The sequence below is a fragment of the Triturus cristatus genome, chromosome 11 (assembly GCF_964204655.1).
Source record: "Triturus cristatus chromosome 11, aTriCri1.1, whole genome shotgun sequence".
NCBI classification, from domain to species: domain Eukaryota; kingdom Metazoa; phylum Chordata; class Amphibia; order Caudata; family Salamandridae; genus Triturus; species Triturus cristatus.
The window spans coordinates 628,721,686-628,865,864 of NC_140594.1; the positions used below are offsets into that span (position 1 = coordinate 628,721,686).

At 46.1% G+C, this 144,179-nt stretch overlaps 1 protein-coding gene across 1 annotated transcript; it reads left to right on the plus strand.

Moving 5' to 3' along the window:
* Positions 1 to 581: 581 nt before the first annotated feature.
* VDAC3 (voltage dependent anion channel 3) lies at positions 582 to 51,797 on the plus strand. Its single transcript, XM_085634082.1, has 9 exons — positions 582 to 721; positions 7,373 to 7,444; positions 19,750 to 19,799; positions 30,657 to 30,809; positions 31,692 to 31,744; positions 44,367 to 44,594; positions 47,052 to 47,202; positions 47,692 to 47,749; positions 51,296 to 51,797. The coding sequence occupies exons 2-9, from the start codon at positions 7,378 to 7,380 to the stop codon at positions 51,385 to 51,387; spliced, it is 852 nt and encodes a 283-aa protein (XP_085490208.1). The 5' UTR covers positions 582 to 721; positions 7,373 to 7,377; the 3' UTR covers positions 51,388 to 51,797.
* The last annotated feature ends 92,382 nt before the right edge of the window (positions 51,798 to 144,179 follow it).

Here is a 144,179-nt window from a genome sequence, read left to right on the forward strand (position 1 = left end):
AAGCTGACACCCTGGCAAAAAGACTTGCTTGGCTGTCTGTCCCTCCAGCACAGAAGACTCGCCGCCTTACACTGCAGTTGAAGCATTCAGCTCTCGGAATTAACCGTACCGTACGGTTATCTTTTCACCGAAAGTAGGGAGAACTGTTTTCCTGGTCTTAAAAAACGTATGGTGCCCCTTCGATCCCGCCCGCTAGTCCAAAACCTCCCTTGATCGTCGTGCTCTCGCAACTCAAAAGATGGTGTCTGTCCCAACACCTAGGACGCCCCTCATCTTGACATGGAGAGGCTGAAAAGCTACCAGACACGGCCCTGTGACCTCAACAGGAGGCCATGGCTCTGCCTTTCCCCATTACGCCTCGTCTGACAGCTACTCTCGTTATTCTCTGGGTGAAGAGTCTGAATTGACCGTCCACCATACCCTACAACATCTACAAACACCGGCCCTCATGCAAATGGACGATTACTTCCGGGTCAGCACAAGGGTGTCTTCCGTGGAGCATCTGGGCGGTTTCTTCCGGGGCGGCTGGGCAGTCAGATTTCATGACCAATCGTCTTATTGATGTGTCAGTTGCAGGCGCTCAGACCCGGCTAGTACCGCCTTATTTCCCGTCAATCAGAATAATCGAGCGTTCCTATTGCTTCTCCCTTCCTTCGCTTATTGAAGTCGGTTGGAGGTCCTTCAGAGACAGAAGTCGGTCGGAGTCGAAGGCAAAGCAGAGGTAATTGGATTTTTTTTAGATCCTCTAGGAATTATTAGGAGAGACAATCAATCATCCGTGAAGCTCACCGCAGGATTTGCGAATCATTTCCATTTCATATTGCTTGTTGTCGCCCCTTGGTCGACATTCTGGCTGTCCGTCTCTGCATGTGTCGTGACCTTTTTACGCGCAGTGCATTTGTAGCCATATGAATCTCTAACTGCCCCAGAAGGGCACCTTGACGTTGTCTAGTGTCGTCTATTTATACCCCTTCGCCCACCAAGGCCGCAGCCCTAGACCCTTTTCCGTGCCTTGTTTGTAATTGGCGGAGATTTTGGTATATGTTAATTCCTTGAAGAAAAATCAGATCTGTTTCATCACCGCAGCCAGTGGGTTATTTGTGAATACAATTTTAGTGACTTCATGTGGTCATAGTGAATACATAAACACTTTGAAAAACACTGATTTCACCGTCCGCACTGGTGATATATTGTAACGTTAAATGCCCCGACTCAGCATGCACAACCAGTATTTACTAGTTCTGACTAATGACATCCAACAGCATGGGCGCAACTAGACCCGAAGGTCGGAGGGGCGCTAACACTCCCAGCCAGGAATGGCCCTAGCACTGGTGGCACACGGTGCAGCAGTCTTTTTTGGTGCCCCCTCCCCCATATCCTCCTTGTCTATGAATTCCCTCACTACCACTCATCAACAATGCACCTCATAACACCTTTCTGGCAAACGTTTCATTTTTCTATAGCACTACTCGCACTCAGTTCTGTGATCTGCATGGTACACGTTCTTTGTAGCAGGCACATTAACCCTCTGCACTGTGTGGGTGACAGGAGTGCCCATGTGAGTGCGTGGTGAGCAATGCGACAGTATGAGAGTAGGGTAAGTGGAGTGACTGCAGGGTGAGTGAGGTGACCATATGAATTTGGGTGCAGATGCATGCATGGTTAGTGATGGGCTTGTTTAAGTGAGATTGCAGATTGAGCAGTGAGGGGGACAGGTGAGTGAAGTGTCACATGAGTGCATGGTGATTAGTGTGCTTGTGTTACTGCAAGGTGAGGTATAGGTGAACAGCGCAAGTGCAGAGTGATCACTGGGAGTGCAGGGTGAGCGGGTGAATGGTGTGAGTGCATGGTGATCAGTGTGAGTGCATTGTGGTTCCTGTGAGTGCAGGGTGAGCGTGAAAGTGAAGGGCGAGAATGCAGAGTGAGTTGTCTGAACGCAGGGTGCATTTCTAGACACTTGAAGTAACTCAACATGTTATTGACAGCACCATAGGGTTTCAGATACAAGTTAAACTATTGCTATTATGGCACTAATCGGGGATCGGGGGGGGGGGGGGGAATAATGTGTTGATCCTGCAACAAACTTACAGTCTTAGAATTAGGGTTGCCGGCTCATTATTTTTATGTCCCAGACGGTACAAAAATAAGCAGGCACCTAAAGCCGTATTTTCAGCACTTATCTGTGCATACTTCGAACAGGAAAAAAAAAATATATCACTTTTAATTGTGTTGTACGGCTGTCTGAATGATCCATGACTGATAATTAAAGGGAACAAAGACGGAAAAGTCACATTACAAATAAATACACACATTTTTATTTATAACTATTTTTAGTGTCAAGACTAGATCTTTGCAGGCTCTTTAAACAACACATGGCTGGCACTTTTCTCATGGTAACCCTACTTTATATTCCTTTTTAGGTCGAGCCTAGCTCAGCGCGCATACGATACTCTAGGAGAGGGCCTCTTGGAATCACTCTGGACTTTTAACACGCTCGTGTGTGTGGCTTTTTTTCCGGCATTATTTCAATTGGGCTTTGCGTGCGTCTTTCCAAAAAGACAGTACACAATTGGGCAAAGGCGGGTGCATGTCGCACCTTTCCCGGTAAATTTATCCGCCTACGACCTACAGCTCGAGGGAGCGAGCAACGGCGCTATCTGTTCAGGATCAAGGTTTCCAATTAGCGCGGTCGTGGTTGCCGCGCTTGCTTTTGTTTCTATTAAAACCCCTGCCATTGTTTCTCTTCTCTTTCGATATCTTCCCCTTGTGTTTTTATTTCATTATATGATTTCATTTCCTCCATCTACATTTTCTTTGCTTTCTCTGAGTGTATGCATTAATTTATTCGCTCTTTATTCATGTGTTATTATTCTTTGCATCAAGCGCTCTTTTCTGCCTGTCTGTACTCGTGCTGCAGTAGCCCTCTGCAGTACAACAAATGCAATAAGTGTCAGGTAATTTAAACCCGGAGTTGAGTTCGGCTTCCCCTTGAATCGTATCCCCTAACTCACCCTGAGAAAAGAACCGCTGCTTCGGCCTGACGCTGCTGCTCGTTTGGAGTTTCGTCTCCGAAAACAGCGGAACTTCAGGTTTTCGAGGTGGCTACAAGAATGTCGCAACACCGGGACTGTCTCACGAGTATGTTTTGCTCCAGCGCTGCATGTGGTAGCGCATTAAACCCAGTCCTACTGGCTATGCCAATGCTTGTTTGTATGTCTTCTTTCGTATTATTCATGGGATGCGTTTAGGCAGGGAACAACAGCAACTTCACCTTGCTTGTTAGAGTATCGTGTGACTGTCACTGAACTGTGTAGAACGCCGGCCACTTCCTGGTTTCAGAAGCTGTGCGGTGCGGCTGGAAGATGGCTGGGTTTCTGTGCCTCTGCATGATTTTGGTGTCGGCTGTTTCTTCATTTACAGGTAACCCGTTCATCCATTTTCTGTTCAGTAACGTTGAGCAATGTATAAATATTTCGTAAAGCCGTGTTGCACAAGTTGGCTGGTTGTATAAACGTTTTCCTCGGGTCACTGCTGGTGTTTCAAATCGTTTTCTCATTTCAGTTCACGCGCAGCTGCCAAAGTTTGAGATTGCTAATGTGTGGCATTTTCATGGTTTAGGTGTATTTATGAGTGAAGTTCAACAACCAATGTGTGACCACTTGAAGTGACACTTTCTCGCGAGTACAATCAAGCAATAAAGTCCATGGAAACAGATAAATACCAGAAGCTACACCCAGGGCTTTAAGTGGGATGAAAAAACTGGGGGGGGGGGGGTCTCTCAAAGGGGCATGGCTTAAAAACACGTACGCTAAAAATCTGTGCTTAGCATAGTGTGCCACCCGACTTGTATTTTGCTGTTTCTGTTGTTGCATCCAGATGTGACGGCACAGCAGCCAGGGTAATATGCTTAATGCTAAACACATATGGAGGGTAATATGCTGCATGTCTAAACACTTATAACGCCCCAAAGGCGAGACCTATTGCTATTGGCTATGCCAATGCTTGTTATGAAATGCATTCTCACACTACAGCAGTAAATGTAAAATACAAATGTAAGGAATAGGCAGAGTTGGGGCCCAGGGGGTGCTGGAACCAGAAAAAAAACCTAAGCCTCAGTAACTAGTTTACAAAGGTATGTAAATATGCAAATGGTCTTTGAAGACCTTTGAAAAACTCAGTAGTGCTGCAGATAAGACTCCTGACACTGCCCAGCGAGCCCAAAGCAGCTCAAGCTGAGACACACGAGTGGAGAGGGGAGTTGAGGGGAGGTCTGACTGAAGCCCTTTTAACCCTATGGGCATTGCACTCCTGTCCAACAGCAAGAGTTAAAGTATGCGCGCAATATACCCATGGTCTGTGTTGAAGGTTTTAATGAGCCAGTATAACATTGGTTCCTCGCGTAGGCCTTTATGCTGCCATAAGTGTGGCTCACATCATCTCCAAGGGGTGACCAGAGAGGGGAAAGAGTGGCACATAGAATAGGAATTAGGGAGCAAGAGTTAGAATGAGAAAATAGCTTTTTGAATGGAATGATCTTCCACAGAGTGAACACATGCACCTTTTGGATGTTAGCGGGTTGGCTGTGAAGAAGTGAGCGGGTATTGTTGGCAGGAGAGGAAATGGGATTGAATGGAGAAGGGTTGGTCGGAAATTTAGAGTGAGGTGCTCCTAACAGAACTATGCTCCTTGGTATGATCTAGATATTGGATGAGAGGCCCGTTAAAGAAGCCCTGCTATCTCTCACTTCCAGTCTGTATTTAAAACTTCCACGTTATCTCTCCCTAAACAATACGTTTATCCACCCACAGTATTAATCCATTGCTGATTCGCTTCTTTGGAGTGGTGTTGAGCACAGTAGAGAAAGGGAAACTCGGAGAAGGAAAGAGAAGACTGGGAACGTCTGACGACATGTATCTGACTTGCATCTTGTAGAACGTTTCAAAATCCTGTGGGCAGCAGGAAAGAGAAGAAGGGGGATAGGAGAGAGGTAGATACTCCAAAGTCCAGACCACATATTGCCCATCCTGGCCAATACCTGAGCGCATATTGCCCCCTCATCCACTACTTCATAGAAGTCTTTTGGCCCATGCTCTGCAAAAGCACAACTTCATGGAGGCCATCCGCAACCAAAGCCCAGATTTCCCACAGATCATCTTCCACCAAAGCCCGGATCTCAAACAGGTAATCGTCAGCCAATGCCTAGACTTCATGTTTCTTAGCCAACACCAAGACCACATGCAGCATACTGTGAGCTAAGGCCTAGAATTCATGAGGCCTGTCCAAGCCTAACACTTAGAACTTGTGCGTCTCATTCTCAGCCAAAGCCTACCTCTCATGCACCCTAATCGTTGCCAGTACCTAGACCAAATGCCTCCCATCCTTGGCCATATCTCACACCTTTTATGGTCAAAGCCACACATCATGACGCCTATCTTCACGTTATTCACTGACCTCACATGACCCATCTTCGGGTAGAGCCAGACCACTTATGACGTATTGTCAGTGAAAACCCAGTCTCCTCATGCACTCTCAAACCACAGTAGTGAAGTACTGATCTCACACTGCCTATCCGCCACAAAGTCACGTTGATAAAAGCCAAACTTCATGCAGACTGCTCATCCTACATCAAAACACTTATGCAAAGCCAAGGCTACATACTCTCTGGCAACCCAGTCACGTAAGCTTAAACTAAGACTTGAAGAGGCCCATCAGCAGTCAGAGACCCAAACCATTTGCATTTCATCCTTATTAAACCGCATAAGTAACAACCTAACCTCATATCACTCATCCTTTATTGAGCCACATCAGCACTTCTAATCGTCTTCCACCTAAACACATCCTTGTAGCTCATTGCTCGTCTGCCTCACCATATGAGTCAAAGATCAGACCTTATATGAATGCTTTATATTTCTTCAAATCGCTGTATCATTATCCCAGACTATGTATAAACATCACGTCACCACAGATTCCCTTATCTGTATGCTTCCGTATCTATATGCAATTCCGGATAAGTCATTACGGAACGAAATTCTGTTGCTAAGGGTGGGAATCGATCCATGTTGGAGAATATCGGAGTTAAAAACCAAAGTAGACAGTGTCATGGCCTATGCCCCTGTAAGTGGGGGTTGGAAATATTCAGTGAGCCTCCTATTGATGGATTGTGTACTCTTCCTTGAGGAAAAGAAAAATATTCTCTGACCTGTATTCAGAAAAGTACAGGATACAGTCAAGAGAAATGGCCTTAAAATTGCGGTGTGATCTTAGATACCAGGATGTAGCCATAGCCACCGGTCAATATCTGTGAAAAATTATAACATCCCAGGTTAGGCTTTCTTCCTCTTAGTGTTTTAAGATGAAGGTCAGCTTGCCTTTAACCCCTGCGGCGCGGCTTACCGCGCCGTGCTGAAGGTTCGTTGCGCGGGTGGGGTCCGTGACGGAGCGGTTCCGTCATCCGCACAGCGCGACCGATGCGCATGACGGAACCGCTCCGTCACGCGCATCTAAAGGGTTAAGCTGGCAGAATGGTGTTTTGACCTGGCAAGCAATGTGTCACAAGCAGCGGATTGTTTTTTATTATCTTTCTTTCTAAATGTATATGTGCGGGACTGTTTTAAAGACCTAACGGAGTCTTGTTCGTATCAAGAGGATGATCTGGCAAGGCCTAGCGTGCGAAGGGAATTTCGACATGTTAACAAGATTAAGAGAACCCATGTGATTGTGATAAGCTGCTATGCACGCTGCACTCCACAGTGTTGTACCTGGGCAAAATGAGCTGCAAGTTAATGGTTAATTTGACATCTTTTGTCTTTTTAAAGTGTTCTTAATATATGTGGGACTTTGGGTTGTCGATTATCTGCTGTCTTTTAGCGTCAGTAATTTTAAGTGTTTATACGGCTGTTAGCTGACGTCATGTGTTGGTTAAACTGATCTAAATGTGTGCTGTGCACTATTAATTTTATGACATTCTGATTTGTTTACTTATGAAGTGGGTAATGTGCAATGTTTGTTAGAATATATTTCTTAGAAATAAAGTATTTTTAATTTGATTTGAATGCTTTATATTTCTTCAATCGCTGTAGCCTGGCCACAGACTATGCATTAACTGATCTCGTCCCAAGCGCTAGACTTTAAGTGGGTGGGACCTTATGATGGCTTCATACTGAATTCCATAGGCTTTTCAGGCAAACCAAAGTGTTACAAATGAGGGAAGTGTCAAGTGATGCAAAGAGTGCGATAATTCTTATGAAGAGGAACGTATAGCTCTTTTGAACTGTTATAGCTAAGCATTTAGTCCAATGCTCTGACTGATCATTGGTTCTTTGTTGGGTCTGCGAATTTCTCAGTCTAACAATAGCTTTTGTTTTATTTACAGAAACAATGGCAGTTCCACCATCATACTCGGACCTTGGGAAATCTGCCAGAGATGTTTTCGTCAAGGGCTATGGTAAGTTTGTGCATTCAAAGAAGTGGCTGATGTAAGTGGTATCAATCAGGGTGCCGTCACCCAGAGGTGTGGCTGTGAATGGGAACGAACCACAGGAATAGCATATTGTAATTCTCTTGGGCTCCACACACAGCTCAACAGTGGGCTTCTGTCACCTTGCGCTAAATCAATGAGAACTAGTCTGTCAAGACTTGATGAGAAACTCAAAGCCATGTGTTGTTAACAAAAAAAAAAAGTAAGGTCTTCTTTCATTTTTATGAAGCCCTCACCCACCAACCTAGTTGGTGGCATGCTTCATCATAGGGCCCACTTGGTGACAGTGTGTCCCTAGTGTGCTACAACACCTGTATTACAGCGGAGCTGGTATATTTGTGTGCAGTGAAGGTGACGTGAAAGTGAAATTTAAAAACTGTCCAGTGGTCCCATTACCCAAAGGGATTAGCTTTAATATTTGGGCCTCTGGCAGCAGTAAAAACAAGGCAACGGATGTAGGTGGAGTGGTATTTAGGAGACTCCTGCATCCAGTGGGTAGTCTACATGTTTAAGCCAGGCCTTTACTATAAACTGGCTTTCCTCAGGACCTAGAAAGGTGAAAAGTGCGAGCTATACTCTCTATTGTGTATGGATCGGAATATGTGTGGCAAGCGCTAAGGTGCCCTATGTGTGAGAAGGCAGTTCCTTCTCAAAGCATTCGCTAGCGATTAGCGTCGTACATCTACGGAGATCCGACGCAGCAACATAGGTGTTCAAGCAGGTCCAGAGCATACAAGTATGCCAGTACCTCTGCCGGAATCTCATGGGGCATTCACAGCTAATCGCTAGTGAATGCTTTGAGAAGGAACTGCCTTCTCACACATAGGGCACCTTAGCACGTGCCACACATATTCTGATCCATACACAATAGAGAGTATAGATCGCACTTTTCACCTTTCTAGGTCTTGAGGAAAGCCAGTTTATAGTAAAGGCCTGGCTGGAACATGTAGACCACCCACTGGATGCAGGAGTCTCCTAAATACCACTCCACCTACATCCATTGCCTTGTTTTTACTGCTGCCAGAAGCCCAAATATTAAAGCTAATCCCTTTGGGTAATGGGACCATTGGACAGTTTTTAAATTTCACTTTCACATCACCTTTAATGCACACTAGTAAATATACCAGCTCTGCTGTAATACAGGCGTTGTAGCACACCAGGAACACACTTGGTGTCACCAGGTGGTCCCGATGATGAAGCATGCCACCAACTAGGTTGGTGGGTGAGGGCTTCATAAAAAAGAAAGAAGACCTTACTTTCTTTTTTTGTTAACAACACACAGCTTTGAGTTTCTCATCACGTCTTGACAGACTAGTTCTCATTGATTTAGCATATGACCTAGGGGATAAGGACTAACTCTCTAATCCTCACTCTCCCTTTGATATTATTACATCTTCTGTCACCTTGCACATTATCCAAAATAAAAGTCCCCTCATCTATTGAGAACATCTTACTTTGCTGTTCTCATTTAATGGCACTTTGAGATCTGAAGTACTCCTCTCTCAGTAAGAGTGTGTCCTCCTCATCAGTCCTCAAAAATGCAACATAGAGAGATATAATATCCTGCTTTGCACATGACCTATTATTTTGTCCTGTCATTAATTAACCTAGGGATACAAGGTCAGGTCTGTTGACTATACAACCTATGCCCCTGTCTCTTCATGTTAAAACTTGGAGACACAAGGCTTTCCTGGTCTATTGAGCACACCTCTTCTTCTCACTGCCATTCAGCCATCACATGATCTAGAAGCATAAGCCCCTCCTGGTATGGTGCTAAAATATCCTATTTCGACGTTTCAACATAATGTTACCTATTACATTACAAAAAGATCACACCGTATATATAAAACACTGGGTTTTGAATTATACACACATTGAAATCAAAACAACATACTCAATGAATATATACTTTACAGTTATATGCAATTGTTGAACTCTTCCATTAGCAGCAGACCAGCATGAACATACATGTACTAGACATGGGTAGTCACTTACTCCGTTATCCCCGCAGCTTCGTAAGCAACATAAACCCATGTGCGCACTTCACCAAGGTGTTCACGATCCAAGCAATCCCTCCCACATCAAACGCAATAGAAACATATATGCAGGCTGTCCAAAGGTATTCCACTTTACCACTAACACATTAGTATAAAACACTACATTCCCAATATTGCATACACTGGACAGTTGTAATGATCAAGAAATCATAGGTTGTGACTACGCCTCATGACCCGTCCACTCAAACCCCACCAGCCAATGATAAACTTGCACCCGCTGGCCACACTTTGAATAGATTGTCAGGACCACCTAAAGCGGAAGGAAACCAATACATGTTCCCGTCCATCCAGAATATATCCTTAGGCACCCAGTGGCACCTTCACACGTACAGGATCACTACCCCCCGCCCCTCCCCCCCCCGAAGCCAAAAGACTGTGACGCCTGTAGATGGTTTGCTTACAATTTGGAGAGTTGTTCCTCTTGGGTCGAGGTATGAGCTGCAGTTGCTCCAGGTAGTCAGCCGTGGTTGCACACAAGGCCCAATGAGACCCCTCAGGTCCTGTCACGGTATTCTCAACAACAGAGTACCTGTGGCGTGGGTCTGGGGAGAGGGCGCCGGCAACCTCAGACTAAGGCCGCTATGTCAGGCACTGTGATCCTCCCGATCTGGAGGTCGGAGACAGTCTAGGCTGCCCTCGGGTCCCGCGGACTCTACAAACTTCCCCCGACCCCCTCAGACACCAGACGTTACAGATTGCAAGCTAGTACAGGTTTCCAATTGTAAGCTCGGTACCCTTGGACTCCGCAAACTTACCCCACATTCGTCAAACTCCTCATGCTACAGCACCCCCAGATGGGCCGCTAAGCAATACAAACACACCCCTGAGCACAGTGTGATTACTACATACATCAGGATGGTCCTGGTCCCAACGGACGCTCACACCTGTTTCCGCCACACCCTGCGCGGTCCTTATGATCTTGTGGAAATGGAGAGATCCTTTCTGTTCCTGGGCTCTCGTGGATTGGGGGCCAGCCAACCGACTCTTGCCGAGTGCTTAGAGACCCGGGCCACGACACTTGGCAATTAGCTGTAGGCCACCAACATCCATGCAAAATCCACCAAGTGATAGTCCCCTTCCTAGAGCACGACAAGCCCCAGGCCACCACAAATCTGTGGATAATTCAGTTGCAGTGCCTTCTGCCCCAAAAGCTCCCCTTGTCGAAGTTCCAGTGTCGAACCCGTGCAGTATAGTTCGAATCCCCAAAGTGCCTGTAACTCCTGATGGCATAGTCCATATCCTTAGGCTGGCCAAGACCCTGCTCCTTGGAATGCAGGTGCCTATTCCACCACCTCTTATGCGTCCCAGGAAGGGCCCTCAGAGTCGGAGTTTTGCAGTTTCCCTCGAGCCCCTAGTTTATGGCTTTCTTATTAGGAATGCACACATTTAGCTGTCCCACCCCCTCCGCCGCCCTACCAGATGTGGATTGGAGACAGGCTGATAGGTACACAGAGCCACGAGCACAGAAATGCCCACTTTCCCAAAATAGTATTTCCACAGTGATAATGTTGAATCCCCTCTCACCACAGGAGGGGATTTGCTATTAATATCTCATCGATCTCAAACACTATACTGCCACTCTTCGCACGTATGAAATATAGCTCAATAGCCTTTCCACCGATTCCTCATGTCAATCCAATGCTGGAAGTAGGCCCTACCATTCTGGACACACCATCTGGTGCCATTCACTACCAGTGCATGTAGCACACATGCCCTAACTCTTCCTGACATTGCACTCTGCACCCAGGGAGTACTATGATGTAGCGAGAGACATGCAGAACCTTGGCAAGTAGCTTTTGAAAAGCCAAGCAGAGTAACAGTAACCTGCACATACAGGCCCTGCCATGGCAAACCTGTGGCACATTTGAAGGTCTCCCTCAATGGGTGGCACAACCAGTGCTGCAGGCTCACGGAGGAGCATTTGAGTTACATGCCCTAAGTATATGACTTGCAGCTAACTCAAATCCACCAATCATGTATACACTAATCGCCAGTATGTATATGATGAGCACAGCGCTGTTGCACTGGATGGCAGTGTCAAAAGCGCTCAAAGTCCTAATGCTAGCACATAGATCAGCAGACAACCTTGAGGGACAAAAGCAAAAAGCTGAGGGAAAGCACCCTAGAAAGGGCCATTTAACTACTGACAGAAGGCCTACCAATGCAGACTGCAGGAGCAGTGCAAACTGCTCGAACTCAACTTTGTCCTCACCATGTGCGGCAAAGTCAATGCACTATCTTCGATATATGCCAGTCACCCCTAAGGGAGTCCTCCTAAAGCCCAGGAGGCAGGATGCATTATAATGAAGATGTGCACATGTAAGTGCATGCTTATAAGTCCCTGTAGTGCCCTTCGCCTTTAAAGGACACTATAAGTTATAGACTGTCCATAGGTTAACACGGGCTGGTACCTAGGCAAACCCGAGGTTGACAGCCACATTAGGGTACCGCCTAACTATGTAATGTTTGGTATCAAACAGCGTGCCTTCTCACCACTGACACAAATCTTATACCAGGAGCGATGTGGCTTGCACCCAGGTGGCTACCTTAGAGGTTGCCCACCTGGTGGTCCCAACTTTCCTAAGCTCTGGCTGACAGCCCGCGATTGCTGCCACCAAGACAGGATTCTGATCTCCTGCTAGGCAATGTGAACACTCCCAGGAGTCGGGAACAAAGGCCTGGGCAGGAAGGAGGTCACACCTCTTCCCTCCCAGGCTGTCTAGTGAAGTGGCACATGAAGGCGGTAAGCTTCAAAGGGTGCACCGCCTCTAATATGTGTCCAGGCTCTGTTCCGGAGGAATAAAGAGTCCTTCCCCTGCACTAGGCAAATTGTACCCTGGCCGATGGAAAAATGTGGTAATCAGGGAGGGTACACTCCCAGAAGGCTAGCCACATGTCTAGGTTGAGGTGCCTGGTTTGTACACCTAAGGAAGACTTCTGCCATTTTTAAAAGTGGTAGAAACCGTGCGTTCTGGGTAGAAAAGGTGACCTACACCTCCAGATGTGGGCACCTCGGGCAGATTAGCTGCATGGACTAGTAGCCCATTGGCTACTTACTCCCACACCCCTAACTCCAGGATTTAAGGGACACCCCTTGCACCAGAACCTCCGTTCTAATCCAACTTGCATCAAAGAGGACAAAGAGACCCACGTCTTCCTCACCAGGACTCGCACAAAGCAAAAGAGGGATACTCTGCACCTTTGGCAACAATCTTCAAACTGCCTGAATGAGACTCGTCCTAGGCTAAAGGTGATGTACCCCTGTGAGAGCCAGAAGCAAGCTCAGACTCCGGTGGACTAGTGGGACTAGTCCTTTGCAAACTGCAGGTAAATCATCGCTCCGAATACAAGGAGTTGCAAGGGATCCAAGGCCGTCCAAGGGATTGACCAGAAACAGATGGTCCAGGGCATTGTGGGAACTGTAGTCCTGCCTTCCACAAAGTTTAAGGCCTCCACTGTGTTCCTCTAGATGTCTAAGAAGCTCCCTGCTGAGCTTAACGCTGTCAAGGCTTGTTGGTTGCCAGCCCAGCAATTGACCCCTTCACTCGACTCGACTCTGCATCTAGAGGACACTCTGTAAAACCTTCATCTGACGTCGGCAGCGGCGCAGTTGTCAACATTTTGCACCCTGTTCTTCTGCAGCACAGTGTAAGCATTAAAAGTAGCTTCCCCGTGGCTCCCATTCAGCACCAGGGACAGCCAGGACAACACTGCACCAGGGTTTCACGAGCCAAGTAAAATTAAACTGACTGTCGATGTTTGGTCCTGGAACCCGCGTCACCTTTTATCCTGCAGGGGTTCCATGTAACTCGACCTGCAAGTGACTAGTGCTTTTTTCCCCATTGCCCGCAGTGATAAAGTTTCACTGAATTATTTTGCACTGATTTTATTTTGCTTGAAAAATCTATAACTCTGGTTATATGTAAGCCATTCCTTTAATTTTGGTGTCTAAATTAAGATAACAATCTGCTTTATTTTTGTAAATTGGTGTCAGATTTTTCTCGAGTCATGTCAATTACTTATCTTCCATGTTGGCACTTTGAAATGCAAAACCCATGTTTCTCAAGTAAAGCCTGACTGCTCTTTGCCACACTACTAGGACTGAGCTAAGGATTTATTAGTGTGATTCCAAGGACCATCTTTGGAGTTTGTGATAACATTGCACGGTGAAGCCTAGCCAGCATCATCACATAATACTCCACCTTCCTACAAGCACATATACTCTCATGTCCTTGTACAATGTAACGCAGATAAACAAAGCATTCTTGGGCCATTGAGTTTGTGCACTAAATCCTTTTGTCCTTACAAAATGTGACAACCAGACAGAAGATCCTCTCTGCCCAATGTTTGTCTCCCCTTCCCTGTAACATAGGAAACATCCTGTGATTATTTGTGGTCCAGAATGGAGTTTGGCTGGTAGGTGCACTATGACTCTGCAGTACTCTTCTTTTTTCTCTTCCCTTTTGAACATTGCTAACCTTCTGTTCTTCATAAGTTATGTAAATACATTAGTTTTAAAATAACTTCCACTGTTAAGTCATGTTGCCATCACTTGATGCAAAGAGGTAAAATCCCACACTACAATCTGCTATTCTACTGTTGAAGCGTCCTAGTGATATGGGAGAAAAAAATCTTGGTCTACAGTTTTCTTTTTCCTTATTTCTAATTCCCTAGTTAGTTCTGTATTCTTATTCTTGTGTGTCAACTTTGTCCTCACTAAGTACAGTCAAGAGATTCTATAGGGAATTGAATGCATGTTCTTTAAAAGGGTCCCATGCACTGCTATTTAGAGATGTAAGGCCTTCCAAGTCCATTGAGTGCACATACTAAACTCCCTTACTCTTGTGATGCAGTTCAGAGACACAGGCCCCTCCTTTTTCATTGAGTGTGCTGTCCGGATATGAATTTACCTTGAAAAAATGGAAAGAATAGAGGCGTTTGGCAAAACAGGAACAAGTTGGTTTAATTAAATGCAGCGGCTGTGAGAGTATCAAAAGAGTAGCTTCTGATGACAGTCTCAATGAACAGAGGTCGGCATTTTATACAGTTTCTTGAAGTACAGTAAATCGATTTATAAACTCTTGTAGAGCATGTGGGATGGCCCTACTCATAAATTGTAAGTACAGCCATCCGATACGGAGGATATAGTGGCTCTTGACTTCGGGCCAGGGATTTGGGCAAAAACACCAATCTTCCAGAGCCAACAGGGCTGGTTACACCCTTACACGCTCTCCTTGTTAATCATCACTTCTCCTTGTCCCAAACCATAAAAGAAGCCAGCTCTCCTACATGGTAGCCCAAACCCACTTTCAGGAATATTTCCATAATAGATTATATTTTTGTTAGAGAAGGACTGGTTCCCACTCTCCATGCCATTGAAATCGACCGGTACGAAAGCGATCATAGATCCCTACGCTCAACATTGCACCTAATTTCTACAAATTCACAATCCACACTCTCGCTGGGGGAACCCACAGCAGATGAGTGCCACAAAGTTCTCCATAGAATCAAATGGTTGATTAAATTAGGATACAAGTTCTCGGCCTGGATAGAAGAAACGAAGACCTCCAATAGCCAAATCAGTCCTAATACAGCATCAGAATACCGAGAAGCCCTTGTTGCGGACCTCCAGAAGGTGTTGGGCAACCGAAATCCCCTTGTCTATTACAATCTACTAAGCTCCCTCATCATTCCAAGAACATAATCACCAGCAAGCGGGTCCTCAACAGGGCTCTTTAAGCCAGGAGAAGAGGTTTTAAATTAGGAATTGATCGGACCCTCGCCCTGCTTAGGGCAAACTACAAAAAGAAAGTATGGCACTACAAAAGGGAGCTTAAGGAAGGAGCGTGGCTTAAAATTCTCACTTTATTAAAAGATAAAAGCCATTACTGACTATTGAGATACATAAATCGCCTTGGCAACACAGGGCCCAACAAATAGAATGGAGTGGCAGAAAGAGATTGGCTTAGTCACGTGAATCTGCTATATACAACTGGTCAATTAAATGGAGTATCTCCCTCAATTCCGCCCCACCCCAGACCCTATGGTCCAACAGGGTACATTAATCACAGTAAGTACAGTACTTACCACAATTAAGAAAATGAGGAATGACGGGGCACCAGGGCCTAATGGGATCCTGGTGGCTGTGTTTAAAACAGTGCATGAATATTGGCAAACAATATTAACGCCACTCTTCAATTAAGCGTTTGTAACAACAATAATACCGGTGTCTGGAGGGGTACAATTCTTTTTCCCATTCATAAAAAGGAAGACCGTTCCAACCCCGCAAATTACAGGCTCATCGCTCTACTAAATCTATAAGCAAAGGCCTGCGCACGTATCCTTTTAAAAGGGCTGGAAACATGAGCTGGAGATAGGAATTCTCCCGTTGCACCAATCAGGCTTTCGACTGGACAGCTCAACAACGGACAACATCTTGGCCCTGGTGTATCTTTCCACACAAGCCGTTAGGAGGAAGTAACCCCCCTTTCTTTGCTGCTTCGTTGGCTACAGCACTGCCTTTGACAAAGTGGATCGGGGTAGGCTATGGAGGAAGGTAACCTCCTGGGGGATTCCATCACAGCTTCTCATGGAGATCACATCATTATACCAAGGTATTTGGGTCTGGGTAAAAACAAGCCCTACTACGGTTACAACTAGAGTGCCTACCAACAACATTCTCAAACAGGGCTGTGTGCTACCCTCCCTGCTTTTCAATCTTTATACAGCAGACTTGGGAGCAGCCCTGGAAAAAGACAGTTTAGTTACTCGAAGGCTGTGTGTTCCAATCTTGCAGTATGGTGATGACACTGCCATCATGGACCACACCAGGGTAGGTTTGCAGAGAGCCCTCAATGCACTACACTGCTACAATCTAGCAAACCACCTCCATGTGAACCAGAATAAAAGCAAAGTTATTGTATTTGGCAAATACCTGCATGAAAAACAATCTTATTGGCAGCTGGGGGACCTACTACCAACGACAGCCCCAGCTTTTAATTACCTCATAGTGTGGCTATCGGAAAGGGCCATCTCAGCCATCCACCTAAAGCACCTCAAAACAAAGGGCTCCACAGTCATTCACCTGCTAAAGCGTCTCAGCAATCCACTACAAAGTCCAATAGCAGAGCCCATGTTGACTGTATTAAGAGTGATATTGCTCCTGGCTCTTGACTAAGGCCATATGACCTTCCCCGGCGCCCTTAACACGTTTTAACAAACTCCCAGATTAAGGCCTATAAAACAACTCTACTTGCTCCTCGGCAGGGCAGAAGATCAAGGCAGAGGTTGGAATTGGGCCTTGGGAGGCCTAATCACGCTTGACAGAGGGACCCAATAAAGTATTATCTCAGGGTCCTGTGGGGCCCTGAGTCTTCACTCAAACACCATCTGAGAGCAGTTTTTTGACGAAGTAGGATCCTTGTGGCAACCTCAACTAGCAACTGCAATAAGATCCTCGAAGATCAGGACAGAAAGCCTGCATATGCATGACATCCCATTCTCAGCCTGGAAAAAAGTTGTGAATAGGCAAGTGCTTTTAACCTCTTTTTAACAGGGCATTGGGAGTCTTCGGCACAACCAGTTGACAGAGGCTCTGGATAAATCTTATAAAACAGGGAAGGAAACTTGCACTCTCTGCCCAGGCCTGCAAGAAAATTCTCTATATGAGGCTAATTGCCCTGCCAATCGCAGACTTCAATCCCGCCTGGGCTAACCAAGAGGAAGTAATCCCCTGCAGGCTATGCAAATATCGTAAAGAATCTTGGCTTCATCTATTTTGTTGCTGCTCTAAACTGGCTGAGGAACGACGTCGCTTACTCCTTCCCTTGTTTTGGTTGAAAGGCATCAACTTCTGCAGGGAGGCATCGGATCTGTGCTTCACTGAAAACTTCCCCCAGACCCTAGCCAGATTGGGGAAGTTCATCCGCCTCATTTGCCACTCACTAGCTGACGCAGCAATAACAGCAACAGTCCATACCACATAGATCTTACACTCCTTAATTAGCCTACAGGAGCTGTGTCAATCCGGAGCTGACACTTTCATTGGTCACGAAAAGAGTATCCCATGGTTACGCAGCCCTGGACATGACAGTCACCGGCTTGGAACTACCACCTACCCAAGGAAATTTGCATACTTTGAGTGCAGGAAAATCTTACCAGCTAACCTCCAAACATCTCGTGGAGACCAGTCGTATGCAGCTAGTCCCCTACCAGTAGGAGGATCAATAATCTAGTATTGGGCACATTGGACTTAGCATGCTTTGGAGACCAGTCGTGTGCAGCCTGTGCTCAAACAGCAGGAGTACTAATAAGCTTGTAGCTGGCACAGTGCACTTTACACTTTCACCCCTGCAACCTCAGACATTGCTATTTTAAAAGCAGTGGCTTTTCGTGGCACTCTGATGTGTGCAGTTGGGGCTAAAACAGCAGATGGATCACAAAGTTTGCATCCGGCACACCGCATTTTATACTCTTATTCTTGCAACTCTGTACATTGTTGTTTCAAAGTTTACAGTGTTTAATTTTATTTGCTCAGAATCTTTGCCAAGTTTTAATACCAGTCAAATTTAAAAAAATGCTTATAATATTTCCCTGGCTGTAATACTTAATGATTTTATTTTAAGTTTATGAAACGGTCATGACATGTAATGATTTTAATTAATCGAGCATGAAGACCTTTTAAACTAGTGTGGGCCTGTGTGTATGTGTCCAGATGTCTTCCATGAGGAGCATGTGATTTTTATGTGTGGTGTGCATGCTGAGTCCTGATAGGCTGAGTGTTCTTAACTACATGTGGCATCTAACTTTGCGGTATTGTTTTGGGAACATGAGCTTGTGGCCAATTTCCTCTGCTCTCTTTGTGGTGTAGCTGCCCATCTTTGGAAGCGATCAGGGTTTCCCCTGGTTGCGCGTTTGTCTACAGGCTGAATGTAACCCCACCTGTGACCTATCAATTGGTAGGCCTGGATTTCGTTCGGAGGGCCTGTCTGACCATGTATCGCTGACTCTGGGTTGATGGGGAGATCATCTCGGGTGAATTCGGCACCAATGATATGAGGTCTTTGCATAAAACATGGCGGTCATTGATATCATATTTACCGACATTCTCATTATTGTGCGTACAGTTGTCATAGCATACATCGACATTGCTTTTACTATTTTTGACATTGTTATGAATGCATAGTTTATGACGTACATCGGCGTTGCATTTACTCGTATTGCTGATGTGGGCTTGCACATTTCATGGTGTACATTGACATCATATTCACCGATATTAACACGTGTGAATACTACACTTCCCTTTTAACACAGAGAAAACCTTTCTGGTACTCCGATGAGTGTATATTTGTAGCGCCCCACCCTGGTGTGCGCTCAGTCTGTCTTTGTAAGACAAACTCAGTAGATATGGTGGCCATCCCTAGAGTGCAGCCAAGCTGCTCACATGCATGCTATATGTGCATACAGACCTGCTCTCGTCTGTGTCCAACTGGTCCCATGCTTGAAAGAGATGCTGGACAACGCTGGTATGCACCCAAGCTATCTGCCATGCTGTAGTCACCCAGAGATCAGCTATAGTATGTACCGAGCCTCTCCCAGACGGCGTACTCTTTACAGATCGTAGTGTATATGTAGGGTGTCTCTCCCAAGCATATGGATTACAGATTGAATAAATGAATGCATTTATTGTATGATTAGTTAAAATTCATTACTTCCAAAAAGCTAAAAACAATATAATAGAATCTTGCTTTTAAACAGCTAGAGGTCTACCTTAATTTGAATTCTGGCTGCCAGTGAGCATAATTCACATTGATACAGTAACTAACTCTGCTAGTGTGTGCTCATGAATGGCTCTTGTCAAGGTATTGTCTTTGATTTGAATTGTGGGACTTGAACTCTTGTTTATTCCTTTATAAACCAGGACTAGAAGTCACAGAATACAAAGAAAAAACATCTGGGCTGGAGCAGTTCAACACTCATGGAGCTGGGGAAACTTGGCACCTGTGCAGCTATTCACCCTAGTGTGTGCTCAGGCGTGCTCCATACCGATAGTGTCATATCCTATCATATACCCAGCTTGTCCTTCACAGGCTTGCTTCTTTACGTACACTTAGTTATCTGCCCCATTGAGTGGCAGACTTACCCCTTCTAATTACCCATAACCATGCTCTTTGCAGATACACATCAAATGATTGCATATTTTTGCTTGGTTTGTAGGTTTTGGGCACGTGAAGCTGGAGCTTAAGACAAAGTCTTCTAGTGGAGTGGTAAGTATTAGATGGAAGGAGTCTACTTGTGATGCAGATTTGATGTGTTGCGCACTGACTGCGAGATGTTTTGCAGTGATGCCACTGTTCTCTTTGCAATGAAGGCACAGATATTCTAAATGTCCTGCACCCGTACTACATGAGGGGGCATATAGTCTGCCCAAACATTGTCTGCTGTAGTGTGTCCAACTGTCTCTCCTTCTCAATGTGGTGGGGAACCCTACTGTGAGCAGTCCAGGCTGAGAACATGTTCTGAAATGATGTTGTAGCTTTAAGATGTTTGTGACCTAAATCTCTTGCCTGAGCTGTTACACTCCATGCGATATCTGGAAACAATCGCAATGGACCGCACTCTGCTAGCCCCTCCTCCGGGTCGCCCCTGGGGAATCTGGTACATGGAGTTCTTGAGTGGTTCACCCCAGTGGGTGCAAGTAAGTACTTGTTAGACTGATGATCTCTAGACCCGATACATGTCCCGGGTTTTAGAATATCACCCGAGAAATGGCTCGGGTTTCAGGATAACTTCCCTCATCAGTAGAGAAAATAGTTAGGGGTGGAAGAGAGGGCCGCCAAACAACCGTCAAAGGCCTCAATGCCCGCACAGGCACGCAGGTGCGTCGTCCAGGAGCTCGTCAGCTCAAAGCTCGAGGGAGCCAATTTTTAGAAACAATCGCAATGGACCGCACTCTGCTAGCCCCTCCTCCGGGTCGCCCCTGGGGAATCTGGTACATGGAGTTCTTGAGTGGTTCACCCCAGTGGGTGCAAGTAAGTACTTGTTAGACTGATGATCTCTAGACCCGATACATGTCCCGGGTTTTAGAATATCACCCGAGAAATGGCTCGGGTTTCAGGATAACTTCCCTCATCAGTAGAGAAAATAGTTAGGGGTGGAAGAGAGGGCCGCCAAACAACCGTCAAAGGCCTCAATGCCCGCACAGGCACGCAGGTGCGTCGTCCAGGAGCTCGTCAGCTCAAAGCTCGAGGGAGCCAATTTTTAGAAACAATCGCAATGGACCGCACTCTGCTAGCCCCTCCTCCGGGTCGCCCCTGGGGAATCTGGTACATGGAGTTCTTGAGTGGTTCACCCCAGTGGGTGCAAGTAAGTACTTGTTAGACTGATGATCTCTAGACCCGATACATGTCCCGGGTTTTAGAATATCACCCGAGAAATGGCTCGGGTTTCAGGATAACTTCCCTCATCAGTAGAGAAAATAGTTAGGGGTGGAAGAGAGGGCCGCCAAACAACCGTCAAAGGCCTCAATGCCCGCACAGGCACGCAGGTGCGTCGTCCAGGAGCTCGTCAGCTCAAAGCTCGAGGGAGCCAATTTTTAGAAACAATCGCAATGGACCGCACTCTGCTAGCCCCTCCTCCGGGTCGCCCCTGGGGAATCTGGTACATGGAGTTCTTGAGTGGTTCACCCCAGTGGGTGCAAGTAAGTACTTGTTAGACTGATGATCTCTAGACCCGATACATGTCCCGGGTTTTAGAATATCACCCGAGAAATGGCTCGGGTTTCAGGATAACTTCCCTCATCAGTAGAGAAAATAGTTAGGGGTGGAAGAGAGGGCCGCCAAACAACCGTCAAAGGCCTCAATGCCCGCACAGGCACGCAGGTGCGTCGTCCAGGAGCTCGTCAGCTCAAAGCTCGAGGGAGCCAATTTTTAGAAACAATCGCAATGGACCGCACTCTGCTAGCCCCTCCTCCGGGTCGCCCCTGGGGAATCTGGTACATGGAGTTCTTGAGTGGTTCACCCCAGTGGGTGCAAGTAAGTACTTGTTAGACTGATGATCTCTAGACCCGATACATGTCCCGGGTTTTAGAATATCACCCGAGAAATGGCTCGGGTTTCAGGATAACTTCCCTCATCAGTAGAGAAAATAGTTAGGGGTGGAAGAGAGGGCCGCCAAACAACCGTCAAAGGCCTCAATGCCCGCACAGGCACGCAGGTGCGTCGTCCAGGAGCTCGTCAGCTCAAAGCTCGAGGGAGCCAATTTTTAGAAACAATCGCAATGGACCGCACTCTGCTAGCCCCTCCTCCGGGTCGCCCCTGGGGAATCTGGTACATGGAGTTCTTGAGTGGTTCACCCCAGTGGGTGCAAGTAAGTACTTGTTAGACTGATGATCTCTAGACCCGATACATGTCCCGGGTTTTAGAATATCACCCGAGAAATGGCTCGGGTTTCAGGATAACTTCCCTCATCAGTAGAGAAAATAGTTAGGGGTGGAAGAGAGGGCCGCCAAACAACCGTCAAAGGCCTCAATGCCCGCACAGGCACGCAGGTGCGTCGTCCAGGAGCTCGTCAGCTCAAAGCTCGAGGGAGCCAATTTTTAGAAACAATCGCAATGGACCGCACTCTGCTAGCCCCTCCTCCGGGTCGCCCCTGGGGAATCTGGTACATGGAGTTCTTGAGTGGTTCACCCCAGTGGGTGCAAGTAAGTACTTGTTAGACTGATGATCTCTAGACCCGATACATGTCCCGGGTTTTAGAATATCACCCGAGAAATGGCTCGGGTTTCAGGATAACTTCCCTCATCAGTAGAGAAAATAGTTAGGGGTGGAAGAGAGGGCCGCCAAACAACCGTCAAAGGCCTCAATGCCCGCACAGGCACGCAGGTGCGTCGTCCAGGAGCTCGTCAGCTCAAAGCTCGAGGGAGCCAATTTTTAGAAACAATCGCAATGGACCGCACTCTGCTAGCCCCTCCTCCGGGTCGCCCCTGGGGAATCTGGTACATGGAGTTCTTGAGTGGTTCACCCCAGTGGGTGCAAGTAAGTACTTGTTAGACTGATGATCTCTAGACCCGATACATGTCCCGGGTTTTAGAATATCACCCGAGAAATGGCTCGGGTTTCAGGATAACTTCCCTCATCAGTAGAGAAAATAGTTAGGGGTGGAAGAGAGGGCCGCCAAACAACCGTCAAAGGCCTCGATGCCCGCACAGGCACGCAGGTGCGTCGTCCAGGAGCTCGTCAGCTCAAAGCTCGAGGGAGCCAATTTTTAGAAACAATCGCAATGGACCGCACTCTGCTAGCCCCTCCTCCGGGTCGCCCCTGGGGAATCTGGTACATGGAGTTCTTGAGTGGTTCACCCCAGTGGGTGCAAGTAAGTACTTGTTAGACTGATGATCTCTAGACCCGATACATGTCCCGGGTTTTAGAATATCACCCGAGAAATGGCTCGGGTTTCAGGATAACTTCCCTCATCAGTAGAGAAAATAGTTAGGGGTGGAAGAGAGGGCCGCCAAACAACCGTCAAAGGCCTCAATGCCCGCACAGGCACGCAGGTGCGTCGTCCAGGAGCTCGTCAGCTCAAAGCTCGAGGGAGCCAATTTTTAGAAACAATCGCAATGGACCGCACTCTGCTAGCCCCTCCTCCGGGTCGCCCCTGGGGAATCTGGTACATGGAGTTCTTGAGTGGTTCACCCCAGTGGGTGCAAGTAAGTACTTGTTAGACTGATGATCTCTAGACCCGATACATGTCCCGGGTTTTAGAATATCACCCGAGAAATGGCTCGGGTTTCAGGATAACTTCCCTCATCAGTAGAGAAAATAGTTAGGGGTGGAAGAGAGGGCCGCCAAACAACCGTCAAAGGCCTCAATGCCCGCACAGGCACGCAGGTGCGTCGTCCAGGAGCTCGTCAGCTCAAAGCTCGAGGGAGCCAATTTTTAGAAACAATCGCAATGGACCGCACTCTGCTAGCCCCTCCTCCGGGTCGCCCCTGGGGAATCTGGTACATGGAGTTCTTGAGTGGTTCACCCCAGTGGGTGCAAGTAAGTACTTGTTAGACTGATGATCTCTAGACCCGATACATGTCCCGGGTTTTAGAATATCACCCGAGAAATGGCTCGGGTTTCAGGATAACTTCCCTCATCAGTAGAGAAAATAGTTAGGGGTGGAAGAGAGGGCCGCCAAACAACCGTCAAAGGCCTCAATGCCCGCACAGGCACGCAGGTGCGTCGTCCAGGAGCTCGTCAGCTCAAAGCTCGAGGGAGCCAATTTTTAGAAACAATCGCAATGGACCGCACTCTGCTAGCCCCTCCTCCGGGTCGCCCCTGGGGAATCTGGTACATGGAGTTCTTGAGTGGTTCACCCCAGTGGGTGCAAGTAAGTACTTGTTAGACTGATGATCTCTAGACCCGATACATGTCCCGGGTTTTAGAATATCACCCGAGAAATGGCTCGGGTTTCAGGATAACTTCCCTCATCAGTAGAGAAAATAGTTAGGGGTGGAAGAGAGGGCCGCCAAACAACCGTCAAAGGCCTCAATGCCCGCACAGGCACGCAGGTGCGTCGTCCAGGAGCTCGTCAGCTCAAAGCTCGAGGGAGCCAATTTTTAGAAACAATCGCAATGGACCGCACTCTGCTAGCCCCTCCTCCGGGTCGCCCCTGGGGAATCTGGTACATGGAGTTCTTGAGTGGTTCACCCCAGTGGGTGCAAGTAAGTACTTGTTAGACTGATGATCTCTAGACCCGATACATGTCCCGGGTTTTAGAATATCACCCGAGAAATGGCTCGGGTTTCAGGATAACTTCCCTCATCAGTAGAGAAAATAGTTAGGGGTGGAAGAGAGGGCCGCCAAACAACCGTCAAAGGCCTCAATGCCCGCACAGGCACGCAGGTGCGTCGTCCAGGAGCTCGTCCGCTCAAAGCTCGAGGGAGCCAATTTTTAGAAACAATCGCAATGGACCGCACTCTGCTAGCCCCTCCTCCGGGTCGCCCCTGGGGAATCTGGTACATGGAGTTCTTGAGTGGTTCACCCCAGTGGGTGCAAGTAAGTACTTGTTAGACTGATGATCTCTAGACCCGATACATGTCCCGGGTTTTAGAATATCACCCGAGAAATGGCTCGGGTTTCAGGATAACTTCCCTCATCAGTAGAGAAAATAGTTAGGGGTGGAAGAGAGGGCCGCCAAACAACCGTCAAAGGCCTCAATGCCCGCACAGGCACGCAGGTGCGTCGTCCAGGAGCTCGTCCGCTCAAAGCTCGAGGGAGCCAATTTTTAGAAACAATCGCAATGGACCGCACTCTGCTAGCCCCTCCTCCGGGTCGCCCCTGGGGAATCTGGTACATGGAGTTCTTGAGTGGTTCACCCCAGTGGGTGCAAGTAAGTACTTGTTAGACTGATGATCTCTAGACCCGATACATGTCCCGGGTTTTAGAATATCACCCGAGAAATGGCTCGGGTTTCAGGATAACTTCCCTCATCAGTAGAGAAAATAGTTAGGGGTGGAAGAGAGGGCCGCCAAACAACCGTCAAAGGCCTCAATGCCCGCACAGGCACGCAGGTGCGTCGTCCAGGAGCTCGTCAGCTCAAAGCTCGAGGGAGCCAATTTTTAGAAACAATCGCAATGGACCGCACTCTGCTAGCCCCTCCTCCGGGTCGCCCCTGGGGAATCTGGTACATGGAGTTCTTGAGTGGTTCACCCCAGTGGGTGCAAGTAAGTACTTGTTAGACTGATGATCTCTAGACCCGATACATGTCCCGGGTTTTAGAATATCACCCGAGAAATGGCTCGGGTTTCAGGATAACTTCCCTCATCAGTAGAGAAAATAGTTAGGGGTGGAAGAGAGGGCCGCCAAACAACCGTCAAAGGCCTCAATGCCCGCACAGGCACGCAGGTGCGTCGTCCAGGAGCTCGTCAGCTCAAAGCTCGAGGGAGCCAATTTTTAGAAACAATCGCAATGGACCGCACTCTGCTAGCCCCTCCTCCGGGTCGCCCCTGGGGAATCTGGTACATGGAGTTCTTGAGTGGTTCACCCCAGTGGGTGCAAGTAAGTACTTGTTAGACTGATGATCTCTAGACCCGATACATGTCCCGGGTTTTAGAATATCACCCGAGAAATGGCTCGGGTTTCAGGATAACTTCCCTCATCAGTAGAGAAAATAGTTAGGGGTGGAAGAGAGGGCCGCCAAACAACCGTCAAAGGCCTCAATGCCCGCACAGGCACGCAGGTGCGTCGTCCAGGAGCTCGTCAGCTCAAAGCTCGAGGGAGCCAATTTTTAGAAACAATCGCAATGGACCGCACTCTGCTAGCCCCTCCTCCGGGTCGCCCCTGGGGAATCTGGTACATGGAGTTCTTGAGTGGTTCACCCCAGTGGGTGCAAGTAAGTACTTGTTAGACTGATGATCTCTAGACCCGATACATGTCCCGGGTTTTAGAATATCACCCGAGAAATGGCTCGGGTTTCAGGATAACTTCCCTCATCAGTAGAGAAAATAGTTAGGGGTGGAAGAGAGGGCCGCCAAACAACCGTCAAAGGCCTCAATGCCCGCACAGGCACGCAGGTGCGTCGTCCAGGAGCTCGTCAGCTCAAACCTCCATGCGATATCTGCTTTACTCATGTCATAAATTCCTGTTTTCCCACCTGTTGGTCGGGTCTTGAAATATTCTGGATTTCTTCCCGCTTCCGAGAAAGATTTCCCATTCATTTCTTGTGTGACTTTGGTCCTACAGGTCCTCCCTGCATCTCAGACCACATTATCTTTCTTTTTTTCTTTTTGGGAGTACTCTTCTCTAACTGAATAGTTGTGTTCTTCAATTTAATCCTCCGTCTGCTGGATTCCCCTCCATACTCCATTTTAGTACATAAATCCTTTCATGACATTTTTTACTACGGGCCCATTTCATTCTTACGTTGCCTGTTAGGAAGCTTCCATTTGGTAAATTCAAGTTCTTTCTGTACTGGAATTCACCCAAGATCTCTCTGCTCATATCCATCGGTAGCTGATGCACAGAAGACGTCCGTTACCTTAACTGATCTTGGACTTCTTTTTCTGCAGCTAGAATGCATACATCCTTAAGAGGGAAGTCTGGAAACCACAAATAAACACTGTTTAACTGAGAACTATTTTCTCAGCCTTTTAGCCCACTTTGGAACATGAATATAGCATTTTTCCGATTTGAGCAAACAACAATGCAGTATTTTACTTGAAGAAACTGGGTAATACACAAAATGTTGCCCTATGCCTGCAGTTAAATTAGATTGTGGTGTCAGAATTTCAGTACACCTATTTCACCTTCAAGTGAAATGTTCCCCAGGAGTCAAAATGACACTTGAGTCACATATTGGGTTTTTGACTCACAGACTTTCACCACCAAAGCCAAGCTAAACTGTCCTCGTGTCTGTTTTGCAAATCAAAAGTCAGTTCAAAGGGGAACATTTCTGTTCAGGGCAGCCTCCGCAGAGTATCCCCATTTCCACCTATCCGCAAGACAGTAGTCCAGGTCAGAAGACTTCACTTTGTCAAACTGATATTGTTCACTTCAGTGAGGCCTTATCAGATCTGGCTATCAGATCTCCATCTTTACAAGAACTAATTTCCAGATATCCTAAACGACCCACATGTGCTATCCCAACAAGGTCTAAATTTGCACCCTGCTCTTTATGAGAAAGCACGAAGTCTGTCAGATAACTGTATTATCTTTTTACCACTTGTAACTGTTCCTATCTAACCCTGCCAACAAAGCATCCAGGTCAGCTACTGTCTGATGAATAGTGGACTGCGTTTCTAAATTTTACTAAATTTGCGGAGTTCACTTATTGTAGGAACTTCTGTCTAATTCTACCTGAGCAAAGGCTACATCAGTAGCCTTGAGACAAGTCTTGGAAATATTCAGGACAGCCTTCTGGGCTACACCATATGTAGAGGCTCCTCTTTGGAACTTTCATCTCGATGTGACGCTGCAGTTGGCCTGGGGAAATATGCGTAATTCCTTGACCTAGTTCTGCATATTCTCTGTCTGCCTTATATAGTTTAAATCTATAGAATTGTAAGGTAGGGGAGCTTAATGTGAAAAAACATTTAAAATTACTTTGATGGTGATTCAAGTAATTTCAGATATTCCTCTCACTGGTGCACACACTCACCCAACCATCCCTCCAGGATACACCTTGTTGCCCTAGGGCTTTGTAAGAAGCCCATGCCAACTTATTTAATGGTTAAAAAAGTTGGTTGTATAGTGGAGTCCGAGCTTGGCATGCTGAGGAGGGTGTAATGGTGGAAATCCTCGAAGATCTCAAAGCTACAGTGTCTTTTCAGAGCAGTGTTACCGCATAGCATTCTATAAAGAGGGTTCGCAAACAAGCTAAAAGGAGGGCAGAGGGTGGGGCAATGGCGAAGATAAAATGAATCCCCATAAATTTAATTTATGGTCATTGCCTAATGAACCTATCATGGCTGCCAATATGCCTAATCTGTATCTTTGAAACAGTTATGGCTGCCTGTACTGTCTGATCTTTGAGTCTCAGGCCAAGTGCATGTTGGTGTTGCCTTTACTGTGCATTGGAGGCTCTGCGGCTGCTTGAGCTGAGTGATGATGATTCAGTCTGTACTTGCTTTTTCTTGAGCTCTCTTGTGTGATGGAGGCGCAGTGGTTGCCTATACTTTTCCTTTTCTGGTTGACAGGTAGTGTCATCGTGTGCTATGTTTGCTCTGTGTGATGAAGTCACCATGCCTTCTTGTGCTGTTAATTCTGCTAAGACCTTATTGTAGCAACCCATGTTTCGCCAGTCTTCTGAGGGCACGTGGCATCCTGTGCTGCACTTGCCCTTTAGAGGAGAGTCTGGATCATTTGTTTCATTTGCCATTTTGTCTTCCATAACTCCAGATTGCATTCAGAGTCACAAAATAAACAGTAAGGTATTTATTCAATTGGTCTCTTCCAAACATTACATTTTTCTTTCCCTTTTATGCTGACTTTGGATTCTTCACTAAGATGGTAAGAAAATAACTCAAAAATGCTTTTTGATGCACCTGTTTTGCCCATTTTTACTTCTATTCACTTAACCTAATTTTCACTTTTTCTTATTTCTTTAACTGCAATTTGTATACTTTTATATACTTATTTAATTTTTAAAGAGATTGGTACATTCATTGGTGGTCTGCCATGAATACAAGTCCACATATTTTACAATAGCACAGTTGGTTCACCTGCTAAGGATCATCGAAATGGACTTTCTCTTGTAGATCTTCTTTAATCGGTGGCTTTAAAGATGTAGGTTTGAAAGAAGTTATGTCCTACATTTACAGTAAGACGGACTGCATTTTTGTACAAATCATACTATTACTTGAACCACTGTGCAAATGAACAGCATAGTGGTCCAATAACTGAGCAATTACAAATCTCATGTATTAATTGTAGGAAGATATGTATTTCACATCCTGGTGCAATTTGGGAAATGCTTGCTCCAGCAGCTGAAAAACGTCTTAAACTTATCCTGTTAAACATTTTTATCAATGCCCTTTTCGCGCAAGTGGATTTCATGCGACAGCCATACCAATAGTGCTACATCTAATTTGTGTTCTTCCCGCCCGCCCCCCCCCTCCTAAAAGGCAGAATGAAGCGTTTCATTCCTCTGGTACTTCCCCCAATTAAAGCTAATCATGAAACTAAAACCTTTACTTTGTTGCCCATTAGCCATGCGGCAGCTTGCATTGAGCTTAAAGCGTTGCAGAGTACATGCAAGTTCTTTTGGTGACTAACTTGTCAACAGCCTGTGTCAGGGGTCACCGAGAAATAATCTTCTGTTGTAGAAGGTACAGGTACATATGGATACTTGAAAGTTTGTGACCGGATGGAAGGGCGTGCATTTGGTATTGGGGAAAAAGCACTGAATCAGGAACGTCGCTTGGTACACATCACCAGGCCAATCCCCGCTTCCATAGTACCCAGTCCGTTTTCTCCTGCTCACACGGGGCACACCGAATTATGAGTATCGAAAGGAGGAATGCAGCAAGGCGGATCGGTTTGCAGTAGGACTTTTTAAGTCTGACAAGATGCGGAAGGTGGCACAAGGCCTGTTTTCCCTCAGAACTCTACTAGACAAGATTAGAGCACCCTGGAGTTCATCAAACTTCCAAAGTCATTTGACCAGAAATTGGCAGTTTTCGTCAGTCTTGTTCTGGATTCTTGCTACCACTTGGTTAGTAGCAGTGTTACCTAGGATCGCACGCTGCTCTTGTTTCTGAATGGGGCACCGTAAAGAGGTGATAAAACATAATTTTGAAAGTTAACCCATAGTTTTAACATTATCAGAACTTGCTTTGACATTCCTTTCTTGTGCGCATACAGAGCCTAAAAAGAATGATAAACATAAAAAAAACAGTCCATTTCTGGTATCCAACTCTTTGGCCGATCAACTAACAATTCCAACTCTACCTTTTCCAGTGCCTAATCTTCGACACGGCCTTAAACAGTTCAGTTTAAAAGGAGGAATGTAATTTTTCTGTTTGTTTTTTTTTTCTCTGTTCCGCCTAGCATTCCTGTGAGAAGTGTTAGAACTATCTTCACTTTGTTTTGATTGGATGTACTGGACACCTCTCATTTGAACTAGAGTCATTGCTTTTTCAGTCTGACCCCCTCGTTCTCCAAACTTTGGTCATGTCCTTCCAGTTTTCTTGACCAACGTACAGGTTCCCAGGCCAGTGATTGTGAGTATGTTGCAAAACACATTAAGTCCAGATGCTTTTTGCCATTTGTAACACATATATCCCCATCTTTGTCTGAGTGCCCATACTACATCCTCAGTGTGATCTGGAGAAGTGGCGATTCAGTTAGTTTATTTGCACCACAATGCAGAACTTCCCAAAAACACTACACAAGCTCTTACTTCCTCTATAATGTTGCATCCAGGTGAATATATGGCGAGTTGCATCATGCTAGCTTTTATCCAGTAGCAAGGAACCCATTTTCAGATCACTTAGGTGAGAAGCATGTCATTGTTGCCGTTTTTTTGTTCCATGAACCAGTATATGTTTGTGAAGAGAGTGTTGATTTTTGCTTTAAGGATCGGGGTCTATTAGTAGTTTCCCCATTTCAGTTGTTTTTTTGTTGTTTTTTTTTTTTTGCCAGGAATTCACGAGTTGTGGTACTTCTAACATTGAAACCGGCAAAGCCACAGGCCAGCTAGATACCAAGTACAAATTTGAGAAAATGGGGACGACTTTCACTCAGAAATGGAACACAGACAACACCCTGGCCACTGAGATAGCAATGGAAGATCAGGTGAGTAAAGAACTGTAGTTTGCGGTGATGCAGCTTATGTAATCTCAGCCCAAAGCAGCATGATTGCTATCGTGATTGAGAGGACAAGAAAAGAACAGGTCAAAACAGCACACTAGGCACTGGTGATGCACAGGCTCACGCAAGACGAGGCTAGAAGACCACGTTAGCCATTGAGATGCATGGGATCATGAAGTAATACGTGATAGCAACATGCTAGTCACTGGCAGTTGGGGAGAAAAACTACATAAGAGCAAGCACAAACATCCCTGTAGTTACTGGTTGAAATAGAGACCCTGGAGAGCAAGCAGAAAAAAAAGTACTGCAGTGATTGATAGTGGGGGAATCTTGGCAAAGTTGTTGAGAATAGCTTGTCCGCCATTGGGCAAGAAGATAGTCACTGTAGCGCATTTGACAATCCATCAAGAACTAAGAGAGGAGTAGATTAGATTAGCGTTAATAAATAGCGGGGAAAGAGCAGGTCAGAAAAGCAAACTAGTCTGTGAGGACTGAGATATCAACAGACCATGTGGCAATCGCTTGATGGTCATCGGGTACATTGAGAATAGGGAGTGCTGTGGATTAGCATGTCTGAATAGTTGAGTGCTCAATAGGGGTGGGTATATTTGCAGAGGATCAGGCAAACGCATGCAGTGAGGGAACATAATATTAGGGAGGGCAATGGAAGAGGGAGTTAAGCATGGAACATGGCAGCTGGTGGGTTGATAAGAGGAAAGTTTGCAGAGTCATTGGGAATACCTTGAATGTAATGTGTTTGAATTATGCGGCTACTCTTGCAGTATGTGACCCAGGTGCGATAGGGTATGCTAGCTACAGATTGTACTGAGATTAAACCCAGTGTAACAGACTATCTTCTCTCTGCAGTTGGCGAATGGATTAAAACTGGCCTTTGATGCAACATTTGTTCCCAACACTGGGTGAGTCTTCATACTTGATGCCACCAGCTTTGCAAAGAACATTATGATTGAGGGAGAAAGACTGAACTTCAGCTGTAGTGCATGGTTTCCCCATGATATGCTGGACAGGGTTCAATTGAATACTGTTTTGCAAATTTTGGATGTATGCCCAGATCTCTGTACTGGGGTGAATGTATGACATTGTTCTGCATTCTGTCCATCAACTGTTTTTGCATCTGCCTATTTCTCTACAGTATTGTGAATCTCTTAAGAGTAGATTCACATAGTCCCTTGAAAGTCGTCAGAATAGTATATTAGACACTGAGAATGTCAGATGATTCTTTGTGCTCGGTCTAGACCTGTTTTTTTGTAATTAACTAGTTGTGTGGAAGTACAGCGCAGGGTAATTAGGTTGCTGACAGAATGTTGTAGCATTGGTGTATAATCTAAAAGCTTAAAGAGGAAAACGTCTCCCCATCCAGTTACATTCTGAGCTTTGGTATCCGTTTTAGCACCAGAGTGCAGGATTTCAAAATGGGTGGATCTTTTTGACCTCGACTTTACCCAGGTAACCTTGGGGTTGCTTAAGGCCACTTTTGCCATGAATCGGAAGGATTTCTTACAAGAAGCCCTCACTCCACTTGTAACATTGGCTAGAAATATTTGGCTGCTTATTAAGTGGCTTGCAGTCTGCTGAGATTACCCATGATCGTGGTGAATCCCTCTCCAGAAATATGCACTAATTCTTCGGGATCCCCAACGTGTAAAAAACACGCTCTGAAGGAGGAATTGCCTCTGAGTACATGGTTCAATAAATCCCACACTGGCATCAGTGTGGGTTTTTGGAGAGGAGTAGTTTGGTACCAAACACTCCTGGGTTCAGAACAGCCATTATGGTGCTGGGGAACTAGAGTTGTCTAGTAACCAGCCCATGTACCCTATGACTTCCCAGGCAATTACAATATCTAAAAATGGACTAATGCAGCTATGCCCTCAATTGGGGTATAGTGCACACTGCCTTAGGCTGTAAGGCCTGCTAGAGGGCTGACTTACCTATACCATAGGCAGTGCTAGTTGGCATGGCACACAGGCAGTGTGCCGAGTTGACTTTGTCGTTTTGTCTGCACCAGGCCAAGCATGCTGCAGGCAGTCTGCCTGGCCTAGGTTAGGAGTGCCTAGAGGAACCCCCTGCAGTCCAAATGACCTAGGTACCATTTACCAGAGACTTACAGGGGACTGAAGGGCCAATTGGGAAATAGATTTAGTGAAGAAGCACTGGCACAGGGGGCCTGGTTAGTAGGTTCCCCAGTGCACTAAAATGGAAACCACATCAATGTCCAGGCAAAAAGTGGAGGCTAACCATGTCAAAAGAGGCATTTTCTCACATCACCTGTAAAGAAGACCATGAGCTAACCTTAAATTACTTTAATTCTCATTGCCTCCTAAACCCTGCATCCACTCCAATGACAAGGAAGTAGCAAAAACATCTTTGAGAGACAAACGTACTACCAGCACAGGGAAAGTTGTGTCCTGCAGCCCCTCTTTGACTGTTTCTGGCCTTCTGTGATTCTCCACCACCCAGTGGACTCAACAGTCTGAATTCTCTGGAGCTACTCCACAGTTTTATTTACGTTCAGCAGCCAAGCACAAGGCTCTGCTTATTAGTGAGGGTGCATCTAAAGTGTATCCCCTTCCCGAGTCATGGGTAGCCACTGTCTCCTCACACCAAACCGAGAGACTGAACAGTTTTATTTAACTATTTCAAATAGCAGAACTGCATAAGAATATCATAACCAGATTTGTTGAGATCTAAGTATGGTATCACTAATTTGTAGCAGGTTCAAGAAGAAATATTTGAAACCATGATTTACTGGTTCGATTGAATACAACAAAAAACTTGTGATATTTCAGGAAGAGCTGAAAAAGGCGAGATCATAATTGTGTCTGCAAATTAAAATGTGTGGAATTTCTAAATGAACCAACTGATAGTTCCATTGAGTTGTTGCAGCTTCTGTAATGGTTTTTTGAGCTTACAATGCTTTAAAACTTTTTGGTACATGACTGTCCTCTGCATGTTAAAAAGGTGTGTACCCCTACCCTGAATGCCTGGCTGTGTCAAATTGGTATCTTTAGTTATTTTGGCTCTGACCTCACGCTAATCTAGTGTGTCTGTGTGTAGAGGCATAGGCCTGTCTCTGGCAATGTGAGGTCTAGGATCTATCCTGAGACCTGGAGGGGCACACCAAGAGTGCCTACAAAGTAGACAGTGGTCTGCTGACCATACACTGGGTGCATGACAAGTAGCAGTCATGGTAGTGCAACATGTTTTGTGAACCTGTAGTATGACCAGACTTTTTTTCTCTGTGTCAGTGCAGTCTACTGACCACTCTCATGTAAAGACCTGCTTATATGTGAATCCCAGAACCACGGGGGGGTGTCTGTCTGTCTGTCTGTGTCTGTTTTGGGGTTAGTGAGATCCATTTTGAATGCCCCTAGTTTCAGCATGGCACAAGATGTAGAGCGAATATAGTTTCCTCAGAAGGTGAAAGTATATTGCCTGCCTTATTGTGGGTGGAGACCCAAAAACTGAAGCGAAAAGCATGAAGATCGGTCTAACTTTAGAAATTTCCCAAGGACCTTGCTAGCAAAGAACTGCTCATTAATCCTTTGTGAGCTCTGCTATTTGGTGAATGGTAGGAGTAAGATGTAGAAATGCATTTTCCATTGTGAGAGACGAGGACATTTCATGGGTGAGCCTATCCGTTTGAATATAGTTGTTACTGCTGCAGGAAGGATCGTGACAGCCAGGTGCAGGTTGCCCCTATTTTGAGTACTCCTGCTTGAGCCATCCCATTACTGTCTGCTGTGAGAAAAATCTCTTTAGCTCAAAGTGTGTACGTGTAGTGCAGCCTGGAAAGGACATTTGAAAGAGAATAGCTGAAACCAGTCCTGAAGCCGTAGAGATTGGATCCACTCCCCCTATCTGGAAAAAGTGTATTAAATTGGGAACCAAACCATCCCACTTTATTCCAGCCCGAGTTCTTCTTGACCAAGGAAGGGAGTGCTCCACAGAGTACTCTTAAGAGCTGCTCTGTAGCCAGGACTAGTGTATGCCTGACAGCCTGTCTCCCAGAGGTGTGTGGACATCACCGGAAATCAACACTTTTTGTTGGATAGGATGATAAGATGCCTAAAGAACTTAGAAGCCTGCCTTCTGAGATAGGAAGTGTGCCTGACCCTGCAGGAAGAGAGACTGGTGAGGAGAGGCTAGGCGTATTCCTGGCGTGAGGATCCCCAGAGAAAATGGATGACCCATGAGTGCAATATAGGAGAGATCAGTGCTTTTAAAAGTGGTCTCTCTGCGCAGTTCAGGCGTGAACTGTACCAAGTCATTACCAGAGCATGTCCTACCATGTAGGGAAGCAGTCCGCTACAAGCTCGAGAGAATTGTTCTGCTGCCGAGGAGGAGAACAAATCTGAGTCGACGCTGATGTGGGCAATCCTGTTCATCCCAGAGGCTGCAACTGCCCCTAAAATCACCACCGCAAAGAACTTTATGTGGAGGCTTCCACTGTCCAGTGCCGGACTGCAGCCGAACATGATGGCCGTGCCGCTGTACTCTGGTGCCGCTGCACAAGCTACCTTCCTGAGGCGGTCTTGTAAACCTTGTCCTGAGTGAGGCTGCTGCAATGGCTTGCCCAAGAGAAAAGATTCAAGCCCTGAGGGCTGCTGTTAAATCTGCATCCATCACATAACCTTGAGTACAGAGAACAAAGCAAGTAAACTGGGCCTACAAAGGGGACAAGGGACTAAGGCACTGGCGAGCCTGCTTGAGATTATGTGAAACAAGAACAATAAAGACAATGAAATGAGTTGCATCAGGAACCAGTGAGAACTTTTGAGGCATCTGCACCGGAGTCTAATCTTTGGTTGAACTCTTAGAGGGTTGGTGAATGGTAATAGCAGAATCTCAACAACAGCAGGATGGAGAACGATTACCAGTAAAGGGGGGGGGGGCACCTCTTTCATAGAACACCTCTTAATTCAACCCAATATGTTCTGCCCATGAGATTGTTTAGTAGTTAGTCATTTTCCATAAAGGTGAAGCAGTAGGCTGGATGTGATATTATGCCTGTGGGTTGATTAAGTTGTTCAGAGCTCTTGGCCATGCTACCTCCTTGACTGCTTCCCTTTGCTACTCTGAGAGTCAACTGTAGAAGCGGTGTACTTGGGCCCCGTTTGCATGTAGTTGGGTGGACCCCAGTGGCAAACAACCCTAACCATCTTGTTTGGGGCTCAGTAGCTCCTGTCTGTTCTGTGGCCCCTCGAACAAAGTCTGACAAATGTCGACTTTTCCAGCTATAAGGAGTTCTTGCTCCAGAGTTATCTTTAACTGAGTTGGTGAGTAATTAGGCTAAATAGGGTCATTTGTTTAGGTGAATGGTTTAATACACCTGTCAGCAGATCTGGAATTAGATCCTAATTTCCATGACTTACCAGTGCACGTTTGCTAGTACAGATGAGATGTGATCACATTGTCTTTTGTAAATAAGCCTGGTTGTGGAATTGTAGAACTGCGTTTAGTGGGCGTTTGGAAATTGAGATCTGCCTACTAGTATGACATTTCCAAAGTTTAGTAGAGAAATGACAAAGCAGGTGTTGCCTTTTCCAGCTGGGTAGACAATTGTAAGTGTCTCATCTTTATAAGTGAGTGAAGGTGACAGTTGACAGATGTAACTATTCTGTGTGGGAAAGTGAGATGTTGAAGTCCAGAGTAGACCTAGAGATTAGTTGGAGAGAGATGGAGAAAACCCTTATGCATTTAGCTCATCTTAGGCGAGGGTAAGCATTAATATTTAGTTCTCATTGTACTAAGACAGAACTCGTTTTTTGTGCAGGTAGAAGATCAGGAAATTAATTGATAAACCCATTTGAAGTTTCGTAACCCAAAAGTAAATGGTAACTATGTTGTTGGCTGAAGAAGTTAAGTTAAGTTTTTTTGTCATGTTGATAAACTGAAACCTTCATCCCCTCAAATGAACTCCATGGCTCAATATACAGGTTGTGGTAGCTAAGACCCATCTCTTAGCAGTACCACATGGTTTTAGAGCTGTTGCAAAGACTAGCTTTACAAGCCTTACGAGTTGATATCTGCTGATTTGAAAAAACTAGAACTGTTTCAGGACTTGGTTGCTGTTCCGGGAAATTAGTTTTGCATTGTCTTATGAGATGATATCTGTTGATTGGAAAAGACTAGAATAAGTTCAGGACTTGGTTGCTGTTCCAAGGTTAAGATTACTCTCTGGTTATCAGCTGTGTCAAAATCCACTAAGCAGCCCAGAAGAACAAGCAGACAACAAACCATTACAGTCAACATGGATGGTGTGAACTCTGTATACTGTGTGTGTTGGCATGTTGTATGCTTGTTGTGTAACATGGACACTAAGCCTGGTGAATGCTGTCCTATACGGATATGGCAAGTGTCTGCAAAAAATGGTGGTTCCCATTCATGGAGTCTCATTCCTTCCCTGTGGGAATGAGTCTGTCTGTTTCTGTCACTAAGCTCCAGTCTCTGCGACCGAATGTCATTGTAGATTACTGGGACAATATACTTCTTTATCTTGCTGCCTACTTCTGCCTGAGATTATCTAACTCGCCCCACTCAATTCTTGTGTTGTGCTGGTTGTCGACACCAACCAAAGGCCTGAGCCGAGTTCCTATGGTTTTCAAAAAGCCAATACACATAGCTTCAGTAGTTGACACCATCCTTCTAGCAGTCTTCCCCCATTACTACTCCTCAAGTCATGCCTGAAGAAGCCCTCTTGGGGAGTCCTATTCTCTAAAACTGTGAAAGCTATGCTGCTAAGTGTGGAGAGGAGCAGCTGTCTCACCAAAAGGATAAACAAGGCACAGCGGACTAAAGCCTGTGCAATGGCAGTCTCAAGTGAGATGCATAAGAGCCACAAGGTCCTTTCACTTTACAGGGCCAAACAAATAGCAGGCGGGCTGGCCATCAATGTGAAAAGTTGGCCTGCTATATGCTGTCCACTAGTTATAGTGGGCACCTTGCACCAGTCCAAACAACCCTTATTGATGATGGGTTTAAAGACAACCTTTATTGAAAGCTATCCTAGTGGTAACTATGGAGAGCAGCCTTCAGGCTAAGTCTTGAAGGAGTGTAAAGCAGCTTGGTTTACCAGATTATAACCTCTTGAATCACTAAATGAAAGGAGAACCACACAAGGTATATATAAAATATATGTATTTATTTCTAAACACTCACTACTAATCTCTTTATGAGATTAGAGTCCAAGATACACAATAATACAGTTCTAAAACTACAGTAAATAGCACAATATACAAGAGGCCCCAGGGGTGCACCAAACCATATATTAAGAAAGTGGTATAAGAACCATGACTTGACTAGACACAGTGCCTAGAGGATGTAGAATCGCTGGGACCCCAAGGAACCACCCAAGTTAGTGACGCAGGAGACCCACGGGGGACGCGTGCAGTGTGAGAACACAGGCGCGAGCCCCGTACTTTTCTATGGGAAAGTCGCGGTTGGAATTTTAGAAGTTAAGGACACTTAGGAGAGGACTTTGAGCAAACCCATTTAGACTTGGGGGGTTCTAGGGCCAACACCCATGGGAGCACCGGAGTACTCGAGTTACCTCACCCAGGGAAGCCGGGTGCATAGGTGTCAAATGGTGTCGGGAATCGTCGTTGATTTCAATGGCGATCTGCTGCAAAGTGCTGCTGCCGGGAAGAAGGAAAGTGTCCTGTGTGATCCAAGCCTGGATCGAAGATCAGAAGAACCTGAAAGTAGAGGGGACAGAGTCTGGGTCACTTGCCAGTGACCAGGGGCACGATAGACGAATGCCCACCGATGTCGGGTGTTTCAGGTGCGAAGAGATGAAGCTTGACTCTGCAGCCACAAGGACCAGGAGGAGTCGACGACAAACGGGAGCTGAATTCGAGCTGTCCCACGAAGGATGTCGAGTGCTGCGGTGTCGGTGCTCGGATTGATCCCAACAAGCCTTGGCAACAGCAACCCATGCAGGAAGAGAAAAGATGCTTCGGTGCGGACCAGCAAGGTCCTGAGGACTCCCCAAGCGATGGAGAGTCCGGGCACATCTGGAGCAACCAGGTAAGCTCAATTAAAGTTAGAGTGGCCTTCACAGGGACCCACCAGTCGACAGACCAGGGATCGCAAAGGGACCTCGAGAGGAATCACACAATACCAGCCCACGGGACACTCTGTTAGTGTAGGCCACTAATCTTCGGTGGAGACACTGGTCGGGGTGTGGACTACAAGTAGCCCAAAGCACAGCCTTAAGGATCGACGAGAAACATATGCACTTGCAAATGTGCATGGTGTCCAGGGGTTCCGGTTCCACGGTCCCCACGAGGGCTACGGGTCTCAGCTTTGCTGGGAGCTCGGGTCGGTGTCTGGGAACCCAGCTCCTGTATTGCAGATTCTTCGGAGTCCGGCGGAAGCTTCGGAAATGCAAACCAGTCAGATGCGTCTTAGGTGCCTGCCTTGCAGGGGAGTAACTCCTTTACTCCAATGGAGATTCTTCAGTCATCTAGCGCCTTATAGATCGTCGAAGTTCCAGGATTATGTATCAGAGTTTCGTCCAGGTAAATCTAAAGTCCTGTAGCCAGGGGTTCCTATCTTATACCCAAGGAAGGGGTGCAACAAACTCTAGGGACCCACCTATAGGAGGGTCAGGAAAGAGGGGTGGCTACACCAATTTCCTTTGTCCAGTTTCGCTCCAGAGCAGGGGCTGGTAGCCCCTGCAACCGGTTTGAGCTGGACTATGCAGAGTGACACCAAATGTGCCCCCAGTGCAGACTTCAAAGCACTCTTGGAGTGCACCCACCCAGCCCCAATACACTAACGCCTGTCTGGGAGGTGGTCACACCTCCCTGTGACAAGAAACCTATTGCCCAGGCCTCCCCTGCTGGAGTTTCGTCCAGCAGCAGGAGGGCAGGCTTGTGCCTGTGGCTGGCAGCATCTTGTGATGCTAGGGTCTGTTAAGCTGGTACCGGGTATACTGGTGCTGTCATGTCTCTCCCTCTAGAAGGGTGGGATCATATTCCCACACCAGTTACTGGTGTGGGGGTATGATTCCAAGGTGTTTGACACCTAACACAGCATGTTTCCATGCAGCCATTCCAAAGTTAGCATTTACTGTGAGGTTCTAATGCACTTGAGAGTATATGATTTGGCTGCATCACAAACCACCCCGGAATAAAGGTTCCGAAAGCTGCAGAGGGGCTCTGCTCATGCATGGGCACCCTCTCACATGAAACCCAGCACCCTGCCTAGAGGATTGTTAAGGCCTGCCATAGGGGTGACTGATAGGTTTAGATGTGCAGTGATATGGCGAGATATAGGTTACCTATATCTCAGTAAGGGGTGCATACACCACCTTGCCCAGGCTGCAGTAGCAGACCTGTGGTGTCATTTTGGAAGGCTTCCAAGGGGTGGCACAATACATGCTGCAGCCCGTGGTAGGCCTCTGGGGTACCTATGCCCTGGGTACATAGTATACCATATACTAGGGACTTATAAGGGTACCCCAGAATCCAATCTGGAGTGTACCTAAAGTACTGGTAATCAATTTAGAGAGGAAGCAGCAAGGCTGGGCTGCTGGTTAGCAGGGCCCCAGCCAGACTAAAGTCGAAAAACAGTGAGATATCAGGAAAAGTGGAGGTAACTATAAGAAGTAGGTCCTACTCTCCTACAGTCAAGGGTATTGAAAATCTGCAGAGTGTATTCCAGCACTTCAGATGTGAGGAGCTATGCCTTAAAGTCCTTGAATTTACAGGAGCAAGTATGTGTCACCTGCCAACCAGTAGATGCACAGAATTGTTATAAACCCAGGTCTTTTAGTAGTTTGCCTTTTGATTGAACCCAGATTCCATCATAGAGAAACCTTTGCAATTTCTTCCTAACCTCTATGATAAGAAGTTATTTCAGTTTAAATTCACTTTTGACCTGAGGCTAAACCACACATGTCTGATGCCAGATGGCAAACATACGGGTAGTCGGTCTCCCTGCTAACTAAATCTTGACTAGGTAGTTTTGAAGTATGGGCCTGTTTCTTTGTTCGTACTGACTGGAGTGAGCTTGGAAGTAAGTGACCACGTTCCCTTCTTTTTTGGAATGTTAATTATTGAATGTGTTTTATATATACTATTTCTAACTGGAAAGACCAATTGTGAGATAACTAGTAATGGTGTTGCATGCATTCGATAGCTCTGTTTTCGAGACAATCAAGTACATTTTAGTCAATAATTGAATGCCCTTGCTCTTTCTAATGACAACAAGTCTGACTCGCAACTGAAGATCCCACGTAGCGACCAATTGCTCGCAACCATTGTTTTGACATTCAAGAAGTGAGTTTGGATTCATGTTCGACTGTGCATTGTCTAACCTACATGCATATAAACTGGGCGAGAGAAGATTATGGTTCCTACTGTACATCCTGCCTAGAGAATATACAGTACACCAATAGAATATAGTGAACCTACACTCAGGGTCCTCTTAACATCTTTGGGAGCCCTGGGCCAGACTTATTTTGGGGGCCCTTGTTCAAAGGAACTTTGAATTTATCATCAATTTTCTCCCTCCACATGCCCTCTTAGGATAGTTCATAGATAGTGGCATCTTAACAAGTATTGGGGGCATGGGCAAAAAACATATTTTGGGGACTCCTATCAGAACAATTTACATATAAGAGGCGTAAAAGACCTATTTACTAGAAGCAGTTCTCCGTACTGCTTCCTGGTTAATCCAGAGGGACTACTATTTGTAAAAGTCATTGCAATAGTGCAATTCTAGCTCATCAAATATAGGAGAGAGATTTAAAAATCAGTGAACTTAAAACGAAGAAAGGCTTTAAGGATTTTTTAAAGGTAATTTATGTAGTGTAGATGGGGTGTGTATATTGCAATAATTTCAAGAACATTTTACTGTAACAGTGCAAGTTTCTTAAACTCGCAAATATTCTGCACCTTTTTTGAGACATTGCTAGTTGGGATCGGCACAGATTCTGAGATTAGAAAACTGAGCTTTTTTTCTTATATAACACAGATCATACACATGCTAGCTTTTGTCAGAAAAACAATTCTCCAGTTAACCAAATATTAATTAATGCAGACGCAGGCATCACACGAGAATGTATTCCGCAAATTTGCATATGCCTTGTAGGTCTTGGAAGCACCCCCTCAGGTTGTAAAGATCTTCTAAACTCAAGACTCTAATCCATCCCTCTGATTACAACAATTGTGCAAAACAAGATCGCAAAGAGCAAACACCTATTGCACAGATCTACCAGACTGGAGCATTAATTCTATCTCTTAAGCTACATCTGTCTTTCAGTTTAGATGTCGGACAGCATCAGCTTACCTCAAATCACATAGATCTTACACACTCAACCCTCTAACAGCAGCTTTTTCTAAAGAAGCTGTTTTGATGGAGGGTTGCATATGTCATTGTATATATGTGCTGAAATATGTTGTGTTTGAGGAGTAGTACACAAAATATTTTATAAATATGTGCCAAATGCCACTCCATGTTTCAAATGTGTTTACATCTATGGGGAAATTTACTAAAGTATGACACCGCAGAACAGCAACTAAAGTTGCGGTGCTTCGTGTCAAAGGGAGTGCGAAAAACAGCACTGTATCTAATAAGATGGGAGTGTTATTTTCTCTCCCCCCCACTGCTGTGCGCCAACATACACACCCTTGCACTACAGAGCAAGAATGTGTCCTGTGCACTACAGAGCAAGGATGTGTGGGTTCTATCAAGTGTAGGTTTTGTACTGGAAGGCAATCCTTCCAGTACAAAAACTATGCTTGTAATACCCGTCCTGCTTTGTATGTGTACTGTACAATGCAGCATTCAGTTTAAAAGGTATGAATAAAAACATTTCTCCTCTGTTGCTCCTGTCTTGTGGAAGTGGAAGGTTTTGGTGCAAATCGGTGCGTAAAATTGTTAGTAGGTAGCGATTTGCATCAAAAACCATGGATGGCTGTATGGGAACGCCTTGACACCAAGTATTTTGAGTTACTTTGTTTCATCTTTCCATTGCAAATCCTGATTTGTGCTGAAAGTAAACACCACCACAACTCTTTGCGCTGGCTTTGCATTATAAAGGTAAAACAAATCCAGCGCAGTCTTAGTAAATCTGGGGCCTAAAGTTCAGAATACATGTACCGGCAGATAAAACAGTACCATTTGAGTTTTCAATGTTGTGTTACAACTGCAGCTTAGTAGTGTTGTTTAGCAATAGTATCTGTGGTCTCCTTCCATTACTCTTGAATGAAACATTATTTAGTTTAAAATGAAACTTGTTACAGATGTTGCATGGGGCTGAAAACATTTATCTGCTAAATATCTGTAATGAACTCCCACATCACCCAGTCTCCACTTGCTAAAAACACAAATTAAAAGAAATGGACATTTATGTTTAAACAGCAATCCAGGTTATCAGGGCAGAACTGTCAGAATGAGGCGGATAGTTCAGGCAAAGAGTTGAGAAGCCTCTGGTAGGGGGCCCTAATTAAAAACTGGGGCCCTGGGCTAGAGCCCACTTTGTCCATGCCTTCAAACGTCTCTGCCAACACTAGGAGATTATTTCTACGCTGTTCAATTTGTATAGATGTTATGGATGTGGAACCCTCGCCCACCATTGGTGGCATGGTCCATGATGGGGTTTCCCTCCGGCATCTTGGGTTACACCATGCCCCAGGTTCGGCTCAACCTGTTATGGGGAGCTTAAGTTGTGGAGAAACTGCACTGCCGCAAAAGAAGAACCACCCATGCTGGAGGTGCTACTTGTGTCTGACGATGACACTGCATCTGGAGCTGGTCAGACAAGTAGCAGCATCACCTCATCAATATCCGAGCATTTCTGATCCCTCATGAGCCATCCACATGGTCTATGCTGTGTATGTGTCATCATGCCTATGTGTAGGAAGTGGACTGGGCATTGTCAAGGCAGATGAGCTGCCAGATCATGCATCTTGTTTGCATGTCCATCCAAGGGAACCATGTCTTCGATGCTGGTGCTGACAGGAGTGCAGTATCCAATGAGGAGTGACACTTTACGGCAAACTGGGTATAGGTAGAAGTGCAGCACATTGGACGGTGGACGAGGCTTAGGAGCAGGAAAGTCCGGGGCTGACCAGGTGTAATTTCGCTTAAACTTGTCTCCGGATTGTTGGGTTTAAAATGTTTGAAGAACTGTTGAATATCATTTGTTATGACTACGTAACAAGGACACTGAAATGCTAAAAGCAAGACTATGGAGGGCTGCATTGGGTGTTGTTTTTCTGCACCATTTGGTATTGTTGAGGAACCTGCATTGTGACCATGCCAGAGGAACTCTTGCAGAACATCTACTCTTGATCTGGATGCCTGTGATTGACTGTCAGCCTCAGCTACATATTTTTTGAGCCCCATCGTTGACTAGTCTCCTACATTCAGAATGGTACAGCACTGCCTCCTGTAGCGAAGAGGCAGCCTGCTGGCTCCTTCCATGGTTTAAACCATTATTTTGTTAATTAAGGGGCTACTAGAGTCTTTGTGGAGCACTGCTGAGTAACGCGTTGTTTCTGTCAACAGGAAGAAGAGCGGCAAGTTGAAGACGTCCTACAAGAGGGATTATGCCAACCTGGGCTGCGACATCGACCTCGATATGGCGGGCCCCACCGTCCATGGCTGGGCTGTTCTGGGTTATGAAGGGTGGTTGGCTGGCTACCAGGTGGCCTTTGATACCGCGAAATCCAGGCTGGCCCAGAATAATGTTGCCTTGGGCTACAAGGCTGGAGACTTCCAGCTGCACACCAACGTGTGAGTATTGGCATTACATAGACCTGTGGGTCCAGTTTGATGTGGTGGGTTGAGTGGTGGGACAGAAGGCATTGAAGAGAATCTGGTGGTGGGAGGGACATAGATCACACAGTTGGGGGGTGGTGGGGGTGCCACGGAGTTCCCCCTAATGTGATAATACCACATGGTGGTATACAGTGCATTGTCTATCGGTGGTGATGTGCTTGTGTACGGAACGACTAAGGTGTAGCGCTAGGGTCAAGGGATGTTTGGGTGTGTGTGGAAGGAATGAGGCATCGAACAGTGATGTCCTATTTATGAGTGGGTAGGTATGGGGACTTGGTATTGTTTTTGAGTCAGGAGATTTCACAGCATATGTTTATGTAGTAGGATTTGAGACAAAAATCTGGTATCTGGAGCTCTGGGGGTAATGAGCCCTGGAACTGGAGACACCTGGGGTTTTAGGTTTGTATCCAGGAAAGAGGCAGACCGGTTCTGTCACAGGATTGTCTCGTATGAGGAGAGCACCATGATCTGTTCCATAATGTGTGAGTGAGTCTAGGAGTGAAAGAGGGTGTAATGATCAGGGTTCATCAACCGAAAGACTGATCGAGTTCTCTTGATGTGGGCGAATGGGGTGTCAGAAGTGCAAGTGTGAGACACAACGATAAGCAGGCCACGGCAGGTCTTGCAAGGATGAGATACAGCTTGGGCGATGGGGACAGATGTTTGGTAGTGTTAAATCAGGGGGTCACAAAGTGGTCTTCTGTGTGACTCCGAGTTTGGGATCCCAGGGAGTTCTTGTTCAGCTCCACTAGGGTGTGCCCAGCTCTTTCTTGAGATGGAGAGAGAAGTTATCCCATTAGGTCTGGCGTTAACCATGACGTACATATGTGTGTGTATAAAAAAAATATATACAGCGCTAAGTGCGTGTGCGTGTGTGTGTGTTTTTGTTTTACAGCCAGATCCTCCCGTGTCATTCATTTGCTGCTTCCGTCCACCACAGCCTGGGACAGTGGGTTAGGCCTTTAGCCAACTTCACTGTGAGTGACGACATTCTGCTCTTTCACAATGCGTGTTTTTTAGAACAATTTTTGGGGGGGAGGTTTTAGACCTATCTCTTGATTGATTGAGGAGGGGGTCCAGTAGCTTCACCGAGAAATACAATTTTACAAAAACAATGACTAAACAAAACCGGCATTGCCAAAGCCAAAAGGCTGGCTGCCAAACACCAGACCTGTTGTCTTTGCACTGCTTGCTTTTCTGTTGCAGTGATCTGTGTGCAATATACAGATCACTTGCTTGAATCTCATGGTTTGTTCTCGGCCTTTTATTGTTATGTGGTTCATAATCACTTTGCAAAGGGCCTAGACGCGTCAGAACGGCTTGTGTTTTAAATACAACTGAACGGTTTCACACACTCCTCCAAGGCCGACGAGCATCGCTGGCCTCTGGTGAACCATCTGCCGTCGGTCGGTTCTGCAGCTTGGGTATAGCTACGTTGCTACTTTGGTTGGAGAAAATATACATAGCCTGCAGCCCGCGTGATGTGTGTTTGTTACTTTGGTTGGCAGATGGTTGTCCAAGACTGTGGCTACCCATATTTTATTTTATTCTTTTGCCTGATTATGCCGAGCCATTGTGTTTTCATACTAGGCATCTATCTAGTGTGTGTTTGCCTGAGCGCATCTCTTGGGTCCTGGAGCTTCTTGCTGTCTATTTAGTACTTTTATTAGAGGATGTCTGACTATATTGTCTTCAGTGGTTGTGTGGGTGGCTGTCAGGCCCTGAAGCCCCTGGGCTGTGTCTGGTTGTTTGGTCTCTGAGTGTTTAGTGGGGCTTGCTGCCTTGTACTTTTAGCTTGATCTCATCTTTGGATGCCTGCCAGGCACGACTAATCATATGTGCTATGCTGTGTTTGATGGTGTGTGTTTAGTCAATTTGTTTTTAGATGCCTACCTGGCCTACAGCCATGGTCTGTGCCCTGTTTGATGCTTTTGTCAAAGTGTTGCATGGGCCTGCCTCCGCTATGCAGTGTTTGCTCCTTTGTGTTTTTTTGCGATGTATGCTGGGCTACGCTGTCCTTGTGTTGTGTTTGTTCTTTTGGTTTGTTGATGTGATGTATGTTGGGCCCTGCTGACAGTGTGCTGTTTGTTTCTTTGGGTTTTGGGTGTATGTTTGGTTGCAATGGCTTCCTTTTGGGCATTTGGCCCTTTGGATTGTGGGGGCATGTGGTACACTGCTGCCCAGGCCCTGTATGGTGCTTTGAGCTGAATGTGTACACTGGTCCTGACTGCCCTCTTGCAGGACCTTGAGTCTCTAGTAAGCAGTTCTTGTATTCGAGCACTTTAGGTATCTGTTGAAAGCAGTTCATCTTGGAACCCCTGCAGGGCTCGCGCCTACTAGTTGCGTCAAGCCATTGAGAGACCGGATTATCTTTCCAGACTGCCTAAATCTGTCTTACTGTCTCTGAACTAGGAACGACGGTACAGAGTTTGGAGGCTCCATCTACCAGAAGGTTAACGACCAAATTGAAACGTCGGTGAATCTGGCGTGGACGGCCGGCAGCAACAACACCCGCTTTGGCATTGCAGCCAAATACCAGCTGGATGCGGACACCTCCGTATCTGTAAGCACAACATGGGGCTGTACAGAATTTGGCTAGTCGTTGGGTGTCTTGGTAGATAACTGTTGAGTGGGACTTAGTTGGTGCATGAAGACTCTGGGACAGCACTGATGACACGTGGCAGCTTAAGTTCTTGAGGGGAATAATTGAGCACATGTAGCGGGGTGGACATCTATGTTGCTGGGAGGAGAGGAATGGAAGGGTTATGGAGTGGTTTTGTAAGGCACTGAGTGTTATGGAAATGAAGCCTCCATAGCATCGAGACATAGTACAGATCTCTGAAGCCCTCACAGCTAGCTTGGCATGTTTGCTTGTCTTGTCTCTCTCTCACACTGGAGGCCTGCTTGCATCCCATTCACTACTTGTGTCAACCAATTCTAAACGCTTATCTTCCACCCGCCACCCAGGTGAGCTTGGACATGTCTTAAGAGTGTGCTTGTTCGGTTCCTTTGTAAGCGTGCCTCGTTTTTATTTATTTATTTTGTTTTGTAGGCCAAAGTAAACAACGCCAGCCTTATTGGAATCGGCTTCACTCGGGTCTTGCGGCCAGGTAAGAAATGTTTTTCATTTATTTTGGGTGGTAAGAATACAGCTGGCAGCAGGTGAAGTTTACATTCTTGGGGAAGACTGGGCTGGTGGTAAATCTTCTTTTAGGGTATGGGTAGCATGGGGGGATAGTGTCCATAACTGACAGTGAGACACGCATTCCTTCAGCATGGGTACCCTGTGTGGGCAGCTTTTTCTGTCTCTTACTCTTTGGTCATACTGACAAATGTAAGTTATGATTAATTACATAGCACTTTATGGCCGCTCGAAGAGTTATGGGGACAAGATAAATGGAATGGAGGATGCAAGATAGATGGGATGAGGGATGAGCTTGGTGAATGGAATATTCTTCCCCAAATGTTCTGATCTCCTAAATAGAACGAGAATGGACCTGTACACCATTCAGAGCCAGCAATTCTTTATTTAATGGTTTCTCAGAGGAGGAGAATGGAGGAGTGTACAAGATATTAGACTCATGAATAACCTCAAAGGTTATATGGCAGGATTGTAGGCTGTGTGTTTGTGGGGGGGGGGGGTTACAAGAGTGGGACTGTAACCTTTAAATGATATAGGGGCTGTAATACTGGAACAGTGGCAGGCTTGTAACCTGATGGAGATTATAAGGACTGTGCTATAACCAGGAAATCAAGATTTAAGGGACTTGGGCACTTGGCCCTGACTCAGTCCCCACTATAGTCGGGTGAAATTTCTCCATGAAATTCTAACCGGAAAACTCTGCGTTTACAAAAGTTTGCCTCAGGTGCAATATGAGCCCAGAATTCCCTCCGCAGGCTGATTCCAGGAAAAGGTAGTTTTGGCATGGTTTCTAGTATCACAGGTGTCAGTCAGTAAACGCTGTGCCAAGTCCTCTGCGCCCCCACACCACAGCATTTAATTAACTGAGGTTGGATACTCCAGCAAATCACTACCTTGTTGGCTGCTGGTGGGATTCAGGAGCTGCATATGAAAATAAGCCTCAGGTGTAACGAACTGTAGAAGAAACCTTATCAGGAGCTGCTAAGAAAGCTCCTTTAAGGAGTGCTGCAGGGTGTAGCTGCCATCGCCACAGTAATGGAAATGATAATGTTGAATCGTGAGTGTAGGACTGCATGCTCATCTCTCCGGAATTACTTTTTTCATTTTCAAATTTGGTAACTGGGTACGAATCCTGTGAAAAATGTGAATTTGCACAAGAATTTACATCAGTTTCCCATAAAATCATAAAAACTCACCCACTACTGGTCTATACTTACCATTGTTAGGGAACCCTTTTACAGACTAGCTCTTTTTGAGTGCGGTACTTGAATCCAAGAAAAAAAATTGTACCGCTTGTCTACACTTTTTATTCAAAGCCTACACAGTCAAAGTTGTCTCACTATTAATTCTGGATGCCCCGTTTGGTGTCCTATTAGTTGTCTCACTATTAATTCTGGATGCCCCGTTTGGTGTCCTATTACCAACTGCCTTATTGTTCGCCTGAGAATTTACTTTTCCTGAGGCCGCAGGCCAAAGACAAGCCGGATTTCATCGTGGGCTTTTACTGTAGACACAAATGATTTTGTTCTCCTTATTCCATGCTCCATCGAACATGCTTTGACCATATTACTCCGTTTTTTTGGGGGGGGGGAGGGGGGGCGTTCTCGGAGTTTTATATAGCGCGAACTTGAACCGAAGCGTATCAGGTATCAGAGCGCTTTTACATGAGTAGTAGTTGCGGTATGCAAGGACACATTCCCTTGGCAGGATATCTGAGCGTCATTGCCGAGACTCGAACCCTGTTCCCTAGATTGGAAATCCACCGCCCTAGCCGTTAGGCCACATCCTCTCCCACTTGTTGACTTGTGTTAACCAGGATGCAGAAAATGCGCTGTATAGATAGATACCTTTCTGTACTGTAAGGCAGTTTGGCGTCGGCAGCCCCGTACTTATTTATTGACAGTGACCAGCTCCACTCGACAAACCCGGAACGACTCCACTCAGCCCGTTACCCCTCTGGGCTCGCTATAGTATGATCCACCTGCAATACTCCCCCCTCCCCCGTCATATAGACTCTGACCTCCAACCGCCCTCAATTCCGTGACACCTGGATGGATTGCGAGCCCTGAGACACTACCTACACATCTCAACTCATAGTGCCACAAATGGAAGGCGAAGTTCGATGACACAGCCTGTTAATGTAATGTGATTGCTAATGTCGGTTCTGACGTTTGACAGCGCCGAAGGGCGTGTGTTATTGATTCACTTGCCTTTTATTAGTTGTCGTTCTCCCACTGCAGCTGGCAGACTTATTATTTATGGTATGGATCAAACTGCCATAGTTGGTATTCTACTGCCTCTATTCTGGCAGACAGTCAAGCTGTACATATACACGTCTTCTGATTGAAATCAAGTTTGGCTTCGCTGAAATGTTCAGGAATCCTCGGCTGCTGTCCACTTTAAGAAATCAGTGTTTTATCTAGTTTAGCAATCAGCAGGTGTTGCCTACGCCCTGAGTTTGCACTCTTACACGTTTTATTCCCGGTATTTCAATGTTTTTAAACCTGAACGGTGTCGGGTCCGGTGGGTTAGGACTGATGTGTCCACTGTAGGAGCCTGTGTTCGACCTCATGGTCACAGGTTCAAATCCCGGCGGGTCCACTAAGCCTTTCATTCTTCCGAGGTCGATAAAATGCGTACCATTGATTTGGGTAACAATAAACCTGTTATTCAGCGCTAAGATACCCTTGGGTGAACGTGCGCTTTGTGTTCATGATAGCTGTGCATTTCGCTCTGGCCACAGGTTCCCACACTAGACTGTATCAGTAGATGGAGTAATGCTTCTTTAAGTCAAGTCAGAATTGGCTTTTTGTGGCCGGGATCTGAGTCACGTTCTCGTACATTGTGATTTCTTTAATGTCATTAGAGGCTCATAACACGTTTGCACCATACTCGAACTTGCAAACCCTTGCTCCTATTATGAATTCTAGTAATTGTGAAACTGATTTCTTTGCTGCATTTTCTAAGCAGGTGTGAGAAATATTGTCAAGCATTTATTGCTTGTAATGGGCATTTAGTAAATGCTCAATCTGTCAGTCGATCTTCCTTTAAAAAAAGTTAAGAGACCCAAAAGATTATACAGGCAGAAATATAACAATCCCGAGTTTATAGGGCTAGTGTCAGATTATAGGTGCGGTGTTTATCACCTTGAGGCAGTATAAAGGCAGCCATATAACTTGTGAGTGTTCTACATTGCTGGAATGTGAATTTCTCGAGGGCAGTAAACCTAATTAGTTCCAAAGGTTGGACACGTTTGCATCATCATTTACATACATTTAATAACCCGGATATAACTTGCATACAAATCGAGCCATAGTCTTTAGGGTGTGAAGGCCCGTTAAAGGTAAAAGCAGGCACGCACAGGTGAGACCTGATCCACAAAGCTGTTTCTAGGAGTCGTGTTTTACCGCAGACTTGAGTGTGATTAGCTCAGGAATTTTCAAGGGGTAGACTGTTCTTACACTGCGCGCGCCTTGCTGAAGTCTGGTGTCTAAACGTTGTTTCTTGCTTGCAGGTGTGAAACTGACTCTGTCTGCCCTTGTGGAAGGGAAGAACGTCACTGCTGGCGGCCACAAGGTCGGTTTGGGATTTGAACTTGCAGTTTAACGCATGACGTGCTGTGGAACCTCCCGACCCCTCTCCGGAAATGAAGCCAATCGGATGGAACCCAATGAAGCCTGGCCTTCCAATTCTCCAAAAATGTGAACTGTTCATTCTTCCAAAAATCATTGCTGGCCTCAAACACTAAGGTGCAGTGCGCGGCATGTCCACCAGGGGGCTTCAGTCTGTGCCACACGTTCGTTCATGTTTTTTCAGTGTTATTTCAGTTTTTCATCGTTTTAGCGTGAGCTGACGTTTTACGGAGGGGGTTCGCTGCCCCTCGCGCGCACGCACCCGCCCTCGCCCTCCCTCCCACTCACAGCTTGTACATTGTCCCTGCATGTGCGACTCCTCTTTTTACCGCAGTGAACACCTGGATCTTAATGAACGTAGAAATAAATTCTTCATATTTCCAACAGCATCTTGTGTTTTTTCCCCCCCACGATTTATATCTATTTGTGTTGCTTTCATTAACGGCTCAGAGGTAGGGTGACCAACTGACATGGGTGCAAATTCAGGACAGTGAGTGTAAAAATTCAGGACAAGGGGTCAAAATTCAGGACAAAAATTCAGGACAGGAGGTCAAAATTCAGAACAAAAGGTACATTTTACAGACACATCAGAGAAGGTTGCGCAATAGTATATAAGTAAGTAAATAGACAACTACTAAAGTACAAGTGAAAATAAATTTATATTAGGTTGAGACAATTGTGCACTTCATGGTTTGTCAGTGTGCGCGCAGCTTTAAGCAAATGTGCAGGTCTTTTTGTGGTAACAAAATCGCCTCCACCTTTCCAGCTCCCAGAGAAAATGCCATATGCCCGGTCCGGCCAGTCCGGCCTTGATACCACCCTCCAATGGTGCCCCTCATCTTCACATAGACCCTCTCTCATGTGTATTTAATTTCTTCTATAGTGCTACTCATCCCAAGTATGTGGGGCAGAGTGTTGGAGTGCGTTACAACACACACATATTATATAGAGACAATCACTCATATAAATGTGATAGTCAATGTATAAGAAATGTTGCTTAAGATAATGGGGGGTTACAAGGTGTAATCATACTTTCATCCATTATTCAGTCTTTCACCATTCATTCTGTCCTTCCATCTGTGTGCCCATCCATGTCCATATTCAACCATTTACAAACCTATCCATCACGTATCCTTCCATCCATTCATTTCACTCATCCATCCCTCAATCCACCCTTTTAGTCCTCCATCATCCATCCATCCACCCTTTCACCCTATCCATCCGTACACTCATCCATCCACTCTTCCACCCATCCATCCATTCACTCATCCACCCATCCATTCACTCATCCACCCATCCATCCATTCACTCATCCATCCAGCCATTAACCAATCCAGCCATCCTTTCACTTACTCATTCATCCATCCAGTCACTCATCCTTCTACCCATTCACCCGTTCAGTCATCCATTTACCCATCCCCCTTTCTCTTTCAATTCCCCTTTCACTTAGCCATCCACCCTTCCATCCACCCACCCATCCATGTACTCATCCACTCATGAATCCATCCATTGAACCTATCATTCATCCTTTCAATCATCCATCCATCCTTTCTCTCATCCATCCACTCTTTCACTCCTTCACGCATCTATCTATCCTTTTGCCCATCTACCCTCCCTTTCACTCACTCATCCAGCCTTACAACCACCCTTTCACTCATCTGTCCGTCCATTCACCTTTTCACTTATCAATTCATCAATCCTCCCTTTCACTCATCAATTCCTCAATCCATCCATTATTTCACTCATCGATCCACCCATTCACTCGCCCATCATCCACCCTTTCACTCATCCACCCACCCACCCACCCATCCATCCATCCATCATTTCATTCATCCATCCATCCACCCATCCCTTCACTTACTTACTCACTCACCTTTTCACATTAATTATGAGACCCATCAAGAACTCCACCCTCGCTGTAGTTCCTAAAGCAAGGGGTGGGGTGGGGTAGGGTTCACTATGCCCCTGCGCTTAGGCAATCTGAAAAAGTGGAAGGCATGAGTCATGCCTGATGCACAGTGCCTGGACGTGGGGTGACTGTGACATGGTTTTGTTTCCAGAGCTTTAAGTGGGATGTAAAAACTAGGGGGTCTCTCCAAAAGGGTGTTTAATGTAATAAAATGTGTGGCTTAAAACACATAAACTAAAAATCTGTGCTCAATATAATGTGCCGCCAGACTGGTATTTTTGTTGCTTCTGTCATTGCAACCAGATATATAATACAACAAGTAATTTTACACTTGGAACAAGTAACGTTACACCTACAACAAGCCAGAACTATTGGCTCTGTCAATGGTTGTTAGATGCATAAAATAAAAAAGCAGAAACCATGGCTGCTATACTATAACTATAATCCTTTCCTTTGAACTTCTTTTACCGCCTTCCTTCGATTAACTGGATTCTCACCTAGCAGCAGCTTGGGCGTTTTTGCACTTCCATCTGACAGAATGCTCTGCCCTAGACCGTGGCAAGAGGAGGCCACCACATGCTGCAACAGCCCTGCCTGCCCCATTGTCATTCTGTATGTGGCAATCATCAGCCGCATACAGAATGACAATGGGCGGTGTGCGGCTGCTCTTGTGCTCAGAGGAGTGCGAAGCGGCCCCATCACGGAGCTGAGGCCTCTCGCAGGGGAACAGCTCTGTTCCCTAACATGCCTAAAATTACGGACAAAAGGCGTCCGTAAAAAGGATCCTCACGGACAACGGACGTGAGGTCCAATTTACGGACTGTCCGTGAAATTTACGGACGGTTGGTCACCCTACTCAGAGGAATATCTTCATACAGGGATTCAACGAAATCCACAGCGCTACTTGTTTTGAAGGGTTGTACAAGTCTCGTAGCTCATGTGCGTAGTTCATTTGTTAAAACATACACAAATTGAGTGTGAAGTAAAAAAATATTTTCTTCCGTAAAAACCACAGACATTGGTGCCGCCACTGTTTAGTAGTCTCAGTAGCAAGGTTAGGCGTGGATAGGGCCTGTAGTGCACCTTCTGAAGGAAAAGACCGTTGCAATATGATGTGGGATGGCGCTTGCTCGTATTGCCCTACTCTTTTTCCTCTTTTTCCAAGCTGTGCACCTGGTAGTTTTTCAGTGATAGTCTGCAGATGAATACCTTGATTCTTAGAAAAATTTATTCACACTAAATGTGAAAACTCGTGCACATCTGCTCTTTGATAGAACATCGCAGATCTTTTTGTGGGGAGGTGGAACATTTCCACACCATAACGATTTCACTGTTGCAGGAACATACCATCCATGTGCATGAATTTTCGAAGTTGGTTTTACTTTCAGGAACATATAAACTGGCTCTGTGGGCGTCTGCATCTCCCTCTGTGGAGGATATTATAGGTCCACGTATACAGAAAAGAGGGGTGCTGTTCCCAGGGGGACGAGGGGAACACAACTGCACAAGGGTGGATCCAGGGAACTGAACAGAAGGACTGGGGGGGGGTCCCAATGATTAGATCTGAATGTCGTCACACACCTAAGGGGGTGTAATGCTTCATCATCGGCCACTCCTCGTCAAGCTGGTGCTGCAATGCTCAATGGGTCCCTCTGTGAGGTCTCTTTAGCGGAGATCTTTTCATCTAGCTGAATGGTGAGTGCAAGTGAGGGTGTGTGGGTGTAGGGGTGGTGCTTAAGTGAATTAAGAGGAAGGGGAACCCAAGATGGGTTTAATCTAATGGTCCCCTTGACACAGTAAAAACAGGTGGGCCATCTGTAGTAATAATGTACCAAGATAGCTCAAAAGGTTCACATGTTTTATGCCTCAATGCCAGGAGAGTCTATTGCATTTCTTCAGGACCAGGTAACTGTGCCTACTCTACCGTGGATTGGGACCAAGGTATACCTGCAGGTAACCAATCCAAATGAATTCACCTGCTGCGGTGCAAGGAGGAGTATCCATCCCTTCAGTAGAGTTAAAGAAAGGGCCTAGCGTTCGGCAGAGGAGAGTCCCGGCGAACAAACCGCATGGTTCACTTGGTTTCCCGCTGCAAGCCTCTGTCCTCCGTAGGGGGTTTCTTTATCTCTAATGAAGGGGTGGATCCTCCTCCTTGTTCCGCAGCACTTGAATTGATTTTGATTGGTTACCTGCAGGTATCCCTTGGTGCCATTCCATTGTAGAGTAGGTACAGTTACCTGCTCCTGAAGAAATGTCAGTGACCCTCCTGGCATCCAGGCATGAAACATGTGGACCTTTTGAGCTATCTCAGTACATTATTACTACAAATGGCCCAACTGTTTTTACTGCATCAAGGGGACCATTAGATTAAATTAGTCTTCAGATCTCAGCTAAAGAGCCCCCACTGAGGGACCCATTGAGCATTACAGCGCCGGCTCAACGAGGAGCGCCCTATGATGAAGCATTGTGTGTGAGGGCATTCAGATCTGATCACTGGGTTTCTCCCCCTGTCCTTCTGTTTAGTTCCCTGGATAATCCACCCTTGTGGTGTTGGGTTTCCCCCCCCCTCCACTTGGGAACAGCACCCCTCTTTTGTGTATACACGTTCCTAGGAGAATGGGCGCTGGACCTCTCAAACAGCTTATTGTCTCTCTTTTGATTACTTGGATATCACAAGTTAACATGAGTCTTTCATGTGTGATCCTTGATGCTATGCAGCCATTTTCACTGCTCTCTAACACATCCAGGCCAGTTCAGAGGGGTGTTTAGACAAAATATTGTGTGGACAAAATATTGTGTCAAGAGTATTGAGGACAAAAATATTGTAAAGGTAAGTTTCCATAGGTAAGCAATGGTTCGAGGCATGTGTGGCTGTAGATACACATGCTTTGCATACTCCGGCCATCTAGTGTTGGGTCCGGATGTTTGCAAGTTGTTTTTCTTCAAATAAGTCTTTCGAGTCACAAGGTAAGGTAGCTCATCCTCTTGGTAATAGTGCGCATGGGCATCGACTCCATTGTTAGATTGTTTTCTTTCCACCATCAGGTTTGGACTTGTAATACAGCGCTCTTGTTCGAGACCGCTTTTGGGATCCTCTTGTGTGTAATTCACTCTACCCATGTCGGTATTATTTTGAACGCGCTTTCCATCCCTTGCGTGTCGAAATTCGGAATACTCTCATTCATCGGGTTGGAACACTCCACTCGTGGCCTACGGGCCTTGCCTGTCCAGGCTGACTTACACTTATTCGACTCTATCGATGATACTCTGCTGTGCTGATGGAACGGTCTCCATTTCGAGTCTGCCCTCTGTTCCATTCCAAGTACCCTTGGGCCAACCTTCATAAGGTCTGTAATCTGTGCTTATCTCCCGAGCACAAAGAAGATTGTGAGGCCTGTCGGTCATTCCGATCCAAGAAGACCTTGCAGGGCTGTCTGGCACAACGCAGAGAGATGCAGAGACGTGAAATAGAGCACATGCCCGAGATCTTTTGTCAACAAGATATCAAACCCGAAGAAGATCAGGAAGCTTCAGCTGCCGAAGAGGAAGGAGCCTTTTCGGTTAAAGATTCGGACTCCGACGTATAGACCGATTTAGAGCCACATGGTCTTCCGCCGGGTCAAGGTGCAGTGAGTACTCGAATCTCTCACCTGCCCTCGGAAAAACCTTCAGTTTCTATTAAAACAAAAGGCTTCCGGCCCGCCACTGCCATCTGGCCATGTGTAGGAGAGTAGGAGCTTTCTTTTGTTAGCCCCACTTTTTTCCTGGTGTCAGTATGTTTTGACTGTAGTCTTCTGGGATCCTGCTTACCAGGACCCCAGCATCTGTCTGTGCTCTCTCTCCCAAAATGGCTTTGGTAAGTACTTTGGTACCTCCACAATTGGCTACTGGTGTACCCTTATAAGTCCCTAGTATAGGGTACTAAGGTACCCAGGGCAGAGGTATACCAAGGGTCTCCCATGGGCTGCAGCATGTATTGTCACCCATGGGAGTCCACTGAAACTCTGACTACAGGTCTGCCATTGCAGCCTGTATGAGATGGTGCTTGCACCTCTCACAACAGATATACATTTTCTTATACCTGAGATCACTGCACATAAAACCTATGAGTCACCCATATTGTAGGACCTACAGTCTCGCGAGCAGGGTGCTTGGTTATAAGTGTGAGGGTGCCCCTGCATGAGCAGGACACCCCTACAAACCCCGGAGTCTATTCTCCAGTCTTTGTAAGTGTGGTCAGCCATTTTAAGACATAGTGGACATCAGTCATTACGCAATGTCTAACTATATAATGGCTGCGCTGGACCTGGTCATGTTTGGTATCAAACATGTTGGAATCCTACCCCAATACCGATTCCAGTGTTGGAGGTATGATCCCAGGCACCTGTACTCCTGGTTACAGCCTTTCAGGGTCCGCCAGCAAGTTAGTGCTGCCGCTGACCACAGACACTGTTCCGCCTTCCTGCTGCTGAGCTGAGCACGAGCAGGGGAAGGTAGAACAATAGGTTTCCTGTCACAGGGAGGTGTGACCATCTCCCAGACAGGACTTAGTTTATTGGGCTAGGGCGGGGACGCTTTTCAGTACCACCAGACTGCATTGAAGGGCACATTTGGTGCTCTCCTTGCATACACCGGTTTGAGCCAGTTCAGGAACTCTAGGTTCCCGCTTTGATGTGAAACTGGACAAAGGACAGGGGAGTAACCCCCCCTCTATCCAGGCCCTCCTTTGGGAGGGACCCCAAGTCATTCCAACCCTTTCCTTGGGTATTTAAGGGCTCCCCCATGGGTGGTTCCTCAGATTCATCATCATGGAACAAGCCTCCTCTCTGAAACCAAGACACTCTTTGACCGTCTGGACACCTGGACTTCGCATGGAAACAAGACATCATCAAGGAAGACTGCTGCTGCTCCTGGTCTCGCTGTTCTGCAAGTATTCTGCCTCATCTGTCTGTGCTTCCCTCAGGCTCTCCAGGGATCTGTGGGCATCAAGGACATCCAAAGCAATCTCCCTTGGAGTGAAGGAGTCACTCCCCTCCATCTGCAGGCACTGCAACAAAGCTCACCGGTCTGCTGCTCCTGCCGTCTTACAGATCTCCTGAGGCTCAGCAACATAGGTGGTGAATATATGGTTCCCCCGAGGCCGGACCTGTATTCCCTGCAATTTGGAGGACCGTATCCCTTGTCGGAGCCGCAGGGTTGAAACCCTTTTTCACAGTGTCGATTTGCCATTGCAAAGGCTTGTTGGCTCTGCACTCCAGAGATCTTTGGCTACAAGAGGCTCCAGTCTCCAGCATTTCATCCCTCACAGACCAGCATCCTCCCTGCATCCCTTCCATCATGAGCCTCCGTCTTTGGTGAGCTGCCTGAGGTCCTTTTGCGATTCCTGTGCCTTTGGCCTGTGGGCCTCTCAAGGGTCTTCTTCTAGTTTGGTGGGCTCCCCTGCTTGCTCAGTACATGCTCTGACTCTTGCACGTGGTGAGTCCCATGGACCTCACTGTTCCCAACGATTGCATCTTTTTGTCTTCCACGCCAATTGTGGCTACCAAGGCTTGTAGGTGCTCCAGCCGGACACCGACCTCCAACGTAGGACAGCTAGTGTTCGGCTCCTGGTCTTCCACAGCATCGCCAGATCCCCACAGCTGCAGTGACTAGGTCCTTGTGAACTCTTCTGAACTTACTGACAAGGGTGGGCATTGTGCTTCCGTGCCTCCTGATTACCTCAGAGTGGCAGACTCGGTCCCCTCTGCTTGCAGGTCGACGTCTTCAAGAATCCACCCTTGGATTCCACCGGACTTCTTCACAGACCTCTCCAGAGGCATTTCTTCCTGAGTCTCCCATTCTCGTCTGCGGGAGGTTCGAACATCACTTCACCCCTATGCACCCAACGTCCCTGGTGCAGGTAACCTGGTTCCTGGGGCATCTACAGGTGGGGTGGCTCTCCAACCTTCCATCTTTCAAAGGGTTTCTTCGGGGGTCCTCTGGGAAGGGTCCTTTTTTTTTTTTTTTTTTTTTTTTTTTTTTTTTTTTTTTTTTAAATTGCTACTCCGACTTCTAAGTTGACTTCTATTGAACATGCAGCTGTGTTTCCACTCTGCTCACAGCCTCCTTGGGGTTCCGCGTTCTCCAAGCTCTTCTAAGCCCTTTGGTCCAAGTCCCGTTCTCCTTTGTAGTTCACATTCCACTTATTTGGTATATGGTTTCATCTCCCCCTAGAGACCAGTGTATATTTGTGCTACTTACTTGATTTCTTTGACGTATTCTTATGTGAATTATTGATATCTCCGGATAGGAGATGATACCAAGTGATAGTCATTGTGTTGTGTAATGGTTCTTTCTCATCTAATCTACACTATTTATTAAATGTGGTAAAACAAGCTGCTTTACACTCCTTCAAGATAAGGCTGCATTTAGCAGCTACCCCTTTGAGAGTCTTAAGGTTATCAATGACCACTAAAATCACCATAAGGGTTGCCTCGATTAGTGCTAGGTGCGTCACTCCTTTAAGTGTGCACCATATACTAAGCCAGCCTCCTACACTATTGTACACACCAAGAATAAGATTTGGCTGACCCTCCCTCCGCCTCAGCACCAAAAGCATGTATGAAGCCTTCTGGCTCCACACAGACAAGAGAACGCCTCTTCGGCTTTCACCGCTCTGGTTCCAAAAGTGAAATCCAGTTCGGCTCCAAAACCTTTGGCACCGAAACAGGAATCCGCTTCGGCAACACTTCCGGAGCCAATTTTTGAGAATATGCTGGAACAACTTGATCCGAAACAAAAGCGGATTCCTATACACCCAGAGACTGGCTGCATTATCACAAAGTGTGCGTCATTGTCCTCTTCTAAGATGCAAACCTCTTTCAAACGAGACCTTGATCTCCTAATACCTTTAAAAAAGAAAAAGGACAAAGCTACTAGTTCCTTGCACCCTGTTCCTCCTTCCCATATACCACCACCACCTGTACGTCAGTCACCTCACAATCCTTTAAATATTACACCTCTGGGTTCTCCACAAACAGACCCAGATGCAGATGTAGGAGATGACAATTAGGGAGCACCTCCACCACCAGACCCCTGGCAGGATTATGCTATTGATCCTCAAGGGGACACAGATCCAGAGTTGTATCCTGCCAAACCCTCGCCTCCAGATGATACTTCGTTATATCAGGAGCTTATAGCTAGAGCAGCAGCATACCATGGGTTTACATTACATAAAGAGTCTATGGAAGAAGATTTATTTATTTGGGACACTTACTACACACAAAACATCTCAATCTCTTCCTATGCTGAAAGGCATGATGCGACATGCAGATTATATGTTTTAAGACCCTGCACATGTGTATCATTACCCCTAGGGTAAATAAAAAATATAAAGCTTACCATCTGGCCCAGTTTTATGAGAGGTCCGCTTCCGCCTGATTCCCTTATTTTAAATGGTCGTTAAAGGGCAAATTCCCAAACTACAGCAGACACTCCACCCCCTGATAAAGAATCCAAACATAGATGCGTCGGGTAAACAAGTTGCTCCACAATCTGCCAATTATTGACAGATTGCAAATATACAAGGACTATTGGCCAGATATGATAGAGCTCACTGGGATGAGATGCACAAACTGCTCCAATACCTCTCAGAGGTGCATAGAAAGAACGGACAAGAATTTGTGCAGGAAGGAAAATTAATGTTCGAGGCATGTGAGCTGTAGATCACATGCTTTGCATAAGTCTGCCATCTAGTGTTGGGTCTCGATGTTTGTACTTTGTTTTTCTTCGAAGAAGTCTTTTCCAGTCACAAGGTAGGCGATTCCTCCGTTCGGTGATAGTGCACATGGCCATCGACTCCATTATTAGATTGTGTTTTTCTGCCATCTGGTTCGGACGTGAATTGCTGCGCTCTGGTTCGACACAGTTTCTCGGGTTCCTCTCGGTGCACAATCCACTACCCTTGACGGTATTGTTTCTCGATCACGTTTCCCATTCTCCATGTATCGTATCAGGTCAAAGACTTCGATAGGAAAATGTGTGGAGGGCGTTGGGCCTAACCGCGTCGGGTCAGCTCGCAGTAGATGGAATGGACTCCATTCAAATTCTGTCCTGGGTGTCGCGCCTAGTATCCGTGCACCGATTTGCACAAAGTGGTCAACTTGTGTCTATCCTCCAAACACAACGAACAGGACTGCAACACGTGCCGATCTTTTTGATCCAAAAAGGCGCTCCGTGATAGTCTGGCTCGACGTCGCGAAATGCACCAACAAAGCGGCTCCGCACCGGATTTCTTCAGAGAAGATTCCAACCATGAAGTCTTTGATGCACAAGGAGCCGAGGAAGAAGAGGAACACATTTGTGTCGGAAGACGACGTTCCGCTGGGTCAGCGTACAGTGAGTACTGATCCTCCCCTGCCCCAAAATATGTCAAAGAAAAAGGCTCCAGTCGCTACTCTGCCTTCGGGCCAAGGTCGGCACCGACATCAGGCTTTGAACGCCACGCCTTCGGGCTCTGCACCGAAAGACACATCGAAGCCTTCCGGCTCGGGATGGAGTCGGCCTTATTTGGGCACCGAACCGAAACCTTTGACACAGAAATCCCAGCACCTCATCGTGACGATCCCTTCGGCACAAAACCTAAATCTTCGGATCCGAAAGCCTCAGAGACGAAACCTTTGGCACAGAAAATTCTGGCGCTGATAGATAAAACAGCTCCTCCCCCATCCAAGGAGCCTCGTTTCGATGTCCCACCTTGAAATACGGACAGAAAGAACTAGTGATTAATCCAAAAACTGGACATAATTAGGTAAAACTGCTAGTTAAACGGAAGCCAGAGATGGAGGAAGCTTACCCCATTCCACTTAAAAAGAAAAGTGTTGGTACTAATCCTTCTCCTTGTCTTACACCTCCTTCCCCACTTGACCCAAATTTGTTAATTACTCCTACAAATTAACCACAACCACAGTCACTTGACCACCAAGATAATGAAGATGGGGATGAGGAGGTACCAGAGCACATTAATCCTGATCCATGGACTGGCTACAATACAGATCCTAATACAGACAATGATCCTGATCTATACCCTTCAAAATCCTCTCCACCAGATGACAATGTAGGGTACATAGTTACTCAATAGGGCTGCCGAATACCATAGGGTCCAACTTCACAAAGAGGCCCTTGAAGAGGATTTTCTCTTTGAGACCTTAAGTTCCCCTCAAAGAGCAACACACACACTGCCCATGCTCAAGGGTATGCTCAAACATGCAGATGAAAGTTTAAGGACGCTGTGCATGCGAAGATTGTCACACCCAGAGTAGACAAGCAACATAAGCCGGCACTTACAGACCCAATCTACATCAAGGGTCGAGTTCCCTTAGATTCCCTGGTGGTCTCTAATGCTCGCAAAAGAGCAAATTCTCAAACCACAAGAGATGCCCTTCCTCCAGATAAAGAATCCAAACTTTTAGATACCTCTGGCAAGAGAGTAGGTGCACAGGCAGCAATCACTGGCGTATTGTCAACACCCAGGCTCTTTTAGCACGTTACCACAGGGCTCATTGTGACGACCTAGAAAAATTTCTCCTATTCTTGCCAGACGAACATAAAAATAAAGCGAGTGATTTAATTCAGGAAGGAAAGCTCATTTCTAATACATCCATTAGATGTGCTTTAGATGCAGCTGATACAGCAGCTCGCACAGTTAACAGTTGCGTTCTTTTAAGAAGACACGCCTGGCTCAGAATTTCAGGGTTTAAACCCGAAGTCCAAGCTTCCATTTTAAATCTACCCTTCGATTAAAGAACACCTCTTCGGACCTGTAGTAGATAATTCTTGAAACAAAATGAAGAAGGATACAGAGGTTGCAAAATCCATGGGGGCTCTGCAATTCCCTTCCAATCTGGGCTCCTTTCGCCGCTCCTCTTACAGGGGGGCTCAAAGAACATATCCTCGGACAATACATCTACCTCCTACAGGGGTAACAATCAGTACCCTCTCCTAGAGGCTACTTTAGAGGAGGATTTCGAGGCAATAACGGCAAGGGAAGAGGTAAAGGTAACTTAACACATACTTCCCCTGCAGCCAACAAACAGTGACTTGCCTTCTCCACCCCCGATCATTCCGCACCTGTCAGAGGACGTCTTTCTCAATTTCTACCTGTCTGGAACACAATAACTTCAGACAAATGGGTTCTACAAATTATCCGATTTGATTATTGCCTGGAGCTTATTGACAATTCCCCAAACTTTCCTCTGAGATCACACAAATTGTCACAAGACCATTTGAACCTTCTCAGACAAGAAGTTCTCTCTCTATTGCATAAAGGAGCTATAGAGCCAGTCAGTCCCATTACAGTATCAAGGGGCTGGCATATACTTCTATACTTTCTCATACCCAAAAAGGACAGCTCTCTCAGGCCAAACTAGACCTCAGAGACCTAAATCTGTATATCCAATCAGACCATTTTCACATGGTAACACTCCAACAAGTGTTCCCAGTCCTTCAGCAAGACGACTTTGTCTACTTTAGACTTAAAGGACGCGTACTTCCATATTCCAATATATCCCGCTCATCGCAAATATCTCAGGTTTGTGGTAGTGGGACAACATTACCAGTTCAAAGTGCTTCCATTCGGAGTCACCACTGCTCCCAGAGTATTCACCAAATGCCTGGCGGTAGTCGCAGCTCATCTGCGAAGACAACTTGACAACTTACCATCTTACCATACTTAGACAACTGGCTCATCAAAGCCAGTACACAAGCAAAGTGTCTACAACACACTCACAAAACATTACAGCTTGCCCACGATCTCGGATTCACAATAAATCTGTCCAAGTCCCATCTCCAACCCTCCAACACGCAAACGTACTTGGGAGCCACTCTTGATACACAAAAAGCTCTAGCCTGTCTCAATCCAGCCAGAATCGGCAATATTCATGCTCTAATTTCCCAGTTCCAGGCCCACCTGTAAGGGTGCTCAGAATCTTCTGCAGGAGCGTCAGGAACCTGAAGAATATATCTCTGTCTTCCCCTGCGGCCTTCCGTCTCTATCAGACCCTAGAGAACCGGATGACACGCCAGGGGAAAACAGGGTAACAAAACAAGGGAAGGAGGGTGTGACTTCAGAGGTAGTGTTGAGGAGGATCCAAGGAGGTAGGTCTTTTCCGGATACACACTGTAATAGAAAAACCTAATCACTCTTCCCTCTGGCTTATAAACAGTAAACCATAAACATCAGCAAGCCCACCTACCACTGGGGTCTGGAATTCTTTGCAGGAAGGGGAATCGCCACTATTGGAAATACCAGGTACACAGGAGAGAACAGGTGTAGAATGACCAGTTTTCCTAAATCACATAAGCAATAAGTCAGAGGAGAGTATGTAATGGTAACATCAATAACATCAGGGCTTTTATATGTCCTTCACTCACTCATGGAAACCACTCCAACTCCCCTTCCTGGTATTTACCAATGACAGGTACAATGGAACTTATTTGGAAGTAGGCTACGACCTAATGGGAAAGCAGCAGGCGATAACTATTAGTTCCACTCATACTTAAGGTAACTGTAACCACATAAGAAAATGGGGCGCATTGCGCCTTTACCGTGTTTCAGTCGTGCATCGGCTCTTACTTCGTGGTTCACGCTAGCAGCCCCCTTGTATTAGTGAAACTTCCAGTCTCAGAGGAGAATAATCCCGCCTTTTTTAAGGAGGAGGAATAGATCAGGGTTGTGAGATATGGGAGTGACTGCTGTGGGACTTCGTGGATCTCCAGATGCAGTTGGAATGCGAAATTCCCATTAGAAAGGGAAACAAGGAAATTGACGGACGAGTGAGGGAACGGAAGGTGCAAGGGATAACTGAACCCTCAAAACTATGTGGAAACAAGACGTATGGACAGAGTGGGGGAGGGCACAGTTAAAGAAAAATAAGCACACTATATATATATATCCTACCGCCACCAAGGTGCTTGCGCTGTGACTGAGTGGCAGCACTGGGATAGGGAAAGGGCGTGCACTTACGCGAAATGGCGCTGAGATGGACGACAAACAATGACAACATACAAGCGAGCTCCAAGGTGAAACAGGAGAGCTCGCAACGGCAATTCTTTGGCGTCTTGCAAACACGCCAAAACCGCTCGGAAGGAACCCGCAAGGGTTCACGCTACTCCGGAAACAGGAAACAAATCTTTCCGGAAGTCAGGCATTCAACACTCGGACCAAACCAGGCAACTAAGCTAGAACGCTAAGCGCGATCGTAAGCGCCTAGCCTCCTTAAATACTGGTTCGTCTGTGGATCAGGGTTCGAGTCCCGGGGCATGACACCACCACTCATTGCCAGCTCAGGTATTCATGCATGTTAGACTTGGCATCTTTTGGCATGTTTCCCCTGAGTTTTTGCTTTCTGACCTCCCCGTTTTGACTCAGTTTGTGCTGGCTTAGTGTTTCTGTGCACTTTTCTCACTGCTAATCAGTGGTAAAGTGGAAGTGCCCCTGTGGTAAAATGTGTTATGGATTGTTGTTTCCATGATTGGCCTGTTTGATTTATGTGTCAGTCCCTAGTAAAGTGCACTGAGTGTGCCAGGGCATGTAAATCAAATGCTGTTAGTGGGCTGTAGCACTGGATTGGGCCACCCACACAAACAGCTTGTAAATGTAACTCTGCCCTGCTATTGCAGAGCCTGTGTGCAGTCTGGTATTACCATGTCGACCTGGCAAGTGCACCCACTTGCCAGGCCCTAACCTTCTCTTTTCTTACATGTCAGTCACCCCTAAGGTAGGCCCAGGGTACCCCTGTGGTGAGGGTGCAGTGTATGTGAAAGGTAGGACATGCCCTGGTGTGTGGGGAATGTCCTGATAGTGAATTACTGTCAATTTCGTTTTTCACTGTTGTAAGGCTACCAGTTCCCCATAGAACAGAATGGGGAGTTTGTTTATAACATCTTATAAACATAACTGGCCCTGGGAACTAGGTAGGAAAATAAAGTTTAGTATGCCTGAACTCCAAATCTAAAGATGCATCTTCTAGTGAAGGGGATTTTCACACTCTGGGTTTGAAAATACCACTTTTAGTAAGTAGGTATTTTCTTGCTCAGCCATCCAGCAGGCTTCTGCTGGGTTTGTGGATTGACTGTCTGGGTTTTGGATGACAGGGGCTGGGGAGCAGCAGTGGCTCCGGATAGTCTAGGTGGGTCAGGAAAGGGCTGAATAGACCTGGGCTGCATTTAGAGTAGGGGGAGGAGATTTTCTTGCACCTGAATGGGCCTGGTCTGCCTCGGACAATGGCGTCTCCACCTCCTGCCAGGAAGCCACACCAGAGAAGGCAGAACTGGTTCTGGCTGGGCACAGACACACTCTGCCTGAGAGGACAAAGGATCTTGGGCTATAAAAAGTGGAGCCCAAACCCCTGAACTGTAGAACTCTTTTGGACCAAGAAGACTGCCAAGAAGAAGAGCAGGAGAAGCTGTGAGGAGGAACTACCACTTTGCTGGGTGCCTTGCTGTGTTAGCATACAGTGGCTGCTTCTGTCTTGGGCAGTGAAAGCACTAGACTGAACCTTCTGCAATCTATTTTGTGTGAGTTTCTCCGAGGGCTTGAGGTAGAGCTTGCCCCCTGTTCAAGAAGTCTCAGGAACAGCAAAGACTTCAAGTTCTTCTGCCCTCAGCACTGGGGACTGTGTGTTTTATGCTGCAACAGAAGAAAAAGCAACCTGATGCCATCTACGACGCCGCTGCTGATGCCGACTCCGTGTCCTTAAGGCACCATCGCAGCGCGACCCTGGTCTCACCGACGACGTCTGCTGACGCCACCAGCAAACTGCTGCTCGCACCGCTACCTGTGGGCACCGCATCGCCTCGCTTCACAACGCTGCCTTGGTATCCCTGGCGACGCTGCTCCACGCTGAAATCGACGCCGCTGCTTCCAGCATGGTTCGAGGGCACCGCTCGTAAAGTTACACACCGCACTGCCCTCATCCCGTACCGCAGCCTTGGCCTACTGACGCCAGTGCCATCGACTCCAGTTCGTCAGCCGACAGCGTTTCAGCAACGATGACGACGCTGCCTGCACCGTGACCTGCTAGCACCGCAATGAGCACCGCATCACTTCGCAGCGTGACCCTGGTCTCAGAGACGACGCCATCTGACGCTGCCTCTGAGCCGCTGCTTGGACCGCAAACTGAGGGCATCGCAGCCGCACTGCAGCACCCGAGGCCTGCCGACGCCAATGCTCCTGACTTCAACCGTGAGGGGTCCGATCTGCAACACGTGTAACTTAGAGGGCCTGACGACTCCTGCACCGACACCTGCTGACGCTGTGTTTTCGGAAGCTCAACGAGAGGTCGCCGACTCCCTGCATTTCTAAAAGGTACTGTTTTACGGGTCTTCACGACACCGTAGCTGGCCTGCGATGCCGTGGTCAGCCAGAACGGTTTGGATTTGTTTGTTATCGATGCCGTGATAGCCCCAGGGGGAGCTATCAACTTCAAGGAACTGTTTTGCAAGGTTATTTTGATAACTGAAGATTTCTTAGTACTGTATTGTGGATTTTTATAATTTTTGGTCTTATCTTGAGTATATAAAAATATTGGATATTTTTCTAAACTGGTGTGGTGTCCTTTTGTAGTGCTTACACTGTATTACTGTTGGTTATGTGCAAATGCTTTACACATTACCTCTAGAATAAGCCTGACTGCTCGTGCCAAGCTACCAAGGGGGTGAGCAGGGGTTATTTTAGGAGTGTAACTACCTTATCCTGATTAGGAAGAAGGATCCCTATTTGGACAAAGGTGACCTCTGTCAACTAGAGACCCCCATCTCTAACATTGGTTGTCAGCAGTGAGGATAGGACTTGTGTTTGGACTTGACTTACAGTGATTGGGGTGCAATACTACCATATTGCAGACCATTATGTACCACATACTTTTTTGGGGTCTATTTTTGCCTTTTCATTGGTTTTGAACCTGAACTTTCTAGTACAACATGCCGGAATCCATTGCATCATCTGTTGCATCCTTAGAAATGGCTTTTGAGGAGGAGACGTTGGAAACCTACAATGTGAAGGAATTGAAGTCTATCTGCAACAACCTCAAAGTCCAAATCAGGGGTCTCACTAGAAAAGAGGAGCTACAAAAGGATCTGAGGGCCTGGGTAGCAGCCAGACAAGCCAATGGGCAGTCTGGGGATCTTCGCCTGGAGGCAGAGGAGCCTACACCAAGGATGGATGTGCTTTTGGGAGGAGGGCACCCTCTGAACCAGGCAGCAGCAATTTCTATGTCGACTTGGCAAGTGCACCCACTTTCCAGGCCCTAACCTTCCCTTTTCTTACGTCAGTCACCCCTAAGGTAGGCTCAAGGTACCCCTAAGTTAACCATGGAGGATAAAAGGATGATGTTAGACCATGAGATCAGGATAAAGTAGCTGGATCAGAGGAGTAGATCCGGCTCAGATGGTGGCTGCAACCCATCAGGACAGGCAGACAGAATCGTGTACATCCCTAAGAATGTAGGCAAGGAATTCAAGAAGGAGGATGACATACAAAGGCGGTTTCAGGGTTACGAGGCAGCGATACACATGAATGGGGTCTCTGAGAAGAATTTGGGAGCAGCATTTGGCCTCTTTTTCCAGAAGACGCAAGGGATACTTGGATAGCTTTGGGTAGGGGTGTAACCTCACTAAGTATGGTCTCGCACCCGAGAAGTACAGGGATCCGTTTAGGTCTAGTAAGAAGTCTGATGCCAACACTTGGTTGGAATGTGTAGATTTGTTTTGCAGGTCACAGGATGGCTGGGTGAAAGGGCAGTAATATGACAGATTTTCAGGGGCTCTACAATTTGATTGCATGGGAGCACTTGTCTAGTCTATGTTTTGCAGATCTGCGCCAGCGCCTAGTTGATAGTAAGCTGACTTACCCCAGGAAGCTTGCAATGGGGGCAGACCACTGGGTGAGTACCAGGGTCCACAAAAAAGCGTTTGGGGTAGACTCCGTCAAAGGTGGGCAGGGTTCCCAGCAGAATAGTGGGGGGACAAGGGTAAAGCACAGGAGTTCTCTAAAGGGCCCAAACTAATACCCAGGGTACGGGTTCTCATCCCCCAGGAAACAAGAAAGCTGTGGTCTCTTCAGGAAATCCTGCAGAGACCGCCCCCCACAAGTGTTTTGCACATGACCAGGTGGGTCACATGAAGGGGGACCTCAAGTGCCCCAAGGCGGGAACAGCCACCCACCGGTGGACAGTCCAAGGTGTTGGTTAGTGTAGCGCTTGGGGAGGAGGGGTGCCCACTGGAGGGTGGGGATCCCACAGAAATTATCCTTGTCTCACTTGTGGACAGTGAGATGGTCCCAGGAAACCAGGTGCCCCCTAACACAAAGAAATACAGCACCTGGGTGACCATCAATGGGAAAAAGATATAGGCTCTCAGAGATACTGGAGCCAGTGTGACCTCTGTCCAGTGTCACCTGGTCTCTGAGGAGCAGGTAGACCCAGGGGCATTCCACCAAGTAGTTGCTGTGGACAACTCAGAGCGCGAGTGTATGGTGGCGCAGGTTCCCTTTGAATGGGGGGGGGGGGGGGTTCTCAGGTCCCTTGAGGGTGGTTGTGACCCCTACCATGCCTGTAGATTGTCTGCTAGGTAACGACCTGGAGCAGTCCTTGTGGAAGAATGTTGAGCTCAGGTCTCACTTGGAGATGCTTGGGTTGCCAGAGTGGGCATGCGTGTCTACTCTGTCAATGGTTGCCAGACATGGCGATCAGAAGGACCTGGAGCCGGAAACAGTGTCCCAGGTCCCTGCCAAGAGAAAGGGAGGGGTGCGCGGGACATCTGCCCCTGAAGTTCCCACAGACTGGGAGGAGGCTGACCTTGAGGGGGACGCCCCAGTGCCTACAGGGGAACAGGTAGCTGAACTGGGGGACATCTCTGAGCTGACCCATTGCCTGCAAGAAGGGGTCCCACTAGGGAAGAATTCTGCAGGGAGCAGAAAGAGTGCCCTTTTCTGGAGGGTCTGCAGCGGCAGGCTACAGACCAGGCAGCTGGTGATCACTCCGGATCACATTGGATCTACAGGGAGAATGGTCTCCTGTATAATGAGCCTAAGGTTGCTGAGTCTGGGTCACCCCGTGTGCTGGTGGTACCTCAGCGCTTCAGGAACTTCCTACTGGGTCTGGCTCATGACGTGGCTTTGGCGGGACAAGACCTTTGACAGGCCTGTCACCCACTTCTTTTTGCCCCAAATGCGAAGGCATTCGGGTGGACATTGCAGGTCTTGCCAAACTTGCCAGGCAAGTGGTAAGAGTGGGAGGAACGTCAAAGCTCATCTCCAACCTTTTCCAGTTGTTGGAACACCCTTTGAAAGGGTAGGGTTGGACATTGTTGGGCCACTGGATCCCAAGATAGCCATGGGCAACAGGTAACATCCTGGTCTTGGTGGACCATGCCACCCGGTACCCGGAGGCAATCCCTCTCAGGACAACAACTGCGCCAGTGGTGGGCTGGGCGTTAATGGGGCTCTTTTCCTGCGTGGGGTTCCCCAGAGAGGTGGTTTCCGACAGTTGTACGGAGCATGCGTTGTGTTTCCTTACTGCACCCGTCCTCCGTGGGCTCCATGTGGCATCACCTGTGGTGGTTCCTTGGAGTCCCAGCGATTTTTACGTTCACTAGGCACTGTCTCTAGTCAAGTCGTGATTGTTATACCACTATTTTAGTATATGGTTTGGTCTCCCCCTGGAGCCCACTGTGTATTGTGTTACTTAAAACTGTTCTATTGATCTCGTATTGTGTGCTTTGTGTTCTATCCTCGTGTAGAGGATAGTAGAGAGTGTTATATTAATAAATACATATTTTTATATAACTACTGTGTGGTTCTCCATTTAGTCATTCATGAGGTGATATTCTGGTAAAACAAGCTGCTTTACATTCCTTCAAGATTAAGCATGAAGGCTGCTCTCCACAGCTACCACTAGGATAGCTTTCCAAAGGTTATCTTTGACCTCATACATCATAATGGTCGTGTGGACTGGTACAAGGTGCCCACTTTAATTAGTGGACAGCAAATACCAAGCCACCTTCTCACAGTCACCCTATGAGAGGACCTCTGAGTTTGGTGAAGGAAGGCTGGGAGGCAGCTCCCAGGAAAACTCCCCAGGATGTGTTTAGTTACATGCTGGCCTTCAGGAACCAAAATGCCCGCTTCAGGAAACTCGCTCAGGCAAACCTAGAAACAAGCCTGGAAGAAATGAAGAAGTGGTATGACCAGAATGCCACTCTGGTCAAATTTCAACCTGGGAAAAAAGTGTGGGTCGTGGCTTCTGTGGAAGCTTGTGCCTTGTAGGACAAGTGGACTGGGCCGTTTGAAGTGGTGGAGCTCAAAAGTGATGTCACCTATCTGGTGAATTTGAAGACTCCAAGAACCCTTTGGGGGTCCTCCATATGAACCGCCTTAAGCCCAACTTCGAGAGGTCCGAAGAGAGCCTGCTCTTGGCAACAGATGATGGGGTGGAAGAGGAGAGTGAACCTCTCCCTGAACTTCTGTCCACCATGGATCACGATGGGTCAGTGGAAGGTGTGGTCCTCTCCCCTACACTGACCCCAGAGCAGCAGGGAGACTGTCGCCAGTTGTTGGGACTGTTCGCCCCACTGTTCTCTCTGACCCCAGGTTTTTGTCACTGGTGTACCCATGACGTGGACACTGGTGACAGCCCTCCTGTAAAACACAAGATTTACTGGTTGACTGACCGGGTCAAGGCCAGCATCAAGGAGGAGGTCTCTAAGATGTTGGTGTTAGGGGTGATCACGCCCTCCAACAGTCCTTGGGCCAGCCCAGTGGTCTTGGTCGCAAAGGTTGCTGCACCCGGTGCCACTCCAGAACTGCAGTTCTGCGTGGACTACCGTGGGCTCATTGCCGTCATCAGGACTGATGCGCACCCCTTTCCCAGAGCTGATAAGCTCATTGATCGGTTGGGAGCTGCCAGGTTCCTCAGCACGTTTAATTTAACGTCTGGGTACTGGCAGATTGCCTTAACCGATGGGGCCAAGGAGAGGTCAGCATTTTCAACCTCAGAAGGACATTACCAGTTCCGGGTGATGCCCTTTGAGTTGAAAAATGCCCCTGCCACCTTTCAGAGGTTGGTCAAAAAGGTGTTGGCTGACATCCTGAACTTCCTGTTTCAGCGCCATTGATTAGATAAATTGCTGTTTATTGTTGACGTTTATTATTCTGCCTGCCATTTTTTTGCTGCTGGGAAACTGTTTGGCACCTGATCCTTCCATCCTCTTTTATTATAAAATGAAAACCTTTTGTATCCTGGTCTCCTACTTGGGCTGTTCAGTGGCCGAGAGTATACTAGCATGGAGATTCTGCTCCCCGAGGTGCTGCCTGTGATGAATATTGATTTCTGTTGCTCTGACTGCTTAGCGGCCGGCCCCGGGGGTTGTAGGCCCATACTTGTTATTGGTTGAAATGTCAATAAAGGTTTTTCAAAAAAAAAAAAAAAAAAAAAAAAAGGTGTTGGCTGGACTGGAGGATTTCAGTGCCGCCTACCTGGATGACATCGCAGTGTTCAGTTCCAGCCGGGAAGAACACTTGCAGCACCTCACGGAAGTGTTGAGGGCTCTACAGACGGCAGGCCTCACGATCAAGGCCAGTAAATGCCAGATCAGGCAGGGTTCTGTGGTGTACTTAGGACACCAGGTAGGAAGCGGCCAGGTGGCGCCCCTATAGCTGGAGCTCTCAATAGTTCCTCATCAAAAACTACATCTCACACCCAAACTCCACACGCAGAGCCGTGGAGAGATAAGAAACCCAGATCCCAGACATCTCAACCTAGGCATCTGGCACCTGAAGTCCTAGAGTTTGGCTATCTCAATCTTCCTCCAGACTGTATGAACATTATTAATAAAGCTAGACGACCTACTACAAGAGCTTGCTATGCAGCAAAATAGAAGTGGTTTGTTATTTATTGCAATAACAACCATATCAACCTGCTTGATGCTTCAGTTCAAAATATAATTTGCTATTTACTACATTTACAACGGTCAAATTGAGCGTACACATCTATACGCTTACATCTTGCTGCAATAGCTGCATACCTTCAGAATAGACAACATCTGTCTCTTTTTCAGAGTGCCTGTTATTAAGGCCGTTATGGAAGGACTCAAAGGTGTTATTTCCCCAAGACTTCCACCTGCCCTAGTGTGGAATCTTACTATTGTTCTTACCAGACTAATGGGTTTACATAGAAAGGACAAGATCTTTTTGTAAAACTAAACAACTCTTTGTTTTTTTTGCTCCACCTCACAACGGCAATCCCATTTCCAAATCGGGTATTGCACGGTGGATAGTCAAATATATTCAGACATGCTATGCAAAAGCAAAAAGGACTTAAAAAATACACCCTAGAGCGCATTACACTCGCAAACTGGGGGCTTCTATGGCTTTCGTAGGAAACATTCCCTTAGCTGACATCTGTAAAGCTGCAACATGGTGTACACCTCACATATTCACAAAACACTATTGTGTAGATGTGTTAGCAAGACAACAAGCTAATGTAGGCCAGGCAGTTCTTGGTATACTCTTTCAAACCACTGCAACAGCTACAGGTTAGCCACCGCTTTGGGAAACTACTGCTGTATAGTCTATGCAAAGCATGTGATCTACAACTCACATGCCTCAAATGGAAAATGCTACTTACCCAGTATGCATCTGTAATTGACATGTAGAGCTGTAGATTCACATGCGCCCACCTGCCTCCCTGGGTACCTATACCTGTTGCAGTAATATCTCACTTGAGTACATACACATGGACTTCTCTATTCTACTCTTACTAACTCCATTCTCGCCCTCTGCGGGAAAACAATCTAACAATGGAGTATTTGCCCATGCGCACTATTACCAAAAGGAGGAGTCACCTACCTCGTGACTGGAAAAGACTTCTTGGAAGAAAAACAAAGTGCAAACATCCGGACCCAACACTAGATGGCAGACTTATGCAAAGCATGTGGATCTACAGCTCTACATGCCAAGAACAGATGTATTCTAGGTAAGTAGCATTTTCCTTCCAACTCCTACATCAGATGTGCACTGAACTCTGCCGATACCGCCGCCAGAGGCATCCATACAAGTGTCCAACGGGGGCACGCCTGGCTGCATAGCTCTAGATTTAAGCCAGAAGTCCAACAGACTTTATTAAACGTCACTTTTGCTAAGGAGCATCTCTTCGGCCCACGAGTAGATGATGCCTTAGACAAAATGAAAAAAGATACACAAGTTGCCAGATACATGGTGGGGCTTCAAACACCTAAAAATAGAAGCTCCTTTTGTCGCTCCTCTTACAGAGCAGGTTCCAAAACCACTTCCACAGTTTCCTCCACATCTTCCTACAGGTCACAAACTCAATCCTCTCCATCTAGAGGATATTTCAGAGGCAATTACAGGGGTAAAAACTCCAAAGGTCGGGACAAAGATACACCAATCCATAGTGCCCCATCCGGCAACAAGCAGTGACTCACTTATTTATTCCCCCGCTCATCCTACACGTCAGCGGTTGACTACAGCAGTTTCTTTCCACCTGGCAGTCAATAACATCAGACGGGTGGGTATTGGACATTTTCCAACATGGTTATTGCCTGTAACTCATCAGCAATCCTCCCAATATTCCACCTCTCACCCACAGGCTCTCTCTAGAACATCAACAACTGCTGAAACAGGAAGTGCAAGCTCTATTACTCAAAGGAGCTATAGAGCCGGTTCCAATACAACATCAAGGGTCAGGGGTTTACTCCCTGTACTTCCTAATTTCCTGAAAGGATGGCTCTCCACTGCCTGTTTTAGCTCTAAGGCCTTTAAATCACTACATACTGTCACAACACATTCATATGGTCACTTTAACAAGTGCTTCCATTTATACAGCAAGGCGACTTCATGTCAGCACGACTTAAAGGACGCATACTTTCACTTCCCGATTCACCCAGCACATCGCAAATATCTCAGATTTTTCACAGCAGGAAAACATTATCAATTCAAAGTCTTTCCATTCTGAGTCACTACTGCACCCCGAGGGCTCACCAAATGCTTCGCAGTGGTAGCTGCGCATTTACGAAGACAAAACATTCATACCTTCCCATATGTGGACGACTGGCTTATTAAAGCCAACACACACCTTCTATGTCGTCAACACACTCCAATTACTATATATCTTTTGCATCAACTGGGATTCATTATCAATACTCGTGAATCCCATCTTCAATCCTCACAGCTGCAACCATCTCTAGGAGCTATGCGGAACACTCAAGTAGGTCTAGCCTATCCAAATGCAGCCAGAATAAAATTAATTCAGACACTGCTACCACAATTTCAAGCCAATCAACTACTTAAAAGTCAAAGTTTTCATGTGTCTTCTGGGAATGATGGCATCATACATGGCCATAGTGCCTCATGGAAGACTAAACATGCGTCCTCTACAGGAATGCTTAGCTTGACCGTAGACTCTGTCACAGGTCGACTAAACAATCTAGTGTTGGTAGCCAGCCGTATTCATCACTCTCTACAGTGGTGGAACACACAAAAACTTTTAAAGGGGCTGCCGTTCATCGACCCTGTTCCACAGGTCATGCTAACAGCAGACACATCCCTCACAGGGTGGGGTGCAAACCTGCAAGATCTAACAGTCGAGGGTCTCTGGGACATCAAACACCAGAATCTCCACATCAACTACAAAGAGCTTCAAGCTGTTCACCTAGCGTTGAAAGCATTTCTACTTCACCTCATAGGCAAGGTTGTTCTAGTCTGGACAGACAATATGACAGCCATGTACTATATAGAAAAACAGGGACACTCTCTACAGCTGTCGCGCCTCTCTCAGACCATATGGTGTTTGGCAATACATCACAAAATCCATTTGTTAGCAGAATACCTCCCGGGAACAGACTGCGACTTTGCTGACCACCTCATCAGGATGCTGCAACAAGTCCACATGTGGGAACTCCACCCCCAAGTCCTCCTCCCACACTTCCACAAATAGGGGTTTTCACAGACCTCTTTGCAACAGCAGAGAACACAAAATGCCCAAACTTCGCCTCCAGGTACCCACACCCTCTATCCAAAGGCAATGCCCTATGGATGAATTGGTCAGAAATATTTGCCTACGCTATTCCACCTCTCCCTCTTCTTCCATTACTGGTTCGGTAGTTTAGGCAGATGTCTCTCACCCTCATTCTAGTAGCTCCCACATGGGCTTGTCAACCATGACTCGTCACACTACTCGAACTTTCAGTAGTTCCTCACGAAAAGCATCACCTCAATTTAAACCTTCTCACTCTGAATCATGGGAAATCAGATACCCAAATCTAAAGCCACGAAATCTGGCGATTTGGCTCCTGAGGTCATAGAATTCAGATATCTAAATCTGCCAGCAGAATGAATGAACATTCTTAAGGAAGCATGTAAACCTACCACTCGAGCTTGCTATGCAGCTAAGTGGAACATATTTGTTATTTACTGTAATAACCAAAAAATTGATCCACTCAATGCATCTATACAAATCATTATTTGTTTCCTCTTGCATTTACAACGGTCAGGCCATGTGTACACTTCCATACGTTTACACCTTGCGGCAGTGGCTGCCTATCTTGAAAATAGACAACACTTCTCTTTGTTCAGAGTTCATGGAAGGCATTAAAAGAGTGATAACACCAAGGGTCCCACCTGTACCCGCATGGAATCTCAATATTGTTAAAAAAAAAATTATGGGTCCACTTTTTTGAACAATTACACAAATGCCCACTCCAATTTCTTTCTTGGAAGGTGGCTTTATAATTGCTATCTGTAGGAAAGTGCCCCTTTTTGCATGGTTGCCCCGCACTTTCCCCCTGATTTCTGATGCACTTTGACTGAATGTGCACTGGGTCCCTGCTAATCAGGTTCCCAGTGCCTGTGTTCTTGCCCAAAACTGTACCTTTCGCTCCACAATTGGCACACCTTGCACACAAATAAGTCCCTTGTAAAAGGTACCACAGAGAGGGTCTCAAAGGGCTGCCGCATGTATTGTACCACCCTCAGAGACACCTCACCATTTCAGACTATGTGTTTAGGTGCAGCTAAAACTGAAGACTCAACATGGCACACATCTCTATGTGTCATGCCTACAAACCACTGCCTGTTGGATAGGTAAGTCAACCCACTAGCAGGCCTCACAGCCCTAAGGCAGGGAGCACTAAACCACAGGTGAGGGAATAGCTGCATGAGCAATATGCCCTTACAGGATCTGTCCATTCTTAGACATTGCAAAGTGCAGTGAAGCTATATCGAGCACATGGATTGGGAGTTTGTCATTATGAACTCCATAGATACATGAAGGCTTTACTGAATGCTAAGATGTTTGGTATCAAACTTCTCAGCATAATAAACCCACCCTGATGCCAGTGCTGGATTTTTTGTAAAATGCACTCAGAGGGCATCTCGGAGATGCCCCCTGAAAAACGACCAACTCTCTGGTGTGCAGCTGACTGGTCTGCACCAGCATGTCACTTCCAGACATGTTTCTGACCCCCTGAGGTGGGATCCTTGTGCGCTTGTGGGTCCAAAACAAAGCCTGCTTGGGTTGGAGGTGCTGCTCACCTACCCCCAAGCAGGAACAACAATTAGGGTGGTGACCCTCAAAGGCTTCTAGCCCTTTGTTATGCTAGCAGGGGCCTCTCCAGCTAGTGGAGATGCCCTCCCCTGATCAAGCTCCACTTTTTGCAGCAAGGTTGGCGGGAAAATCAGTAAGAAGGAGAGGTGTGTCCCCTCTCAGCCAGGACCACCCCTAAGGTGTCCAGAGCTGAAGTGACCCCCCTGCTTGTTGGATGGAACCACCTACCTTCCAGTACTTGAAACACCCCTAAATTGAGTATTTAGAGGCACCCCTGAACTTTGCTCCTCAGATTCCTGGCAACCTAAAGAAGAAGAAGGACCTAAGAGCCGTCAGGCAGTGAAGACTCCAGATGACAACTGACTTGACCCCAGCCCCACCGGCCTGTCTGCAGTCTTCCAAGAAACCTGCTTGAAGAAGTGACCACCATAACCCTGGGAGGACTGCCTGCTTTCCCTAAAGACCAAGAACTCCAGAGGACAGCGGCCCTGTCTACAAAGAAACCAACATTAAGCCCTTGCCTTCTGGATCCGCAAGTCCTACCCACTTTGCACCCAATGCCCCAGGCATGAGTGGCTCACCAGTCCAGTGAAGTCTCCCCAGCGATCCTGACCTCGACACCATCGGTGGCTGACCTCTCCTGGATCCCATGAAGAAGCGAAGGGACCCCTGATTGCGACCGGCTCCGGTGAAGATTTCCCAATGTCTAAAGGTACCCCTGCATCCTCCGTCCCCTGTCCTCTCGAAGCTCAACTGAGGGTGCCAAGGCGTCCCCCAACATCCCAGTTCACCTGTCCAGTCATTGGTCACCTTTGTCCAGCTTCCTGGTTTAAGCCTGCAGCCTCTTTGCGAGACCGAGTTTCCCCAACCGCTTGCATTGGGCGCCCAATGCTGTCTTTGTACCCTGCACCCGGCTGCCACTGTGCCGCTGGCGGTGTAGGATTGGTGCTGCCTTGTGGCCCCCACCCCAGTGCTTGTTTAAATCCCCGGGGCCTGTGCCCTGAAACCGCGGGTACTTACCTGCAAACGGTCAAACTCCAAACACCCCCAGTCTCCATAGACCAACATCAGGGTCTGGGCACCACCTTTGACCTCTGCACCTGGCCGCCCCTGTGCCGCTGGTGGTGCAGATTTGGTGCCCACTTGAACCTTGACCTATGTTGATCCAAACCCTTAAAGACTGAGATTGTAAGTTGTGTTCTTACCTGTTAATGTGCATAACTGTTTACCTTCCATATGATTACGTTGCATTTTCTTGCTATTTGCACTAAGTGCCTATTTTCTGCACTGCTAAGTATTGCTACTGTTGATTGACAACACCAAGTATTTCTAATACTACTGTAAAGTATACTTACTGCTATTTGCAACACATTCCGATTGTACCTGAAAGTATTGTTCTTTTTAAACTGGTACTGACCTGCAACTGAGTTCTTCTTGGTTTTGAAATGAAAGTAACAAAGTAATATTTTTACATGAACACTGGACTTGCATTTAGTCATTGAGTGTGTGCATCATTTCTTGACTGTGTATGTACGACAAATGCTTGACACAACCCTCTGATAAGCCTGACTGTTCGACCACACTACCACAAAAGACAGTAAGGTATTATCTACTTTAACCTCTGTAAAGCCTCTTGGGATCCACTATTCTCTGTGCACAGTATACCTTACTTTAGTATAGTATATACAGAGCCAGCTTCCTACACTATCACCTCACTAAGGCGTGTTAGTGAGCTCCAGGCATTTACTTTAGATGGACCATTCTTCCAGCTTCATAGGGATAGGGTGGTTCTTCATACCAACCCAAATCTCCTTCCAAAGGTAGTTTCCCCTTTAAACATTAATTAATCAGTTGAGCTACCTGTTTTCTTTCCTCAACTAGATTCTGTGGTAGAAAGGTTTTTTTATGCACGAGATGTTAAAAGAACATTAATATATTATATTGGTAGGACAAAAGATTTTCGCAAAACAACTCATTGTTGTGTTTGCTCCCCCTCACGAGGGGAAACCCATTTCAAAATCAGACATTTCTAGATGGACCGTTAAATGCATCCAGACATGCTTTCTCTAAGCCAAAAGGACTTATTCTATACCGCCAGAGCATACTCTACTAGTAAAATAGGAGCATCTATGGCTTTCTTGAGCAACATTCCCATAGCTGAGATTTATAAAACAGCTACATGGTCTACACCACATACATTTACTAAGCACTATTGTGTGGATGTTTTAGCACGCCAACAAGCTACCTGCAACGTCCACTGTATAGCCACAGCCTTTTGGAGGGCACTGCTATACAGTCTATGCAAAGCATGTGTATTTACTGCCAATCATGCCTCGAACAGATTATGTTACTTACCTTGTAGGTATCTGTTCTTGGCATGTAGTGCTGTAGGTTCACATGCACCCACCATGCTCCCCGGACACTATGGTTGTTGCAGTTCTAATCTATATTTTCCTATGCATGGACATCCCTTTACTTACCCTTACTTATACTCCATTCTCACCCTGTTGGGAAAACAATCTAACAATGGAGTCGATGCCCATGCACACTATTACCAAGAGGCCGAGTCACCTTACCTCGTGACTCAAAAGACTTCTTTGAAGAAAAACAATTTGCAAACATCCAGACCCAACACTAGATGGTATGTCACATAATCCTTTTAATATAAACAACTCCACATATATGTACCTTGACGGTATATATATGTTCAAGGTACGTAGATGTGGAGTTAAGAATAGTAAATTTATACTTACCTATTTGCGCTTACCTTGTCGGTATTTTGGTCCTCGATATTCTTGACACGATATTCTGTACACACAATATATTTGTTACCAGTATTCTGTCAGTAAACCAATCATTCAGTCGTGGGCGGTAAATTATTATACTGCTAAGGGCCACAAGTTGTGTGTGTCTGAATGCATTGATATGTGATATACAATGGGACATCTTGTGTGCATATTGGTGTGACTGATAGAGGCTGACAAGGGTGCTCACAGATCAGTGTGATAAGACCTGTTGAGACCATTCAGAGTACATTGAATTGTAGATGGCATAGCTGTTAGTAACTAGGTAGCTTTACAACTAGGGGTCCAAAGTATCCTAGTTGACAGCTAGTGTAAATCTCATGTTGCTTTTGAAGTCAGCTGGAACGCCGAAATAGAACCCTCCACATTATTGACAGCTCCCACATCTACCGTTTTATTTTGTGTATGCCCCTTCACACAGTGAGTCCTCCCTCTTTAAGTTGATACCATCGATCATCCAAGTAGGAGAAGGAGATTGATATGGGGCATGCACAATATGTGATGTGTAGGCTGACACTGTCATGAGGGTCTGCGTTCACACACTTTTACGGTTGACACCCAACTTCCTTAAAATTGAGGAAAAACAAGTGTAAATTCAATCCCAATCCTCTAGATGATGTGAAAAAAATCAAATGAGCTACAAACCAATGATTATAGGGTAGTAACATTGTCCGCCAAGAATTCCCTTCTCTGATCACTAACCTGAATATTTCCTATCTGCCAAGTAGTGCCTTTCAAATGCTTCAACTTTGACCTAATTTTTTTTCTCGCATTCCCCTTATTTAAACAACTTTTTAGAAATTAGTTAATATAAGGTTGATCCCACTTAAGTTGAGAAAGTTAGGAATATGAGGCCAACTATGATCCTCATAACTTTCAACTGAGTGAAGCAAGAGTTGTATCAAGGTCAGTGCTAACTATCTGTAACATTGTCCATCATACTCCCATGTAGACTGGAACACAACCTGACCTCCCTTAGATTCAGTCCTGATGTCCTCCAATGTGGACAGTTCTTTTTATTTTTTTTATTTTAAGATCTCTTTATTAACCTCCTGTAATATACAGTAAACCATCATAAGCAGTCTGCAGATACATTGGTAATACTTATCCGAACTAGGTCAAGGAATACACCACTTGCATGCACCGCTAGGGATGTTTAAGCATATTATAAAGAAGGAAGCTACCAATGCATACATGAATTCCGGTAACAGGTGTAACCTCGACCAGGACATTATGAAGCATAAAATTAAAATACAAAGCAGCAATAAACGTTGATAGATTAACCATTACAGTACAAAATCCAGCACTACCAATAAAGCTTGGGTTGGCTCACAGCACAATTCCTTGCCTAACCTCCAGGAAGTCATCTATTCCTTTTTTTATACCATTGTTGAATGTCCACCGTGGTTACACTCCTCACCAGGCAACTTCTCACTCAACCACTTCTGTATATCAGTTACATAGCTTTTGCAAAGGGAATTTAGACCCATTCCATATCCTTAATGTGCATTTAGCCAATAGGAGTTCAAGTGCAAGGAACTGGAGTTGTTGGCAAGTCATTTTCTTCATGAGTAACGTCCCCAATAAATATAATTTTGTATTATCTGCCTCCATCCCAATAATCTTGCCTCATAGACCTCAATATTTTCCAGGAATTCTTCACTACACTACGATCCCACCACATGTATCCAAAATCAGCACTAGCAGTAACTCGTCTGTAACAGGCGACGGTAGAGGGTGTGTGTTAGACCTGGCATCTGTTGGCGGGTTTCCCCAGTCTTTTTGCTTTCCGACCTCCTGTTTGTTATGGTATGCTGGACTTCGTTTTGGCTGATTTGTTGTCTCTGTGCACTTTACCACTACTGGTCAGTGCTAAAGTGCAAGTGCTCCCTGTGTAAATTGTTATTGATTTGTATTTCCATGATTGGCTAATTTGATTTATTAGTAAGTCCCTTGTATTGGGCACAGGGATGCCCAGGGCCAGTCAATCAAATGCTATCAGTGGGGCCTGTAGCACTGATTGTGCCACCCACACATGTAGCCTTTCAAATGTATGTATCTCAGACCTGCCACTGCAGTGTCTGTGCAGGCAGTTTTAAACTGCCAAGTCGAGCTGGCAAGTGCACCCACTTGCCAGGTTTCACCTTTGCTTTTATGACATATAAGTCACCTCTAAGGTAGGCCCAATGCAGCCCCATGAGCAGGATACAGTGTACTTAAAAGGTAGGACATGTAGTGGTGAGTTTTCACATATCCTGGTAGTAAAATACTGTTCATTTAGTTTTTCACTATTGAAAGGCTCTCTTCCATAGGTTAACATGAGGTCAGGTTGGAAACACCTTTCCATTGCAGATTCATATTGGAAGATGATAGAAAGTTGGAGTTTGGGATGTCTGAACTCATAATTTAAAAATAGACCTTTTAGTAACGATGGTTTTTAACCCGTTCCGTGCTCATGATGGAACCACTCCGCCATGAGCCACGGGTGCCGTGTGCTCATGACGGAGTGGTTCCGTCATGCTGCGGCCGTTGGCGGCCGCTCCGCCCACGCGGCGCTAATTCCCCGCCTGTGCGGGCGATTAGCGCCGTGGGCGGAGTCATGACAGAACCACTCTGTCATGAGCACAGCTCGTCCGTGACTCATGACGGAGTGGTTCCGTCATGAGCACGGCGCAGCCGCTGTGCCCCCAAACCCCCCCCCCCCCCAGCGCCGCGGCTGAATTCCTGCCGCGGCGAAGGGGTTAAACTGCTTGTCTGAAAATGCCAATTTTAGAAAGTGGGCATTTTCGCGCTTAACCATTTTGTGACTGCCTGAGGAATCCACGTTTGGTTTAGACTGACAGGGGCTGTTTTCGCATTCTCTCCATACAATCAAAGAGAGCTGAGGTGTGCCCTCCATATCCTGTCGGGTCTTCCTGAGCTTGAGTGGTGGGAGGAGTAGTCCCTGACACATGAATAAGGCTGTCTGCCTTTAGCAGTGCTGTCTCCACCCCCTGTAGTGCGGCGAGACCAGGGAGGACAGATTTTGTTCTAGTAAGGCAAGAAAGACTTTTCTTTGAAGTTTGCCAACTTCAAAGACTAAAACTGGTATAAGCATTGGGGCTCTGACCCCACAACTTTAGAACTCTTTTGGACTAAGGAACCTTCCAAGAAGAACTAGAGAAGCTGTCAGGAGGGACTTCCACTTTGCTATGTGTCTTGATGTGTTTGCCTGCGGCTTCCGTCTTGGGCAGTGCCAGGGATGGACTGAACTTTCTGCAACTTATTTCTTGAGTTTGTCCAAGGGCTTGAAGTAGAGCTTGCCTCCTGTTGGAAGTCTCAGAAACATCAATGACGCCGATGTTAGCTCCGGGACCTGAAGGCAGAGCCTGGAGCATCACCTGCTTCAAATTGCAACCCTGGTCTCACCACCGCCGCCAGCCGATGCCATCATCGAGCCTCTGCTTTGACCGTGACCTGTAGGCACTGCAGCTCACATCACCTCGCTTCACATTTCCACTGTGGTCTCATCGACGATGATGCTCCACACCAACATTGACTTCGCTGCCTGCACTGCAGCCTGTGGACACCGCTCATGAGGTACACCATTCATTAGCCTATCCCATACCGCAGCCATGGTCCACCGACGTCGGAGCCATCGACTCCAATATCGTCAACTGACGCTGCTGCTTGCACCTCTACCTGCGGGCACCGCACGAAGCATCAATCCGCTCAAGAGTGGTTTCTCCATTAGGGCTGTGGGGCTGTGCCCCTCTGAAATTCCACAACATATTAAATAGATCGATTTATTTAGAGATACAATCGTATCTCTAAGTAAATCGATGTATTACAGTCTGGGCTGGGCTGGGCTGTCTGTTTCAGGCTGCCTGCCCCGCCTCGCTCTGAAGCAGGAGACTGAAGCCAGGCAGTAGATCAACTTTCGGAACTTTGAAGCACGACGCAGGGCTTTCTGTTTTAAAGCCCTTCATTGCCATTGGGTCTATGGTTGCATGCACACTGTAGGCCAGCGACCTAATTTGCATCATGGTTTCATGCGTGGGAGACTTCAATCCCTGTGTGACTTCAGACATCTGTCATTCAAAGGCATAGATCCCAGCCTTTCGTCATACGTTAGAGTGGATGCAAGCACATCTGATCCAGTGCCTTGTTCTCGGTAATGGTAAGTGTTTGCAAGCTGAAGAAGTGTTCTGTATATTGTGCTCAGAATCCTTGTATCGCTATTCTCCCCCACTGTGACACCCCAGGCCTTGACTGTACATAGGTGGCCCGTTAGAAGTGGAGCTGCAGCATTTGTTTCACCATGAAATGGATCCAGATAATTTTCTTGTTCCCTTGTGAAGTTGATCCAAATATCCGAGTCAAGAGAGGCGAGAAATATGTGCTTACAGTGGACAGTTCTCTGATGTGTGACAAAACTGCTGGTGGCTTCATGCCCCTAAATTAACACTGATGCCAAAAACATGGATTAACTTGCAAACAACGAATGTTAAAAACATTGAGGCAATACATTTCAGTGATTTAGTTCCTCTCTTATTTCTCATACTTTCCATAATCTTGCATTCGCCAAGAGTTAGCTATTTTATAATGTTGTTGTTTATCTGTATTTTTTTCTGCGCATACTTTGAGGCTTGAGCCATGACAAGTTTTTATGAGGGGCTTTGATTGAGCGCACAGGCACAAAGGCTGAAGCCAAACAAAGTGCGTGTCATTGAGTTGGCCTCTCCGCAGAGCACATAGAACAATGTTTATGTATTTCATCTGCAACTGAAATTCTATGTGTGTGTGTGTAAAGGGGTACACAGTTGTCAAAATATTTGCAAGGCAAAGTAAGAGAAAATAAAGTGCCTAAATGTGGGAGAGTGCAGTGTATGCTTGGGGGCAGTGAAGTGACACAGATGCAAGGAAGTGCATTCAGGCAATAGTGAAAAGCGTATGTTGAAGAGGAAAGAGAGGTGGTTGAAGATATGCAGATGGACAAGATATGCAGAGAAAAAGAGGATACATATCGAACATATAGCACACATAACTGAAGGCCAAAACTCCTGCCACAGGCCTCAATGCTATTTAATTCACAGACTCACGATTTCAGAATTGAAACCTTTTCAATGTTAATTATTTATAACAAATCATTGTTGTTACTCATGTATTTTAAACAGCTAACACCCATAGACTAAGCCAATCGTAGTGAAAGGTTTTAGGTTTAGCTCAGTTGTTATGTCATTTATCTGAATACAATTACATCTCAGAGAGAAACCAGTAAATCAAAATACTGGTCAGTTGGCACACTATGGGAATCACAGAAATGTATTTCACATGTTTCTTTATAGAGAGCCCCTACTTTTTTCATCCCACTTAAAGACCTATCTGCACATATTTCTATATGAATGGTTGCAGCCAGCAGCTGTGGGTGCTTCCCAAAACCTGGTGGTTAGAGCAATTTTCGAAAGTTAATGCTGCATTCAGTGTAAGACAGTGGGCAAGCATACATTTTGAAGTGCAAAAGTTGTCACGCGGTACTATTTACACATTACGTTAACTGCTCAACAAATTACTGCAGTAAGATATGGGCAGTTTTTAATGTGTTTAATATTTCAAGACTATACTTTCCCACTGCTTTATAAGCCTTGCTTTATAGCTACATTAATTTGCTTTGAAATGCACCATTTAGAAATCTTTTATTCATTTCTTTTTTGGGAGAGGGACCCTCCCTGGATCCCAGGTTTGTCCTTTAAACCTGTTCACGTTCCTCACTTTATAAAAGTCATCATGCACACTTTTTACGATCCACCACTTTCAAATGTCACCAGCCGCCACTGGGAAGGACCCTTCCCATGGAACATTTGAAAGAAAGAGAATTGGAGAGCCACGCCACCCACGGATGCTCCAGGAACCACAGTTACCTGCATCAGGGAAGCTGGGTGCATAGGGGTGAAGTGACATAGGAACCTGCGGTCAACGACAATGGAAAACTTTAGAGAAAAGGCCTTTGGAGGAGTTCATGAAGATGTCCGGTGGAATCCAAGGGTGGATTCCTGAAGAGCCGAACCTGCAAGCGGAGGGGACAGAGGCTATGCCACTCTGGGTGACCAGGAGGCATAGAAACACAATGCCCACTGATGTCGGGAGGTTCAGGAGTGAAGACAATGACATTTTTGCTGCAGCTGTGAGGACCAGGTGATGCTGAGGAAGACTGGGAGCCATGCATGAGCTATCCTACTTCGGATGTAGGTGTCTAGGTGGTCAGTGTCCGGCGGGAGCACCAACAGGCCTTGGTAGCCTCAACTGGCATGGAAAGTGAAAAGATGCAAACGTTGGGACCAACAAGGTCCAAGGGACTCACCAAGTGCAGGAGAGTCAGAACAGGGTAGACCACTAAAGCAAAGAAATACCCTCAAGAGGACCCACAGGACAAAGACACTTGAGTTGCAGGAGCACCTTAGGTAGCTCACCCAAGATGGAGGCCCACAGTGCAAGGGATGCAGTGAAGATGCTGATGTTCAAGGGCTCAGGTGCTGGAGGCTGGCGCTTCTTGTAGCCCCAAGATCTCTGGAGTGCAGAGCCAACAAGCCTTGGCAACAGCAAGTTGACGCGATGTACAGGGGTTTGGTCCCAGCGGCTCTGACGAGGATACTGTCCTCGGAATTGCAGAGAAGACAGGTCAAACCTTTAGGCGGCTGCAGAACCACCACCTGTGTTGCTGGGCCCCGGGAAGTCTGTAGGACGACAGGAGCAGCAGACCTGTCAATCTTTGTTGCGGTGTCTACAGATGCAGGGTAGTGACTTCTTCACCCCAAGGGAGATTTCTTCGGATGTCCTTGATACCCACATGTCTTTTGGAGAACCTGGGTGAAGCAAAGACACAGATGAGGCAGAAGATTTGAAGAACAGTGAGACCAGAAGGAGCGGGAGTCTTCCTTGATGCAGTCTCGCACAGCCAGTCGAAGTCCAACGAATCCAAGTGTCCAGATGATCAAGAGTGTCTTGGTTTCAGAGGGTAGTCTTGTTCCACAACGAACTTGAGGATCCATGCACAGGGGAGCCATTAAGTACCCTAAGAAAAGGGTTGGAACGACTCGGGGGTCCCTCCCAAAGGAGGAGCAGGACAGAGGGGAGGTTTAATCTTTGGGTGGGATAGTCTTCCCTCCATCTTCCAACCTCAAGGATGATGATATGGAGATGCCCGAGACCAGGGTCTTGGCGCACAGGATATTTTATTCTGACACTCCTGTTAAAAACATATATTACAGTCAGGAGTAGACAAGGGTCTGGTTTCTCAGTCCCTTCTCAGTCTCTTCTCTCCTTCCCGTAAACTGTTCCACTGCATTGCCTCAGTTGGTTATGTCTCCCCATGTGGGTCCCGGAATAGGAATCTTGTGGACCACGAAAAACGACAGGGTACATAGCCAGTCAGAATGACTGGAGAGAGTTATACAATTACCTATACCCTTCCCTGTGTTCGCTAATGAAATTATGCTGTGACTAAAGTCCCAAACAATCACAACGGGTGAGTTAACACACGTGTGTACCGTGACCGCAACCCGGTGCACCACCCCAGCAGACTCCCTGGCTTTTCCAACTCTTGCTTTCGGCTGTGACACTGTGGATCACGGCATTGAGGTCCTCAGCGTCAGTACCTGGATACGTCAGTACCATATAGTAGGGACTTATAAGGGTACACCAGTAGCCAATTGTGGATGTACCAAAGCCAATTTTTGGGAGAGAGCACAGTTGAAGGGCTCCTGATTAGCAGGATCCCAGAAGACTAGATTCAAAAACATTGACACCAGACAAAAAGTGGGGGTAACCATGAAAGCAAGTCCTTCTTTCGTACAGCGTGCCTTTGGCCAAACATGTTTCTTGGGACCAACCTCCTCTGTCTTGTTTGTGGTGTGACTAGCTATTTGTGGGATCAATCAGGGTTTTCCATTGGTGCACTTTTGTCTTTGCGCTAAGTGTAACTCCACCTGTGATATGTCAATGGGTAGGTTTGGGTTTGGGTCGCAGGCCTGGTTGACCACGTATATGACTCGGAGCTGATGGGGAGGTCATCTCAGATGAATCCAACAGCAATGATATGAGTTCATAAGTGTATGGATCTGTAACATGGCAGTCATTGATATCATATTTACTGATATTATCATTATTATACGTACAGTTATTACATTGTATATAAACATTGCATTCACTGAGATTGATGTCATTGTGCGTGCATAGATTACTGCGTACATCGATATTGCATGTATTGGTACTGCCGCTGCTATGTATGCATACATGAGGGTGTACATTGCTATAGTATTTATCGATCTCAACAATAGTGAGCTAACCCAAACTTATTTTGTTGCTTTTTACAAAATGCTGTGAAATTCCGAAAATGTATGCATAAGCACAAATGTGCTTTTTAAAAGACGTCTGGTCCAGCTATTTTTAAAGTAATAAGATATCTACACTGGGATCAACAGCAAAGGGAGGAGCGGTTAGAGACCCTCTAAAAATGTATATTTTTTAAATTTAGTCTGGCAAACATTTTTTCAAGCACAACTGGTCGACCTATTTTGTGTCTATGAATTGTGAGTTGCATGTTTGTATGTAGAAGAAACAATTGATGGATGGAATGCTGGACAATGCAAACATTCACCCCCAGTCACAAGGATCTGGGTTTAATCCATCATTCTTTTGCTCACCACACCAACCCAGTTTGGACCCAGCCATATGCAAATAAGTCTTGACCCTGTTCCTTGTGGGAACAGTCCAGCCTGAACTGCCAAGCCAGGCCCTCCCTGGACCGGAAGCAAGGGGATTCCTTCCCTTGGTGGTCCCACCTCCTAGCCTACCTACCTCTTCCCAGGCAGCATCTTAGTCAAACAGAGAGCTGGCCTGGTGATTGCTTGGTCCATCCTGAGCCACTGGAGGATGCTTGTCTAGGGAGGGCGAATCCACTACCACCATGACTGGAATGTAGTAGCCTTGATCAGGCTGGTGATGTGGTACAAAAGAGTCCAAAGGGACCAGTCAATGAAGACACATGTGGAGGTTGTTGCATACCTCCACTAACACTCTGGGTAGGCCTTACCACCTGCCAGTCACCTACTATCAGTCAGGGAACAAATGTAAGTGTTTTTCCTTAGTGGCAGAATGGTGTAGCCCTTATGCCTTCTTAAATAAGGAATCCTGTAATCTACTTGGGTTAGACCAACTAGAGGTGAGACAGAATAGAGAAGTAGCTGGGACCAAAGGGACTGAAGAACTATGAAAGAGCACCTTGATAAGAAGAGTGGATCTCTATAGCCATGAAACACCTGGGGACTCAATAGCTGGCTTCTCTTTATGGACTGGTTATCTGTGTGACTCTGGCAGTACATAGGGTCTAGGCCACCTAATTACCCCAGAGAAAAATCCCATGATCTTGCCCCCAAGGAAGAGCTCACCTGCACTAATATGTATGCTCATAAAATTGGATAATGACACTCTAAGTTGGGCTAGAAGAACATTTATTAAGGAAGTGGTTAGTAAAAGCTGGGTCGGTTGAAAGCTCTGGGTGAAGAGTGTCTTGACTACTTAATTCCCTCCTAAGAAACCTCTTCTGACCAGACAAAAGGGATGAAGTGTTAGGTGATTGTGCCAGTGTCCAATGAGGCCCACTCCAGACCTGGTTAAGCTTTCTCAGCTAACTAGTGTCATAAGTAGATCTGCGATTGTTGGGAGGTTTAAACCAGAGAGAAAAGATATGAAGATGGTGAACTTCTGGAGAGAGAGGAAAAGAGTGTGAAGCAAGAAGAGGAGAAAAATAGGAGGTGGTATAAGATGCAAAGAGTAAGATATATAGCTTGAGAGGTAGAACAAAACGGAGGAAGAATATGAAACAAAAACCAGATGGCTGCTTGAGAAGTGCAATACTGTCTAGCTGAGAGATATCCAAACTTTTATGTAATAAGAGCTACTTATGTTCAATGAAAATCATTGAGAGCTACTAATATTAATCGTGTTGTGATAGTGACCATATCCGACAATATTACATTAGTGGCCATAATATTCAAGATTACCAGCAGTGCTCACCTCTTGCATCAGGTAGGGTTACCAGCAGTAAAATAAAAAAGTTTTTTCAATTTGGAATGCCTCTAAGTAGGTACAATATGCCAGCCACAGCTGCAGTGTCCCAGGCATAAAAGTAATATTAGTAATACGTCTCCCCACATGATTTATCACTCAAAATTCAGCTTACGAGTTATGAAAATCCACACATTTCTGTTTAAATGTACAATTTTGGCATACACATTTTGATTCAACCAAGTAAACGTTTCCAAAATAGTAGGCTGGATGCACACAGGCGAGCTAATTTCAAGTAGCTGGAAAGCTACCAGTAGCTCATGAGCTAGTCCTGGACTAGCCTGGTCTAGCTCCTTTGCTCTTGTCAACTTCTCTCGGCAATTCCCTGCATTCTCCAACTACAATCACCAATCATTCGTTCACCCTCCATCACCTTAGCAACCGCTTATGTAGAACGGCAAAATCTCTCACAGAAGACAAACCAGGAACTCATCTTGGTAAACTAATGGCGGTCGTCGTATTTTCAGGAGTGCTAAGGCTGCCACCAAGCTACACTGCCCATTGCTACAGCCAGCTTCCATGTCAAGGGGGCCATGTTATTTCCAAACTGGAATGACAACTTCAGCGGTTGAGATGAGAAACAATCATCATACCGGGCAGAAGGAAGGGTGGCCAGGGAGCAAGGAACTCTGAAGACTACTGTGGGCTCACTCAACAGACTTACTACATATTAGAAGCAAGGAAACATTCAATACAGATCCCTCGCCTGCATTTAAAGTTGAGTAGTTTACTGAAGACCATGGGTGGTGTGGAGTTGAGCGACCCAGTAATACTCGTGCCCATTGTAACACTTTAAAGAGAAGGAGAGATGAAGATGAAACATAGAAAAGGAAAACTAAGCAATACCCCATGTTGTTCTGTTTCACACGTAAAACAAACACAGTGCAAACAAACGGAGTGAATACATACCAGACATGAGCAGGCACTGAACCAACAATATAAGCCAGAAAGTGTTCTGAAACTGTTAGGTAAGAACCAATGCGTTGATACCTTAACTTACGGTTTGACCAATCTGTACAACTTCAATGATACAAGTAAAATCCTCCATGAACAGGAATAGGTAACAAGTATTGGCATAGCCAATAGGTCTCGCCTTTGGGACCTTATAAGTGTTGAGCTATGCAACAGTTGCAGAACTAAATACTTGTAAGGTCCCAAAAGCGAGACCTATTGACAATGCAAAGTGGCCGTACGGCCGTGAAAGTAATCGCGGTAAAGCGCGGCGCCCGCGCCCTTGCACATGCACTGTAGCTCTAGGCTGGCCTGGTAGCACTTTTTGGAGCCCTCTCAATAAGTCTCGCCAGACCAGCGCATGCGCTGGGTCAGACGAGACCTAAAAACGAATGCTGCAACCGTGGCCTGACGTTAGCCCTATCATGTGACCCGAAGCCAGCCCGAACAATAGAGACAAGCATTGGCATAGCCAATAGGTCTCGCCTTTGGGACCTTATAAGTGTTTTTTGCCATGCAACAGTTGCATAACTAAATACTTATAAGGTCCCAAAAGCGAGACCTATTGGCTATGCAATGCGGCCGCTAAAGTGAAAGTAATCGCGGTAAAGCGCGCGCGCGCCCGCCCGCACACATGCACTGTAGCTCCAGACTGGCCTGGTAGCACTTTTTGGAGCCCTCTCAATAAGTCTCGCCTGACCAGCGCATGCGCTGGGTCAGGCGAGACCTAATAAACAAAATACGTCAATTCTACCATGCACATCACGCTTCTGCAAAAATGAAATTGTGATGAATACACCCACTGAAAAGAAAAGAAAAATGTGTAAATATAAATAAAACACACAGATGACATTGATTCCTAATACACAAGAATTACTGATTGCAGTGGCACCTCTAAAGTGTCAATAATAAAGTAAATGGTACATAAAACTTGTCGTGCACGTTAAACCTAGATAATTCACATAAATATGTATTAGCTTGATCTTTGGCAAAATGAAAAAATAAATCCTATGTAAACAATTGATGGTTAATATATTGCCTTTTCTCTGATATTGTTTCCTCCTTAAACTAGGGTGCAAACTAGTCTGAAGGGACAGAAAATGAACATAAGCCGTATAAATGGTAGAATGCACTCTAAATGCCATAAATCTACAAAGGTGAGATTTCGGTGTGCAACCCTGGTGCGTGTTCTGTTCTAGTGACACGCATGTAGATTTGTACCAAGCTGGTGAACAAAAGTACACCTGGCCCAGGATGAACAACCACAAGACATAGGCCAATATTATCAACAGTCACAAGTCCAATTTATCCCAGGTCTTCCTTTTTAATCAATTTGTATTTTTTTCAATGCTTTCAATGCTCGTACAGGGACGTCGTGATTACAGTTTTCAAATGTATGAGACGTGCCAATCCAGGCATATTTCTACAACATATCAAAATTCACAATCCGTCATACGTAGCATGATGGTTTAATAACCCAATGCATTTTGGGCTGAGCACAAACTTAGGGGTAATTAAAATTGAGAAAAAGTCACATCAGCAACCAACCATCAATAACCACTGAGCTGCAAACTCTAATATCGAACCTTCAGTGATATATAGATACCATGTGTATGACATGTTCACTAATAAATGCTATTTCATAAAAACCTCCACCGAATACATGCTGGAAAAACACGTGCCCATTAACGATTCAGTTATTGTCTCTCTAATAAACTCTTCAATCACTGACTGGGTGGAGCTATGCATTTTCAAAATGTCACCCTCCCCTAAAGAATGTTTGAAAGATGTACTGTTGGACCATCCTCCAGGACCCAAAATAGATTTTAGACATCGCTTAACAGAACATATTGTGACCTATGTTTTATCATCCCACAGTTTCTCCTCGTCTACCATGGAGAAGACTCCTTAAACACAGATGTAGCAGAGCTTATTTCCAATTTAGCAATTCTCTTGGTTTGTATCATAAAATCAGTGGTTCTACCCCTGTTGCAGGACATACGTTGGATTTACTCTTTACAAATTCTAAATTCTTGACCTGTGAGTCCCCTCTACCTCTTCTCTGGACTGATCACTCTCCGATCTGTTTCAGATCCTTAAAGTAGACGAGAATGAAAGTCTATAATGGTTAAGAAAAGAGCATCAAGACAGTGGCAGAGAGTCACTCCTGACTCATTCTCCAAAGAGTTTGAGGTCATGTTGACCACTGAGGCCTTAGAAGTCGACCAAGCTTTAGCAGATTATCACAAACTCGGCTCTTGATAGCATTGCCCCTCCTAAATCTTATGCTGCAACCAAGCACAGATCTCAGGTGCTCTGGTATACCACAGGATTGTGACAAGAGAAAACCTCCTGTAAAAACATAGGAAGACGCTGGTGTATGACCAATAATCAAAATGATAAAGAGGCCTACAGAACATCTCTTACTGTGTACTATCGAAATATCAGATTAGCTCTAAAAATTCATATTGCCAAACAAATCGGCAATGCTGGCAGTTCTTCTAAAGAGATTTTCATCACTCCTCACTCATGTGTCCAAGAAATTCAGGCTTCGCAAGAATTGTGCGATTCTCTAGCGGGCTTTTTTGAGGAAAAAATTATTTTAATTTACCAGAGTTTTCCCAGCTCACTCGATCAGGCATATGAGGAGCCTAAATTTAATTCTTCCCCCACTTAACTGCGTTTGCAGTTTAGGAAAGTTTAATTCCTTTTCTCCTGAGCTAATCCAGAGTTCTCTTGAAACAGCCAAATTCGTCTCTCCTCTGGATCTATGTCCCCCAAGGATTTCAGCACTACTTTCTAATCAGCTTGCTCCTGCCATATGCTCTCTGTTTAACTTAATAGTTAATATAGGGAAAATCCCCTTGGCTTGGAAAGCAGTGCAAGTTACGCCTATGCAAAAGAAGGCCAACATTGCATCTACAAACCTTACAAGCTATCAGCTCATCTCGCTGCTTCCACTGCTAGGCAAATTGCTGAAAGGTAAAATAAATAAAAAACTGACAGATTATTTAGATGATAATAAGACCCTGGACCCATCACAGCCAAGGTTCAGATCCTCACACAGTACAGAGACTGCCTTGATGGCGGTCACAGATCACATAAGACTATCTCTCGATGCTGATATGCCATCTATGCTTGTGCTGTTGGATTAATCTGAAGCTTTTGACACTGTGTCCCATTCAAGGCTGCTCCAAAAATTGATTGAGATTGGAATCCATTGGTCAGCCCGACAATGTTTTTGTGATTTTTTAAGAAACAGAACTCAAACCATCTCTCTGGGCTCCTTCAAATCTTGTACTATGCTGATAGACAAGAGTGTCCCTCAGGGCTCATGTTTAAGCCCCACTCTCTTTTACATATATTTGAATTGAAATACTGTCCTATGCCGATGACACACAGCTGGTCATCTCCTTTGACAAAGACCTGGTCAAATTAAAGGACGTTTCTCGACAGGGATAAAAGCTATTGCAGCCTGGATGACCAACAACTGCCTACAGCTAAATGCAAAAAACCAAGATTATTCTGCTTAGCAAGATCCAACAGCTTTGGTCTTCGAATTGGTGGCCTTCAGAACTAGGAGCTGTGCCAATACTCAAACAGGTAAATAAGAACCCTAACTATGAAAGAGCACGTTCTGTCTACTATCAGCACCTGTTTCCATATAATATGCTTGTTGAGGAAAGTTCTTCCTTTCTTCCTCTTTTGGTGAGGAAAACCCTAGTTCAGGCACTTATTGTCAGCTGATTAGACTATGGCAACGCTCTATTCACCCCTGCAAATGAGACATTACTATCCAAGCTACAAGTAGTTCAAAACACAGCAGCCCATCTCATTTGCAACCTCCCTTCTGGTGCCGCTTCCACATCTCTTCTGAGATCCTTACATTGGTTTCCTGTAAGGAAAAGAATGATCTTTAAAATCTGCTGTCTTACTCACAGTTCGTTAATGGGGAAAGGCCCCAGAAACCAATCTAGAACCCCGAGCACTATTGTCCAGTTAGGCTCTTGAGATCCAGGAAGAAAGCTTTGCTCACTGTCCCGCATGTCAGAAGGTCAAGAGCGGTTGGAAGGTCTTTCTCCTATCTGACCCCCTCTTACTAGAATGAATTGCCATATCACATTCAAACGATACAGACCATATGAAATAAAGAAAACAGTGCTGTTTTAACTTGGTGTCTCTTCTATGCCTGCAATCTGCTCTAGCGCCGAGATACCCCTCCCAGGGTGATTCATGCGTGATATCAAATTAAATTATCAGAACTTAACCCAAGGCCCTCACCTAGGCAGTCCCACAGGGATCATCTCTCAACACCACACGTTTCAACATGTACATGACTCCTCTGGCTAATATCATCAGATCCCATGAACTGAACATCATCTCCTACACTGATGACACACAACTCATTTTTTCCCTCCCAGACGATACCGCCACCACCAAGACAAACTTCAAACAATGCATGACCAGCGTGGCCAATGGGATGAAAGAGACCTGCCTGAAGCTGAATACAGACAAAACTGAATTGCTGATCTGAGGGAAAAAAAGCTCATTTTGAGAATTCACCTGGTGTCCCAACGAACTCGGACCCACACACACCCCAATCAACCATGCTGTGAACCCAGTTCAATGCCGTCGCCTCTGCATGCTTCCACATCCTCCGTTTGCTATGTAAACTCTTCAAGTGGCTTCCACTGGACACCAGATGTAACATTGCGTAGGCCGTAACCACAAGCAGATTGGACTACTTCAATATATCACAACCCATCTACTTCACAGACTTCAAACCATCCAACACGCAACTGTGAGACTCGTCCTTGACCTCCCACGCTAATCTCACATAACTCCTCAGAAAGCTCCACTCGTTTCTCATCCAAAAAGCGCTGCTAGTTCTAACTTCTCACACACTCATTCAAGTCACTACACAACATGGGACCTGCATACCTCAAACACTGGCTTCACTTCCCCCAACTCATCTGACATGTTCGCTCATTATCACCCTCACTCGCATACACACCCGCATCCACAGGAGCAGAATGGGAGGTCGATCATTCTCCTACCAAGCAGCCAAATCCTGGAGTGACCTCCCCCAACATATCAGGGACTGTTCCTCCCTTCTTGAATTCTGCAAGAAGCTAAAGACCTGGATTTTCAATTAGTCTTCCTGTTGGACCATCAAGACTGCCTGTACTCAGACCCAGCCTCACCACACACCTACTTTTACCTACTCAGCGCCTGGATACCCTCACAAGTGTGAAGCAGCGCTCTCTATAAATCCACCTTGCATATATTACATGACAAGGACAAAGCAGGCCCAACTGAAGACATCCAGATTTGAGAAAGAAGCAGCCTCCTGATTTCATCACCTGCCTGCCACAGCCCCACAATTAGCAGTCATGTCCATTTTCACATGTTAGACCACACAATTCCTACAACCAATACTAAATACACTATAGATCCCTGACCATTGCATCGAATGAGGAGTGCAATGAATGTGTAGTCTTCTTCTCTGATAAAATCTTGAAAATTAGAATGAACATCACCATATGTCATTGATCCACATTGGATTACAGTCCAGAAGCCCCTGTATTTGGAGCTCCTTCTCAGAACTTCAACTGGATGAACTTTCAAAAAAGAAAAAAAGGAAATTGGCCCAACTTATTATTTTGAGCACATTTTATCAGTAAAGAAAATAAAAGCCATCGTTCACTTACTGGTGCTGTATGGGCTACTCTTATCAATGCCACATTGAAATAAGGTCTTACCCAAGTAGGATAATGGTTGGCCAGATTTCACCAATCCTGAAAATCCTGTACAACCACAGACCAATATCACACCTACTTTGTTTAGGTAAGCTGAATGAGAAATTTATAGCAATACAACTGAACAAATATGTAAACAACTCACTACTTTCTCCATCCCAATCAGGTTTTAGAGTAGTACCCAGCACTGCAATGGTGATACAAATCGTTGACAACATTCACTGCTAGCTGGATGTATGTAGTGAAGATACACTTTCTGGTCTTGCTAGATTGTTCCAGTTAAATTTATCTGTGCCATAGTCCATCACGATAAACGTCTGAAAAAGCTGGAATACAGAGTAGGCTTCAAGTACTCTACAGGTTTCAGCTCGTCATCACTGTAGCTCGCAATTAAACTTGGAATCCATACCTTGCAACCGGTATTTTGTGATATCCCACTACACGTTACTTTCAAACCTGTACTTAGAACCCTGGGCATGCTTCTGTAAAATTCATACGTTAAGCTCAGGCAGTAATCATGAGATACGTAACTCTACCTTAAACTGTCATTGATAAATTATATCTTCAGTATTCTAGGTGTCCTGGAGAAACTACACAACTGGATGACAGGCATATATTTGAAACTAAATCTTGCTGAAGATGTCATACCTATTAGCATGTAACAAATACAACATTAAAAGGACACAAACATATTGAATGAATTAAATCAAACAGCTTCTCCCCGTGATCCCCGGCGACCATGACATTGATAAGAGTTTCTCATTGACACCTCTCCAGAGAGCAGGTAAAGGCAGCCCTCCATGCACTTATAATCTGAATTGATGGCGGCAATGTCATCTTGATTGGTCTTCCAGCGAACGCCCTGAAGCCTCTCAAGATAATTCTCGACTTCACCACACATCTGCTTGCAGAGAAAAATACATCTAATGATTTCTTTCAAATTCTGAGAGAAACTTCACTAGTTCCCCTTAGATGTGTGGATAAAATTCAATAGCTGCTGTTTCAAAGCTCTCCATATTGGCACACCATGCTACCAAGCAGACCTATAGATAATTTGTAGGTGGCACAATAAGTTCTAGGAGCAAAAACTATTTCCTACTGGAAATGCCAAAATTGAACAGCAGTAGCTCAAAGACAACCTGTTTCTGGATCTGCCTCAACCATATGGAACACTCTGCCAACCCAACTAAGAATTTCCCCAGACAGCCCGTCATTCTGAAATGAGCTAAAGACTCGCCGTTTCAAGAGGTAACTTGAAGAAGGTAGCAATGGAACCACAACACCTTCAAATATGGGAACTCTACGCATTAAGCACTTTGATGTCAGACAGCCACCCCAGTCCTAATATTCTCTGTTCCCTGTTACACTCTTTGACTTGCTGTTTGATATATGATCCGGAGAACAGGCCTGCCCGCCCGTTGTGCCCTCCCACGTCTCCCCTCAGGCCTCTAGCCTAGATACTCATTTCCCTCAGTCCAGCTCCCTTGAATTTACTCTTCCCCTCAATGTTCCTGCTGTACACATGTGAGTGCTTATGTATTTTTTTCATTGTATGTAAATCTCTTTAATACCACTTGGTGCAGTAGTGCTATAGAAAAACATATAAATAAATAAAACGTAAAGATAGAGAAAAAGGATGAGCAGGAAAGAGGGCTGGGGATAACGTTATATATAACGAGAGGGGAAAATCAGGGAACGCGGAAAGCAGTATTATACTATAGAAAGAAGAGCAGTAACAGTGTAACCCAGAGAGTGTGTAAGCTTTCTGTAACACTAAAGTCAGTTGAGCCACTGTCTGCCTCCTCCATGGAGAGGCCTAGAACAGTGCTGAACATGGAGTCTAAATACCCACATAGCATCTGCACCGTCTGCCTCCTCCATGGAAGGGCCTAGAACAGTGCTGAACATGGAGTCTAAATACGCACATAGCATCTGCACCGTCTGCCTCCTCCAGGGAGGGTCCTAGAACAGTGCTGAACATGGAGTCTAAATAATCACAAAGTATCTGCACTGTCTGCCTCCTCCATGGAGGGGCCTAGAACAGTGCTGAACATGGAGTCTAAATAATCACATAGCATCTGCACCGTCTGCCTCCTCCATGGAGGGGCCTAGAACAGTGCTGAACATGGAGTCTAAATACCCACATAGCATCTGCGGCAATTCTGATCCTCCTAATTTGGCCTTGTGATGAGCCAGCACTAGTGGGCAGAAACAGGAGGCACATGTTGTTGCACAAACTGAGGCCCTCATTTCTGTGGATTTGGCATAGGGCAACTCAGCAAGTCAGCTTGCTGCACTGCCCTACGCCAGAGTGAAAGGTCAGGAATCTACCGTATTTATGCAATACAGTGCATTCCTGTTCTCCCCCCCCCCCCCCCCCGTGCTGGTGCCATTTTGGCAGCCTAGCGCCAACGCAGGCACCCTTGCTTCAAGGTGCAAGGGTGCCTGGGTTGTCGACAGGATTGATTTTGTGGGGGAAGGGGCAACTTTCTGCACAGAAACAATCCTAAGAGGCGTTTTCCTCTTTCTATATGTGCTGCATACTGCTGTACACATAGAAAGAGGAAACAAGCATTGGCATAGCCACTAGGTCTTGCCTTTTGGACCTTATAAGTGTTTAGCCGCACAGCACATTATCCTTGGTGCTATGCCACCAGGGATTGAAGAGCTATACAATTGCTACACACTGGGTTTCAAAGAAAAAGTGAATAGTTTTTGTGCATGAAATTAGTGCGGAGTGAGTGTGTGTAAGAAACAGCAAAAGGGCTGCACCTTAAAGATTGCGTCCATCTTCTGTGTAGCATGCTGGTACCAGAGAGTGTTGCACCAGTAAAGATAGGCAATTAAAAAAGTGTTAAAAAGGCAACTCACAGCCAACCATCCCTACATCCTTTATGCAGTGCCGTAACACTGACTAAAACAATGTTGAAATGTCATGTGAGAAGCTCAAACAAAATAGAAGTGTGGAAGAAGCAAATCAGAGGCGAAGGTTTAAACAAAGTGAATATTTTGGCATACTATCTCCTTACTTACATGAGTACATGGCAGCTGCATTCAGTGCCCGCTGAAACATGCTCCAAATACACGTGACTGCACCAAAGCACACAGCTTGTTAAAAGAAAAAATGAGTGTTTGTGCCGCTCTTGAAAATCAGTGCGAACGGCACCATATGCAGTGCAAGAGGGTCCTGCTTCTTTCTGCCACTTGAGTAGATGTTCTACTTGAGCAGCAGCTTCCTCAGTGCGAACGGAAGGTTTCTGAACGCAAGCAGTTGTGGCCATCTGCGACAACCTGCATTGAGCAATCTCTCTGGGAGGTGGTCTAGCGTTGGATTTTCCTTGCTTACACTCGCCAACTTAATGTTGGCGAGCGAAGAAAAAACTCCAACTCTGAGTGCTCTGTGAAGTGCAGAAAACTCCACAAACTCTGTGAACGGAGTGGAGTTCACTGCCCAGGCCTAGAAAATATAGAGCTGAGGTCTGGGGCATAAAATGCTGCCTAAAAAAAGAGCAAAGAAAATAACAGAACTGTACCTTCGCTGTGTGCCTTCTGTAAGCAACACTGTCTACAGAGGACATCTGTTGGCCGGAAGATGCACACCATTTCATACCCACTTATCTGGTTATGTCAAGCAAAGCAACCTCAATTTGATTCTACACCGCATCCACTTGGGCAGCTGCTGCCTAGACAATGTTTACATTTGCAGGAATTTGCGATTTACCTCATCTTTCTAGAACCCACACCACCACGTAAGATAGTCCATCAATCAATCAATCAGGGGTTTATATAGCACGACTACACACCCGAAAGAGTCTCAAGGCACTGGGGGAGCTGCTGATCCATCTGGGTGCAGGAATTCAGTCGAAGAGCCAGGTCTTGAGATCCTTCCTGAATTCCAGGAGTTCCATGTCTTGGCAGCGAGGTGCGAGAAGGTCCTTCCTCCGGTTTTGGTCTGGGTGAGACAGTGACCAGGGCCAGTTGGGTGGAGCAAAGGTGTCTGGTGGGTACGTGGAATGAGAGGCAGTGATTAAGATATTCAGGTCCTGCGTCATGGAGAGCTTTGTAGGCATGAGTGAGAAACTTGAAAATTATTCTTTTATTGACTGGAAGCCAATGGAGTTCTCGAAGGTGTTCAGTGATGCGGCAGCAGCAGGGAATAATGAGGACCAGTCTGGCTGTAGCGTTTTGAAGGTTCTGTAGTTTCCTGATGAGTTTCTGGGTGACGCCGGCGTAGAGTTAGTTGCCGTATTCAAGTCTGCTGGTGATGAATGTGTGGGTGACCGCCTTTCTGGATTCTGTGGGGATCCATCCGAATGTCTTTCGAAGCAGGCAGAGTGTGTGGAAGCAAGATGAGCATACAGCGTTTATCTGGCGATTCATTGTGAGCGAGGACTCTGATATGATGCCGAGGTTATGTGCATGGTCCATGCAGGTAGGGGGGTTCCCAGTGCTGTGGGCCACCAGGAGTCATCCCAGGCTGAGGAGTCCATCAGCAGCCGAAAAGCTGGAATCCCACCAGGAAATCTAGAAGCCCCGTCTTGCGCCCAGCCAAAGTGCCTGAAACTGGCACATCCCATTGGCTTCATAAGTTGGAATCAAGCAGCAAACCAGGACTCAATTGACCCCTAAACCTCAGTTAATTGCACAAACCTACAGACAGACTCATTAAACTAGAAAAATCTCATCCAACCAATCCTGGCGGTACAGAGAAAAATGCAGGTTTTCCCATAAATAAGGCCTCCTAGAATGTAGCAATTGAGAACAGCTATGCAGCACCCTGCTGCGCTGTGTGTGCAACATTAATATCAGCAGCTTAAGAAGTAACAGGCACCAACATCCATCATCATGTCAGGAGCCCTGTCTGGAGCAGCAATGCTTTCAACTCAACAGGACAAGCAGCAGTAAACCATACAAAAACAAAACCCTACAACCGCCCCTCCAACCATTTACAAGTTCTATGATCACTATAAGATTTAACATAGCATGTTCTGTACTGAGGCGGTTGAAATTACAGCACAACGGAGTCACATAAGAATAGGATACGATTACATATGCAGTCACAGCAAAATAATGTTACAGTATAAACATGAGTTAAGTGGAACACCCGGTGCATCGAAGCAACAACTTTACATAAAATAATTGCCTGTGCACCATGGTTTAACAGAGCCCTCCTGGCTCGTATTATTACTAACAAAGCTGTCATTGCGGACGCCAAGCATAACTATTTGACAAGGTTGGCGCAAGCTCTACAATGGGCTGGGCCGAAGCTGCACATTGAGGCTCGGTAGGGGCATTCCTTTCCCTCTCACACCATAGGGTTGTTGGAGCCACTATGCTCCTTCAGAGAACTTGCGGACATGGGCATTCGCCACAGAAACCCACAAGACCAGAATGTAACCTACCGACCAAACTGAGAGAAACAGATGTCTGAGCGGGTAGGGCAGGACAGAGCTCTCCCTTTTAGCACTGCCCCATCTTGGAGAGCAGTGTCTCAGCCAGACAGCAATCGTTGCATGCCGAGCTGAGCTTAGGTTGTAGATGTAAGGTTGCTGCTCAGCATGCAGCAGCTTTTTTAAGGGCATGGGAGTGAAAGTGGCAGGTAAGAGGTGTGGCACCGCGGCCAGAGCAACTGACTCCGGAATCTGGGGATCACGGTTCGATCCCCGGCGCCGGGGGCAGATTAGCCCAGCACCATGTGACTCTGGGCAATAGCTTGCTTAATCTTCCCGACGGCCCCCAGTGCCTAGAGACCCTTACGGGTGATTGTTCGCGCTTAACAAATGTGGATTATTATTATTATTATATTATAAGCGAGAGCAACACAGGGGGACAGACGTGCATGAGGAACATAGTTCAATAACAAATGCAAGAAACAAAATAAAACAAGCAATAGATGGCGTGGGACCACCTCAAAGAAAAAAGATAGTGCGCCAAACAAACTAGAAGTATACAAAAGAGTAGGGGGACATTTAACAGTGAAAGTGAAAACACATCCCAAGGTGGGACAAATAGCAATGTTTCACCAATTAAAAGAAAAGTATTTAGAAAGGCACACAAAGGAACAAATGAAAATCGATGGGTGTGATGAAAGCCCATAGAGTAGATGCAGCATTTCTTTAAGAGACAGCACATGCGCTGCCTAGGCAAAACCTAAAAATGAGGGAAATAAAGATATTTCTCCTTGTTACACCTTCCCCGGGTTTACATGCGTTCGTAAATCTGGGGAAGTGTCAAAATCTGTGGCTGTTGCATGGGGAAACCCACTGCAACGCCCATGGAACGCCTCCTGAGTGCCGAGTTAGGCAATGTTGTGGTTTTTAGCTACCTTGAGTTACTCCATATCTATGAGGCCATTCAGCACCACACATAGTGGCTTTGCGTGGCCTCATAGACATGATTTTGTGAATTACTCTGCCAGAGCATCAAAAAAAGAATAGCTACATCGGCGCTAGGGGCTGGTAAATATGCCCCTATGAGTACTTGGCAATGATGGCCAGTGTAAGGAACAGAAATAGGTGGAATGCTTGAGGAGACGACACTGGTGGACAGTGTACAGAGCTAGGACTGATTGATACTGGGGCTGGCACTGAGGAGCACATATTAGTGGACAGAGTGAGGTTTATGCACCGATGGAGCATGAGCCTGTAGGAACTCGAATAGAACAGGGTTTTTATATCAACCCACTTAAATATTTTACACTTGTTAAATGAAATCAGAAAACAAAATGTAGAGCACAGGACAAGGTAATGAAATAATCTGCTACTTGGAACTAGGCAGACATTGTTCTTTGCAGAAAATTGCTGTAAATCCATACTTTATGGATACTTTGGGGGCAAGGAGGTGGTTCAGGTTTAATGCTGCACACTGTGATTGCACAAACGTTTGCACCTTCCCTCTGAAGGAAATTTGCTCATTCGCTGATGTTATACATTCTTTCTGTACATGCACACGTTGCATGCTATTGTACGTAGAAAGTGATTTGTTGGAAATTCAACTGTGTAGGAAATGAGCCTTTTCTGTAGGGTCACCCTGTACTTTTTGCCTACCTCCTTCTCTTTTCTGCCCTCGTTTTGGCTGACATTATAACTCTAGCACTTCTAACCAATTCTAAAGGGCATATGCTCACTCCTCTAAACATGGTAAAATTGGCTCATACCCAATTGGCATATTTAATTTACCTATAAGTCCCAAATATAATGCACAACATGTGCCCAGGGCATGTAAATGAAATGCTACTAGTGGGCCTGCAGCACTGCTTGCTCCACCCACAAAGTAGTCCTCTAACCATGTCTCAGGCTTGCCATTGCAGATCCTGTGTCTGCAGTTACACTGACACTTCGACCTGTCAAGATTAACCTCTTGCCAGGACTAAACCATCTCTTTTTATACATATGTTACCTCTAAGGTAGGCCCTGTCTACCCACAGGGCATGTTGCCATGTATGTAAAAGACAGGACATGTACTTTTAAGTTTAACATGTCCTGGTTGTGAAAAACTCCCAATTTCGTTTTCCACTACCGCAAGGCCTATTCCTCCCAAAGGGTAACATGGGATTACCTTATTACATCTTTTAAGTGCAATTCCCTATTATGAAGAGATTGACTTTCAAGTTTGGTGTCACTGAACTCACACTTTAAAATCACAACTTATGGTGAAGTTGGACTTTAAATTCCAGTTTAGCAAATGCTACTTTTAGAAAATTGGTATTTACATACTTAAGCAATTTGGTCCCATCTATCTGTCTCTGAATACACGTCTGGGGTGGGTGACAGCTGGCTTCCTGCATTCCCTCTAGACTGTCACACACAAAGGAAGGGTAGGTGTGCCTGAGTGGTCATCTGCATCCAGATGGGCAATCCTGAGCAGGATGGGAGGGAGGAGCTGACACTTCCACCTGAAAAGGCTTTGTCCTGTCACGACACAAATGACCGATTACCCCTTTGTAGTGGGTGTGGAGCCAGGGCAGGAAGGGACAACCTCTGTGCACTTCGAAGCTTTCTTTTAAGCCCCCCCCCACTTCAAAGGGACCAATGGGTATAAGTACTGGACATCTGGCACTACCAAATCAGTGCACTTCTGGACCTGTGACTACTTAGCCAAGAAGAAGAGAGGCTGTGCTGCTGAAAGGACTGCCACTCTGCTGGACTGCTGCTTTTCTGAACTCTGCCTTGCTGTGCTCTTGCATTTCTGAGCTGTCCTGCTGCCTGCTGTTCTGCCTGGGTGAGAAGGGCTGGACCTGCATCACTTGAACCCAGTGTGACTTCAAGTGCTTGCCTCCTGTTCCAAGTTTCAGGAATATCAAAGACTTCAAATACCTGCATCTGCACCTGGACTCTGCAAGATGTGAGTCTGCCTTGCTGTGCCAACCCAGTCTTGGACGCTTGGAAGTGGTGCTTAAGGTGCTTCTTTATCCAGAACCCAAGCGTCCTTATCGAAAAGGGCACATTTTGACCTTTGCGTGAGTCTGAACCAGCACATCCTTGTTGTTATGGTAAGCAGACGAGGCACATCGCCCTCTGAACCAGCACATCCTCATCAATGCATTAAGGTGACCTGGCGCATCGCCCTCGGAACCAGACATCGCCTTCGACTTCAACGCATCATCTACTGTGGGAGAAACAGCCACACATCATATCTGGAACCAGCAATCAGACTCAGAACTGATGCATCACTGCAGTTGCGCGGAGAAAATTGATGCATTTCATTCATTGTGTGACTCGACACCGACACATCGCCTCGGCTGCATCTCACATCCTTGTCAACGACAACGCATCCTGGATCAAGGTACTTTGGTTCAGTGGGCCCAAGTGGGTTCCTATATCTGGCCCACGCTTCATGGCAGTCGGCCTGAACCTTTGACCTTGCCCCGGTCTAGCCCAACCAGATAACCCATTTAAATGTTTATTGCTTCTAAGGGCTATTTGGACATTTATTCTTTAAAAATTCATATCTCGACTTTTACACATTGAATTTTTGTCATTTTGATCTGGTTTTATTTATAACATCATAATCTATTTTTTAACTTGGTGTAGAGTCTTTTTGTTCTGTTTTCAAGGTGCTATTGTATGAAGTGTTACACAAATACTTTACACATTGCCTCCAAGCTACCAGAGGGTGAGCACAGGATAATTTAAGGTGTATTGTGACTTACCCTAACTAGGATTTTGATTCCTGCTTGGACAGGGTGCATATCTCTGCCAACCGGAAACCTGATTTCTATCAAACTGTCATCCCTGGAGTAATGCAAGTTGATGAAGATCACAACATGCTTTGTCTTGTGGTGTTTGCTTTTGGTGGTGTGGGGAATGTGCTGCCAACTCAGTGGTGGATTCCAACTCCATCATTCTTGATGTGCCTTTGTCTTTCAGTTTGGAAGTTTCTAGTTCTTAGGTCCTCAATTGTGCATCTGGTTAAAGACTTCAAGGCAGATTTTCTATATTTTGCAAAAGTAATACAAACTAGTGCAAAATGTTTATATGGGATTTACTTTCCTGTGCAGATCTTTACTTTGCTGGAAAGTAGCCCTAAAGTAATGCAAAGTAGTTCTTTGCTGCTTGTATCTTACTTTGCACCAAGGGAGTGTGCCCTGGATAGTACATGGGTGTTCTGCATACAACTACCCATCGTTTTTTTATGTGAAGTCTATTTACTAACATTTGACAATAACACCTCTTTAAGGCAGCCGTTAAAATGGACAAACTTTTTCTAATGAAATCTTTTGTGAGACTGCGTGTGTTCTGCATAGTACAGCATTCATTAAAATTGGGAAAAACGTTAAAGTTTGTCTAGGCATTGTATTTTGTGCTGGAAGCGAACTTTGGCTGCTGCAACGCGCTGCGTGATAACTTTGCAAATCTACTTCTTGTCTACACTGACGTCCTAGTGCTCAAAAGGGAAAAGTACCACCGAGGTTTGTGATGCATTGTGTGTGACCTGGCATGAAGGATATAATCTATGAATTCCACAAAATGACACTGACGTCGTAGCAGGTTGCCTTATGTCCTACTTCATGCTCAAAGCGTGTTGACCATGATTGCTACAGATTCCATTTAATGAATCAGCACTTTGGAGAAGCTACTTACGCGCTAATCACACATCTTTAAGCACCTATCCACAGTGGCGGCTCGCTTAGTTGGCAATGCAGCGCGCGCAAGGTAAACAGTTTTATTTATTTAATTACTTACCTTACTCCTGTCTGTCGTATGTCGGACTCCACTACCTCCCCACCCTGCCCCTCCCCCGCCCGACCTGCAGCACCCCCTCGGCGAGCCGCCACTGCCTATCCGGCACGGTGAGTTTGATTGTTACAATCTGGAGATTGCAATAAAATCTCAAACCCTCGCAGACTGTGAATCCTCTTCATTTAGGAAGAAGCCGCTCCAGAAACGATGAAAATTATAAGTCTCCAAAAGGCCTCATTTACAATGTTTTGATGCACGGCAGCCCAGCAAGCTTTTCTGCAGCGTTGCCGTATGTCAAAATAAAAGGGCAGGAAGGCGCGGCATCTACACGATGCGGCGCATTCCTGTCCTTCTTCCCTGCACTGGTGCACAGACAGCAGCTGTGTGCCAGCGCAGACACCCTATGCCTCCCCAGGGAAGGCCTCCTTATGCCTACCCTGGGGAGGCGTAGGATTCTGATGCACTGTCAGGTTTACATACTGGTGTAAATTTGGGAGTGCATCACATTCCATGGATGTTGTGTGAGAACACCCATAGCAACAACCATGGAGTGCCTCTTTCACACAGAGTTATGCATGAAAAGGAAACACATTTACAAGCCATGAAAAGTCACGCAGGGTGACTTTAAATGGCCTTGTAAATATGGGGAAACCCATTGCGCTGCCGTTGTGTCAATAAAAATGGCGTACCGGCTGCGTGATGGACTGGCAAACAAGCCCCTAAGTATTCATGTATTGGTCAGTGTTGCAGGGCCTGTGGAGTGCCAGACAGTTACTATTGCTCACCATTGACATGATGAAGGGATGACCAGCATCCTGTATCTTGTAAAGAAACGTGCTGTTAAGCTCCACACAAGGAAGATGTGTCATCAGTGTGGTTACAATTTGCCACAAGTTGGCAGGTGCCAACCTGCCAAGGGCAAGTGCCATTAATGTGGCAAGTTGGGCCATTTTCCAACCATTCCAAGCACTGCAATATGGATAACTGTAGACATCACTTTCCTCATTGCAGCACATTCGGACCCAGATGTTTGACAATTCAAGGGCTAAACCCTGCACAAGAGACATTGCCAGAGAATTTCCAGCAAGAGCGATGCCTCCAAGGGATCCTCATCCCCTTGGCACACCAGGGCCTAGGTTTAGCAAGGGTTGTGTGGGCACTTTCACAGTACAGGCTGGTCCTAAGACTTCTGGGCCCCGGGCAAAACGGAAGATGTGAGACACATCCAATTTGCATGTAACATCACAAGAAGTGACATCACAGAAAGTGACATCACAGGACTATTGATCTTATTTGGCATCGCTGAAGAGACCTAATGTGGAAATCAGTAACATGGACAAAAAGATAAATATACAAATGAAATAAGTCCATATACTTTAAAATTGTATTAAATTGATTACATTTGTCACATTGGATGGAAAAGGTAGGTGCAGGTCTCACAAAGATGGACTCTTTTTGACTCCATGTTAAATGATTGTTTCCAGAGGAGTGCATGATACAAATTCTAGAGCATTGTGAAAAATACATTGAATGGCATCACTGGGGAAAATTATGAAACCAGGAATATAGCAAGATGAATTTGAGTTCAGATACATGTATTTTTCCTTTTTATTTCGAAGCTATGTAAGTCACTGACCAGAAAAAAAAAGGGCAGCCGAGAACAAAGAACTAACGCTTTTGGATTTAGAATACAGAATTAATAAATGTTCCTCACAAAGTGATGAGGGGATGGAAAAGAGGTGAGCAAATAAACATTTCTTATAAAAAACAGATAAAAGGAAAGATTGCAATGAACCAATGAGGAGACAATGAAAACATAAAAATACAATCCCAGTGAAACATAAATAGAGTAACTCCAACGCTCTAGATTATTCTCGTTGAGTGGCTCCCTGGTATTGATTCATTAGGGAAGGTCTAGTATCTGGGTGTGTTTAAAGTGAAGGTATGCTGCAGATTCAAGGGTTTTTCAAATCAACATTTTTGATGTGGTGTTAGAACTGTAGGAAGGGCCAGTGGCCGGCTTCAGCGCTGGTGGAGCCCTGTGCGACAAGGTTTGTTGGTGCCCCCCAATGACTCCCTCTGCCACGTATTTCACCCTTTAAGAGTGGCCATCATGTCTCCGTAATCACGCTCTCGCTCAGATACATTTAATTTGTTTTACAGAGCCACTGATACCAGTGTAGGGTGTCAGTGCACTTTACATCACACACATTACACAGAGACAATCAATCATATGTGTGTGTATCACTGTATAGGAAAGTCTACATACAACAAAGGACTACAAGATGTAGGAGTCACATGACAACCATACTAGTAGGCAGTATAGATTAATGGTGATTGGACTGTAGAAACACAAACTCTGAAATTAGAACGTAATGCCATGGTTGGGGGTTCTCTTTAATAACCAGAATTGATTTCTATCCAAATGAAACCTTTTGCAACATTAGGATAATTAAAGACTGGGGCAAAACCATAACTCTCTAATTTATACCTTGCATGCAACTCTAAGATGACAGTTAATAGCTCACTGCTCTATGTTAAGATGTTGACTTATAAACTGCAAGTAACAAAATGAACTCACTGAAAAAAGCTTTGTGATCTGCATGGTACATGTTCTTTGCATCAAGCACATTAACCCTCTGCGCTACCTTTCCATGAGTCAAAACTTCCACTTGACAAACCTCCATCTCTCTCTTGAAAGAACATTAATCACTGGAGTTATCATGACATTTTTGTTGTTGCCGAAAATCGCTGGAGGCCAGGAAGGAGACAGCAAGTGCTTTTAAAAACATAAAACATAATATACATGCAAACATGATGCCCCCACCCGAAGTCAGCGCCCGGTGTGATCGCACTGCCCTAGAGCCTCCCTGCTCAAGGTTCCTGTGACCTCAGTGACAGAGTCACTGTTGCTTTATGGTGTGGTGCTTCGTATGCAAGATTAAGTAACACATGTGAAATGTAAGAAGGAACAAGATGGTTATTTTAATGCTTTTATACCTATTATTCAGAAATCAGTAAGTGCTTTTGCCTGAAAAGTTAAGGACATTACTACAGGGCCCAGAAGGGACCCGTTTCAATGTTCATTACGTATATCCTTACAAAACGTAAGCAGTATGGTTTAAAAAGACCACATCCATGAACACAGAGCCGCTGTATATATTTTGTTTTCCAATCCACCAATAAAGCAGGTATTGCAGTACATTCAGGAATGGTGCACTTCCCCACCCGGGGAAAACAAAGTTGTTCAAAGAAAGATGAGAAAACAAAAGTAGCACTTCACTGGCAAACTCTGTAAAGTGGCGCTAATTGGGTGGGAATAGAATAAATCTGGCCAATTGCAACCCACTCTGACTTGCTTTATTCAAATTATTTTTAACATTTTGAACCTTTTATTTCTCTCTGTCATGAGGCTGCACTTAGGAATCTAAAAATATCAGAAAAAGAGAAATTTCCAGCAAAAGTGTTTTTCGTTTTTGGATCCATTTCACGGAGGAACTAATAAACAAGAGGAGAGGAGAGAGGGACTAATAACCGTTTCTTGAAGTCATGGTTTTAAGTAAGTGAGGAGGAAGAAGCAAGACAGAAAGAGAGTGGAAGAGTAAGAAAGGGAGGGGGCAGAGCAGGAGAAATGGACACTGGCGCTTTACCGCGATTACTTTCACTTTCGCGGCCGCACGGCCACTTGGCATAGCCAATAGGTCTCGCTTTTGGGACCTTATAAGTATTTAGTTATGCAACTGTTGCATGGCTAAACACTTATAAGGTCCCAAAGGCGAGACCTATTGGCTATGCCAATGCTTGTTTTTAGCTGATAGCCAGTCCCTGGGCAGCTGCCCACGAGCCTACCACTAGCCCTTGCACATAGTTTTGCACTGCACCCCATAGCCTTTTTAATGGTTAAGTAAATCAGCGCAATGGGTGAGCAGTCGCTCAAAATGTTGGTAAATCTACTCTCAAGCTCGAAACAAAGAATCTTTTTTCCTTCTCTCTGAAGATGATGATGAGTTTAATTCATCCTTGGCATTGATATAAATGGCGTAGAGGATTTGTTTTCAGACAGAACACCAGTGCCAACATCAATGTTATGACTGATACTAAATTCGTCTGCGTGTACATAAAAACGCAGCCCAAGTGTGTATTTATATGGTTCAAGAATGCTACTGCTGTATAAAGGGTTTTTCCAGCCCTGTTAGCACCTAAAGAAACATGGTGTAGAGTTTGTCATTTAGGTCTTGGAAGTTGCTGCTGATAACTGCTGCCTGCTGAAGTACAACGCAAGTAAAGACATCGTATGCATTTACCTCACATTTTTTGCCACTCATGTTTTTACCACGAACATGCTTTTACAATGCATGCCATCACCATGCATTATTTTTATATATAAAAACAATGTATTTTTGGGGAGAGACCCCCCACTCCCCAGCTTACCTTAAATGCGGGGTAAAGGCATGTGTTGTAAAGGCATGCACCTGGTAAAAATATGCATACTATAGAATGCGTGGTAAAGGTACAACGAGGTAAAAACTGTTTCCCAAATTAGATGGATCAACTCGAGGAGCTCCGGGGACGCATTGCAAGAGTCTCCTTTGCAGAAGAATTTGATACTGAACATCTTCAATGTCTACATGAGCCCACTCGCAGCCATCGCAAGCAAACACAACCTCAACATCATCTCCTACGCCAACGACACCCAACTGATCCTTTCCCTCACCAACGACCCCGCCAGAGCCAGCTTCCAGGAAGGAATGAAAGACGTCGCAGAATGGATGAAGCTCAGCCGTCTGAAGCTCAACTCAGACAAGACGGAAGTCCTCATCCTCGGACCATGCCCCTCCGCCTGGGACGACTCCTGGTGGCCCCCTGCCCTGGGCACCGCCTCCAAGCCCACGGACCACGCACGCAACCTGGGATTCATCCTTGACTCCTCCCTCACGATGACCAAGCAAGTCAACGCCGTTACATCTCCCTGCTTCAACACCCTCCGCATGCTCCGAAAGATCTTCCGGTGGATCCCCACTGGAACCAGGAAGACAGTCACCCAGGCCCTCGTCACCAGCCGACTGGACTACGGGAACGCCCTCTACGCTGGGACCACCGCCAAACTACAGAAAAGACTCCAGCGCATTCAGAACGCAGCTGCACAACTCATCCTGGACATTCCCCGACACAGCCACATCTCTGCACACCTGAGAGACCTGCACTGGTTACCCGTCAGCAAGAGGATCACCTTCAGACTCCTCACCCACGCCCACAAGGCTCTCCATGACATGGGCCCCGAATACCTCAATACCCGCCTCACGTTCTACACACCTACCCTCCAGCTCCGCTACGCCAGCCTCGCCCTCGCCACCGTCCCACGGATTCGCAGAACCACCGCCGGAGGAAGATCCTTCTCCTACCTGGCGGCCAAGACGTGGAACTCCCTCCCCACCCTCCTACGACTGACCCAGGACCATCTCTCCTTCAGGAAGCACCTCAAGACCTGGATTTTCGAGCAGTAGCGGCACTCCCCCCCCCCCCTCCCAGTGCCTTGAGACCCTCGCGGGTGAGTACCGCGCTCTACAAATGTTCCTGATTGATTGATTTATTAACATGACTGTCTATGGGCCTGGGCAGGCTCAAGAACCCTCATACTGGTAAACACATTGAGAAGTCTGTGAAACAAGTGGCACACCACTTTAAGAGCATTCCATTTTAACATTCAGAAAGCAGTCTTACAGAAATCACCAGTCTCCCCCAACAGGACATAATGAAACCTGTGGAGGAATCTATGCTTTGAGCTGCTCCTCCTGTAACAGTGCCTAACAAATTATGCAGAGATATGCGCTAGCTAAAGCTATGCAGAGAGAGGCATCTCACTCAACGCACTCCGCATGTGATTTACCAAATGAACAGTGTTCAATTTTTCTCAAAACTTGAGCTCAACAAAGGCTACCATCACATGGAAGAATCGTCAATATACATTACCACAATTGCAAGACTCGTGAGCCCCTTCAGATATATGCGCCTCAGCTTCTGAGTGTTGTGTTCTGCTGAGGTGCTTCAGGAAGAGATAATAATTAGACGCATTCCTGACTGTTTAAATTATAGTGATATTATCCTTGTCTTCACAAAGGTCATAGAGGAAATTGATGCCACTTTGGTAAAAGTCCATACTCTTTTTGTGTTGCTATAGTCACCCTAAGTGGGAAGGGTATGCCCAGACCTGGGTCCCGTGTTTGCTATGCCACTGGACTCAAGCTAGGCTGGCTGATGAGGGGGGATGCCCTGAAACCGGTCCCAGGATGCTTGTTTTCTAGTTCAGGGAGGACCTGGCCTGGCAGATCTGGCTGGACTGGTCCCTTGGGGAGCAGGGTCAAGATTGATTTTGAAATGGCTGGGTCCAAACTGGGGTGGCATGTTGAGCAAAATAATGATGGACTTAACCTAGATCTGTGATTAGGGGTGAATGTTCAACAATGTTCAGCATTTCATACATCATCTTATTGTGTTGCTCTGGTGAAAGTCTGCGGTGCTCTCCAAGAGATGACTCTAATAGCAAAAAGATAAGCGCCTCTTCAGTATATGATCTCTCAAGTTTTTTAGACACATATTCTGTTTAAAGGACATATGTCCTGACCCAACAAGGTGCAACTCTATTGTGTCGTCTGCTTGACAACATCTCTGCTGTCATATTACTTTTGAGAATGACCACTTACTGCCACATCATCAGTGCTCAATGTTTCCAAAACCTCATTGAGAAGGGTCTGCCCTACAGATGGTCCCAGAGCTCTCACCAAACCCTTGAAGTAATCAAGTCATCCATCACGTAAGTGCACAACATGGCGCATTCTGATTCTACTTTACAGACAGGGCTTGTAGTAGTTCCAAGCCCTGTTGGCTTGGGTGCCATTCTGGTACATAGAACACCCTTATGTTCAATTACCTCTGCCTAAAGAATCTTGAAAGGGCTGAGAAGCTGCCTTACATATGAGGAAGGAGATCTTGGCAATGGTATAGGTGTTCGAAGAGTGTAATTAACTCGCATAGGGTAAGAATTTTAAAGTTTCACTGATCATCAGGGCTATATATTATTATGTTGCAAATTTATACTGAAAAAGCATCCCATATTGTAAGGTAGAATATGAGACTATGGAATTATCAATCCCAAAACAAGTAACAGAACCTGGCTGATTTCTGCTGACTGAGTACAACACAAAACCCTCTATCACTGAGAAATGTATTAAATATATTATCAAGCAGTCTTGCTCCCTGCTCTGGACAAAGCGACCATTGTACAAACTTCACAAGAAGGCCACACACTTCAGGCCATGGTTGAATTAGTTGACACATAGGAGTGGAGCGATCTAGAAAGAATCAAGGCAACATATCATTGATAAAGTCTCATTCAATATTTTATCATGTTCAAAGCAAATTTGCATGCCGCCGTGAGGGTCTCATTCTTTGAGGTGCTCACTTAGTCATTCCACATGTGTTGCGGAAGCATGTCACTCACCTAGCCCATTAAAGTCACAAAGGTTTTGTGGCTACTGGGCCTCATTGAGTTTGTGAGGGAACTGTTTGGCTCCTGCATTTATACCAGAGCCTTGGAAAGGACAGACCCCCCCCCTCCTCCGATCCACTGAAGATTTGTGAACTACTCGCAGGTGTCGGGAAAGAGGTAGGTCTTGACTATTTTGATACATTGTGACCAAACTACACCTTCTGGTAGTCATGGCCAAACATTACTGAGTCACAGAAGTTATCGCTGTCCCCTGAATATTGGATAAAATAGTCATTCCTGTGCCTAACTAAACCTTTTCCAAAATTGGCATTCCAGCTAGTGTCAAGCCTGAAAATGGAACACCTTTCAATAGCAAAGACTTAAAAGAATTTGAGTGACATCTGTGGTGTCATCATTGAAAGATCAACCAGTCGTGGTCTCTTGCAGATGGCATTGTGGAGCGCCTCATGGCCACACAAAAGAAAGCCACACAGACTGCCAAAACCACCAAGATGTGCTTTGATGACCTTAAGCGACTGTCGAGACATCCCTGGCAGAACAACTGGAAAATCACGAGTGCAACTGCTCTTTGGTTAGGAAATCCAACTGTGGCTTCCACAGGCAGCACAAACCTCACCTTGATCATCCTGAAGTAAAGCTATATGGCCGCCACATGAAACAGAAGATAAAAGGCTGTAGCGTCCTCCCCAGCCCTGTAGCATGTAAATGAATTACACCACACACGGAGCTCGGTATTACACGTCTTTATTTCTCAGAGTGTAACCGGTAACTGAACTTAATGAGTCATGACTTTAATTAATCACACCGAATCACTTACGTCACTAGACTACTGGCCTGTGAGGGACCATAAGATTCCCCTGCTTTATACTACACAAGACACTACATCTCACCCTTTGCTAAATGAGTCATCGAGGCGCTCAAACCACTCTTCTAGATCTTGTGATGTAAGGCTGAGGAGACACAGGAGAAACAACCACAGCAGGCACTGGTGAGCTAGCCACTGAGGCAGTTTAGGGGTTCTCCTAGCCTTCTGATGAGAGTCTCACTTGGGATATCTGGAACTGACAGACTCCGAGGCAGGTGCTTGAAATATGAGGAATCCCTCGTAATGGACTTTCCAGGATGATGAGCATTCACCATGTGTCCCTTACTAGTCACAACTTGTAATGGATCGACATCTATTGGAGCATCAGATTTGCGTTTTCACCTCTGCGAGACAAGGCCATGCTACCCTTTCTGAAACGTAATGTCCAGAACACATCAACGCTTGTCTGCATAAGAACCACGCCCAGGGGCACGCACATATCAGTCACACACCCACGTTGGCTCTGCATACAACGGCACAGGTCACTGCCCTTACGAATTGTGTGGGTGACGGCAAACCTACATGTCCAAGCTCTAACCCGCTGCCTGCGGTGACATGTCTGCATCCGCTGTACACAGCACAATGTAATGTCCTAGGGCCCTCATGCATACAACAAGACGACAGGGACACACGCAGATATCATGTTGAACTGGCTACGGGCACGTGCGCCCGGCCCCATTATTGGCAGGGCCACATGTACAGTGACGCCTGTGCTGGATATGTGTGGGGTGAGTATAAGGCAGCTCGCACGGAGTGTTTGGTGCTGGCAACAACTTGAACAGTGGACACCAGTGCAATGGAAACAGAAAACACCTGCATAACAGAGTCAACTGCTGAGCAACATGGAGTAAGCCAGAGCAAGTACAGAGGTCACCCAACATACAAACAGAAGGGTCCGTGAGTTTCAGTACGCTGCGGTTGGGTCCCCAGAGCTGAGCGTGCTCATGTGAAGAAAATGTCTAGGATTGTGTCCCTTCTGGACATTCCTGATGCAGCTGCAGTGGGGGGGGGTGTCACACCTGCATCATCCTCCTCATCGTCGTCCCAGGTCACCCACACTGCCTGAGGTGACATTTCTGCGTGAGCTCTCCACATCACATAACCAAAACAGTAATGGACGATGATTCATGGTGCACAGAGCTAGTGGCACCTGGAGTGCTGAGCAGGGGATCAGGCAGAAGATGGCATCCACGACAGGTGCGGGCAACTACGTCAGTCTGCCAGTATGACCATTTCGACACTGGCAGTTGGCAGTAAGAGTTGGTCCTGGTGGTGGTGGCGTGTGCCTCCTGTGGTGATGCGACGTCCGGGCCGGTCTGGACTCGATTTGATGTGTGAGCCCTAGTGGGCCGCATTTGAGGCCGGAGGCAGCGGTCAGCAAGGCCCACAGCCATGTGTCGTTGTCTTGAGATGCACAGAGTTAGTGACACCAGGTCAATTGTCTGTAGTGTTTGATCACCTCCGTAACTATGATCCTTTTACCCTCCGGACAGAAACCCATCATCCTCTTACACCTCTCCTTGCGTGCAATGATATGTACCCTGCCATTGACAAATCAAGACTCAGTCCCACATGTGCGATCGACTTGAATGCAGCGTGACCCGGGGGCAGCAGTCTGCGTGGGCCCACGGACACATGTGGATGGACTGCTATGCACAGACTTGGTGGCACCACATCGATGGGAGTATAGTGAGATAAAATCTGCCATAATTGATGTTCTCTGCCATAGTGTAATCAAGACTCAGTTCCAAATGTGTGACCTACTTTTCCGCTGTGCATGCAGGTGAAGTACCTCAACGAGAAGGGAGTACAGTGGGCCGGTGTCGCGGAGTCCGTGATGGTCTGAGGAGGCTGCCAGGTTCGCGGCACTCGGGCTTGGAGCATGCACCGGCACGTGGTGGGCCCTCATCGACATACACCGTTGTCGGCAGGTGTGCATTGAGGCCTGGGTGCGCCGGGCTTGGCAGGACTGGTACGGGCCTTGCAGCCCGGGGTGCAGCAAGGGCACAGGAAAGCAGGCAACACCGCTCATGGTGATGGCATCGGCCTTGTGGCGGGGTGAGGGGCGCCGCCCTGGCAGAGTCGTTGGGAATTCCGGAAGAGGACCACACCCAGAGCTACATGCTTTTTATTCACACCCCTACGCGTGCCTGGTGTACGCCGGGCCAGAACACTCCGCTCACGCTTACAAGGGGGACGTAACAAGCTACATTTCCGGGATCATCCCCACTGGCCGGGATGACATGGTTGCGTCCACTGTCCACTGCACTCCATACACCAGCGGTGTATGTCGACATAGATATGTGTGTGGTCTGCATACTGCTCAGCAACCCCAAATATTTGAAATGCCTAATCTCTACTGATGACGGATAATAATCCAGAAACACATGTATAGAGATGGCCAGCACCAATCTGCACCAACCTGGTAAAATACTCGAAATAACTTTTACAAGTACACACGCTTGGCAAACTGCATTCACCATAATGCTTAGGGGTGAACCTGCTGGGAGGTGAAGCAGTGAGATCTCACATTTGTTTTCATAGATATGTGTTTGGTCTACATACTGCATTCTGGCCATCACTTCAACGCCACACTTGGCATTGTGTACATTGTCATTCATCGGTCAGTTGCCTCCTTCGCACATGCCTGTTCCCCACCTCTTCCCACAATCTGCTATCCTGTGGCTGAGGTGCCATGCAGTTGATGGCTTATGTGCATGGGTGGCCCAGGTTACCAGAGTGAGTTGTGCTTTCCTGTCTGGTGGGTGGGCATGTTGTTTGGCATGTTGTATGTGAGTTTGTGATGTGTGCATTCCCAGTGTTGTGAGTTGCATGGTTGTGGAGTTGAGGTGTGTGGTGTGTTCATTTGGTACTTGCCAAAGAGCAGCGCATTTACATAGGTGCCAGCAAGGAAGCGCCGGATGATGATGGGCTGTCGAAAGATGTAGGACTCATGCACTCGGAATGGGTGGTTTGCGTCGGGGTTGGTGGGGATTCCCAGGTGGTCCACTGTTGCCTGCACAGTGATGGTATGCATGTGCTTTCAGTAGCGGATATTGTGTGCAGGGTCACCAGGGGGCACAAGTACGACGTGTGCATTCGATTGCCCCCTGACACGTGAGGGAATCCAGCTATGGCTTTGACGCCTTGCTTGGTCTCCAGCTGTTCCTGCTCAGTGTGGGGGAAGGATAGGTAGTGTGGTACCAAGCTGATGATGGCATCCAAGACAGTTGGGGGGGCTTGGATGTGGATGGCAGTGAGACTCCTCAGACTCTGGCGGTTGTTGGTTGGCAGGTCCCAGAGGCCAACAGGTGCGGCACAGCCAGCAGCTTTGTCTGCGGAGGGATGTTGGTTGTCCGCTGTGTTGGTACCGTCAGCCTGTGGGCAATGGTGGTCAGGATGCGTAGGATGGTTGTCCGTTTGAGCCTGTGGTGGGCAATTACGTTCCCTGGTGTTGGGTCTGTGAGGTTGGTGCGTTTTCAGCAGGTCGCTGGGGAGGTCAGTGGGGTGTGGGTCCTGGTGGTGGCGGCGGTGGGTGTTGTTGCCCTTTTGGGGCTCCGGGCTACATGTTCAGTTGCCCGGGTGCATCTGTTGTTCTTCATGTTTGGCTCTGGGCTGTGCTCCTTTGTCTGTTGCCGGTTGTTGTCCGACTTTGCACCAGGTCAGAGCAGGTGTTAATTTCCTGCTGCTAACACGCCTTATTGCATGTTTTGTGATCTTATCGCCGATCTGGCTGGTCATTGAGAATGTTGTGGAGTGGTGTTGTCGTGGCTTTTTGCACGGGAACACCTACTCTGCATCTCATTAGCGATAGTTGCCGGGGTCATCTGTGGCGATGTATTTTGCCGCTGCTATTGCAGGTAAACTGGTGCTATGGGCTGTTAGCACCAGCTTGTAAATGGGGTGATAAATTTATAGCAACTTTGGCTGCGCTAAAGTGCCGTTAACTCGGTGATAGCTCCTTGAGAATATGCCCCAACGTGTATTTGTAAAGCACACATTCACCATGAAGGGTATCTTGGCGGTGAATAACAGATGTTTATTGTTAACCAACTCAATGGTACTCATTTTATCGACCTCATAAGTATGAAAGGCTGAGTAGACCCATCAGGATTTTTCCCTGTGACCATGAGGCCAAACACAGGCCTCTACAGCGGACACCTTAGTCCACTAAGCCACCAGACCCTGCCATTGAATTGTGGCCCATTGTCAGATTTTAGAACGGACGAAACAACCCAGGTTGCAAATATGCCTTCTAGTCTTTCCATTACTCGATCATGAGTGAGTGACGAAGGTCTTCCCCCAGAGGAAACCGGGAGTACTCATCTATAATTACCATGATATAATGGCAATTTTCAAGGGGTCCAAATAAATCAACTGCAATTTTATCCCAGATGTGTTTTGGAAGATCCGTCATGTTCAAAGGATGCTATGTTGTTTTGGGAGATAAACAATTACACAAATGACAAGCCTGGAGCTCTCTCTCAACTCCCTCATCGAGATATAGGAACCAAACACAGTCCTGGAGCGCTTGCTTGGTGGCAACAATTCCATGATGCCCGTCGTGTGCCACTTCAATGACTTGCTGTTGTAGACTTTCAGGGATTACAATTCTCAACCCTTGCAAAATAATCCCTTCTTGTGTAACTGACAGTTCCTCACACACAGTCTTGCATTTCTGATATTCACTGTCATTATCAAGAAGTCAAGCATTTGTTGTCCAGGAGTGATGAATAATAATGCCTTTGAGGATCAGCCTTTTCCTATCTGCATTGATAGCAACACTTATTTTCTCCGTGGACACAGCCGCAGGGATGCTGGATCTCACAATGAAGTTAACGTAGGCTTCAACCATTTTAGAAGGCATACTCTGACAATGTATGGACACTCGAGAAAAGTAGTTGGCATTGTTTTTTATCTTTTCCTGGCTGGTGCACAATGGTGTAGTCATACTCTTGCAGTCGCAGCCCCCACCTCTCAATGCGAGAGGTCATCTTGGCCTTTGGATTGCCAAAAATAGCAAGCAGTGCTTGGTGATCGGTAACAAACGTAAAATGTTTCCCATATAGAAATACATGAAAGTGTTTGTAAGCCCACACAACTGCTAGACTTTATTTCTCAGGTTGCGAGTAAGCTCGTTCAGTCTGTGATAAACTTCAGCTACCATAAGCTACAATACACCTTTTTTGCATTTGCATGTCCACTATGTTGGGCAAGAATCTTGCTCAAACCCACTCGGCTGGCATCCACAACAATCTCTGCATGCAATTTCAGATCAAAGGAAGTCATATCAGTAGCATTTTCAATTGCATACTTAATCGTCTTGAAACTTCGATCACACTCCTATGACCACTGAAATGAAACATTCCGTTTCTTTAACTCTCTAAACGAGGCATTCACAGTGGCAAAGTCACGGATGTACCTGGAACAGTAGCTAGCGATACCATGAAAAGAATGCAGCATGGTTACATCTTGTGGAGGGGAGGTAAATGACAAAGCCTGAACCTTGGCTGGACCTGGAGTCATTACCCCATTTGTGCCCCAATAATTTTAGTTTTGTTTTGTGAAATTTGCTCTTTTAGGCATTCAACGTAAGACCTGCAACTGCAATTTGATGGCACAATTTGTGTAAAGGCTCTATCATGTTCCCTTTTTGTGGCCCCAAATAATAGTATATGATCACTGTAATTGAAAGCATATGTGACAGGCTGTATAATGTGACATCCATCTTGCAAAAATTCGGCAGATGAAGACACTCTGAAACTCAATCTTTTGTATCTGAACAAACCAACATGAGTTGAAAAGGTAGTATTGCACCTGCAATTTCCTTCCATTTCGAGCTGCTGATATCCTTTGTTCACATCAAGTCAAAGACTTTGGCACCATTCAACTGGGTAATCATATTGGCAATATGCAAACCTTGATGTCGTTCTCTTTCAATAGCCTTGTTTGCTTAATGCATGTCCATACAAATTCACACAGACCTTCCACTGTCCTTTTTAGGTACTACCACTATCGAGGACTACCCATTTTTTGTAAATAACTTTATTGAGTTTTGCAAGATAAAAAAAGGTAATGCACGACTTCTTACAGCATATTGTTTCAGTGGTAGGTAGAAAGCTCAGAGCATTTAAACAGAGGCACATTACTCAAAGCATCTGTGTGGGGTGCTCATGGGCATCAAAGTATGCCCTGCCTTGAGTGCTTACTGCATTTGACCTGTTGTGGCGAATGTTGTTGTGATGTGACTGGGAACAGACAGAGGGATCTGAGTGATGGGGGGGGGGGGGGGGGGGAGTGGATTCACTTTTAGTGACGAGTTGTACAGGGTGGTGTCTTCAACTTGGGGGGGGGGACATCCGGATGGGCGCCCTGGTGTATCAGAGCCATGTAGGTGTGGGCAGAGGTGAACTGCAGGTGAATGTTAGCATGAGCATCTCCATCCTGTGTGGTATTTATTGCATGCGTAGTAAGTGCCTAAGACTTTCATGTGGGCAGGTCATCATTTGCCGCCTCCTGCTGGAAGTGTGTGAGTAGGGTGGCCCAATGAAGAGGGGGTATGAGTTGTCTGCGCAGCCAATGAACCTCCTCGTACCGTAGGATGTCTTCTTCTGCTGCACCTCATTTGTGCATCGCTCCCCTAAATGCCTCCGCCTGGGGGGGCTGTAGGGGATAACCAGTGAAGTGTAAGCATGCTTTTGGCTAGTTGTAGTGCCAGGGCAGCGAAGCAGGTTCGTATTCTCTTTCGCTTCTTGTGCTTGAATATGCCCAGGGAGCATGCTTCCCGTGTCCAAATGTCTAGTAACTCTGCGACCTGATACAGGGTGGTGTGGACTGAGTGCCAATAATTTTGGAGGATAGTATAGGACCATAGCATGTGCCTGAGGTCTGCATCAGGAGCGCAGCAGAGTGGGCATTCGGACTGCGTCTCGGGGTATTAACGGTGCAGATGAGCTGGGGTTAGGTAGGCCCTGTGTAGGATGAAGAATTGTATGTTTTTGAAACGTGAGTTGTGGGAGACCTTTCTGGAAATTCAAGTGCCCGTTCCCATTCCTTGTCATGCAGTACCCTCCAGAATTCATCCTCCCACTTTTGGCGCAGTGCTGTGAGGGGACTGATTGTCAGTTTGCATATGGCCTTAAATAGCCAGGTAATAAGATGTCAACCAGCTCCCAAGCCTAGGATAGTCTAAACCACTAGGTACGCTTCAGGTTCTCCCTTTGAGAGACCTCAAAATGAGTGGCATGCGTGACTTTGCTGTTTGTGTAGGAGGAACTGTCCAGGGGGGAGGTCACTCTCCTTGGCCAATTGGACGAAGAGTAGGAGATGGCCCTCAGCAAAGAGGTCGCCCACCGTGAGTGCCAGTTGGTCTGTCCAGACCCTCAGTTCCCCAACAGAATAAAAACCTAGATTGCGGGGAAGACCAACTAGGGTCAAATTCGGGGTGTATAGTGGGGCCACCCGGGAGAGGCGCTGTATCCTCGCCATGTATGTCTTTGCTACCGCCAATTGTAGGGACCAGGGAGCTACGGGTTGGGTCTTTGGTAGGCGTAGGCCCTCAGATCGTAGGTATTAGCTGGGGTCTGGGCTCGGGTCTGGCTTTGTCTAAGTAGCACACAGCCATCCAGTGGGACAACAATTGGAGCTGTGTTGCCAGAAAGTATGTCTTAAAGGATGGGTCTCGTAAGCCTTCCTTGTCCATCGGCAGCTGCAACTTGGTAAGAGCAATTCACCAACGTCTGGGTCCCTAGATAAGATTGCAGAGGCGAGAGTCTACGTCCCTGAAAAAAGAGTGTGGTAGTTGTAGAGAACTGGGCTTTTGTTGCAGTTACCCCCCACTTTTGCCCCCTTTTTAGCTACTAGGTGCTGATTTTCAACTTTGACAGTGCAATGAGGCCTGCTAACCAGACCTCAGTGCCAGTGCTCTTCCCTAAAACAAGGTGCAGTCTAATTGTGCTACAATTGTTCAAAAGCACCCCTGTAAGTCCCTAGTTAATGGTACTCCAGGTACCTAGGGCAGGGGTACTAAAGAGGGTCCCTAAGGGCTGCAGTATATCTCATGCAACCCAAAGCGGCCCACATACAAATTTCACAACAGACTGCCATTGTAGGCTGCATGACATGGTGCAAACCATGAGTAAAAACATGACATGACACACTCCCGTATGACATGCAAAAGTCACTTCATCTAATATATGTAAATCACCCCTACAGCAGGCCTTTGGGCGCTAAGGCAGGGTGCATTATATTGTATGCGAGAACATTTATGCATGAGCAGATATGTTTCTGTGATGTCTAGCTCTATTACTAGATATTGCAAGTGAGCAGGGAAGCCATCTTAAAGTATGTACTGGACACTGGTCAAAATGAGTTCCCCAGCTACAAAATGGCTTCACTGAAACATATGGCATTTGGTATCAGACACCTTATAATATTAAACCCAAACTGATTCCTGTGATAGATTTATTAGTACATGCACCCAGAGGGCACCTTAGAGTACCCCCTGAAAACCTGATAACTACTAGCGTGCTGATGGACTGGTCTTAGCCAGCCTGCCACGATAGACGTGTTCTGACTCCCAGATGTGAGGGCCTTTGCTCTTAGGAGGCCAGAAGCAAAAGCCTGCTTGGGCAGATGGTGTTTACACCCCCTCCCAAAGGAAAACCTGAGAATTAGCTTACCAGGGCAGAGAGCTTAATAGAGTCCACTGCCTTTGGTATGCGAATCTGGATTCAATCACAGGTGAGGATTCCAACCCCCCCCCCCCTCCCCCATGCCTGAGCTATCTGGCGCCAGTACAGGTGGGAAAAGTAGCTATGCAGGAGGCGTGTTGTACTGCCAGGCAGGGCACACTTCTAGGGGGACCAAGCCTGATGTGAAAACATGACTTTAGAAATCCCACCATATTGTGTGTGGTGGAATGAGGAATTCTGGGACAGGGTGATGCCCCCTCACTAAATGAAGTGATCATCTATGGGGTGTATTAACTCCTGGGGTAAGTAGCCCATTGGCTACTACCCCTCACTCCCCTTGAGTTTTTAGGGGACCCTCCTGATACCAAGACTTCAGATTTCTATGGATCAAAAAAAGAAATGGACAAAGTAGAAGATTGCTGACCCGAGAACTGTGGAGCACAACTGACTTGGCATCAACCCTGCCAGCCTGCCTGCTGCACCCGACCCTCATGGAGCAATAATTTGTCCTGCTGCTGTGCAACCCTTAAGAAACCCGGAGGGTTGCCACTGCTTCGCAAATTGCCATAGGAACTCCCTTGGAGTAGAGGAGCTACTCCCCTGCAGCTGCAGGCACCAAAGACTCAAGACCCGGTACACTGACCTGCCACCTACAGGGACCACCAGCACAGGAGCTGCCCAGGAAAAATTTGCAGTGCTCTTACAGGTCAGTTCTGTCCTCCCTCTGAGTGTGGGAACTCCAGGACTGACTGGAGCCACACATACCAATCCCTGGGGTACTGGACCCCTTGCAGCAGCCAAGGCTTGTTGTGCCAAGTCCAGACACCAACACAATGGAAGACCGATGTGCATACTGTTTTCCCCTTTACTGCAGAACAGAGGCCAAGCCTTGAGTCTGTGACCGCTGCCACCCGACACCTCAAAGCACCTATGCACCTGTGCTCCAGGGCTAGAGTCCAAGGAAGGTGATGGTGACAACGGGGCCCCCAGACCCACCACAACTAAGCCCATGCTTGGGTTTGCCCAGGATGGACTTCCAGTCGCCTCCTGCAGCCTCTTTCTGCAGGCCCCCTCCAACCATGTGAGAGCCCGGCACCGGATCGGATGCCAAAAGACACTACTGCACCTGAGCCCCACAGCACGAAGAGAAGTGGGCCGAAGTTGTCCCCATGTGCCAGAGGATCTCAAGGGTCAAGCACCCTGTTGGTTCCCCCAGACTAGTCCCCCATTCCTAGCTTGTATTCTCTTTCTGACTAGATTGGTCTCCTATTGAAGTGAATGGAACACCTGATGTTATGACACTCCTCTGCCCCCGGATCTCCCAGAGTCTTCTGAGGTGACCTGTCTATGTGAGCTAGAGGCAGGGACTGCCAGAAATGTACCTGGGTTTGGATTCCCACCAGGGCTTTATAGAGGTTCCCCTCGTATAAGTCCTTGGTATTGTGATAGAGGTACACCCCTGAATAGTGGGTTGCCTGCGCATGACAGTTAAGGTGGGTGTTACCGAGATATGTATCTTGTGGTTGTTGTTTGGGCCAGAGCTAGTATACAGCTGATTTTGCCCAGTTGACTTGGAGTCCAGCAGTATTGGCATTGACCACTAAAGTGTCTCGGAGTAGTTTGAGGTCAGGCGCTATGTCATATATGTGCAGGAGCAGGTTGTCTGCATATAAGGACACTATGTGTGTCCTGCCCACTCCCAGCCCTCGCTGCACAGCTGCATGGCGAGAGGCTCCATTGTGAGCGCAAATTGTAAGGGGGAAAATGGGCATCCCTGTCGCGGACCTCGGCAAACTGGGAAGGGGGCCGTAACAAGGTGACTCAGGCAGATCCGGGATGTCCGCTTGAAGTGCAGCAATCTAGTGCAGGCTAAGAGTCTGAATTCAATCCATATGCGGGTGAGTACTGTGAATAGGTAGTGCCACGTATCAAATGCCTTCTCCAGATCAAGGATGAGGCAGGCTGCCTACAGGAACCGTCCCCACACCTGGTCCTGCACATGGAAGAGGTGATGGACATTTTATGAGGTGCTGCATCTGGAGACGAAGTCATTTTGATCCGAGTGTACCAGTTCCGGTAGGATCTGGTCTTATGTGCAAGCTAGGATTTTGCCTAGAATTTTGTAGTCAGCCCTGTGGATGGTTATAGGCCTGTAGGAAGCCAGCAGTGTGCAATCTCTGTCTGACTTAGGAAGTGAGACCAAGAGAGACTCTTGAAGTGAATGTGGGGGTTCACCAGTGCTTAAGCCGCTTCATACATTTCTGCCTGATGGGGCACCAAAAGTGATGAGAAGGTGCTATAGTACTCCAAGGCAGACTACCTAATCCTGTTTTTTTGTTTTGGGTGAGATCGCGGATCACCTGTGTCACATCTGTTGATGTGATCTCCTCATCCAAGTATAGTCTGGTGGAGGTCGAAATATGCGAAAGGGCAATATCTATCAAGAATGCCTTGACATGATCTGCCCAAGCATTGGGTGGTGCTCTGTAAATGGACAAGTAATAGTCATAGAAGGCATGCAGTATGTCAGCTTGTGTGCGGACAGTTATTCCACCACAGAGTTTCTAGGAGAGCAACATAAGCAGCTTTAGCGTCCGCATGTTGGGAGGAAAGTGCATGATTGGGATTTGCAGCTTTGCTCAGGTCTACATAGCAGTAGGGAGTGATGGGGGTGCCCATTTGAGATCCATGATGTGCGCATTGTGGTCGGAGACTACTTGTCCCAGCTAATCTGAGTGTTGAACTAGGGGTACCAGTGAGGCAGAGGAAGCAGTCCAGCCATACTTGAAAATTGTGCGGGATGGAATAGAAGAAGTAGAGTCTGGATTTAGGGTGCTGGAACCACCACACATCTGCAAGTGACCAGTGGTGCACGAGCCCCTGAAGGGGTCCATCTGGGCATGTAGGGGTGAGCGACGTACAGGGAGGTGGGATCTATCCAACACCGGGTCTAGCACACAGTTGTAATCTCCGTCCAGCACCCATGGTAATTTGGTCTTATGGGCGAGTGTGGTGTAGAGGGTATCCCAGAAGTCCCCCTGCTCACTGTTGGGTGCGTAGATGCTGCCAAGGAGAAGCAGACAACCATAGAAGCAACCTTCGAGGAGTGTGTAGTGGCCCTCCTTTTCCTGGTCACTCTTGTTTCCTGGATGGGGACACCATGACGCACTCACGCATGCGCCGAGTATGTGGTGGTGCAAAGGAGATCTCTCCAACACCTGCGCATGTGGTCTAGTTCTCCCACCGTGACATGAGTCGCTTGCAAAAAGACAATTGCACTTGATATAGGAATAGACCACGTTGCACTTTCTTGCGGTGTCCATGCCTTGAATGTTCAAGGTGAAGAATCAAATGTCAGTGGAGGGGCCCATGGTCATATGTAGGTGACATGAGTGCCAGATGTGGGGAAGCTGCCCCTTGACTGTAGTGCCTTTGCATGCCGCCCTGCCCATGCCAAAGGGAACGTAAAAGGCTAGCCCGCCAAGGCTTTGCAAAAATAAGGGGGGAGTATTCAAGGGTAATCAAGCCAACTGGTGGAATAAAGTGCCCCAATACTGGGAGCCTACCACAACCGGCGGTAATCCAAACAAGGCATGCTTGTTGTGCTCTAGTGTATCGTGAGGGTAAGGCTAGTCGTTGGTGTTTAGCGGTTTAGCCATATTGCCCTTCAAAGGTCAGAGATAAGAGTACGTCGATGTTGGTGAGGGACTGGCGGTGGCCCTGGCGCCCAACGCCAGGGCCCTGCACGAGGCAAGTGCCATGACAATGTCCCCAAGGGGATATCAGGAGGATGTACAGCATGGGCTGCTTGAGTGAGGTGCGCTGGTCAAAGGAACCCTCGTGTCCGTATTGGCTTGCTTGGTGCTGAATATGCATTTATAACACATCTATGACATTAGGCAATCTGCCATGAAGTTCAATGGTGTAATCTTCACACATGGTTTACCCTGCCATCTGCTCCGCGGCCCAGGGGGCCCCAGTGGAGGCTAGGCATGGTTTGCTGCTGGTTTTCCCTGGTGTTGGTCAGCCCAGTCCCAGACCACCCTAGGATCAGTGAAGAAGACGGTGGTACAGCCAGATATTATCTTGAGACAGGCGGAGAACAGCTGCGAGTACTGTACTCCTTGTTGGCAGAGGTGCCGTTTGAATTCCAGTCAAGAAACAGCATGATGTTTTTGTCCTCCACTCAAAGGGGACCGGGTCGCCTGGCCGCATGGAGTATGGTATCATGGTCTTTGAAGTGCAAGAGTTTTGCCTGCATGGGACAGGGACGGGATCCCGGCGGCAGGCGCCTCGCCAAGATATGGGGCACCTTCTCCAAAGAGTAGAAGGGGGTGAGGTCTGACGCTGGCGTGAAACTTTGGAACCAAGTCTCTAGGTAGGCGAGCGTGTCCTTTCCCTCATTCCCTCAATACCCTCTAGAAGTCCCAGGATGCGGATATTGCTCCCGCAAGAGCACCCCTCCATATCCTCCACTGGATCGCTGATTGATTGTTGTGAGCGGTTGTAGGGTAGCCAGAGTCTTCTGAGCCTTTTGAGACTTTGTCTGCAAGCTTGCGATGATCACTGCGTACAAAGTTTTGTTGTTGGGTAGCTGAATCTGCCCTCCATTGAGACTCAGGAATAGTCTATAGCTGCCAGTACCCAGTCCACCTTGTTCAACATTGAGACGGACAGTGTGTCTTCCAGTAGCGGGATGTTTGGAACTGTAGAAAGGGGATTTGTGGAGGCTGATGGCTGGGCCGTCGTGGTGGATCGTAGCCTGCCAATGCTCAGTGACTCTCCCCAGTGTATGATGGGGCTGTTCGAAGGAGTTGGAGGTTGGCTGTCTGTGGCCAGTCAGAGAAACCTCCCTGTGCTGAGGCATGAACAGGAAGGGGTGTCACTGTTGCTAATGCTGCTGGCTGTGTGCGAGGTTGCGTCCTGCCGAGCAGGAGTAGAGGACTGGGACTGTCTGGACTCTTAGCACGTAGCAGGTGTCCCTTGTGTGTCTTGGGTATGGTGCTGCTTTGAAGTTTCAAGAAGTGGGGGAAGAGGTAGGCCCCCCGGAGTACCCTTGGGTGTTGTTTGGGGTACAGTGAGGATGCAGCAGTATAGAGTATCCCCAGGCCCCCTGTGTCAAAATGGGCAGCAGTTCACTGTGCGTGCCTCGATTGTGCCACCGGTGTGTGGTGGATGGTGAGCAAGGCAGTACGTGAAAGCAAAGACGAAGTCCTGCTGATCTTTTGTATGCTAAAACGGACTCCTGCGCACCTCGATCATGGTGCCAGTGTAGGGATCAGAACAGCAGAGGGGAGGGAGGCCAGCTGGGGTGCCCCCCTCTGGGGCCGAGACCAAGTCACAGAGTGTATGTGCTGTCCTTGGTCGTGCCCAACAGAGGCGCTGATGAGCTAGTACCCGTAGGCTCACCTCATAGCATCATAGTCCCCCACACACCTTGCTCGTGGTGTCAGGATGGGAGATCAGAGGGGAGGAGGGGTGGGAGCTCCCAGCACCCCAGAGCCTCGCAGGAGGAGGCCCACAGGCCATAGTCATGTTTTTGGGAAAGAGGGTCCCTGTGGGGGTGTCTGCTCTAGAGAATGGTCTGCTGGTTCGCCACGCATACCTCAATTATGGTGCCACTGCACTGCTGGCATTGGGCAAGGCAACAAATGTGAGTGGAGGGCCCGTTGATCTGTTGTGTTTCTACACAGAGGATGGTGGGCCAGCAGTGGCACAGAGTTAGGCATTGTTAGGGGCCATCCATGTTCTGCAAGCCAGTGTAACAGAGGCTCGTGGGAGAGAGGTCCAGTGATGGTGCTGGGTGTTGAGGAGGGGGGTACAGTACGGGGCAAAGGCACTCCCAACCTTTCCAACTGCAGCCTCACCCACTACATGCCTTGATTATGGTTCCAACTTGGGGTGATGCTGGGGAGGTGTTCCAGCTCCTGGGTGCTGCTACTTGCTATTGCCGCCTCCTGCCTGCTGCCCTGACAGGGATCCAAGTGTATTCCAAGACGACAGCACCGGTTCAAAGATTGCTGAGCATGAATCGCATGCCCCGCTTCTGAGGCAGTCGGTCGATGGGTTCATCGCTCTGCCCCACTGCGGGCCAGCACGTCTCAGCGCGCCTTGTTGACGGCACTGAGTTGGGTCAGTCGGGTGGCCATGGGTCCGATATAGAGAGGGTCTTTTGTGCCCACTCAGTGAAGAGCCACCACTGTACCTTCCCCCTCCCCAGCGGAGGTGTGTGTGCCCTGGTGTCAGGTCATGAAGCCAAGGCTGCGGAGCGATCACCAGACCTTCACAACCTGCCCAGATTCAATCAGCAGCCCTTAACAGCAGCCACTGCCCTCTGCCATGAGGTCTGCAACCACGAGGCTCACAGGCCTCTTGACTCCAGGCACCCCCAGGGTTGATCCTATAGTCCCAGAAGATGGAAGGCAAGGAGCGGGAAGATGGGCGCGCTCGTCAGCGCCCCCCTCCACTGTACAACCAGCTAGGAAGGAAGGTGATGGTCGGGCTGGCTACTGAAATGCTAGGGAGTTGCCCCCACCATCTTGGCTGGCATAGCCACGCCCCCTCTATCAGCGACACCATGGCATTGAACGCGTAGCACGCTCAACAATCTCATTTTTAGGCAAAGTCTCAATTTCTATTTCAACAGCCTCTTGTAGATGGAATGCAACTCGACAATGTCATTGTGTTTTTCTAATCCATGAAACAATGACGGAAACTGATTCACTATGTTGTGATGAGCATTGATATTGTAATTTACAGAAATTAGTCCAATGTTAGCAGGAGTGCTGAAACTGAGTAGACAGACATTTGGCAAGGAGCCCTGAAGAAAATGAATTAGGGCGTGTACCTTTGTCTTTTTATGTTTCATAGTCGCCATAAATGATCCCTGATTTTGCAATGGTGTTGAGGCTGCCCACTTGTATACTTTGCTTTTCGATGGTGTGGGATGGGGCACCGGAGACAGTTCATTGGACTTTTCGGCTGACATGATGTTTATCGACGCAGCACTGTCTATGATAAACGGTATATAGCAACCATTGATCTTCAGTTAGATTTTGATAAAGTGCCCAAAAGAATGTCGTGATTTCACTTGTCGATCCTTTTTCAACTTGTATTCTTCCTTGAACGAAGCCAAACCAACATGTGCAGGTCTCTCAGTAGTCAGCATTGACACTACCTATCTTCACTGTCGCTCAACAATGACATCAAAGGGACTCTCGATGAGAAATTAGATAACAATCAGCCTTTTTTGGTTTCTACTTGCCTCAACTGTTTTTTTTATTTTTTTATTTGTTTTATTTTACAGAGTTATACATAGTGCGAACTTGACCCGAATCGGTTATCAGAGCGCTTTACATAGCACCAGTTTCATTACATGAGGACACATTCATTTTTTTAGGCACGGGGAGATTAAGTGATTTGCCCAGAATCGCAGAATGTTCAGCGTCATTGCCGAGACTCCAACCCAGTTCCCCAGATTCGAGATCGACTGCCCTAGCCGTTAGGACAACTCCTCTCCCCATCTCTAACTGATGTTACCGTTTACTTCGGTGAATATGACTGGAACGCCTCTTGAGCTTTTTGGCTGCCATTTTGTCTTCACGACATGATGCTCTCATTTTTTCTCATGGCAGGACATTTACCTTCATGTGCAAAGGAAAATCCACATTGATAACACAACTTATTTTTCTTTAGAGACATCACTTTGTGACTTTCTACCTTGTGTCTTTTCTTGCTCTTCACATTCAATGCCTATTGACTCTGGCTCCCTCCAGCCTCCATGTTAGCTGCTTTTTTTTTTTAATCTTTTTTTTTTATTAGCATTTTGCACATTTTTAAAGTAGACAAACCGAGCAAAGCCCGTACATCATGAATAAATGCTTGCCAGTAGTACAGAAACGAGCTCTCAACAGGAGAGGGTGTAGCAGACGAATTGTATAACAATGACTACAGGAAGTCCAATGACTTCCTCTACCTGTGATCTGCTTCAGGGCCAAAAAGGTCAAACCACTGATCGGCATGTAAATAAGTCAGACATGGTACAAATTGCAGCTGTGGACATAGGATGCAACAAAAGGAAGACAACGTAAATCAAGAAAGGGGTTGGAGAGTCGCTTGAGACCTGCCGCCGTGAATGGTGTAGTGGGGGGGGGGTTGATGGGTGGGGGGGGCCCGGGTTCATCAGGACTTACCAAAAATGAGGTTCCGTAGTCGACGGGTCAGAGTGTTTTGGAAGTCAGTGCTATTCACCGCCCGCAGGGTCAGAGGGGGATCCATGGTTATCGACCGGAGACGGCGTGTGGGGTTCCCCTGTGTTAGTGACCATTTCCCGGAGCTTCAATACCATAGTGTCCCACTGAGGCGCTATCCTCCATGTTAGCTGCTTGTTTATCAGCAGGTTCTTTTGCTCTGGCCACCATGAGCACATACCCCAGACTGAGCATGTCTCTCAGCATTCAGCATCTGAAGGAATCAGAAAGGCAGCCACCTATGACTCCGAGACGAAAGGCTTCTTCATCAGTGAATTTGTTGAATTTACAGTGTTTGATGAACATTTCAAGTCTATCATCAAATTCATCCATCGTTTCACCATCTCTCTGTCTCTCCTGATTGAAGATGTTCCTTTCATAGTCAACGTTCAGCATTGGACTGAACTTGATATTCAATGCCACCTTGACATCAGAGTGATAGAGCGCGGGTCACCAGCTCTGGTCACTCATACACCTAATACTCACCTGGGCCCAAACCACACTCACACAATAAGCTAGTAGACCCCGCTGGCATCAATTTTGAGTAATGATACCTGTAATTTTGTTATTTACCTTTACCAAGTCTTACCAATTCAATGAATTTTATTTCATTTCCTCGACGAATTAGGTTGCTAAGCTAATTTAAGGTAGAATGACTTTTACCTCTTTACTCTGAATAACCACAGACTCAAGAAGTTTTGAAAACCTTTATCTAAATTAATTTGTGAGTCAAAATTCATTTACAGTAACCACCTTCATATCAAGAGGCAAAATACACCAATAATTCGTAGAAAATTTAAATAATCAATGATGACGATACCTGAAAAGAAGAAAAAAGGGATAAGGACAGCATAGGCATAAAGGACAGATTTTCTGATTATATTTACCTATTGGTCAAGATGAACCCAACACCATAATGGGGGGCCAGAATAGAATCTCCAAAGCAGATCACAGGTAGAGGAAGCAGGCAGATTCAAATCTGGAAGCAAACGCGTTGAGTCAGTGACGAGTCGGAATGACAGATCTGACATATCGGACAAGACGGACGAGGTCTTTAGCTATGTTACCTCAATTATACTGTTCTTGATTCATGCACCACCCCCCCCAAGTATCAATTCTTATGTCTTCCCCTATTCTGATTGGTTGGGATGAGGAGGTGAGTTCATCACACCACTTTAACTTTTAACATTTCTCTATGAACCATTGTCTATGTGCTCGCCTTAATTTTCTTTTTCCATAGCTTTATGCCCACACGCATTTCACATTACACTGTATTTTAAACATTTTATTCAACATTGTTGCATTCGCTGGGCATTCAGTCTACTCTCCCAGGCTTCTTCCTTCAATGTGTCCTTGACTGAGTGACATGGGTGCCGCCATGAACTTCGACCAATCTTTATGAGCATGTGCGTAGTAGGGATTCCAGTCACCCTCCGAGGCCCAAATATGAACTAATAATAAAATCAAAAAAAGACACATTAGAACACAAAAATAAATGATTTCGCTGTATACCACTTATCTCTACTCTATCCCCATTTACTTATTTTAAATATTTTGCATTAGTGTTTAATACAAGTTTAGTTTATCAGCGACAGGTGCATTAGTGTGTGAGTTTAAAGTGGTCATTTTTAGTGCCATTGCGCAGCTGCAAAAGTTTCCCGCCAAAAGCGACAGTCATACTACGTAGATGCAGCAGACGCATGCGCAATAGAAATCCCACTTTTTGTCGGCCGTTTTAGAACATTCAAATTATCGGTTAGTAATGCACATTGACAAGCTTCCCCTAGATAAAAGTGTTCATGGTTTTAGTATTTACAAAAACAGATTGATTTCATTGTTACATGTTATTTGAGAGGATTGAATCCAAGCAAGTTTCTTTTACGAATCCTTGCTTCATCAATCCTCTCTCTGATGGCATTTATTGCCATCAAAAAAATAAGTTCTATTAAAACAGATGCCAACTTTAGCACATCTCAATTTCTTCTTCAACATTTTCATCTGCTTTCCTTCCCTTCTTGCATTGTAACCCTCTCATTCTTTTATAAAAGTCTCCTTTTAATTCTTCTAGCTGTATTTCTTCAAATTTTCTTTCTTCCTTTACAACAATTGTGCCAACACATTATTGCTAAGACTAACAGGGTTATTCCCATTATGGGTAGTATTATGTGACCTAGAATACCTATTGCTAAATTAGAAAACCAATTACCTATGTTTATAAAGCTATTTGCAAGTTTACTCCATACACTTTCAACTTCCAGTGGTTTCAATTCTTCCTCCATTTTCGTAATATTCTTAATATATCTTCCAATTTCAACACTTTTATCTGGAATATACGTGCAACAATGTTGCGTTTTCAATAATTTACAGACTCCACCCTCTTTTGCCAATAATATGTCACGGGCAGGTCGATTTTGCATAACCATAGACCTGACCGCAACTAATTCAGTGTTGATGACCAGAAATCCTCCAGCAGTGTCAGTAGATAACCTATCAACTACTGTAGACAACTGACAGATTTTCCGTGAATTCAGAAGAACTCCCACTGAAGGTATCAATGCACCAAAAATGTCATCTACAATCTCTGAAAAACTAGCTCTTTTTATACGTTTTAGTCCATTTGCATCTTCATTGTTTCCAGTGAATCTTTTTACATGATAAACCTTTGGGAATACTATTCCGAAATAGCAGCTCCCATACCGGTGGTCTGGCAGCCTAAAATAGGCTTTATTGCCACACACATAATAAATTCCAGGAAATACTGGATCAGTTCCTTCTTTTAGTCCCCATCCCCCGATTATTAGGAAATTATGCTCACATTCACTGGAACCAATAAACACATTGTTATATTCTGTTTTTAATCTATGAAGACAGATTTTCCCTTTCTTTTCAAAATCTAAAGACATGACAGCATGAGTTTTGCCACTTGCAAAATGCTCTTCTTCCTCAGCCCATTTCGGTATCTGAGGTTTCAGTTCAGAGGCTCTTCGTTGGAAATCCTGTCTTCTTTGTTCTACTAAATTCAAAAATATTTTCTCCTCTCCATGTAATTTTCTAGTTAAATTGTTATTATGTGCTTCAGCTATATCTATTGCTTTCATTGTTAAGAAATATTCACTCATAAATTCAGAGTCTTTTGTACTAAGAACAGGGTTCATGCTTTTTAGCATAGGAACCTCAGAGAATATCACATCTATGTTAGAATAATAATATTGCAGTTTTCCAGTTTTATAAAATAAACTTGCTAAAACACTACCAGATATACCATAGTTTAAGGGTAAATGATGATAAGCCACTCCCTCTGCTACAGATACTGGTAATTTCATGCATACATAACAATCACTAACTTCCATAGTTTCTACATATTGTACTAATAAGTTTGTAAAAACTTTTAAATCAGTGCCATTTTTATTCACAGTGTGACGTAAATCTGACTCATCTGGTGCTTCTAATTCTACTCTATCTCCTTTGATAGTAGCTACCTTTTAATGTGTGTTAGTGGTATTCTGTACACTTTTGACCATTAAATAAGGTATGGCCACTGCTAATATCAACCATATTACGAGTATTAAAAATATACTACATATAAAATTCTGCAACATTTCTTAAAACAATTTGGTTTTCCAGCAGATCTATTGTCAGCCATTCTTAAAATGGGGAAGAAGAATTCTCTTCTTTATTCGAGTGGTTCAAACTTCATAACAGAGTTATAAAGGGGAAATTCGTTCAAGGTGGTCTCACTTCTTCGTCAATTTGCTCTGGATTAAAATTTTCAATTTCCTCTTCGATTATCTCTAAATTCTCAAAATCTTCGAGAATTACATATGTCCATTCAGGACCTTTGAATTTGTTATTTACAAATTTTGCTCTGGTGCTTCTGCATTTAGAACCTACAGCTGCTTGCCCAGACAAACTGGATACTTCATCTACCTGCTCTGGTTCTTCGGGTACTGTCTTGAAGTGATATTTCAATCTTTTGATAACACCTGGCCTATTATCACCTTTTCTGATTCGTTTAGCTTGCACTGCACTTGTATCTTCTTCAGATGTTCTTTTGTTTTCAGTGATTTGTGGCACTACGTGATTATCTCGGTCCTCAGATTCTTTCTCTGTCTGATCTTGTGCAGGGCTTACTGATTCACAACTTTCTTCCTGAAGGTTTTCTCCTTCTCTAGTATGACCTAGTTTAGGTTCAATTTTCAAAATCGTTTTTTCTATGTCTGCCTGTATTTCTGTAACTTCCCTTATTGGCTCTTGCTCAATTTCCTTTGAATCTTTCTCATCATTTATCTGTTTACTTGCTTTAGATTCTCTGTGCTCTTCCCCAGTCTCAAGTTCTATACATTTGGTTTCTTCTGTTGGGATAATTGGTACCTTACCTACCTTGTCTTGCTCAGGTTTATAATTTAATTTAATTTCTGTTTCTTCAGCTCTTTCCTTTCTGTCTATCTGGTCCTCACTCTTTTCCTGACTAATTTGTCTAGTTTGACTCCTGGTTCTTACAGTTATCTCTGGTACGTCTACCACAGGTATCCAATCATCCTGACTGGTGCTCAGTTGTTCTTCGTCAGCTACTTCAGGACCTATTGCTTGAGATCCTTCAGCCGTGCAACCTTTGAGATCCTTCAGCCGTGCAACCTTCAGCCCCCTCAACCGCCTGAGACAGTTGAGATTCCTCCTCGTCAGGTGCTGGTACTCTTTTAGTATGGCTTGCATGAATCCAATTAGGCAAGCCTGCACATCTTACAGCTGTTGTTGTGACTAATATAACCTGATGTAGTTTCTTCCACCTTGGTGCTAGGCAAGTTTCTTGTGTGTGATTCTTCACTACAACCAAGTCACCAGGATTCAGATCATACGCTTGAATTGGCTGCCTGACGTCTGCGTCCTCTCCAACCTGGTGAGAGATAGAACGCACTTGGTCAGCCTATTCTTTGCAATACTCCAGTACCAAATCATCAGTAATATTCAACAACTTGTGTCCTGGTATGCAGGCCTGCCTCATTGCTCTACCCATGAGGATTTCATGGGGACTCAATCCAGTATTTTTGTCTGGAATACTTCCGAGTCCCATCAGAACAAGAGGTAGGGCATCAGGCCAGTCTAGTGGAGTCGATGCATACACTTTCACCAACCTCGACTTAATTGTGCCATTCAACTGTTCTACCACTCCAGATGCCTCTGGGCGGTATGCACAGTGCAACTTCTGTTCAATTTTAAATGCTTCACAAATTAATCAAATTATTTTATTATTAAAATGAGACCCTCTATCTGATGGCTATAGTTATACTGTCATTTCTCTTGGTGAGGTATGCCTCCACCCATTTTGAAAATAAACAAACGATGACAAGTACACATTTTAATCCTCGACAAGCAGGTAACTGAATTAAGTCATTTTGAATTCTTATGAAGGGCCCTTCGGCCTTTCCAATTTTATCCTTATAGACTATTTTTCTCTTGCCTGGATTCATTTGCTGACATGTCAAACATCTTTGGCAAAGCCTTTCAGCCGTATTTCTAAACCTTGGGTTAAACCAATCCTGCCTGAAAAGTCGAATCATTGCATCTCAGCCTATGTGGGTGTCTCTGTGATACATTCTAGCCATAGGTGCAAGCATGCTGTCTGGTAACACAGGTCTTTCGACTAAGTAGACCCACACACCATCTTCATTCCTTTGTGTACAACCAATTTTCGCCCACTCCTCTTTCTCTTTTGTTTCTGCTTCATCCTGTAGATCTTTCACTTCTTTCCATGTTTCTAACCCTGACCATAGCATAAGTTGGCAGCTGTTTTGACAATTTTAAATTTTTCTGTTTACTGCCATTCGGTATCTGGCACAATGTTGGGCAACCTGATCAGTGTACCGATTGCCTGCAGTCACACAGTTATTTCCTGACTGGTGTGCGGCACACTTGACCACTGCCACTTCTTTTGGTAATTGTATTGCTTCAAGTAATTCTTTCACAAATTTTCCTTTTTTAATGGGAGACCCTGAAGAAGTCAGAAAGTCTTGCTGCATCCAAAGCTGTCCAAAGTCATGCACAACCCCATAACCATACTGACTGTCAGTGTAAATGGTTACTCTCCAATTTCTCCCCTTTTTGCAGGCTTTAATTAAAGCAATCAATTCAGCTATCTGTGCAGACCTGACTCCTGGTAAATAGGATGCTTCGACTACTTCAGCCAATGTACACACAGCATAAGCAGCACTTAATCCTCCCTCTTCATGGCGCATGCATGAACCATCTACAAAGAATTCATGTTCAGCATCTTTTAATGGCTCATCTTGTATGTCTGGCTGTGGTTTTGTACTAAGCTCTGTTACATCAAGACAATCATGTTCCGGGTCATCTTTTACTTCCTCATTGTATGGATCGGGTAACAGGATTAAGTACAGTGCATCGAACAATGGTCACATTTTCTGCACCTAAAATGATCCTTTCATACTTGGTTAATCTACTTGGTGTAAGGTACTGTGTACGGGTTTGTGTTAAGAGAATAACAACTGCATGGGGAACATATACCTTTACAGGGTGTCCCATCACAATTGTCTCACTTTGCTCCAGACTCACACATGTTGCTGACACAGCTTTTAGGCATCCTGGCAAAGTGGATGCTACAAGATCTAAGGTAGCAGAAAAGTATGCCACTGGGCGTCGCATCAGGCCATGAATCTGAGTTAGAACTGAGAGGGCACAATTATCTCTCTCACAACAAAATAACGCGAAATCTTTTGAATAGCCTGGCATACCTAAAGCAGGGGCTTCACAAAAACAATCCCGTAATTTCAGAAAGGATTTTGTACTCTCATCATCCCATTCTATCCGTTCTTTTGCTCGTTTCTTTGTCATTTGTATCAGGGGTTTCGCCAGCATGGAGAACCCCATAATCCACTGTCTACAATACCCAACTACTCCTAGGAACATTCTTATTTCCATCTGGGTTTGTGGCAACTTCATTTGTTTTATTATGTTTTATTCTTTCGGAGGTCACTCTCCTTTCTTCACGTTCTATCTGGTGTCCCAGATATTTAACTTCTTTTCTGCAAAACTGTAGCTTCTCAGGGGACACTTTATGTCCACCTTTAGCTAAATGGTTCAGCAAAGCTATGGAATCTGTCACACAGTCACCTTTTGTTTTTGAAGCGACTAAAAGGTCATCAATATACTGTACGAGGACAGATTCTTTAGGCATTATTAAAGTCTCAAGGCATTTTTTTCAAAATCCGATTGAAAATTGATGGACTTTCTGTGTACCCTTGAGGTACACGATTCCAAGCATAAACACGATCATCAAATTTAAAATAAAATAAAAACTGGCTATCTGGATGTAATGGTGTGAGAAGTTGGCCTGGCATATGCTGGTCACTAGTTATAGTGGCCACCTTGCACCAGTCCAATTCGACTCTTATGGTAGATAGGTTTAAGACAACCTTTTAAAGAAAGCTATCCTAGTGGTAGCTGTGGAGAGCAGCCTTCAGGCTAAGTCTCAGAGGAATGTAAAGCAGCTTGTTTTACCTTATAATCTCTTGAATTAACAAATGAAAGGGCACCACACAGGTATATATATCAAATATATATGTATTTATTACTAGACACACTCTACTAATCTCTTTATGAGATTAGAAGCCAGATACACATTCAAATGTCAACGTTTCACAATAAATTAAGCACAAATATGGCTGGAGCCTTAGGGGCGTACCAGACCATATACTAAAAAAATGGTATAAGAATGTCGACTTGCAAAATGACAAGGCCTAGGGCCTGGGAAATCCCTGGGGCTTCACTTCTGCAGTGTTAGCAGGTAAGTAACAGGCCCACGGGAGACATGTGCAGTGTGTGAACACAGCCGCGGGTTCCCTATTGATTACAATGGTGCAAGTCGCGGTTTGATTTTTAAAGTTTTAGGGTACTTCGAGGAAGTCTACAAACAAGCCACTTACAAGGTAAGTACTTCAAGGGCCAACACACACTAGGGCACTGGAGTGCACGAGTTACCTCACCCAGGGAAGCCGGGTGCGTAGGTGTCTTTTGGTGTCGGGTCACAAAGCTGTTTTCTATGGAGACCAAAGAAGACTTGCTGCTTGCATCGACTGAAGAAGTGTCTGGTGGAATCCAAGGGAGGATTCAAGATGCAGAAGACCTGAAAATTGAAGGGACAGTGTTCAAAGTCACTTGCCAGTGACCGGTGGCCAGGAAGATGGATGACCACAGATGTTGGGTGATTTCAGGTTGTTGATGGTGTTTTGACTCTTCACTCACGAGGTCCAGGAGGTATTGACGATGACCAGCAGCTGTATTCGGAGTGTGCCACAACGTCTGCAGCAGACTGCGGTGTCGGCAACCAGATTGGAGCCAACAAGCCTTGGCAACTGCAAGTCTTATGTAGACTGAAGAAAGTCGATGGTGCAGACCAGCAAGGTCTGAGGGACTCACCCAGCAAGGGTAAATGAGGGCAGGCCAGGAGCAATCAGGGGAGCCCTTTGAGTTGATAGGAAAGTCTTCGGGGGACCCACTAGCCAATGGGCAAGTGATTGCAAAGATGCCTCTTCAGGAAATGCTTCACAGGAGCCCACGGTCACTTGGGATGGGGTAGGCCTCTGATTTTCGCTGCAAAACCTGCTGGAGGCTTGGGCCACAAATGGTCAAATGCATAAGTAAGTAGAACGTTGTGAAGGGATTGCACTTGACAATAGTGCACGGTCCCCGGGTATTGCTCTTCCTCGTCACTCGTGGGGTTCACTCGCCACAGCTTTGCTGGAGACTCACAATGGCCGTCCAGAAGTCAGGAAATCCACTTCCGGGGCAGCAGGGACTTTGAACTCCGGCGGGAGCAGGAAAGATTGCAACTGTTGTTTAAGGTTTTTGGTGCCTGCCAAGCAGGGGAGTCACTCCTTGACTCCAAGGGAGATTCTGCAGTCTTCCAAAGGTAGTGGAATGTCGAAGGGCCAGGATTCTTCTTTGTAGAGCGTCGTCCACGGTTATCTGATTTGCAATGACAAAGCTTGCTATCTTATAGTGAAGATAGGGGAGGGACTAGCTCTATGACCACTCCTCTAGGAGGGTCAGGGGAGGGGGTGGTTACACCCACTTCCCTTTGTCCAGTTTCATGCCAGAGCAGGGGCAGGTAGCCCCTGAACCGGTTTGAGCTGGCATATGCACAGAGGAGCCTACTGCTCCCCCAGTGCAGGACTTCAAAGCACTCTAGGAGTGCACCCACCCAGCCCCAATACACTAAATCCTGTCTGGAAGGTGGTGACACCTCCTTGTTACAGGATGCCTTTTGTTGGGCTTCCTCCACTGCGAGTTGCAGTCAGCAGCAGGAGGGCAGCCCAGTGTCTGTGCTGGTGGCATCCATTTTGTGATGCCAGGGCTCTATAGGATTTCTGTCGTTTTACATGTCGTCCCCTCTAGAAGGGTGGGATCATGCTCCCACATCATGGACTGATGTGGGGGTATGATTCCAAGTTGTTTGACACCAAACACGACATGTTTTGATGCAGTCATACCAAAGTTAGCATTTTAATGCATTTAAGAGTATATGGTTTAACCGCATCCACACACAGCCATAGAGAGTAGACTCTGGTAGCTGCAGAGGGGCCCTGCTCACGCAGAGGCACCCCCTCAAATTGTAAACCACACACCCTGCCCTCAGGATTGATAGGGCCTGCCATAGGGGTGGCTGATAGGTTTATATGTGTGTGTATGGTGAGATATAGGAACCTATATCTCTGTGAGGAGTGCTAACACTACCTCACACAGGCTGCAGTAGCAGGCCTGTGGTGTCAGATTGAGAATGCTTCCCAGGGGTGGCATAATACATGCTGCAGCCCCTGGTAGGCCTGTGAAGTGCCTATGCCCTAGGTACCTAAGGTACCATATACTAGGGGCTCATAAGGTACCACAGTATCCAATCACTAGTGCATCTAATATGCACACCAAGTCGTTTAGAGAGAACATAGAGACTGGGGCCCTGATTAGCAGGGACCCAGCCAGACTATAGCCAGAAACCAGTGTATACATCAGAAAAAAAGTGGGGGCAACATAAGTGCAGATCCTACTCTCCTACAATTGGGATGGAGAAAAAAGCATGACATAAATCAATCACGGTAAACCACCTCGCATTCCATGGTATTTGGTACAGAATCACTGCAGGGTTGGGCACCACTGGACAACAGGGCACCACAATCTTTATAATCTTTCGTAAATCTTGAACTACACTATGTTTGCCATTTGGTTTCTTAATGGCAATTATTGGTGAGTTCCAGGGACTACTTAAAATCTCTTTCAATATGCCTTGTTCGACCATTCTGTTTATTTCTGCTTTGACTTCAGGACTTATTTTGTATTGTCGGGTGTTTGGAAAAACCGCACCTTCATTTACGGTTACTTTTACACGGTCTACATCTGTCATTAATCCTACTTCTTTTCCAGTAAAATCCCACACATCTGGATTTACTGTCAGTTTGACTTCTTCTGGCAAATCATCTTGGGTTATTATTGAATACAACTCATTTACTTCTGCTCCTTGCTTAGCTAACATGATTTTGTATATTCCATCTTAATCTAGAGTTTGAATGGCAACACCATCCGGTGTGCAGAATATGGTGCAATTCATTTTGCGCAACAAATCTGGCCTAATAAATTCACTGGACTGGAGTCGCATACTACAAACTTGTGCATCTCTTTGAAGTTTCCAATGCATACTTCCATTGGCTTTGTAATAGGGGTCCTAATTTGTTTATTAGAAACGCCCACTACTTGGATCGCTTCTCCCGAGAGGGGTAGGTTTGGAATGTCTGCTGTTCTCACAGTAGAACAGATAGCGCCAGTGTCCAACAAAAAGGTAATGTAATTTCCCTCTACCTTCCTGTCAATATACGGATCTGAACGGTCTACCGGTAAGGATGTGGCAAGTACGCAATCCTCATCCCCCCCTCCCAGGCTCCGTCATTGATCTTGGTTTTCGAAATAGGGTTCCTGCAAAAGAAACTGTGATGTTAGGTAATTTTTCTTACCACTTCGTTCTTGAAATCCGGTGTCCATACTGTACTTGGCTTGACTCTCAAAATTTGGCATAGGGGCAGGTGGCAATTGATTCTGCAGGTTTACAAACTGTTGTGGTTGACTCATTATCACCTCATTCTGCGT

Excerpts from the sequence above, each read along its gene's own strand:
- VDAC3 (XM_085634082.1), top strand. The coding sequence starts at position 7,378 with ATGGCAGTTCCACCATCATACTCGGACCTTGGGAAATCTGCCAGAGAT. Across the intron at positions 44,595-47,051 it reads TTCCAGCTGCACACCAACGT|GAACGACGGTACAGAGTTTG; the intron begins GTGAGTATTGGC and ends TCTCTGAACTAG. Across the intron at positions 47,750-51,295 it reads CACTCGGGTCTTGCGGCCAG|GTGTGAAACTGACTCTGTCT; the intron begins GTAAGAAATGTT and ends TCTTGCTTGCAG.